This window comes from Mustelus asterias, chromosome 14 (genome assembly GCF_964213995.1).
Source record: "Mustelus asterias chromosome 14, sMusAst1.hap1.1, whole genome shotgun sequence".
Classification (NCBI taxonomy): Eukaryota; Metazoa; Chordata; class Chondrichthyes; order Carcharhiniformes; family Triakidae; genus Mustelus; species Mustelus asterias.
In genome coordinates, this window is record NC_135814.1 from 54,248,881 (window position 1) to 54,389,609 (window position 140,729).

The following is a 140,729-nucleotide window of genomic DNA, read 5'->3' on the forward strand; positions in this document are numbered from 1 at the left end:
AGAACCTTGCTCCTTCTTTCCACATCTTGCACCAAGATCTCTCGTGCATAGCGTGAAAACCTTGGTGCTTGTATGTTCAGCCACTGCCAAAGTATTTCAGCCCAGATAACTTCTGAAAAGAAATTTCTGGTGCTTTTTGCAGCAAAAGATGCCTCCACTTTAAGAGGTGCAGACTACAAGTAAATACTAATATCAGGCTTCCTGTTCTTGGTTGCAGTCAATAGGGACAACTGGTTGCACATTGCAATAACTTAAAAGAGCGTGCAATTTAGTCTAAAATAAAAGCAAATTACTGCAGATGCTGGAATCTGAAACCAAAAGAGAAAATGCTGGAAAATCTCAGCAGGTCTGGCAGCATCTGTAAAGAGAGAAAAGAGCTGACGTTTCGAGTCCAGATGACCTTTTGTCAAAGCTCAAATACCCAATTTAGTCTGTCTGCAACCTACAGAATGCTGCAGGTTACTGCAATCCATGTTGCAGTCTATGGGGGTGGTTAGCCAATCTCGCCTTCACATTATTAAAAAGTTTAACTCATCAACATTACAAATACAGGAGTAAGCTCTCGCCATTCATGATCTTGTTTGTGAATTTGTTTGCCTGTGTGGCCATCTGTGCATCATGGCCCAAATCTTCACTCATCTGCGGTATTGGTCCCAAAATATCTTCAGAAATTGGAAAGATTTTCATTAGGGTTCATTTTAAAATACCTGTTCATCATCTTCAAAAAATTACAAATGAGGGAAAGAGCCTAAAAGGGTTTGACTTCCTCGATAGTCAATTTGAAAACACACCATTGTACACTATTTTTAAATATATATTTTCTCATTATATCTTGAAAAATTTAAAATAGAATAAATGTGCGAATGGTGGTTTTTAATTCACATTTCTTCATTTTTTTGCAGTATTGCTTGGAGTTTAAGCCTTCTGGATTAGGGAGTTTGTCTAGTGATAGGTGAGATTAGCGTCACTTGCCCAAGGCTGTCTAAAAACAGCTCACAGACCTGACCCAATTTATGAGCTCCGATTATTTGGCCATTGAAGTTTGAAACCCCCACCTTTTATTTGCTTGAATGTGCGTATCATTTTCTACTCAAGTTGGCTTCAGCTGTTTTATTCCCCTTCCTTTCTCTTTCACACTCTCCCCTCGATTCCCTAAATCTATTATAACTATAGATATGTGAGACCCCCAAGGAATCACCCCAATTTTTTCTCTATATACCAATTTGTTTATTCAACATTCTGTGTTTAATATGTAACCTGTTGCAAGTATACCTTCTGTTAGCTTTTTCTCTGAAAATTTAATTCACAACCAAACATCTCCATAGACACAAAAACAGAAAATGCTGGAAAATCTCAGCAGGTCTGACAGCATCTATGGAGAGAGAATAGAGCTAATGTTTCGAGTCTTTATGACCCTTCATCAGAGACATGATGGTCTGGTTAGGAACTCTGAATTGGCCATTTTGCCACTCCCTTATGCTACTTCAACCAATACTCAGCATCTGTCATTGCCATTCTAACCCTCCCCGCCCCCCTCTCCACCCCCCCCCCCCCACCCCCACCCCCCCCCCCCAAACACACACTCTCTTTGGGTGGATGCAACAAATATTCATTTGCAACAAATAATTTTTAAAATTATATTTTCAATATAGGGGCCAGTTAGCTCAGTTGGCACAATGGCAAGTATGCGCTTCAGAATAATGCCAATAGCGTGTGTTTGACTCCTGTTCCGACTGAGGCAGACTTGGGACCTGCCCTTTTGCCCTGTTCCCTTGAGTGGAAAGCGATGGCCATCATCGAGAAAAGCTGCCCAAAGAAAATTCACAACGAAGCTCCAGTAGATAATGAACTAAGGAGATGCCTTCTGGGCAGAGCGCACATAACATGGCGCGTTTGTAATATATCAAAAATAGAGTGGTGTCAGAATTTAAATTAGGAAAAATGTCCACCACTGACATGAAATCCTGAAATCAAGCAAAATGCAAGGACATTTGTTTTCTTACAGCAGCCTAATCCATTATGGATTACTGTAATTGAATGAAAGGTTGGCCTTTGAGTCATAAGATTATAGTTTCCGTTTCCACTCCAGAGACTTGAACACAGGATCTCAGCTGACATTCCGATGCAGTAACAAGGGAGGTGCTGCATTGTTGACTGTTGAAAGTGCTGCCTTTTGGTTGAGCCATGAAAACAAAATCCTGTTGCCTTTCTAAGGTGAATGTAAAAAATCCCATGACACTATTTTGAAGAACAGCAGGGTTTATTTATTAGTCACAAGTAGATATACATTAACACTGCAATTAAGTTACTGTGAAAATCCCCCAGTTTTGATTTGATTTATTATTGTCACGTGTTGGTATATAATGAAAAGTATTGTTTTTTGCGCACTATGCTGACAAAGCATACTGTTCATAGAGAAGAAAAGGAGAGAATGCAGAATGTAGTGTTACAGTCATAGCTAGGGTGTAGAGAAAGATCAACTTAATGCGAGGTAGGTCCATTCAAAGCAGTCGCCACACTCCGGCACCTGTTCGGGTACACTGAGGGTGGGAAAAAACCAGAGCACCCGGAGGAAACCCACGCAGACATGAGGAGAATGTGCAAACTCCGCACAGACAATGACCCAAGCCAGGAATCGACCCGGGTCCCTGGAACTGTGAAGCAGCAGTGCTAACCACTGTGCCACCATGCTATTCATCCCTGCTGCCATGGCTAATAATCATCCTTCAAACATCTCAAAAAGACTAAGAAAATACCGCAGATGCTGGAAATCTGAAGTAAAAAGCAGAAAATGCTGTATCACCGAAAACTTGCATTCTTCCAAAGCTATGCTGTCCATATCCTGACTCCTACTAAGTCTTATTATTGGCGACGGATTGGCACAGTTGTTGGCACTGCTGCTTCACAGCGCCAGGGATCCAGGTTCAATTCCGGCCTCGGGTGACTATGCAGAGTCTGCACCTTCTCCCCGTGTCTGCGTGGGTTTCCTCCAGGTGCTCCAGTTTCTCCTCACAGTCCGAAAGACATGCTGGTTAGGTAGACTGGCCGTGCTAAAGTGCCCCTTTGAGTCCTAAAGTGTGTAGGTTATGGGGATTAGAAGAATAAATGCACGGGATTACAGGAATAGGGCAGCGGATGACGCTGGGTAAAATATTCTTCAAAGAGTCGGTGCAGACCCGATGGGCCGAATGGCCTCTGTCTGCACTGTAGGGATTCCATAAACTCAGCAGGTCTGGAAGCATCTGTGGAGATTATCTGATCAACACTGCATTACTTACAGTGGGGGCTTGCTGCACACAGACTGGCTGCTACATTGCAAGGATTACCCTTCAAAGTAGTTGTAAATTCGAGGTTGCGAAAGACGCTAAACAAATGCAAGTCTTGCATTTTCTTATCTTCTCCCCCACACCCGTTCCATTACCCGCCCCCTCTATATAATGTAAGTATCGGAAAGTTTAAAGCCTGCAATGTACGTGCTCTATGATTAGCTGACTGACTAGGCTGCTGATTCGTGTTTGAAATACCTGTACAGTAAAGCTTTGAGAGGCTCTTGTTTTTTTTTGCTGAAGGGGGACAAGTTTGAGCAGCGAATGCAGTAGATGGGAGAGCCCGAGCTAGGACTGGGGTGGGGTGGGGTAGAGAGAGAAGGCTCCGGGCTAGGGTCAGGTTACTTGCGGCGAATTGTTGATGGGATGGGGTGGGGCGAGGCGTCACCGTCACTTTATAATCTCATTTTCAACGCAAGGCGGCTACTCAGAATCACAGGCAGAGAGGAGACATAACATTAGCAGGCACTTTCCCGAGAGATCAGGAGGCATTTCCGATATGGCGACCCCGGAGCAGTGGCTTCTTATCTACCTGTCTTTGTTTTCCATCAAGAAATGGACTTTAGCTTTTAACTTGGACACCGAGCATTTCATTAAGAAAACCGGAGAGCCGTCCAGTTTGTTTGGCTTTTCCCTCGCTATGCATAAGCAGCTAAAGCCATCGAATGAAATAATGTAAGTCTCTGTATGTGTTTGGGATGAAGAAGACGGTATTGTCAAACTGTGGGAGGAGTGGAGGGAGAATGTATCTCGGTGTGTGGTGTTTTAATCCGGGATTACTGCACACTCCAGTTTAACAGTTTGAAGGAACTTTTTAAAAAAACTTTAGTGAAACGTTCACCAACTCGCTGAAGTAACAAGTTTCTGTCCGCGGGGCTGCTCTACCTGCTCGGAGTGAACTTCACCAGCTGCCGCCCAAAGGTCATGTCCGCCTCTCCTTGCCCCCCACACTTGGGGGGGCTGCAGCCCATGGAGACGCTGCCAGGACAGAGAGGAAAAAAAACTTTATTGTTCTGTGATTTCCCAATGATTTATGTCAGGCGTTTTATTTTTGTTTGTCAGTATAGGCTGCAAACCTTGTTTCAAACAGGGCTACCCTCAGGGATAATTTGGATTGTAAAGGGCAGCAGGAGGGCTGTACCCCCCCAGTTGGGGGAGAGGTGGGGGGTAAATAATGCTGATTAGTATTCAGGGCAGTGCTGAGTGTTGCTGGCTCCAGGAGGAACCTGATCTACCAGAGTTACATTGTTACAGAGTTACATTGTGGCCTGAACTGATCCCAATTGTCTCCAAGTGAAAGGGTCAGAGCCTTCACCCGAAACCTTTCTTACCATTCAACTGCTGGCCTTTAACCCAAACAGCCTCTCCCAGCAAATGTGGTGGCATTTCTTTTTTAAAAAGGAAGTACTTTGCTTGCATTCTCTCCGGTCATACCGATGCTCCAGTGTGTTGAGGACTGTGTGTCGAGGGTCTATTTCTTCAACCTGCTGCAGTATAATAGACAAAGTTTGGGGAGGGGGAGGGGGGTTGAGGCTGCCATTGGGTGGTGACGGTGTCTGGTTGCTATGGTGTCGTGCTTCTTGTGGCGAGTGCACAGCAATCCCGGAGCCGCATTCACTCGGGGCTACACGTGGGAGCGGCCAAGGAGTTTCTTCATGGAGAAACTGCTGAATGCTTTTTTGTCTTTCCTCTGAATTCATTGAAATGCCCGATTTTCTCAGTGCCATGAGCAGTGTTGTTCATTTCACAATAAGTTGTTGACTATCTGATTTTCCTTTTTTAAATTCCATTTGAAAATTGTTTCGTTTTTATCGCAGACCATATACATACATAGGCGTCAGCGAGTTTGTGATGTGATTGGGGTTGGTTCAAAGGTAGAAACAGACTACAAGTTATAGTGGAAGAATTGGAGGAGGTGACCGTACATGAGGGCCAAAAATGAACATCTTAAAAGGGGATTTTGAGAGTGGGCCAGGAGTTAACAAAGGCTATGAGTGAAGGGGTTCAGAGAGAGCAGTCTCGAGTCGACGCCTGAAGACTCTGCAAGCTAAGGTAGATTTAGAGGGAATACAATGCAGCCCGGAGTCTGAATGAATGATGTGTATAAGGTTTCAGGTGTGAGGAATATTGAAGTTCTGGGAGGACATAAATTATTAGGTTTCAGTTGTGGACAGAGTGCTGTGGCCAGGTTGCCTGCCTCTGTTGGAGTAAGCAAAGAGGCTCAATCATAGAATCCCTACAGTGCAGAAGGAGACCATTCGGCCCACCGAGTCTGTACCGACCACAATCTCACCCAGCCCCTATCCCCACAACCCCACATATTTACCCTGCTAGTTCCCCTGACACTAAGTGGCAATTTAGCATGGCCAATCCCCCTAACCCGCACATATTTGGACTGTGGGAGGAAACCAGAGCACCCGGAGGAAACCCACGCAGACGCAAGAAGAATGTGCAAACTCCACACAGACGGTGACCCAAGCCAGGAATCGAACCCAAGTACCTGGCGCTGTGAGGCAGCAGTGCTAACCACTGTGCCACCCTTTAAATAACAGATTAAATATGCATCTTTGTATTTATTCATAAGCTTGAGATACTCCTGAGCAGTTGGGAAGAAAATAGAATTTGGTTAGAATGTAAACGTTTAGGTGTTCTGACTTAACTGTTTGTCATTTATAGCTTGATGTCAAACAGCCTAGGAACCATTGATGGTAGAGAAGAAACTGTTAAATTCAGACAGCATATGAAAATTTACTTTATGCGTACAGATGAAATCACCAAGGGGCAGCTTTTAGATAAATAAAGGAGGGGCTGAGACCAGGAACTTGCCACTTCCAAGGTATTCATATGAGAGTCGGATATGAAGTGTGAAGAATTATGGGAAGACAGTGGCCTCGTGGTATTATCACTAGACTGTAATTCCAGAAATTCAGCTAATGGTCTGGGGACCCAGGTGCGAATCGCGCCACTGCAAATGGTGGAATTTGAATTTGATTTTTTTTTAAAAATAACTGGAATTAAGAATCTACTAATGACCATGAAACCATTGTCGGGGGAAAAACCATCTGGTTCACTAATGTCCTTTTTAGGAAAGGAAATCTGCCGTCCTTACCCCAGTCTGGCCTACATGTGACTCCAGCGTCACAACAATGTGATTGACTCTCAACTGCTTTCCAAGGGCAACTAGGGATGGGTAATGAGTGCTGGCCAGCCAGCAATGCCCATGTCCCTCGAATGAATAAAGAAAATATTTCTTGACTTGGGGATAGTTAGAACTGGAACCATGGAAATGGACTGCAGAAGCATGGAAACGCTGCAGAGATGTTGAGAAAGACAGAGGTTTTCAGCATTGTGGTTGGTCTCAAAGTGATGCCTTTGTTGACTGACCAGAGAGGTCTTGGATCGGTGTGCCCTTGAACTGAGTGAAATGGCTTAGCAAGCCACAGGGCAGTTAAAAGTCAACCACATTGCTGAGAGTCTGGAGTCGCATAGGCCAGACTGGATAAGAATGGCAGATTTCCTTTCCTAAAGGGCATTCGTGAAACCAAATAGTTTCATGGTCACCGTTACTGAGACTAGCTTTATATTTCAGATTTATTAATTGAATTTAAATTCCACCAGTTGACCTAGTAGGATTTGAACCCGTGTTCCCAGAGCAATAGCCGGAACCTCTGGACTACCAGTTCAGTGACATTACCATTGTGCCACCATTTACCCCCAAAATAGTGGGGCGATATAATATTTTTAGAAATAATGATGCTTCAGCAATGACCACGGAGTAATTTCCTGCATATGAAAACAGAATATTTTCTAGGCTGAATCAAAAGTTGAATTGTTATGGAATATTTGCTTTCGTGAAGTTGGTCATACTGTATTTGGTTTATCAAAAGTGATGAATTGATTTTTGTTGAGTGGTTGTACGTCCCTGATATTAATGTTTAATTCCTGTGCTTTGAGAAAGTAGTCCTGCAAGTTTCTTTGAGTGAATTTGAATTCTGAACCCTCCCCATCCCCTCCACTCATGCACTTTTGATTCCCAACAAATCTTTTGCTGGAAGATTAGGGTTTCCTGATTGGCTTTGTTAAATTTTAAGTTGGGCAGAGCAGTATTCTTGATTCATGTGTGTAGCTTAACGATGCTTACCCATGAACAGCAACTTAAATGTCTGATAGTTTTCCCCCCCCTCTCAGATCTCAAAAGTTTAACCATTGCTCTAATAGTGCAGAGACTAGTTGGCTAAGCAATTAACTTTCATAACTAGCCAACTGTAAAATTGCTGGTTACAAAATTCCAATTGTGCATGTTGAATGAACTGTTATTCTTGTAAGCACAATGCTGACACTACGCTTCTGAAATGTAATCTGGCGCATTCCTAGAGATTTTTCTTTGCGTAGGGTATATGCATTACTAATGGATTGTCGTTAACTGTTTAATTCACGCATTTGTCTAGGATTGAATAAACTTTGCTCAGGATTGTTGTAGGTGGGTACTATTTTCTGTTTGTGTTGGTTTATGTTTAAAATTTTAAGTGAAATTTTTAGGCTAAATGTAAAAGTTGACACAAACATATCTTCACGAAAGCTTTCTGCTATGTCCTTCTTTATGGCTGCTCTTTATTGGCAGCACTATATAGTATAGTGAGCAGCACTGTGTCTAACAAATTTCCATTGGTGAAGCTATGGCATGATGTGGAGATGCCGGCGTTGGACTGGGGTAAGCACAGTAAGAAGTCTCAACACCAGGTTAAAGTCCAACAGGTTTATTTGGTAGCAAAACCTGACGAAGGGGCAGCGCTCCAAAAGCTAGTGGATTTTGCTACCAAATAAACCTGTTGGACTTTAACCTGAAGCTATGGCAGCCAGAGACACATGTGACACTCTTTCTCAAAAATGATATGAAATTGCTCTGCATATGCCATCTGCCTATGTTGGCAATATCTTTTGTTTTCTAAAGTTATTTTGCAAACATAGCTACATCATTTGTAACGAACGGATAAAGGTGTGTATCATGAGTGTGTTCATATAAAAAAGCACGTGATTTTATAGATCTGAACTGTTGAGTTCATAAGTAAATAACAAACATTTCATTAATCAAACATTGAAATAGCAGTTGGTGATTGCAACACTTCACTTTAGTAAAATGCAGTTCACTATGTATGTTCTTGTTTAACAAACTTGTTGAAAGAATACACTCAGGGCAAAGTATTATATTAATAACAGTATAAATTGTATAGTAAATAAATGATCTGAAGAAGATCTTTGCCAGGTTCATGCATTTAGGTTAGAGTTGCAGCTGTGGACAAACTGAATCACTTGCATTGGATCTTTTGTTGTTCGGGTGGCATTAGTGACACTTACTTTTACACAAAATTCCTCAGGGAAAAGAAAGCAGTGAAATCAACATCTGAGGTTTCCAATGGGTCTTCCTTGGAAGAGGCAGCACTCGATAAATGAACCAGGTGGCTAAACAAAACAGCAAGTTGAAACTTTTGCTGGAAAAAAGTACAAGACCTGGTAGGCAAACTGTAAATGAAGTAGACAGAGCCAGCTGCTGCCCATACTGTGATTAGTCTCTACCTGCTTAAAGAAAGAAAAATAATTGTTATTGAGCAAACATTTGAATTAGAAAAAGGTTAACTACTTCATGTCTGCAGTAGTGAGTTGTATTCATGTTTTGCTTTCTGTGAATGAAGACATAACTCTTATTAAGTTACTGTAAGTTGACAAAATCATTGGATGCTTTTCATTTGGTCCTCAAATCCAGCCTAAAATAGACATTGAAATTATTTTCCCCATTGGTGGCACTTGCTTATCTGGCAGTAAGAATACTCCAGTAGCAAGAAATAAAAGGACTAACTTCACAAAGTAAAGGTTTAATAAAGAAACTTCATTAGGGGCCACAGATGTTCCCCATAATCCCCATTGCTTTCTAGTTCTACCAGATCAGCTGACCACCACATCATTTTGCCATTGGTTACATTGTCTGCTGATGAGCTGACCTCACACCATGCTACCATTGGTTACATTATAACAGCGCTCAGTGTTGGCTTGCTTGGCTATCACCCTTCCTCCTTTTACACAATATTCACTTTTATTATCATCTGTTATATAAATGTAATGGTGATAAGCCCATGAATGGTCATGAAAGATTTATTGTAACAAGCGAAGCTACTTGAAGTGTTGCAGTACAGGGCACCGACCATGGTATCAGCTTGTGTATGGTCATCTGTGTCAGACTCGTCTCCCCTCTCAAAATTGACCATTGTATAACTTCAGGGTAATCAGTATGTTCTGTCACATTTGTGAAAACTTCACTGATTGTGCTGCAAGAGTTCATAAATGTAGGCCAAATTAATTTTAGACCTGGGAGGACTTGTAGAAATTATATTTTTGATGCAACAACATGGTTTCCAAGAGCATAGAACATAGAACATAGAACATTACAGCGCAGAACAGGCCCTTCGGCCCACGATGTTGCACCGACCAGTTAAAAAAAAAACTGTGACCCTCCAACCTAAACCAATTTCTTTTCGTCCATGAACCTATCTACGGATCTCTTAAACGCCCCCAAACTAGGCGCATTTACAACTGATGCTGGCAGGGCATTCCAATCCCTCACCACCCTCTGGGTAAAGAACCTACCCCTGACATCGGTTCTATAACTACCCCCCCTCAATTTAAAGCCATGCCCCCTCGTGCTGGATTTCTCCATCAGAGGAAAAAGGCTATCACTATCCACCCTATCTAAACCTCTAATCATCTTATATGTTTCAATAAGATCCCCTCTTAGCCGCCGCCTTTCCAGCGAAAACAATCCCAAATCCCTCAGCCTCTCCTCATAGGATCTCCCCTCCATACCAGGCAACATCCTGGTAAACCTCCTCTGCACCCTCTCCAAAGCCTCCACATCCTTCCTGTAATGTGGGGACCAGAACTGCACACAGTACTCCAAGTGCGGCCGCACCAGAGTTGTGTACAGTTGCAACATAACGCTACGACTCCTAAATTCAATCCCCCTACCAATAAACGCCAAGACACCATATGCCTTCTTAACAACCTTATCTACTTGATTCCCAACTTTCAGGGATCTATGCACACATACACCTAGGTCCCTCTGCTCCTCCACACTATTCAAAGTCCTCCCGTTAGCCCTATACTCAACACATCTGTTATTCCTACCAAAGTGAATTACCTCACACTTCTCCGCATTAAACTCCATCCGCCACCTCTCGGCCCAACTTTGCAACCTGTCTAAGTCTTCCTGCAAACTACGACACCCTTCCTCACTGTCTACCACACCACCGACTTTGGTGTCATCAGCAAATTTGCTAATCCACCCAACTATACCCTCATCCAGATCATTAATAAATATTACAAACAGCAGTGGCCCCAAAACAGATCCCTGAGGTACACCACTTGTAACCGCACTCCATGATGAATATTTACTATCAACCACCACCCTCTGTTTCCTATCCGCTAGCCAATTCCTGATCCAATTTCCTAGATCACCCCCAATCCCATACATCTGCATTTTCTGCAGAAGCCTACCATGGTGAACCTTATCAAACGCCTTACTAAAATCCATATATACCATGTCCACTGCCTTGCCCCCATCCACCTCCTTGGTCACTTTCTCAAAAAACTCAATAAGGTTAGTAAGGCACGACCTACCTGCCACAAAACCATGCTGACTATCACCTATCAATTCATTACTCTCCAAATAACTATAAATCCTATCCCTTATAATTTTTTCCAACATCTTGCCGACAACAGAAGTGAGACTCACCGGTCTATAATTCCCGGGGAAGTCTCTGTTCCCCTTCTTAAACAATGGGACAACATTCGCTAACCTCCAATCTTCTGGTACTATACCAGAGGCCAACGACGACCTGAAGATCAGAGCCAGAGGCTCTGCAATCACTTCTCTTGCCTCCCAGAGAATCCTTGGATAAATCCCATCCGGACCAGGGGATTTATCTATTTTCAGACCCTCCAGAATATCCTGCACATCCCCCTTATCAACTGTAATACTGTCTATTCTACTCCCCTGCAACCCAGTGTCCTCCTCAGCTATATTCATGTCCCCTTGCGTGAACACCGAAGAGAAATATTGGTTCAATGCTTCACCAATCTCCTCCGGTTCCACACATAACTTCCCTCTGCCATCTATAACTGGCCCTAAACTTGCCCTAACCAACCTTCTGTTCTTGACATACCTATAGAACGCCTTAGGATTCACTTTAACCCTATCCGCCAAAGTCTTCTCATGTCCCCTTTTAGCCCTTCTAAGCTCGCTCTTCAACTCCCTCTTAGCCAATCTAAAGCTTTCTAGTGCACTACCCGAGTGCTCACGTCTCATCCGAACATAAGCCTCCTTTTTCTTTTTAACCAACAAAGAAACTTTTTTGGTGCACCACGGTTCCCTAGCCCTACCAATTCCTCCTTGCCTGACAGGGACATACCTATCACAGACTCGCAGTAGCTGCTCCTTGAAAAAACTCCACATGTCGGACGTTCCCAGTCCCTGTAATCTCCTAGTCCAACCTATGTTTCCTAATTCTCACCTAATAGCCTCATAATTACCCTTCCCCCAGCTAAAACCACTGGCCCGAGGTTCGTGCCTATCCCTTTCCATCACTAAGGTGAACGTAACCGAATTGTGGTCACTATCACCAAAATGCACACCAACTTCCAAGTCTAGCACCTGGTCTGGCTCATTTCCCAGCACCAGATCCAATATAGCCTCACCTCTAGTTGGCCTGTCTACATACTGAGTCAAAAAACCTTCCTGCACGCTTTGAACAAAAACTGACCCCTCTAATGAGCTAGAGCTATAACAATTCCAGTCAATATTAGTCAAGTTAAAATCCCCCATAACAATTGCCCTATTACTTTCACTCCTAAGCAGGATTGACTCCGCAATCCTTTCCTCAACCTCTCTAGAACTTTTAGGAGGTCTATAAAAGACTCCCAACAGGGTGACCTCTCCTCTCCTATTTCTAATCTCCGCCCATACTACCTCAACAGATAAGTCCTCATCAAACCTCCTCTCTGACACTGTGATACAATCTCTGACCAATAATGCTACCCCTCCCCCTCTTCTACCTCCTTCCCTACTTCGACTAAAACATTTGAACCCCGGGACCTGCAGCATCCATTCCTGCCCCTGCTCCATCCATGTCTCTGAAATAGCCACAACATCGAAGTCCCAGGTACTGATCCACGCTGCAAGTTCACCCACTTTATTGCGAATACTCCTGGCATTGAAGTATACACATTTCAAACCCTGCTCCACCCCACCTCTGCAATGCCGTGCATTGCAGTCCCCATCCATGCATCCCTCACTTTCAGCCCCACTACTCAGGATCCCTCCCCCCCCCCGAATCAGTTTAAACCTCCCTGCATGGCCTTAGCAAATTTACCCCCCAGGATATTGGTCCCCTTCTGATTAAGGTGTAGACCATCCTTCTCATAGAGGTCACACCTTCCCCAGTACGAGCCCCAATTGCTTAAGTACCTGAACCCCTCCCTCCTGCACCATCCCCTCAGCCATGAATTCAAACCTTCCCTCTCCCTATTCCTCTCTAAACTATCCCGTGGTACAGGCAAGAGTCCAGAGATAACCACTCTGTCAGTCTTGGCCTTTAGTTTCCACCCCAACTCCATAAATCCCTGCCTAATATCCCCTTCCCCTATCCTCCCTATGTCGTGTGTCCCCACATGTACAATAACTTGTGGTTTATCTCCCTCCCCCCTAAGAGTCCTGAATACCCTGTCAGACACATCCCGGACCCCAGCCCCTGGTAGGCAACACACCAACCCTGAGTCCCTACCTTTAGTTCCGACCCTCCTATCTGTCCCCTTAATTGTGGAGTCCCCAATCACAAGGCCCAGTCTTTTACAGCCCCTAACCACCTGAGCTTTCTCACTCGGCTCACCCCCAGAGATCTGCTCTCTATGCTCAGTTGATTCCTCCTCAACTGTATCCTCCAGCACCGAAAACCTATTATGGAGGGGAACCGCCCCAGGGGATTGTCTTCCCGATTGCTTCTTACCCCTCCTCCTGGCATTGACCCAAGCCTCATTTCTAGGAGTTACTATTTCTCTATAACTCCTATCAACTTCCACCTCCGCCTCCCGAATTATGCGGAGTTCCACTAACTCCCCCTCCAGCTCCTTTACACGCTCCTCCAGAAGCTGCAATCTAATGCACTTCTTACAACTAAAATCTCCTGAAACACTACTGGATTTCCTCACCACATACATCCCACAGGAGATGCAGCATACTGCCTGAACTGCCATCCCTGAAGCCATTACCAGCAAGAAAAAAAGAAAACAAAAAACTTCCCCACACTTATAATTAGGTTAGAGGAGGATGGAAGGGTGGGATCCTCTACCAGTGTAGAGGATCGGGTATCTCCTCTGCACCAATTTATAGGGCTAGGGGCCCGAGAGAAAAAAAAACTACAGCTACCGGCAGGCTTCGCGATGCGGCCTTCCGGTTTCCGTTAATTACAAAAAACCTCCCGAAAATTAGACAAAAAAAAACCCAGAATTTACTCACAGTCCGCGCTCTCTCTCTCACCGCTCACAGTCTCCACCCCGCAGGTCCGCTCCCAGAGGAACACTGAGGCCGATACCCCGAGGCGAGTACTTATAAGGTAAGTGAGAGAAAAAAAAAACTACAGCTACCGGCAGGCTTAGCGATGCGGCCTTCCGATTTCCGTTAATTACAAAAAACCTCCCGAAAATTAGACAAAAAAAACCCCAGAATTTACTCACAGTCCGCGCTCTCTCTCTCACCGCTCACAGTCTCCACCCCGCAGGTCCGCTCCCAGAGGAACACTGAGGCCGATACCCCGAGGCGAGTACTTATAAGGTAAGTGAGAGAAAAAAAAAAACTACAGCTACCGGCAGGCAATATTTGCATTGACAGAACATTAATGATCTAATCCAGGAATAAGTGTTTATAACAGAATATTTTTTCTGCTTTGCCTGAAGGGGACATAAATTCTTGCACATCTACATGCTGCAGGCAATTGGTTTGAGTTTGGACTAGGCATGTGATTTCCCACACTTTTTACAGAAACCATCCGATTTATTATTTTCCTGTCCTCTCCATTCGAGTTCCTGGGCATGCAGCTGATGAATATGTCTGTAGGTGGAATTTGTTTTGGGAAGAATAAAGCACTTCATCCACAAGCTCTGAAATAGAAGTGATTTTGATTTCCTGCTTATTTTTCCACTTCACTGTTTTCTGTCCTAAAGTTTTGCAGGTGTCTGCTGCCCTTCTTTCTACAAGCTTGCATACTGGCCCATAATGTCTGATCTTCAGGGTAGTGTATGGGGGGCTGGGATCCCTCCCCCCAACTGCATCAGTGAGGATTGCACAACAACTGACCCAAAGGATAAAACCTTTGGGCAATCTCTCAGCACTGGGAACCATCTAATACAATTTAAATCTCAAATTTTGGATGGTTTCAACTCTCGTATAACAGTATTTACCCAGAAAAACTTAGGACTAAAACTACTTCTAGTTCTGGATGCGCTGATCCCCATCCACCCACTTACCTTTTCCCTGGCTTGTCAAAGTGGCTGGACCTTTAAACTTACCTGGTTTACAGCAGCTAGTGCTGTAAGAAAGGGGACATGGCTTACTTACCTTCAACTCTCCTGGACTTCACAGGCCAGTGGAACCTGCTAGAGTCATCTCGCCCAGTCTGGTGAAATAGGAGAGGTTTCATTTTAAGGTAGGGAATGGAGTAGCAGACTGACTCAACTGCTGCTCCACCGGAAGTTACTGGCCTATGAGTAGTGAAAGCTTCCTCATTCAGATAGCTGCAGCTGAACTTGATCCTGCTATTTTTTGAAATCCATGCAAATGCACTGTTCAGGAACTTGAGACATATAAATACAAACATGTTGAGGAGGACACAAAGTCTGCAATGGCAGAGGTTAAGTCATAAAATAGTCTCCCTACAGTACAGAAAGGGGCTATTCCACCCATTGAACCTGCAGATAACAATCCCACCCACTATCCCCATAACCCCACGTATTTACCCAGCTAAGCCCCCTGACACCTAATCCACATATTTTTGGACTGTGGGAGGACGCTGGAGTATCCGGAGGAAACTCCGGCAGACACAGGGAGAACGTGCATACTCCACACAGACAGTCACCAAGGCTGGAATCGAACCCAGGTCCCTGGCACTGAGGCAACAGTGCTAGCCACTGTACGACTGTCAAAAACCTGGCAGATGGAATATAATGTGGGAAAATGTGAGTTTCTCCATTTTGGCAGGAAGAACAGAAAAACAATATTATTTAAGCAGAGACTGCAGAATGCTGCAGTGCAGAGGGTTTTAGGTATCCTTGTGCATGAATCATAAAATGTCAGGATGCAGGTTAAACAAATCATTAGGAAGGAAAATGTTGGCCTTTTGTTGCAAGGCAGATGAAGTATTAAAATAGGGAAGTCTTTCTGTTTAGGGCATTGATGAGACCGTTGCTGGATTATGTGCAGTTTTGATGTCTTTATTTAAGGGAAGACGTTTTTGGACACAATTCTGAGAATATTCACTAAGTTGATTCCTGGGATGAAGGCATTGTCTTATGAGAAAAGTTGAGCAGATTGGGCCTAAACGTATTGGAGTTTAGAAGGACAAGAGGTGATCTTAGTGAAACACGCACAATTCTCTGGGTTTGCTGAGGATGTTTCCTTTGTTGGGGAATTCAAACTAGCGGGTGGGGGGGGGGGGGGGAGAAAGGGGGGGCAGTTTCAAAATAAGGAATTTCCCATCTAAGACCAGATGGAGAAGAATTTCTTCTCTAAAATGGTTGTTAATCTTTGGAATTCTTTAACTCTGAGATCAGTGGCTGTCATTGAATATATTAAGACTGAGGTAGTCAGATTTTTGATCACCAAGGGAGTCGAGGGTTATGGGGGCCAGTCAGCAAAGATGCAACCAGATTGGCCATGATCCTATTGAGCAGACTCAAGGAGCCAAATGGCTGATTTTTCCTCCCAATTTCTTATGTTATAGTCTGGTACTGCGCATACTGGAGTGTTGGAATTCCTGATCGTTCAAGACAACAATTCATCCTTCTGCATTATTGTGACCTGTACATATGTCTTCTGATGACGATATTGTGATTCTAATCTTTCTGGTTTGGAATTAGTGAAAGCTTGGATTTGTACTTGTCCTTGAAGAGCCTGTTAAATTATAATTTTTGACATGGTCTCTATGAAGTTGGTTGATGTAAATTATCTGCACATTCTGTTTTAAAAGTAAATTGGAGTAGCAATGAGTTTGTGTATTACTGACTAATTGAAATGTTTATCTTCAGCGCTGAAATTATTCAACACTGTTGAATGTGATAATTTAGAATTCTCCTTGAGTTGCCATCGCAATACATGTCGACCTCTTCCACTGTAACTACAAAATGACAATGTTATTTACTCCAGATTGCAGTGAACTAGCCACACCAGGTGGAACTGTAAATCAGTCAGCTAGGAATTGTAAAACTCCCTTGAATTGTAGTTGTCTTTAAAAATGTGGTTGCTGCTTTTCACCTTGTCCAAGAGAAGACATGAATGTGTAAAAAAATTTTGCCATTCTCATTTTAATAGTTTTCAATAAGTGATTGACAATTGCATGACCTATGCCTTTGGTTATGAAATTGTCTAAGGGTTATTCTCCCTGAAAGTAAAAAATTTAAAGGAACACAAGGTCACATAGCGGGTTTATCTTTTTTTCTTAATTTGGCAGATGCTCTCTTTTTACACCAATACAGTAAGGAAACTTCAAGCAGCTGGATGTTTATGATAAACTATCACTTGGTTCCTCTAATTTAGGCCACAATTTTACCTTGAGAATCATTTTCTTGCACAAAGCCTTTTAAAGGGCATGAGACAACTGTTGCTGAACTGTGAATAAATTAACCCGTGGTGGTTAGTGTTGTGAAGAAACAGATGTGGTTTAGTCTGGGGTGGGGGGAGGTGCGTTGGAGGTTGGATGTGATCTGTTAAGGCAACACTAAGAGTACAAATGGATACCAATAGCATATTCTTCTTTGTATTCGTTATTCTTCTAATACAGATAAACTAATAAATATAACTTTTTTCTAATAAATTGTAAACTGTAGTATTTGTACTGTAGTAACTGTAGTAAACTGTGAAAAAAATAATAGAACAGTGCACCAGCTTGCAATAAATTGCAAAAGCACTTTAACTGCATTGGGACATAGGAACAGAAGTAGGCCATTGAACCTGCTCCTCCATTCAATATGATCATAGCCAATCATCCACTTCAATGTCTTTTTCCCACGCTATCCCCATATTCTTTTGTCATTGGTATTTGGAAATCTGTCGATCTCTGCTTTAAATATATGTGGTGGTTGAATTTCCAGAACCCTCTGAGATGGAAAATTACAAAGATTCGCAGTCCTCTGAATAAAACAATTTCTCCTCGTTTTGGTCCTAGGTGACTTCCCTTTTATTTTAAAACTGTCCCATGGTTCTGGACTCCCCAACCAAGCGGAGCATCTGACCTTCATCTACCCTGCCTATCCTTTTTTTTGTAGCTTTTAATGAGATCACACCTCATTGTTTGTTTGAAATTTTAGAGCATACAGGCACGGTTTCCCATATCTCTCTTCAAAGGACCGTCGTGCCATCCCAGGAACCATTCTGGTGACCTTTATTCACTGCCTCGATGGCAATAATATCCTTCCTAAAGTAGGGGGATTAAAACTTCAAACAGTACTCCAGATGTCTAACCAAGGTTCTATACAATTGAAGCAGGACTTTGCTATTCCTGTATTCAAATCCTCTTGCAATAAAGGCTAACATACTATTAGCCTTTCTAATTGCTTGCTGTATCTGCATGTTAGCTTTCAGTAACTTTTTGATGAGGACCCAGGTCCCATAGTACATCTGCACTGTCTAATCTCTTACCATTTGCACAACTGTTCAGTTTACGAATCTGCCATGTTCTTGCCCACTCACTAAGTCTGTCCAAATTTCTTGTAGCCACATTGCATCCTGCTCACAACACACATTACACCTAGCCTTGTGTCATCCATGAATTTCAACAATATTACATTTGGTCCCAACATCCAAATCACTGATTATATGTTGTGAACAGCTTTGGCCCAAGTGCTGATCCTTGCAGTACCCCACTGGTCATAGCCTGCCAACGTGAGCATGACCCAATTATTCTTACACCCTGTATCCTTAATCCACGCCAACATATTACCCCCTGTCCCATGTGCTTTAATTTTGCTAATCAACCTCCTGTGGGGGACTAAAGGCCTTCCAAAAATCCAAGTTTACTTCATCCACAGAACATTCAATCTTGAGGACTTGGTCCTTCACAACATGAAATAATTATTCTTAAAAGAAATCTAAATCAAATTAATGTTGCCTAACACGAGTCCCTGATGATGCATTAATAATAGAGCCAACAGTTGATGGTGACGTAAGTCTCTGATACCGCATTAATACCATAGATAAAAACTGTGGTGACCCAGGTTCTAAAGCCTCAATTGATTACACAACCAACAATTTATGTGGGTGCACAGCAGTGCAGACCTCCAATTAAAATTGAATTCTTTAGATAATGCATTTTAGGGGAAAAGATCGTGGTAACTATACTTTGAATAGAAATTGGTGATATTGAGCAGTGATTGTGGGTTCAAGGCCATAAATGAATAAGGCTGTAATTTAAAAAAAAATAGAATTCTGTCTTTTTATCTCCAGGGTATGCTGCAAAAGTCAAAACGATAATATCAAGCCCATATAAAACTTGGGTGGAGTAGTGTGTGCAGTATTGAGGTCCCCACAAAACTGTCAGTTTGAAATAACTTGAGGATTTGAGAATGATGGGCCATAAATACAGGATTACGGGTAAGTAATTTTAGAACAGAGGGCATCAGGAACTTCTACACAGAGTTGTGAGACTGTGGAATTCGCTTCTAGTGTTAGTGATTGAGGAAGAAACTGTCAACGTTCAAGGTTAAATTGGATAAATGGATGAAGGAAAGGAGTTGAAGAGTATGGTAATAAGCAGATAAATGTGATTTGGGGAATAAGTGTCAAAAAGGCTAGTTGGATCAAATGGCATATCTATGTACAGTAACTTTGTATTAAATGCGTATCTCCAATAGGGATGACTGGTTACTGATCGAAGCAAGCAGATATGCTAGGTTTAAAGTTTTAAAACTGGTGGCTGCTTCAGAAGCAATGAATTTCAAGTGTTTTTAAATGTAAGGTTCTAAGATGTTGATGTTATCTATTGCAGCAAGTATGCTGAGGCTGTTTCAGGAAATTTGACTACAGAGAAGTTCAATAACTGCAAGGCAGGCATCAATACAGGATGTCTTCTGAGAAAACCACACTGCTGACTAGAAATAGACATAGTTTTGTGAATATATTAAAATGGCACTCTTGAGGAGAAAAATTGTAGACTGTACTTGTAATCACCAAAAAAATTCTGGTAAACCTCAATTGAGCTAATCCTTATTGGATTAAGACTGAGCTGACTGATGATGATTAAAAACGAGCTTCATTTAATTTTGAGGGATTTTTAAAAACATTGTTTGAGGGGATTGTTACCGCAGCCTGAATTCTCGCATGTTGATGTTAACAATGCCCTTCATTGACCTGCAGAATTTCTCAGACATTATTCAAAAGCATCACTAGTGGCCCCTTGATGGACGTGGAGGTCCGAATTCAGACATTAATGTAATTATTTATCAGGTCAAGGTGATGAAATGGTGATCTGTAAATCAGCAATTTGAAAACACAAAGAAAATTGTTTCCATTTAAGAGGTGCTGCATTGCCTGTGAAATTAACAAGAACGCTCCATTTTTTTGGCCTCTGTCTGAATCCAGGCCACAACAAGGAATATCCATACAATGAATCACTTCGTTGTCCATGCCAGCATTAAGGTGGCTGATGCTCTGACAAAGGGTCATCCAGATTCAAAACATTGGCTCTATTGTCTCTCCACAGATGCTGTCAGACCTGTTGAATTTCTCCAGCATTTTCTGTTTTTGTTTCAGATTCCAGCACCTGCAGTATTTTGCCTTTATACTAAGGTGGCTGATGTTCCCTTTGCTAAAACCGATCACCTGGAAACCTGCAGACCAGGATCTGAGGCTTCATACAAATTGTGGCTTTCCCCCGGGTACAGTATAGGATTGACTGAACCAATATAACCATTGGAGCTCCTGCCAATAAGACAAAAGACTTCATGAATCATTAAGCTTTTCACTTCTGTAAACTCAGCAGTTGGATGATCAGGTCACATAGGTCTGTGTTGCTTTCATGGCAGCTGCCTTAACGACTTTGTGACCATGTCTCCCAGACGCTCTTCCTGTACCCCATAGACATAATCAATTGCCCTTTGATCCAGCATAGCAAGTTAGTGGTTGACTTTGGTGACAAGTACACTTGACACTTCTCGCAAGTTGGTTGAAATGTAATAATAGCACTGCTGTCTCTCAGCAAAAAGAACTTGGGTTTGATTCCCATCTTGGGTGACTGTCTGTCTGTGTGGTGTTTGCACATTCTCCCCGTGTCTGTGTGGGTTTCCTCCCACAGTCCAAAGATGTGCAGATTAGGTGAATTGGCCATGCTAAATTGCCCCGTAGTGTCCCAAGAAGTGTAAGTTAGGGGGACTGGTGGGGTTAATATGTGGAGTTACGGCAATAGGGCCTGAGTAAGATGTTCTGTTGGAGAGTTGGTGCAGACTCGATGGGCCAAATGGCCTCCTTCTGCATTGTAGTGATTCTATGGTACACAGATCCACACGAGCTATCATTGAGATAATGGTTGCAGTGCTAAAGCAAAGGTTTTGCTGAGTTTTTAAAATACTAGTTGCTTCATGGAGGCATGGACAGGTTAGGTTATGGTGCACAACGAGGCCATTTAGCCCGTTGCGTCTGTACCGGCCAATGGGCTAAATGGCCTCTTTGTGCACCATAACCTAACCTTTCCACGATTCCATGAAGCAACTAGTATTTTTAAAACTCAGCAAAACCTTTGCTTTAGCACTGCAACCATTATCTCAATGATAGCTCGTGTGGATCTGTGTATCATAGAATCACTACAATGCAGAAGGAGGCCATTTGGCCCATTGAGTCTGCACCAACTCCAACAGAGCATCTTACTCGAGTCCGATTGCCGTAACTCCACGTATTAAGCCCACTAATCCCCCTAACCTACATATCTTGGAACACTAAGGGGCAATTTAGCATGGCCAATTCACCTGTTTGTATGTGACTCAGACAGAAGAAGCCTCCATACACCCAACCTCATTATTTCTGCTGCATGCCCTCCCTCTGCCTATTGTGTCGATGACACCTTCTTTCAATGGAATGAAGGCTTGGCTGTGGGCTTCACAGCTCCGGTTTCTGGTCCTGATTTGTTCCCCTTCTGTTTCTAGCTTGGCTTGCCAGTGGTGTGGGAAGGAATTAACATGTGATACTTTAAAAAGCTGCGTAAATGTGTATGATAGCTTTAGATTTACCTAGTGCGAGTGAGAAGCAAAAGAACTGTGCAATAGTGGCGTGTGCTTGTATGCAAGAAAAGATGCCTAGTGTGAAAGCAATTAGCACAACCATGAAATACATTCTAGTTGTACCTAGGTAATTGTTGAATGCGGCTTACTCTCCTCCGAACTGGCAAAATGAGTAACTGGGTGATTTTTTTTTTGCCTCAAGCTGCTGAGGTCCTAAATTCTCAAACATTTTCCCCCTCAATTTCTCTGGCTGTCCACAATTTTTCCTCCTTTTAATAAGCTCCCTCTCTGACAAAGCTTTCAGCTGTCTGTCCTCATATCTCCTCGGTGTGCTGTCAGACTCTGTTTTTAAAAAAAAATTCATTCGTGGGACTTGTGCCAGCACTTATTGCCCATCCCTAGTTGCCCATGGAGGTCAGTTGAGTGTCAACCACATTGCTGTGTGGCTCTGGAGTCACATATAGGCCAGACCGGGTAAAAACAGCAGATTTCCTTCCCTGAAGGACATTAGCGCATCAGATGGGTTTTCCGACAATCAACACTGGTTTCATGGTGATGAGTAGATTCTTAATTTCCAGATATTTTTTTGTTGAATTCAAATTCCACCATGGTGGGATTCGAACCCGGGTCCCCCAGAACAATTTCTGGATTAATAGTCTAGCGATAATACCACTGGACTATAGCCTCCCCATTGGGAAGGCCCCTCAGGTTGTTGGTGGTGGTTGTTGACCACAGCACACCTCCTTCCACTGCAATGTCAGACTGGGGTGTGTTGGAGCTGCATGTGCAGCAGCAGAGTAAAGCAAGACTTCATTCAGATAAAAAAGATAGAAAAGCCTTTGCTCTTGAAATTGAGTTTTTAAAAAGATGTGGCATTTCAGTTAAGTCTAGGACTGTTGAATTGTCTGGGTGGGTGCCCACTTGTCATCTGATGGTTAGAGGACCTACTCATGACCCTGACTTGCTCCACTTGCACCTTCATTGCAGGATTACAGAAACAGAGTCATTGTTTCTCTTGGGGAGAAGAAAGTTTTCAGACAGCATAGTTGTAAAGACGGCTGTTTATCCTGCTCTCCCCGGCGCGGTGGCACAGTGGTTAGCACTGCTGCCTCACAGCGCCAGGTACCCGGGTTCAATTCCGGCTTTGGGTCACTGTCTGTGTGGAGTTTGTACGTTCTCCCCATGTTTGTGTGGGTTTCCTCCCACAATCCAAAGATGTGCGGGTTAGGTTTGGCCCTGCTAAATTAACCCTAGAGCCAGGGGGATTAGCAGGGTAAATATGTGGGGTTATGGGAATAACCCCACATACTTGGATGGGATTGTGGTCGGTGCAGATTAGATGGGCTGAATAGAACATAGAAAAAACTACAACACAAACAGGCCCTTCGGCCCACAAGTTGCGCCAGTCATGTCCCTACCTACCTAGGCCTATATATAGGCTTACCTATAACCCTCAATCCTATTAAGTCCCATGTACTCATCCATGGCCTCCTTCTGCACTGTAGGAATTCTATGATTATCAGTGAGTTGATCATCAGCTAGAAATGATCAAAGAACAGTCAGTTTAGTTGTTTAGTCACCATGCAGATTGGGAAAAGGACCTGATGTTTTAAGCATACTTGCCGATGGAGGCCCATAGTGCTGCAAAGCTACTGTAAAAGCAATCTGTGTTATAGAAAGTATTGCCAGGATGCTTGACTAGGTGAAGTAGTATAATTGAAACAAAGTGCTGGAAACACGCAACAGGTCTGGCTGGCAGCATCTGTGGAGAGAAAATCAGAGTTAATGTTTTGAGTCAAATGTGACTCCTTCAAAACTGAAGCTAGGTTTTATGCCGTTTAAATGGGGGAGGAGAGGAAGAACAAAAGGGACGGTCTGGCATAGGGTAGAGAATAGAAGGGGTTAAATGACGATGACTTCAAGGGGCAAAAGGCAAAGGGGGTTGAAATAGTTGTAGCAAAGAAACAAAGACATCTTTCTAACGTGAGTGTGAATGATCGAATAATGAATAGCCCTGCCTGGAGCAAAAAACTGAAAAACAAGATTCAGACCAGCAAAAAGTTTTTATTTCAGATTTCCAGCATCCGCAGTATTTTGCTTTTATTTTTGAAGTAATTTTATCTGTACAAGGCTTGTGTTCGGTTTTGTCCCCTCATGATGTGGGGCTATCGGGCCTTGGAAAGGGGTCAAAGGTTTAAGAGACCTGAAGATATTAAATGTAGACCCTCAAGGTGAATTGATTTGAGATCCTTTAAAATAAGGAAAGCGTTAGACTGTAGTTCAAGAGAATCAGCTATTTGAGTTTGATAGATTAGGGAGGACCATGGAATGCAAGTCCAAACCTTGAAATCCAACAGCTAGATTAGATAGTAAGAGGTATGTATTCTCATAAAAAGGTTTGGCAATTTCGAGAATATGTGGCAGGCAGCTTCAGTGAGAATGGATTTACTTCAAATATTCATAAAAGATAAAATGTCCCAAGACATTTCAGAGGAGCATTATAAAACAAATACTGAGTTACATAAGGTGATATTAGGTTAGATGACCAAAACCTAGAATAAGGTGTATTTTAAGGGGCATCTTAAAAGGAGGAAAGCAAGGTACAGAAGTGGAACAATACCGGGAGGGAATTCCAGAGTTTAGGATTTAGGCAGCTGATTGCATGGCCACCAAACATGAAGTGACTAACAATGGGGATATCAGGGCTTGGAGGAGATTATAGAGGTAGGAATCGAAGAATACCTATAGTGCAGAAGAGGCCATTCGGCCCATCAAGTCTGCCCCGAGTCTCTGACAGAGTACCCCACCCAGGCCCTCACCCCTGCCCATCCCCATAACACAACACATTTCCCCATGGCTAGTCCGCCTAATTTACACATCTCCGGGAACTAAGGGGCAATTTACCATGGCCAATCCACCTAACCCCCACATTTTACTGTGGGAGGAAACCAGAGCACCCAGAAGAAACCCATGCAGACACGGGGAGAATATGCAAGCTCCACACAGATAGATACCCAAGGCTGGAATCGAGCCTGGATCCCTGAAGCTGAGAGGCAGCAGTGCCAACCACTGTGCCACCAAGTTGAGGCCATGGAGAGATTTGAAAATGAGAATTTAAAATCAAGATGTTGCTTGACAGGGAGCCATTGTAAGTCTGTGAGCACAGAGGTGTCTGGTGAATGGGACTTTGTGTAGGTTAAGACGTGAGCAGTTGAATTTTGGATGAAAAGTTTACGGAGGATAGAATGTGGAAGAATAGCTAGGGCTTTTTTTTTGAAAAGTTTATTCATGGGATGTGGGCATCGCTGGCTAGGCCAGCATTTATTGTCCATCCCTGGTTGCCCTTGAGAAGGTGATGGTGAGCTGCCATCTTGAATTGCTGCAGTCTGAGGTGTAGGTACACCACAGTACTGTTAGGGAGGGAATTCTAGGATTTTGACCCAGCAACAGTGAAGGAACGGCGATATATTTCTAAGTCAGGATGATGAGTGACTTGGAGGGGAACCTCAAGGTGTTGTGTGTTGGAATAGTTAAGCACAGACATAGCAAAAGCATGAATGAGGGTTCCCGCAACAAATAAGCTGAAACAAGGGCAAAGTTGGATGACGTAATGGGTGGTCTTAGTGATGGCAGAAATAGATGTTGGAAGCTCATCTTGGTACAAGATATGACACCAAGGTTGAGAACAGACTGGTTTAGTCTCAGATTGTTGCAAGGGAGGGGGTTGGAATTGGTAGCTAGGAAATGAGGTTTGGCGCGAGGACCAAAATCAATGGCTTTAGTCTTCCCAATATTTAATTGGAGGAAATACCTGCTCATCTAGTACTGATTATTAGTAAATTAACAGTCTGATTATTTAATAACAGAGCAGAAATCAAGAGAAGCAGTGGTGAGGTAGAGCTGGTTGTTATTATTTGCCTATTGAAGATAGGTGGGTTACTTTGCACTTGGTTCTGCCTATACCAGGGTCTCCTGCAAATTGCTTAATCACTGTTGGGGGTTGAGAGAGTGTTCGCAAACACTTTTACATTTTCTTTTCTTTGTTTTCCTCTCCCAGGAGATTGCATAGCTCTTTTTAGAGGGTGGCACAGTGGTTAGCACTGCTGCCTCACAGCGCCAGGGACCTGGGTTCAATTCCTGGCTTGGGTCACTGTGCGGAGTCTACACGTTCTCCTCGTGTTTGCGTGGGTTTTCTCCGGGTGCTCTGGTTTCCCCTCTCAGTCCAAAGATGTGCGGGTTAGGTGAATAGGCCATGCTAAATTGACCCTAGTGTCACGGGGATTAGCAGGTAAATATGTGGGGTTACGGAAATAGGGTCTGGATGGGATTGTGGTCGGTGCAGACTCGATGGGCCAAATGGTCTCCTTCTGCACTGAAATCATAGAAGAAATCATAGAAACCCTACAGTACAGAAAGAGGCCATTCGGCCCATCGAGTCTGCACCGACCACAATCCGACCCAGGCCCTACCCCCATATATTTTACCCACTAATCCCTCTAATCTATGCATCCCAGGACAGTAAGGGGCAATTTTGGCATAGCCAATCAACCTAACCCGCACATCTTTGGATTGTGTAGGGATTCTATGGTATGCTTCTTGGGAGGAGATGAGGGTGATGAAGTACAGAATCTACACCGTGCCAGACTGTTAGAGGCCTAATGGACTATATGTTCTTTTCTTGTCTTTTTTCCTATCTTTGTGTGAATACATTGACATACAACTGGAAGAGATGAATGAAGCCATGCCACTGGATAAGATTGGCTAATGCAGGATAGACTAGAGAACAATTTGCAATCTGCTATTCTTTAATGGCCACTAGACAATCCAAAATTGCAGTGTCAATTCTTGTATGCAGAAATTAAACTGATTGTTTTTATTATTGACGATCAATAATGTATTCAAAGATGAATTTGGCACCCATCTCCTGCAACTTGATTGTTCCAATTATGCATTCTTGATCATAACCCCACTTTTATGAAACAGCAATCCTTCAATTGAGCATAAACATTGCTGTGGGAGATCTGAAACTGTCAAAGCTGGAAACACACAAGTCAGTCAGGATCTGTGGAGAAAACTAGCAAGTCAACTTTTCAAGTTGGGTCTCCCTTCACAGCTAGGAAATAAGCGACAGCACATTAACAGAATCAGAAAAGAAGGAAGCTTAGAGGGAGAAAAAGCAACATGTAGATGAGAACACAGAAGTAATGTATGAAAATGAGAATCAGCCGAGGGATTAGGAGTGGAATGATATAATAGGTGATCTCAGACAAATCTCCCATACAAATAATTAATAGAAATATTAAGATATTTTTTTAAAAGATGCCGAATTTGGGGATCAGATGTGAGTTGAAATGGATTTGACAATGAGCATATTGCTAATGTCTAAATTTGTTCAGACCAAAGAGTTGCAGGGTGCCTGGCAGAGAGATGAGATGTCGTTCGCAAAGTTGGAACTTTAAACTTTGTGTTAAATATAACTTTGCCCATTTGCAAAATCTGACCAAGTACTTCACTAAATCCTTCCCACATGATGTTTCTCTACTCTTACTCCTTATTGTTGTCAACAAATTTCCTGTGCTTGCATTATAAGACCATAAGACCATAAGACATAGGAGCGGAAGTAAGGCCATTCGGCCCATCGAGTCCACTCCACCATTCAATCATGGTTGATTTCAACTCCATTTACCCGCTCTCTCCCCATAGCCCTTAATTCCTCGAGAAATCAAGAATTTATCAATTTCTGTCTTGAAGACGCTCAACGTCTCGGCCTCCACAGCCCTCTGTGGCAATGAATTCCACAGACCCACCACTCTCTGGCTGAAGAAATTTCTCCTCATCTCTGTTCTAAAGTGACTCCCTTTTATTCTAAGGCTGTGCCCCCGCGTCCTAGTCTCCCCTGTTAATGGAAACAACTTCCCTACGTCCATCCTATCTAAGCCGTTCATTATCTTGTAAGTTTCTATCAGATCTCCCCTCAACCTCCTAAACTCCAATGAATATAATCCCACGATCCTCAGACGTTCATCGTATGTCAGGCCTACCATTCCTGGGATCATCCGTGTGAATCTCCGCTGGACCCGCTCCAGTGCCAGTATGTCCTTCCTGAGGTGTGGGGCCCAAAATTGCTCACAGTACTCCAAATGGGGCCTAACCAGTGCTTTATAAAGCCTCAGAAGTACATCCCTGCTTTTGTATTCCAAGCCTCTTGAGATAAATGACAACATTACATTTGCTTTCTTAATTACGGACTCAACCTGCAAGTTTACCTTTAGAGAATCCTGGACTAGGACTCCCAAGTCCCTTTGCACTTTAGCATTATGAATTTTGTCACCGTTTAGAAAATAGTCCATGCCTCTATTCTTTTTTCCAAAGTGTACGACCTCGCACTTGCCCACGTTGAATTTCATCAGCCACTTCTTGGACCACTCTCCTAAACTGTCTAAATCTTTCTGCAGCCTCCCCACCTCCTCAATACTACCTGCCCCTCCACCTATCTTTGTATCATCGGCAAACTTGGCCAGAATGCTCCCAGTCCCGTCATCTAGATAATGTCAGTTAAAAAACATTATTCCCAGGGGAACACTCTCTTCTGGTAGCAATTTATTTTCTTCTGAATGAGGGGGCTGTGTTCAAATCTCACTTCAGTGCAATATACTGCCTCCCGGTACAGTGCACGACATCCCAGTAACTGTTTCTCAGACGTGATGTTGATCCAAATTTCCACCTACTTATTTCATGGACCTAAATGACCATTAGCAGTGCTCAAGGAAGAGGTAAGGAACTTTTCTTTGTGCCCTTACCAATACTTTGTTCCTCAATCAATATGACTGAACTGGATTAACTAATCATTTAGTCGTGCGTTGGCCGCTGTGGTTTCTCTACGTTACAACTTCTAAAAATGCATCATTAACTGTGAAGGACTAGGATATTCTGAGGTTATGGAAGATATTATTTAAATACGTTTTCTCCTCTTGGTCAGATGTTGGTTTTCTGATTGGGGAAGTGGGTGCACTTTGTTTATACTGGGGCAGTAAAGGAAGAGGATGGTGAGTGATTTCTGTTTTATTGGCAGCCCTAATCAGTTGAAGGATAATTACTATGCTTTTTAGAAGAGGTTGCATTCTTGATTTTCCATGACATCATTTCAATGTTTCAACAGTCACTGTCAAGATTCACAATTGGGAAGTGGCTAAAGTGAGATGGAATCCCTGTTGCACAAACAGCAGCAATAGTTAGGTGGGCTCATTCTTTCGACTGTGGAGAAGGTAAACTGTCAATAAACAGTGGGACTTTGTGTTAAATGTCCATACATGAGCTTCATTCTGCCACAGTTGCTTTTAAAGCTAAATCATGCCCATACAGTCACATTTTCAACTTTGGCAACCAGACACAAGTTTCTTCAATGATGGAGATTAAGATTAGGTTATGCTTCAGTCTCTCTCTTCAAATACTGTGCCCTGAGAAAGCGTTGGTGACCATGGACCTCCATGTTAATCTTGTTCTAGAAGCATCATCTTTACTGGTGATACATTCATTCAGTTTGCGAAGTTCTAGAAAGATAATTCTTTGTTTGCCTTGATCTCTTTTACCATCAATCTATCCCATCAGCATCATGATTTCTAAATCATGTTTTGTTTTTTAATATGTCCCCACAAAATTCCACTGTCTCTGCCTGAGCTTGGTTAGCAGAGTTCTTTCAGTTTCGGATTTTACTAGCATTGGCAGTGTGACTTCGCCAAGATTAATCTTTATTCTTTTTTATTATTCATTCATGGGACATGGGCGTCGCTGTCTGACCAGCATTTATTGCCCATCCCTAGTTGCCCTTGAGAAGGTGGTGGTGCTTGCTAGGCCATTTCAGAGGGCAATTGAGAGTTAACCACATTACTGTGGCTCTGGAGCCACATGTAGGACAGACCAAGGGCGACACGGTAGCACAGTGGTTAGCACTGCTGCTTCACAGCTCCAGGGTCCCAGGTTCGATTCCCGGCTTGGGTCACTGTCTGTGTGGAGTTTGCACATTCTCCTCGTGTCTGCGTGGGTTTCCTCCGGGTGCTCCGGTTTCCTCCCACAGTCCAAAGATGTGCGGGTTAGGTTGATTGGCAAGGTTAAAAAAATTGCCCCTTAGAGTCCTGGGATGCATAGGTTAGGGGGATTAGTGGGTAAAAGATGTGGGGGTAGGGCCTGGGTGGGATTGTGGTCGGTGCAGACTCGATGGGCCGAATGGCCTCCTTCTGCACTGTAGGGTTTCTATGATTTCTATGATCTATGATAAAAACAGCAGATTTCCTTCCCTAAAGGACATCTCAATCCTTATTGCTTTGCTGATCATCCAGCACTCTGTTCCACATGTCAAGATTGGTGTGAGGATTCTCAGCTTTGTTTTCATGGTGAATTTTGGTGTGATCATCTTTTTCATTTTTTTGAAATGCACCTTTGGCGATTCCAATCCTTCGAATTATTATTTGGTTGCACTTTCCATAAGACATAGGCCGAGTGGCCTAATTCTGCTCCTGTCGAGTCTGCTCCGCCATTCAATCGTGGCTGATATTTTTCTCGTCCCCATTCTCCTGCTTTTTCCCCATAACCTCTGATCCCCTTATGAATCAAGTACCTATCTATCTCTGTCTTAGACACTCAATGACCTGGCCTCCACAACCTTCTGCGGCAAGGAGTTCCACAGATTTCCATCTGATAACATACTTCCTGGGTAACACAGCTTGTTTACCCGTTTGACTTTTTCATTCTTCACTGTAGCATTCCCAATGGAAGCATTTCTGCAATAAATAGGGTGCAAATTGAATTTATTATTTAAATACTCAGTCATTTTCAGATTTGAAACCCAGGCTAGCTAATTCTAAAATGAAGCACAGATTCCAGTTCAATCGATCCTTTTTTAAAAAATTCCTCTGAAGAGCCAACTGTCAAATAGCCAAGATTTCTTGGATGCAAAAGCCAAGTACTTGTAACTGCACTGAAGCAGAAGGAGGACATGTGTAAACCTTAGCACTTGTTACATACAGTTTTAAAACCTTATACTTCCAGAAGAGACTGACTATAAGTTTAAGTAACTGGGCTATAACCTACAATTGCAGCCTTCAGTCAGGAAAGTGGAGTTAAGACCACAATCAAATCAACTATGATCTTATTGAATGGTGGAGTGGGCTCAGGGGGGCTGCTCCTGTTTCCTGTGATCATCATTAAAGTGGTTTTGTGTGTGTTAGGGCTGTGCAGTCGCATGGTAGAATCTACTAGAACAATTTATTGCTAGATTCACCGGGTAATGTAAAAGATCTGGGGGAGGGGCAATAAGGTTAAAGGGGGTAGGGTTTGTAAGGGCACAGGGTGGGTGAAGTAAAGGCTGGTAGCTGGATAAGGTGGTGAGGTGTGGTCAGCAGGTAGTCCTGTGGTGGGGGCTAGTCAGGTTGAGTTGGAGGTGAAATTGGGAGAGGGTTGAAGTCAGATGGTGGGGGCTAGTTAGGTTGGGGAGGGCATCATTGTGAATGATTGAGAGTGGGTCAGTTGTGCTGTTAGATCAGGTTTTAATCTGTCTAACCTTTTCTGGGTGACTATCCAGATAAGTTGGAACTCCCGAACTCGGTCGGAGACCAATTTCGGAGGGTCCCGGGAGCTGGGAAATTGCCCATCGGAAGTTCAGACTTCCCGGGCATTTCCCATGGAATCATTGCGATGGGACCTCTAAGGGATATCTTCATAGAATCATAGAATCTACAGTGCAGAAGGAGGCCCATCGAGCCTGCACTGACAACAATCCCACCCAGGTCCTGTCCTATCCCCCGTAACCCCACATATTTACCCTGCTAATCCCCCTGACATTATGGGGCAATTTATCCTGGCCAATCAACGTAACCCACACATTTTTGGACTGTGGGAGGAAGCCCATGCAGACACGGAGAATATACAAACTCCACACAGACAATGACCCAAGCTGGGAATCGAACCCAGGTCCCTGGCGCTGTGAGGCAGCAGTGCTAACCACTGTGCCACCGTGCCGCCCAAATATGCCTTCCCTGACCGGGAATCGAACTCGGGTCACGGCAGTGAGAGCGCCGAATCCTAACCACTAGACCACCAGGGAATATCTTGTGGGGATAGGTCTGGTTTCCGACTAGTGAGGACTAGAGGAGCTGCGCCAATATTTCTGCAAAGATCAGGAGGTCCTTGAGACACACCCTGAGAAAGAGACCTCACACTGATAATCAAGGCCAATGAATGTCTGTTCATGTTACACAGCCATCATTTCACCAACTTCTCGTGTTCACTGTATCAGATTGGTCTGATGATGGAAGGGGTCATTAGCCACTTGTATAGTGGGTGTTCCTTGTCATGCAGCAGCCAGCCTCTGGTTCTTTGTGGTGGCCCACAAATGGTCATATGGCTGACTGCGGTAGGGTGAAAGCATCATGGCTGCTGCTTGGAAAGCAGGCATTCACCAAGAGGATCTTCTGGTTTTGGGAGTGGTAAGGCTTGCAGTTACAATACATCTCTCCCTTAGTATGTGAAGACCCACAGAGACACAGGCCTGCAGCTGATTGCACTTTGCACCATTAGGAATGCTGCCAGTTTTGCAAATCCATATTCTCTCTTCTCCTGCTTCTCTTTTCGATGAAATCTCCTCCCCTACTACATTGTTCCTCAGTGCACCAGCTATCACTGATTCAGGTGACAATGTGATGTTGCCTGCTCCTGCCTGCGAGGGTCCTGTGAAGGGCAGTAGTAATCTTTGACCTCTGCCCGTACTGTCCTTGTCCCATTGTGTGGCTGCAGGTTGGGATACAGGAACTTGCACCATTCAGCGACCAGGGTACCACATGGTAGATTGTTGCATAAGGCTAAATCTCACGGGACCCAGGGTGAGGTAGCCAAATGGATACAAAATTGGCTTGATGACAGAAGACAGAGGGTGGTTGTAGAGGGTTGTTTTTCAAACTGGAGGCCTGTGATCAGCGGTGTGCCTCGCGGATTGGTGCTGGGTTCACTGTTGTTTGTCATTTATATTCATGATTTGGATGAGAATTTAGGAGGCATGGTTAGTAAGTTTGCAGATGACACCAAGATTGGTGGCATAGTGGATAGTGAAGAAGGTTATCTAGGATTGCATTGAGATCTTGATCAATTGGTCCAGTGGGCTGGTGAATGGCAGATGGAGTTTAATTTAGATAAATGCGAGGTGATGCATTTTGGTAGATCAGACCAGGACAGGACTTACTCAGTTAATGGTAGGGTGCTGGGGAGAGTTACAGAACAAAGAGATCTCGGGGTACAGGTTCATAGCTCCTTGAAAGTGGAGTCACAGGTGGGCAGAGTGGTGAAGAAGGCATTTAGTATGCTTGGTTTCATTGGTCAGAACATTGAATTCAGCACCTCCTTCTCTGTAATACGTACATCCCTCAAGACATTACTATTTATTTCCCCAAGTTCCCTAACATCCATGCTTTTCTCAACAGTAAATACTGATGAGAAATATTCATTTAGGATCTCGCCCATTTCTTGTGGATCCATGCATAGATGACCTTGTTGATCCTTAAGAGGCCCTACTCTCTCCCTAGTTACTCTTTTGACCTTTATGTATTTGTAGAAGCTCTTCGGATTCTCCTTTGCCTTATCTGCCAAAACAATCTCGTGTCCCCTTTTTGCCCTCCTGATTTCTCTCTTAACTCTACTCCTACACCCCCTATACTCTTCAAGGGATTCACTTGATCCTAGCTGCCTATGCATGTCATGTGCCTCCTTCTTCTTGACCAGGGCCTCAATATCCTGAGTCATCCAAGGTTCCCTACTTCTACTAGCCTCACTCTTCACTTTAAGAGGAACGTGCTTACCGTGAACCCTGGTTAACACACTTTTGAAAGCCTCCCACTTACCAGGTGCCCCTTTGCCTTCCCACAGACTCCCCCAATTAACTGTTGAAAGTTCCTGCCTGATACCATCAAAATTGGCCTTGCCCCAATTTAGAATTTTAACTTTTGTGCCAGACCTATCATTCTCCATAGCTATCTTAAAACTAATGGAATTATGGTTACTGGTCCCAAAGTGATCCCTTACTAACACTTCTGTCACCTGCCCTTTCTTATTTCCCAAGTGGAGGTCGGGTTTTGCCCCCTCTCTCGTCGGGCCATCCACATACTGAATGAGAAATTCCTCCTGAATAGACTTATCAGAATGGATCCCAGAGCTGAATAGAGAAGATGCATATTGAAACACTCTGTACATAGTTTGAGTTAGTTAATAAATAGTTGTTAACCTGCTGGTCACCAATCATTATGACTATCACAGTCTGGAATTCCTTTTTAATGGACCAAAAGAAAGAGACAGGCAGGAGGAAGCCTCCAAAAAACATTTCTTGTGCCATGGTGACATAGGCAGTCAGGTTAATTTATTATTTCATGGGATGAGTGTCACTGGCAAGAACAGCATTTTTTGCCCATCCATTATTGCCCTTGAACTGAGTGACTTGCTAGGTTATTTCAGAGTTAACAATCAACCATATTAGTCATGTGTTGACCAGACCAGGTAAGGGGGACACCAAAATTAAATCTTAGTGTGGGTTAATCATTTCCTCTTAGCAATAGTCTTCATCTAATTCATTTAAGCTTGTTGCAGGCATCCATAAGAAGTTGGCTCGCAGAAGGGGCAACCTGACTTTAAAAATGGCATCGTCAGTGAGGAGCAGGCAGCGAGACTGATGGGGAGGCTCTTGTTCTTCTTGAAGATTACAAAGTTGGAGGGTTAGTGGTGACTGGACATCAGTGCAGTCGTGACATCCCCATGAGAGGCCACACGTCTCCCTTTTCTGTCTCTTGAATTATAAGGCAGTATTGCTTAATGCTTACCCATTCTTTTCTTGTCCCCTCTGTTCCACATCCAAGAGGTGCCATAGGATGAAGAAGAATGAGATGAAGAGGGGAGGTGGGATTTCTTAATTATGAATTCTGAGGATGATGAAATGGGAGAAGTATAATAGTCAGGGTCAAGCCCAAGAAAGAGACACTGTAATGACCTACCTCATGTAGGTCATGTAGGGGACATGAGAAGTCCTTGGCAGGTCGGATCAAGGAAAACCCCAAGGCTTTTTACCCTTATGTGAGGAATAAAAGAATGACCAGGGTGAGGTTAGGGCCGGTCAAGGACAGTAGTGGGAACTTGTGTATGGAGTCAGTAGAGATAGGCAAGGTGATGAATGAATACTTTTCTTCAGTGTTCACCAAGGAGAGGGGCCATGTTTTTGAGGAAGAGAAGGTGTTACAGGCTAATAGGCTGGAGGAAATAGATGTTCGGAGGGAGGATGTACTGGCAGTTTTGAATAAACTGAAGGTCGCTAAGTCCCCTGGGCCTGATGAAATATATCCTAGGATTCTTTGGGAGGCAAGGGATGAGATTGCAGAGCCTTTGGCTTTGATCTTTGGGTCCTCACTGTCCACGGGGATGGTGCCAGAGGACTGGAGAGTGGCGAATGTTGTTCCTCTGCTTAAGAAAGGGAATAGAAATGACCCTGGTAATTATAGACCGGTTAGTCTTACTTCGGTGGTTGGTAAATTGATGGAAAAGGTCCTTGGGGATGGGATTTACGACCATTTAGAAAGATGCGGATTAGTCCGGGATAGTCAGCACGGATTCGTGAAGGGCAAGTCGTGCCTCACAAATTTGATTGAATTTTTTGAGGAGGTAACTAAGTGTGTTGATGAAGTAGGGCAGTTGATGTCAAATGCATGGATTTTAGTAAGGCCTTTGATAAGGTCCCCCATGGTCGGCTTATGATGAAAGTAAGGAGGTGTGGGATAGAGGGAAAGTTGGCCGATTGGATAGGTAACTGGCTATCTGATCGAATACAGAGGGTGGTGGTGGATGGAAAATTTTCGGACTGGAGGCAGGTTGCTAGCGGAGTGCCACAGGGATCAGTGCTTGGTCCTCAGCTCTTTGTGATTTTTATTAATGACTTAGAGGAGGGGGCTGAAGGGTGGATCAGTAAATTTGCTGATGACACCAAGATTGGTGGAGTAGTGGATGAGGTGGAGGGCTGTTGTAGGCTACAAAGAGACATAGATAGGATGCAAAGCTGGGCTGAAAAATGGCAAATGGAGTTTAACCCTGATAAATGTGAGGTGATTCATTTTGGTAGGACTAATTTAAATGTGGATTACAGGGTCAAAGGTAGGGTTCTGAAGACTGGAGGAACAGAGAGATCTTGGGGTCCATATCCACAGATCTCTAAAGGTTGCCACTCAAGTGGATAGAGCTGTGAAGAAGGCCTATAGTGTGTTAGCTTTTATTAACAGGGGGTTGGAGTTTAAGAGCCGTGGGGTTATGCTGCAACTGTACAGGACCTTGGTGAGACCACATTTGGAATATTGTGTGCAGTTCTGGTTACCTCACTATAAGAAGGACGTGGAAGCGCTGGAAAGAGTGCAGAGGAGATTTACCAGGATGCTGCCTGGTTTGGGGTCTTATGAGGAAAGGTTGAGGGAGCTAGGGCTGTTCTCTCTGGAGTGGAGGAGGCTGAGGGGAGACTTAATAGAGGTTTATAAAATGATGAAGGGGATAGATAGAGTGAATGTTCAAAGACTATTTCCTCGGGTGGATGGAGCTATTACAAGGGGGCATAACTATAGGGTTCATGGTGAGAGATATAGGAAGGATATCAGAGGTAGGTTCTTTACGCAGAGAGTGGTTGGGGTGTGGAATGGACTGCCTGCAGTGATAGTGGAGTCAGACACTTTAGGAACATTTAAGCGGTTATTGGATAGGCACATGGAGCACACCAGGATGATAGGGAGTGGGATAGCTTGATCTTGGTTTCAGATAAAGCTCGGCACAACATCGTGGGCTGAAGGGCCTGTTCTGTGCTGTACTGTTCTATGTTCTATGTACTCTAGCACGGTGCACAGAGGGTGTCCTGAAGAGGACTACTCAATCAAAGATGCCCAAAGACACCTCTGTTCCAACATAGATGTCCACCGACCTTAATATATGTGTCGCCTCTGTACCGATTCTTGACCAGGGATTCCCAGATTCACAGCCCTATCCTTGTGGCCAATCCTCCATCATCACATGATTTTGCAAATGCACTCTGGTAGAAGCCTGCATGTCACTTGATTTAATGTGGGGACTTTGGGGTGCCTTCATTGTCCACACAATTTTGACCAGTTGGTGGTCAGAAGTTGCAGTTTCTTCCACCTTCACAGCCTGTGAGATGCAGTCTTTCTTCATCACGATTTTGTTCGTGATTTCCATTTTTGCGGCTGAGGTTTCAGCCTTTTTGGGAGTGGAGAGGTGTTCCAGTTCGTACCGCCCCGACTCACAGGCCGCCTTCTTCCCTAGGCTGCCGCTGTCCGCCCCAGCCTTGCTCCTCTTCAGCTTGTTGATCTGCTGCATCTGCGAGTTGGCGTACTCGGGCTTGATGGACAAAGGGCAGGTGGGGACGGCCAGGCCCAGGATGTCGGCCACCATATAGGCTTGGACTTACTTGCCTTAACAGTGACACAGAAGAGAGCAAGAGAAATTACATCAGCAATGCCTTTTCTGCAATCAATGGGAGGACCATTGAACAAGTACTAGTATTCTTGAAGCCAGCTCCAAGTTTTCAGGCAAACCCCCTGTAAAATCAACTTCCATGGACTACACTGTCCAGATGGCCAGAAAGCCATTTGAGCCTTGTAGTCTTTTGTTCTATTCTTATAAATATATTCTGGTCTTGTAATAGATTCAAAACGTAAGTGTCAGTGTCTTAGTAATGTATGGAGCATCGATGACTTTTTTTATTGTGGTTCTTTTTCATTCTAAAACTGATTCATGACTATTATAAAACGACACTGGGAGGGAAGTAGAAATGCATTTAAAAGAGAAGTTTGAATTGAAGTTGGGGACCTTTTATTTGCCTTGCTTTTGTTGTGCAGTTTTGCTAACCTTCATGTTTTTAGCTGCTGAAAGGTTCTTTTGTGCTTCTCCTTTACAGAAGTTTTCCAGCTTCTCATCAATCTTTTATCCTTTGTTCAAGTTCATGACTGATGGTTTTAGAAATGTCATGCACATTTAATAATGTCCTGTGGCCACTGCTGTTTGACACCATACTTAATTTTATGAAATGAAAGCAAGTAATTGTGTTCTTGTAAGGATAAAGGGGAAGGGAAGGCATTCTTGTAAAATGTTGATATCGTTGCTGATGCTGGCATTTAAAGAATCTGGCTTAGAAACTGTCCACGCACAAGTGTTTCAGCCAGAATGTCTTTTTCCTCCCTTTGCATTTGCTCAATGTTCAATTTCGTTTTCATTGCAACTTTAGCATCTGGTTTTCAATAATCTAAATACAAGTTCTCACAAGTGGAATCTTTATATCATTGTGGTAGCACATCAGTAAACAAATATTTTATTATGTAACATCATTATGGTACAGTTATAAAAGTTGCCAATTTAAAAAAATGTATAATGTAATAGAAGTTGTAGAAGGGTGACCGTATTCCATTTAAAAAGTGATACACGAGTTTGGTGGTGATAAAGTGGGAGAAGTACAATAGTCTAGGGTGAAGTCCAAGGAAGAGGCACTGCAATAACCTACCTCGCATTGGGGAATGTGGAATGGAATATCCCTCCTCTTTCTGCTCACTTGTTGCTCCACAGCAGTAAACAGAAAATGGATCAGGGATGTGTTCCGCTCCATTTCTTGTTGGTTTAATGTAAATAGATGAAAATTCAAGGAATGTGTTGGTCATTATGGCAAAGCTGATAGGAAACATTGTAACACTGAATGCAATGTTCTACTGGTAGTGGGAGGATTAATTTAATTTAATTTTAGGTAGACTGTGCAAAATGTTAAAAATGTAAATACTTGTAAATTTTAGCAAAGGTGTGGCAGAGTTCTCAGGATTTCTGTATCGACTGTTCAAGCCCATTCCAGACTGAATCCTTGGTGCAGGCTTTGGGCACAAATCATTTGTGACCCCAAGCTAGAAAATTAGCCTGGGGAACATCTCGGGAGACGCGCTCTGTTACACTGAATTCAAGCTTAATTTCTGCTGTTATGAAATGTATAAAAATTAATATTGTAATGTTTAAGGCACCGTAATGAACATAAAGACCACACTGTATAGGACACCAGCCAACTAGACGTCGCATTGTTGAAATGTGGTAACACTTATTTGAGCTGTCTCCTTAGAAATAGACTTCTGAGAATTGGTGAAGCAAATTAAAATGATCTCTTGGCAAATAACTTGCCATTCCTGACCTGCGTGCTTCAATTATTTTAAAAACAATTTTAGTTCCCTTCGCCAAAAAAACCCAGGTTTTTCAGCAATATGTAGTTAAAAGTTATTAAGCAAATCTGCACTGCAAACGATGTCCAAAGTGTGGTTCCGTTACACTTCTGCAAACAATTAAAGCTTATTCAGCAATCGTCTTGCAGTTGGTTCCAGTTGTGACGAGCAGAGGATCTGGAATGATAAAGCAGGATGCGCTGACCTCCTTTCTTTTAAGTGAGGGGATTTGGCCAAACACTGGCATTTTTAAAATACTTTCAGCACAGCTTCATGCAATTCTCCTGAGTTGGGAGAAAGTGCCTCCACCGGTGGAAAAGCGGGAGTGTTCTCCACTGGTGTTGGCAGCTTCTTTTCATGTGGGATTCATCCACCTGAAAGATGCTAATGAGGTCATTGCGAGCAACCCACCGGCGACCCTGCTGTTCTGAGAGCCACCATTTTTAAATGGCGGCCCGGTCTCTTTGCTTGGAGTCATGCCCTCCTGCCTCCAAACAATGAAACTCTAGCCTTAACACTGATCAGGTGAGCACCGCCACCCCTTCACCAAAGAAGAGCATCTTCTCCCCCCCCCCCCCCCCTCCCATACCCCCACACACAGGCAGGCATGAAGGTGATCTGACCCCCACTCTCAGATTCTCTCTCCCCCCCCCCCCCCAGACTCCCCACTGACAGTTTGTGATTTCCCTTCCTCTTTGAAATAGTTTGCAAAAGAGGAAGTGAAACCACAGTCTACCAATCAGGCTTTATAGTCTGTCAATATTGTGGTCAGAAACAATCGGGTGCTTGAGAAGGGGCAGTCTAGCCACAACACCCCATCCCAGCGGAGAGTGACAGTGAGGTCAACCCCTTGCTCCCAGCCTGAGTCAACCTAACACTCAGGACCCTTGAGGGACCTGTCCTCTGCAGCCTGGCAGCAGCAGAGGGGCAAATAGCCACTGGACCTGCCCCCTCAGGGTCTAAGGTACCAGGCCAGGGTTTCAGGGGATAGTGCAAGGCGCGTGGCTTGAAGGGAGGACTTGTACAAAAGCAGACTTGCTGCAGATCCCACTGGGAAGCTATTTGAATCGGACTTTAAGCTTGCTAATCATATATTAACTAGCCAGTTTGGATATTTATCAGGTGGGAACTTGATTGGAGTCGGCAGGATGGGCTAGGAGTATCGTTACTGGTTTGGCACCCGGTGCAAAACCCATATTTGTGCCGATGCCAGATTCTATGGGATATTGTGGTTCGCGATCAGAGCTGGGCGCCTGGAGAATATCCCTCCAGGATATAAATATTCCCAGCTCTGATCTCTCATCAGATCTGAAGGCACAAAACTATTTTTATTCCAAGCAAGGTTATCTGCCTTGGTTTGTCCTACACGTACTGGCTTACTTGAGATAACCCGTTGTATTCTTTCACTTCTAACTTTTTTAAAAAAAAACATGTCTTCTAAACAGGTTATTGGTTGGTGCTCCAAAAGCTAAAGGACTTCCAAATCAAAAAGCTGCTGTAACAGGAGGATTGTACAAATGCCCAATCACACCCTATGAGAATGACTGCGAGCGTGCCATTTTTGATGATAATGGTGAGTAATATATTGCTAAATTGCTATCAAGATAAGATAACCAATGATGCAGACACAATGTAAATGTCTCATAGAAAATGCTGCTGGTTTGTAAGCCAATTTTTTTTTTAACGTCTAGGAGTCCTGAAAACCATTTCATAATTTCCCCTGAATTGCAACAAACACCGTATGTAAATGAACAATCAATTGCCCTTTCTTTATGATCCAAGCATTAGAAAACTATACAGCAACTCATAGCCCCATTCCATGCTTCAATGTTGGCCAAAATCAAAATTGCCAACTGCTGAACTTTTGTCTCTGGAAATGACTCAGTGACTGTTATGACTTAAAGAGACCTTTTAAAATGCTTCTGAATCTTCAGAACTATATATTGTTCCATTGATTGGGGGCTATTAGTTCAGTTTATTGTGCATGCTGCAATTTCAAATAAAGTCTGAGGGGCAATCTTACCAAAACAATTCTAAGTGCCGAATGAGGTGTGAAAATGGGAGAGAATCGCACCCATTTTTGGGTGGGTTCTCCGATGGTACCTTATGCCACTTAGTGCAATAAAAAGAGGCAAAGTGTGATTCACGCCAGTAGGAGGAGTGGACAGAGTCTATTCTCGCTGGAAAGCTGACTGCTCCCCCCTCCCAAATCACTGGCCGATCGCCGCCCCAATATTCTCTACCCATACTGTCTCCCCTTCGGCCCTGCACTTAGGCTGAGTACCTTGGGATTTCCCCTTGCCTGGTGGGCAGTGCCAGGGTGCAAGGCTGGCACTGCCCAGGGGAGCCTCCATGGGCTCCAGTCCCACCGGTGATGCCATCATGTCTGGTCCCCGTTGCTGGGGATCCTCACTGGTGAAGACCTCCATTGGTGAAGCTGGACAATTGTGTCCCAGGCTCATTAATAATACTTAAATAAGAATTTAAATATTATAACCAGCCTTGTGCTCTTCCTGGGTGCAAGGCTGATCACATTGGCTTTACAGTGCCAGTAGCATCGAGAGGCGAGAAACCGCGATCTTACCGGCTCACCACACTGACAGGCTGGATGAGCTGGTAAGATCACCCCCTTTATCTTTTATAATGAGTGGGACATGGATTGATTTTTTTTTTTGGTTTGTTCCGAAGGAAATGGAAAATTTTGGGAGTTTTTTCAATTCGGGAGGAGTGAGTTTTTACTGATTTAACAGCCAAGTAAAATCTCGGAATTCGGTGCTGAAAATCATTAAAAACTGACTTTAAAGTTCCTGTGCTTCTCTTTTCAGTGTGTTTGTGTGGTTCAAAGCACTGGACAGCAATTACTGTCACATTCCTGGGCCCTTTCTGAGGAGTTTTTAACTGTCTCAGCTCAGCTGCACTCTGCTTCTGGTGTCCTCAAGTTTGAATAATCGTCAGCTACGTTCGAAACTAAACAGTGGAGCAAATCAATCCGTGAATATGAGAACTTTACCTGGACACCACTGGATCACCTAACTGTAATAAATATCAGCGAGCTGTGAGGACCAGAGCACTGCTTGGTAGCCTTTCCATTTAAATGAATGGAGGAAAATCAAGCAAGTTCCTAAACAGCCGTGAGCTCCAAGTCGCCCAGTATTTGGGGTCCCCAGAGTACCTGGTTGCTGACCCAGGTACTTCATTGAATAGAAGTTTGTCCAACCTGTTCACTTGAGTTCACAAATTTCTATTTTCATCTCACTCCAGGGCCGATGAGCAAACTTCAGAAAGATAGGTTTTGGCACAACATTAAAGGTGAATTTCAGAAATAAAGTTGAGGTCCGAAGCAAAGAACCAACTTGCTGAGCAAAAACAAAGCCATGTCAATGCAATAAATTGATGATTGAGGAGTGCAGAGTAATTAATAGAGATCACCATTAGAATGTGAGGGGGACTGAGTCTGTTTGGTTCATATCGCTTGACCTCTCTCTGTGTGTGCGCGCGCACATGTGTCCACGCTCACTCGTGCTCTCCCTTGTGACTGCTTGCACTCGCACGCACCCCTGACGTCCGCATCCAGCACACACCATTGCATCCAACCTCTTCTGGCACCGAGCCATTCTCTCTCACTCTGTCCCCAGTGCCCACTCACTGCTGCCAGTGTTACTGCTCCTCAAATTACAAAGCCTTTTCCTCCCACATTTTCTGCTCAGTGGCAAACGTGGGTGAGAACTACCCCCGGGTGCCACATTGGGGGGGCTTCCTGGCTGGATGTTGGACAAGTCTGATCTAATATGTATTTTGTTTCAATGTTGCTTTGCACCTCTTTTTTTGTACAACCTTTGTTAGCAAGCTGACTAATGCGTGTTCGCAAATTTTCCATCTAGTTAAACTGGGGCATAGATTTTAACTGCAGCTAATTTTAAAATACTCTGATCTTGTCACTGTGTCAAAGCAAAATCTATTGAGGTACAAGAAGTGAAAATAGCTGATTTGTCATGCGACTCCCTTTCTGAATTTAATAATTGTCAATGCCATCAATCAGGTGATTATGTCTCAAATCTGTATTTAGTATTTTGGTTTTGGGAATTGGATTGTTTTGTATTCTTACAAGGCTCTGCTCTCGGACATTCTTGCCACAACTTGACAGTCTTTTACTGAGAGCACAGTGTTCAAAATGCAGTCTTGCAAACATAATTCTAGTTTCTGTAGCAACCAGATGATTGTAAACCATTCTGTTTCCTCAAATATGCCACCTATTGTGGCAGTAGCCTGCAAATGGGTATTTCTATTGAAAGTGATATGGAAAGCGCACCACAAGAAAGTAACGAGTGAGGTAGGGAAAGGGTGAAAACAGTGTTTTGAAAATGGTAAATTGACTAGAGTGGAAATGTAGTAAAAGAGAAGGAAATGCAGATTATTTATCTGACACGTGGGTAAAGGATACAAACTCGGACAGTAATGTTAGTTTCCTGAAGGATGTCTGTGGAAGGTATTGCTAACTTGGATTATGTTAACTCAAGATGTCGGAACTTGAGGTGGAGTGAAAGGCAATGCAACAAATTGAGGGGCTGACCGTTGTAGAGAAGTGAGTGGTTACAGGTCAGTGGAAGTGAAGAGAGTAGGAACACCAGGACACATTATCCTCTAACAAGTTTTCCGAGAGGAGAGTGAGCGTCCTGGGAAGGATCATCAAACCAAGGCACCAAAAACACAGCTGAATTGTGTGGGTGAGTGAGGAGTAAAACGAGTGACATTGTTAGGAAGGCTGCAGTCATGGAAGGTTTGATAGTTAAAGCATTGGATGCTATATCTGGTGCAGTCATGGAAGCTTTGCCTCCCAAGTGTTGGGTAAAGGAATATTTTTCAGAGGAAGGGCATAGTACCAAAGAGAGATTTTAGGGGATTGTCATCGGCTGGCCCACAATTTGAGGGTGACCTCCATTCAGGGTTCCCAGTTTCCACAATTAAGGCTTCATGTGATCGAGCAGGTCAATTCCAGACCCACAGATCTTTGTGCGCATGGGACAGGACATTCCACACAGTAGTGGGATATGAAGTGCCTCACATGGTCTCTCTGCTTCAGAATTAAGGTATCAAAACTCAAAGCTTGATGCAGTTTAATGGGCTTTTTGGGAGCAGACCCATGCATTGATCAGTGTTTGGAGAGTTTGGACATCTAAACAAAAATCAAACTGACATCGTAAATCATGAGTTGAATATTTGCTTAGTGAGTGAATCTAAACAATTGGGAGGTTAAATTGTTAATAAGTGAGTAGCAAGTTTTTTTTTGTAAGTAAGACTTGTTACTATTAGGACTTATTACCATTGGGAAGGTTTCTTCCTATTTGTATTGCCAAGGTTTATTGGTGGTAGTGTTTATTTGTATCAGTATGGTTTATTAAATAATGTGGTTTATTAGCGATTGCAAGGTTTATTAACCAGTAGGAAGGGCCGTGGCAGGGCTGCTCAGTCCTCTTGAGTGCACATCCTGTGCTATGTAACTTCAGCAGTTCCAGATGATATGAAACTTGAAAGCATTGTGAACTGTGAGGAAAGTGTGGAACTTCAGAAGGACTTAGACAAGTTGTTGGAATGGGCAGGGAAGTGGCAGATAAAGTTCACCGCAAGGAAACATGAAATTACTGTGGTAGAAAGAACACAGAGACAATATAAAATAAAGGGTACAGGAGGAAAGGGACTGAGTGTACTTCTGCATAAGTCATATCTGCATTGATTGCTGACAATTTAGGTGAGTAAAGGAATGTTAATCTTTGTAAAAATTTAAATTTGTTTGTGTTTAGAATTTACTGTATAAATTCTAGATTTCCCAGCCTGACACAGGGTTTCTGCAGCTGAAGCTAGCTAATTAAGGAAAATAGTTTAAACCAGTTTTTCAATATCTGGAGTCAGCTAACTCCTTTTCCTCAGATATAAACAGACATTTCAGTGCAACTTGGGTTGGGTGAGGAGGGGAAGCAGCTATTTTTGCCTTTTATAACTTTTCCAGCCTGCAGGAATTGCTGCTTGCACTACACACGGGTAGAACATAAGAACACAAGAAATAGGAGCAGGAGTAGGCCATCTAGCCCCTCGAGCCTGCCCCGCCATTCAATAAGATCATGGCTGATCTGAAGTGGATCAGTTCCACTTACCCACCTGCTCCCCATAACCCTTAATTCCCCAGCCGATCAGAAATCTATCTACCTGTGACTTAAACATATTCAACGAGGTAGCCTCCACCACTTCAGTGGGCAGAGAATTCCAGAGATTCACCACCCTCTGAGAGAAGAAGTTCCTCCTCAACTCTGTCCTAAACTGACCCCCCTTTATTTTGAGGCTGTGCCCTCTAGTTCTGGTTTCCTTTCTAAGTGGAAAGAATCTCTCCACTTCTACCCTATCCAGCCCCTTCATTATCTTATATGCCTCTATAAGATCACCCCTCAGCCTTCTAAACTCCAATGAGTACAAACCTAATCTGCTCAATCTCTCATCATCTAGCATGCCACTAGTCACCATCTGCCAACCAGAAAAGCACCCATTTATTCCAACTCTCTGCTTCCTGTTGGATAGCTAATCCGCAATCCACGCTAACACCCTACCCCCAACTCCGTGTGCCCCAATCTTCTGAAGCAACCTTTTGTGAGGCACCTTATCGAATAACTTTTGGAAATCCAAAAACACCACATCTACCGGTTCCCCTCCGTCAACCGCACTAGTCACATCTTCATAAAAATCCAGTAAGTTCGTCAAGCACGACTTTCCTCTCATGAATCCATGCTGCGTCTGCTTGATCGAACCATTCTTATCCAGATGGCCCGCTATTTCTTCTTTAATGATGGATTCCAGCATTTTCCCAACTACAGACCTTAAGCTAACCGGCCTGTAGTTACCCGCCTTTTGTCTACTTTTTTAAACAGCGGCGTAACAGTAGCTGCTTTCCAATCAGCTGGCACTACCCCAGAGTCCAGTGAATTTTGATAAATAACCACTAACGCATCCGCTATTACCTCTGACATTTCTTTCAGTACCCTGGGATGCATTCCATCCGGGCCCGGGGACTTGTCCACCTTCAGTCCCGTTAGTCTACCAAGCACTGCCTCTCTGGTAACATTAATTGTATTGAGTACCTCTCCTCCTACCAACACTCGATCGTTAATATTCGGTAAACTATTTGTGTCTTCCACCGTGAAGACTGACAAAAAAACAATTTAAAGTCTCAGCTATTTCCTCGTTTTCCACTATTAAATCCCCCCTCTCGTCCTCCAAGGGTCCAACATTCACTCTAGCCACTCTATTCCTTTTTATATATTTGTAAAAACCTTTACTATTATTTTTTATGTTTAGAGCTAGTTTAGTTTCATAATCTATCTTTCCTTTCTTTATCGCTTTCTTAGTCATTCTTTGTTGTTTTTTTTAAAGCTTTCCCAATCTTCTAAGTCTCTACTATTTTTGGCCACTCTGTACGCATCGGTTTTTAATTTAATACTCTCCTTTATTTCCTTCATTATCCACGGCTGGCTATCCCTTTTCTTGCAGTCCTTCTTTATCACCGGAATATATATAGAAGCTAACTGGTGAGTGTCTGGTAAGTGGTTAAGATAAATTCTATTCCTAAAGTTTTAAAAAAATACAAACCGGTGGTAAGGTTGAAAAATAATTATATAAATATATTTTAATTTAAGTTAATAAAGACACATTAAGGATGTCAGGGCAGATGATGTGTCATGGCGGGAGCCTAATGGAGCTTCTAAATGCTAGTGTGATCCAGGGCATACATGTTTACAGTCATTGTTTGTGGCTTGGGGATCTTTGGTTCAGTCATTGAGCTGGAGACTGAGCTGCAGACACTGCGATGCACAAGGGAGGGGGAAAGTTACCGGGAAACTTTGAACCAGGAGGTGCTGACATTTATTAGAACACAGTCTTCTTATTTGGTAGTATTTGGGGACAGGAGAGTGTGACTGTGAGTGAGGCAGACGAGGGGACCCAGAAGGCAGGAACAGAAGAGCCTCAGCCTTTGTTTTTGTCCAACGGTTTGAGGTTCTTCTAGCTTGTTTGGATGAGGGGGGTGTTGGGGGGCTGCAGGGTGGGTGAGCTGACCCACTGTGGCACAAGAAACCGTTAAACGAAAAAATGTTTGTAGTGGAAGTTGGGGGACTGTTTAGTGAGGGGAGTTTGCACTGTTCCCTGCAGCAAAGAGTGGAAATTCAGTTGGCTCTGTTGCCGGTGTCAGGGTTCAGGACATCTGCTCAGGGCTGAAGCAGAACTTTCAGTGGGTGGGGGAGAATACAGTTGTTGTGGTCCATGTAGGTACGAATAACATAGGCAGAAGTCGGAAAGAGTTTCTTGCATAGACAGTATGAGGAGCGAGGCGCCAAGTAATAACCTCTGGATTATTATGTGAGCTATGTGCAAAGTGACATTGGGCAAATGATACTGGAGAAATGAAGGTGTGGCTCAAAGACTGGTGTGGGAGAAATGGGCTCCGGTTCATGGAGCCCTGGCATTAATATTGGAGAAAGTGGAAACTGGACTATTGGGACGGTCAACACCTGAACTGGGCTGGTGTTCTAGCGAGCAGTGTAAGAATAGAAGTAGAGACGGTTTTAAACTAAATAGTGGGGGTAAGGAATCAAATCTGGGAAGATGTGGTAAATCAAAGAACAGAGATGAGGTAAGAGAGAAAGATATTAATATGAGAAATGATAAACTGAACATGACAGGAAGTGATAACAAACATAAGAGTAAAGCAGCCGTCAAGGATAGAGATTACAAAAAAAAGAAAAACTATTGGCTCTGTATCTGAATGCATGTGGCATTCAAAACAAAACAGATGCACTGATAGTATAGAAATAAAGTATGATCTGATAGCTATCACAGACATGGCTGGAGGATGACAGATTGGGGCCTGAATATTAATGGGTATGTGACATTTAGGAAGGGCAGGAAGCTAGAAAAGGGTCAAAGTGTGGCTCTGCTAACTTAATGATGGTATTAGCACATCAGAGAGGGAAGATGACCTGTGTTCAGGAAACTAGAATGTGGAAGCAGTTTGGGTAGAGATGAGAAATGATGAAGGCAAGAAGTGACTTGAGTGGTGTAGAGGCCCCCTTATTGTATCTACATGGTAGGACAGATTATAAAAGAGAAGATAATGGGAGTTTGTCAGAAAGGTATGGTGATGATTATGGGGGATTTTAATCTACATATAGACTTCAAAAACCACATGCACAACGGTAGCGTAGATGAGTGTTGTAGGGAAAAATCCCTTGTACCAGTGCATTCAAGGAGGTCGAGTCGCAAGGCAAGGTTCAAAGCGTTTTTCTTTATTGTACAATTACTGGGATCCCAGGGAGACCCCCGTAGCCAGCTCAGAAACACTGGCTTGGCCACGTTGATCTCAGCAGTTACACATTTGCTCTGGATATTTATAGGAATCCAAATTCGAGCGGGAACATTTGCTCATACATTTTTACAATACCTAAAAAGTGTCTTATCTGGTCAGGAAGTTCCCTGGGAGACTTTGTCAATTTGCATCTGTATGGTGTGTGTCCGTGTTAATGGGACTGCCTGTTCTTGCCCCGGTGTTTTAATGTGTTTCCCGTTATCCTCTCGATGTGTCCCCTTATCTAAATCGACCTCTGATGTTTTGTGTCTGTATTCTATGCTTGCGAGATTAGGTGTTAATATCATTTTGTCCTGCTGTGTGTAGGGGGATTTAATCTAATCTTTTATTCTTTTTATCCTGGTTTATCAAGTTTCTTTGCCTGCCTTGGCCATTTTATTCCCATAATATTTTATTTAGAGTACAGTTATGTCATATATCCCACTGCCAGGTCTTGACTCGCAGATATCCTGATCTTCTGGCCAAGGGCCGTTTTAAAATGCAGCTTCGTGCTGTTGCTGGGCAGAATAAGCATCTTTTGTCGGCTTTGAAATTAAAGGTCTCTCAGCTATGCAGAGGGGGATTTAAACGAATGTCCATTCGGGTGTCCCCCTCTGCCTTGTGGGCACGTTATGAATGGTGCCAATCAGCCCAATAAATGAATATGTTTAATGAGGTGAATATTGATTAGATAATAAAAATATGGCTTTGGAAAATGGCCTACTTCATGAGAAATTCATAATGTTTTTGGGATAGTCTCTGAGAACAGCATGTACTGGAGCCAACCAGAGAGCCGGCTATATTAGACTTGGTATTGTGTAACAAAATAGGATTAATAATCTCATAGCGAAAGCACCCCGAGATAGCAGGGAGAGGAGTGGCTCCAAGACTAATATCTTAAATTTCAATTGGGGCAATTATAAGGGCTTGAAACAGCTAATAGAAGTGAAATGACAAATTAAATTAAGGAATAGGTCAATAGAGAAGCAGTGGCAGACATTTAAAGGCATATTTCAGAATACGCATAATAAACACATTCCAACAAGAAAGAAAAATTCCAAGGGGAGCGCCCACTATCTGTGATTAACTAAAGTTAAAGACGGAATCGAGCTTGAAGAAGCATATAATTACACAAAGGCAGGAAACGAGTCAGAAGATTGGGCAGCATATAAAGAACAGCAAAGAATGACAAAAAGCTTAAGAGGAAGGAATTAGAGTATGAGAGAAAGAAAGCTAGAAATATAAAGACAGATACTAAGAGTTGCTATTAGATAACAAAGTTTGTTAATCCTGTGAGTCTGGGGAATTAATAATAGAAACAAGGAGATGGCAGATGAATTGAACAGGTATTTAGCACTGGTCTTCATTACTGAGGGCACAAGTAACATCCCAGAAATAGCTGTAAATTATTGATCGAAAGGGAGGGACGAACGCCAGAAAATTACAAGGGAAGTTTTTCTTAGCAAATTGTTGGAGCTGCGGACTGATGAGTCTTTGGTTTTGATAGACATCATCCTAGGGTCTTAAAAGAAGTGGCTAGTGGGATAGTTGATGCACTGGTTTTAATTTTCCAAAATTCCCTAGATTCAGGGAAGGTTCCACTAGGTTGGAAAATAGCAAATGTAACTCCATTATTCAAGAGAAGCTAATGAGAGTTTGTCAGAAAGGTATGGTGATGATTATGGGGATTTTAATCTACATATAAACTGCATAAACCACATGGCAAAGGTAACATTGAGGAATTTGTAGAATGTTTTTTGGATAGTCTCTAGGGAGAGAGAAAGCGGGAAACTACAGGCAATTGGCTTAACATCTGTAATGGGGAAAATGTTAGAAGCCATTATTAAAGATGTTATAGCAGGTTCTTAGAAAAAACCAAGGTAATCAATCAGACTCAGCATGGTTTTGAGATGGAAATCGTGTTTAACCAATTTATTGTGGTTCTTGAAGGAGGAGAGATGATGGCCTAGTGGTATTATCGCTAGACTATTAATCCAGAAACTCAGCTAATGTTCTGGGGACCCGGGTTCAAATCCTGCCATGGCAGATGGTGGAATTTGAATTCAATAAAAAATATCTGGAATTGAGAATCTACTGATGACCATGAAGCCATTGTTGATTGTCGGAAAAACCCATCTGCTTCACTAATGTCACTTTAGAAAAGGAAATCTGTCGTCCTTACCTGGTTTGGTCTACGTGTGACTCGAGAGCCACAGTAATGGGGTTGACTCTCCACTAGGGATGGGCAATAAATGCTGGCCCCCCAGCGACACCCATGTTCCATGAATTAATTAAAAGTGTGGTGGTGGCAGGTTCAACTGCGGCATTCAAAAGGGCATTAGACTTTCATCTAAAAAGTAACAAGTGTACAGGGTTACTGGGAGAAGGCGGGAGAATGACACTGGGTGAATTGTCATACAGCGAGCTGGAGCAGACACAATGGGCTGAATGGCCTCCTATGCTGTAACAATTATGTGATTCTGTGAATCATCTGATTTTTTGTTGTGCGCAGACGATTTGTTTTAGGATGGGGTCCTTTACCTTTTTAGCGCAGCCATGCACATGAAGTAACTGAAGGGGACTGACTTGTGTATGGCCCGTATGTCAACTTTCAGATTACCATGTGTTTAGGGTAACATTGTTGAGAAGTTTATAATGAAAGGGGCATAGACAGAACATTAAACATAGGAGATTTAGGAGGGCGAGCAGAGAGAAATTCTTTACACAGATGGTCGTGAGGCTGTGGAATGAATCACCAAAATAAATGATTGAAGCACATGTTTTTTAAAGTAGGTTAGGTAATAAATGGAAAGGGCAATAAAAGGATATGGGAAGAAGTCTGGGCACATGTATTAGGACTGCAGCTAGAATAGAGGATAAATATCAACATGGATCAGTTGAGGCAAAACAGTGTTTTTGTGTTGTAATTTCCACATAGATCATTCACTTGACATAGTACAGCACTGATACAGTTATCTGTTATTACATGGACTCTGAAAACTCTTTAGAACTGACTGGTTTGTGGACTGCACACAAAATATTCATGAACATTTTTGATCTCTGCACCAGATCACTTAATTAGGCTTCATCTTCTGGGTTAAACTGGTAAATAGTGTAACTATAATTGGGAATGTGACCCGAGGAATAGCTGGATTTGTTTCTGTGTTCTGGGAGTGTTCCAATTAGGAAGGATGTGGATGTCATCAACCTCAGCATTGGCGTTTAGTTATGTCCATTTTGAAGTCTGGTTTAAAACAGGTGTTCAAAACTCATCCTTCTTGTTCCAACCGAGTGGGTTGATTAAAATCGAAGTTTGTTTTTGTATAAAACAACTGCATCTTATGAACACCAACGACATTGACCAAGAACATTTGTGGACCTTTCAGCATAATATCTTGGTGCTGTACCTCCGATAGGAATTGACTGAGGGGGTTTGGAAATAAGCCTCAAAGCAACATACGTCTCTTTTGTTTCTGTTCTTTGGAGTGCGCAGGCAATCTAATTGAGTGTACGGCCACTTTAAAAGTAATGCGCAGCCTGCATAGGAACATTCAGGCTGCTATGCAGCCGCATAGCTTAAGGGGAACATTGCCTCAAATTAGCTTTACTGGTTTTTGTTGAACTTTCCAGGGTGACCTTCTGAGGTGGAGGACCTGCCTACCACAAACATAGCCATCAACATAGGGCTGTTGGATGTTTTCTGAATCCTGGACTTTGTGTAGTCAGACATTGTATTGGCACAGTACTGGGGAAGATATGCCTGGCCAGACCAGCTACATACTTCCCTAATAATTGACAATTGTGTGGACCATCTGGACATTATTGTCTGACACCCAGAAAAGAATGGGGCATTAATAAATAATCAGCTCCCCTGGAGAAGAATGGGAAGTTCAAACCTGGCCCTTCTGGGCTGGGCTTTCATAGCTATGGCATACCACCCTTTGCTGAAGGAACTAATGGAATAAAATGGATCTCTACTATCACCATCAGCAGTTTGGATTTGCTTTTCCTCATTGGCCTGCCAACCCTGCCTGGCTCTGGGCTTCAAGAGGATGGCGGGATTCTTTGGATTGTCCTTTCCTCAGCATGTGAAGGGTTGTCCCTTTTTAAATTATTCCCATTCAGTGATTAGTAGTAAAACTGACTCTCTTCTCCCCTTCCCTCTCTCCATGGGTGCTTTTTAAAAATATTGTTTCTTTCTCAAAATGAAAAGGAATAATTTTGGATTTCCAGATGAGTGGAGGTGAGATTATCGGGGATGAGGGAGGAGGGAACGTTTTTGGGGTAGAGTGGGAAGTGTATTTTAGACACTTCTATAACAGCTCTTGCTGTCAATCACTGGTCTACGCCTGAGATTAAGGTGTGGTGTGGGGGGCTAGTTTATTGTTGTAGTTTGGGGAAACTTAATTTGGCCCAACAGTTAGTTTAAACATCCTGGGTAAATATTGTGTGCATGCATGGATCAAGAACCCCACTGGGTATTAACATGCAGCAGCCCCAAATATCACCAGATTCACCGCTGTTGCCATTGGAAGATTCAGCCGATAATCTTTACTATGATCTCATCACGAAGAACAATCCTGTTGGCCTGTTTATGTAGCCTGTTTATGGCCTGTTACATCAACTCAGACCTAGAAATGCATGTACCTGAATATCTATAGATACAGAAATTGCATTTTGGTTTAATTCTTCAGATCCTTTGCCATGGTAAGCAAGGATAACAGATTGTTGGCTTTACCACTCAGCACAAAACTAATGGATTGTTCTGACTGCGATTGTTTATTCCTCTCACTGAAACAAAAACTCTTTTGTAGTCAGTGTTTCCCAATGCTTTATGTCGTTAAGACAAGTTAATGTTTAGACTGGAAGTACTGGTGGTAACCTGCAAGGTTGATTTTTTTTTTTCCCCCAACATCTTGTGAACCTACCCACTTTCAGGCAGGCACAAAATGTACACACGGTGGTTTTGCTCAAAATTGTTAGGCATCGAATTTTAACATGATTGTGAGTGAGTGCTAATGGCAGCTTGCACGTCCAGTGCTCTCAATCCTTGTTATGAATAGGTGGAGAAAGCCGAGTTGCAGGGCTGTGGAAAAACTGGGGAGTGACACTAAATTGGACAGTCTTTCAAAAGAGCTGGAGCAAGCATGGTGGGCCAAGCTGCCTCCTGAGCGATTATCCTTTGTGAATGTAAAGTAAGAAGTCTCACAACACCAGGTTAAAGTCCAACAAGTTTATTTGGTAGCACGAGCTTTCAGAGTGCTACTCCTTCATCGGGTGAGTGGAGAGTTCACTAACCGGGCATATATAGACACGGTCTCAATTACAAGATAATGGTTGGAATGCGAGTCTTAACAGATAATCAAGTCTTTACAGGTGTAGACAATGCGAGTGAAGAGAGGGTTAAGCACAGGTTAAAGAGGTGTGAATTGTCTCAAGCGAGACCATGCAGACGCTACGACAACGAATGAACGGACACTGCGCGACAATCATCAGGCAGGAGTGTTCCTTCCCTGTCGGGGAACACTTTAGCAGTCGAGGGCATTCGGCCTCTGATCTTCGGGTAAGTGTTCTCCAAGGCAGCCGTCAAGACAAATGACAACGCAGAATTGCCAAGCAGAAACTGATAACCAAGTTCTGCGCACATGAAGACGACCTCAACCGGGATCTTAGGTTCATGTCACACTGCCTGCAACCATTTGGCCTGGGCTTGCGAAATCTTACTAACTATCCTGGCTTGAGACATTTCACACCTCTTTAACCTGTGCTTAACTCACACTTCACTCACATTGTCTACACCTGTAAAGACTTTATCTGTTAAGACTCGCATTCCAACCATAATCTTGTAATTGAGTCTATGTCTATATATGCTCTGCTTTGTGAACCCAACTCCCACTCACCTGATGAAGGAGCAGTGCTCTGACAGCTCGTATTATCAACTAAACCTGTTAGAATTTAACCTGGTGTTGTGAGACTTCTTACTGTGCCGACCCAAGTCCAACGCCGGCATCTCCACATTATGAATGTAAAGTAAGTACAGACTTCACCTTAATAGCCTACTCTTTGAAGTGGGTGTCTGTAATAACTTGGGAGGAATATTAAAACTTTGGGTGACATTGAACATGCCATTTTCACCTATCTCTTTGCATCTCATTGCAAGAGCCAGTTTGTGGACCCATAGGGAAATGCACTGAGTAGGCTTCTTGGAGAAGCCTCGAGGATAAATCCACAGATTAAAATGCATCATTTGTTTGTTTTCATCCGACATTCCAGCAGTGATTGCACTTCAGAGTACTTCATTGGGTTGTAAAATGCTTGGAGACATCAAGTGTTCATGGGAAGTACTATAGAGATGCAAGCTTTTTTTAAAAGAACTACTACCCTCCATTCCTCATGCAGGCAGAGAAAATTAGGGAAGCGGGTGGCATAGCAATAAGATTATCGTTCTAGTAATCCAGAGGGCAGGTGATGCACCGGGAGACATTGATTCAAATCTCAAGGGCAGTTGGTGGAATTTAAATTCAATTATTAAATCTGGAATTAAAAGCTAGCCTTGGTAATAGTGACCAGCACTGTGGCACAGTGGGTTAGCACTGCTGCCTCTCAGCGCCAGGAACTTGGGTTTAATTCCGGCCTCGGGTGACTCTCTGTTTGGAGTTTGTATGTTCTCCCTGTGGGTTTCATCCAGGTGCTCCGGTTTCCTCCCACATACCAAAGATATGCAGGTTGGGTGGATTGGGCCATGCTAAATTGTCCCTTGGTGTCAGGGGGGTTAGCAGGGTAAATATGTGGGGTTATGAGGATAGGGCCTGGGTGAGATTGTTGTGGGTGCAGGCTCAATGGGCTGAATGGCCTCCTGTACTGTAGTGATTCAATGAAACTATCATCGATTGTTGTAAAAACACATCTGGTTCACTCATGTCCTTTAGGAAGGAAATCTACTATCCTTGTCTAGTCTGGCCTATATGTGACCTCAGACCAACAGCAACGTGGCTGACTCTCAAATACCCTCTCCAAATAGCATAGCAAGCCATTCAGTTCAAGGGTCAGTAGGAAGGGTCAACCAATGGATGTCCACATCCCAAAAATGAATAAAACGAATTGATGCTCCATATGTTTTGAGGAGCAAGTCGTGCTTTAGCTGTTATTGTCAGAGTAGCACCACATAAGTACAACAACAACTTGTATTTATATAGTACCTTGTAACATGAACCATCCCAAGACACTTGCGAGTGGCTGTGATTAGATGAAAATGGGATCCAGTGAGTGCAGTTCCACCCAGCAGAATGAAGAGACTTTGGAGGAAGGCAACATGGTCAACCATGTCAAAGATTGCTGATAGTTTGCGAAGGGACAGTTTACCTTTGTGATGTAGCATGGGTGGAAAACTGATGGGAGGGAACCACCGAGTTCTGGGAAACATGGGCACTGATTTTTGGAGATAATGGCATGTTCAAGGGCTTTGGAGATAGCGCAGCATTTGCAAAATCAGTGGGGTCAAATGTTGGTTTATTGAAATGCTCTCGCCACGTTCCACCACAGCTGTGCCTGTGGTACTGAAGATCCTCATTGACATCAATTCAGTATTTTTCTAGACATTCTCATTAGATATCAATGTGCATGTTTGTCCACCTGCACATAGTATGACCCCTATTGGGAAGACTTAGATGCCTCAATACAGCCAACTGCAGCATTCTCCGTATTGGCCAATACTGGGTCTTGGATCTCATTTATCCTTTGCAGCCATGTATGCTATTTAATTTTTATGCCAAGCACTAAAGTATTCGTAGTCTCTACTTCCCCTTCCTCTACAGCAGAGGCTAGGTAGAGATCTATTTACTTTTTTTACTGTTGTGCTGTGTTATTTTTCTCACCTTTTTATTCCCATCGGATTAAAAACATATACATTGAATGAAGATTAGCCAACCATTTTTTTTTTTGGAGTTCATACGGTCTGTGGAGTATTTAAAGACCATTAGGGGCTAGTGTGTGATTCCAATACTGAGCGGAAAACTGGATCTACATTTCCCTAACTTGTGCTTTCTGCAAGAGACATTGAGTGAGCTGGAATGTGCAATCCTATTGAGCTGTTTCATGTCATGTTAAAAATGTCTAATGGTAAATATTTAATGTGTCTGTCTCCTGAATGTTTTATTTTCACCCTTTATTATAGTTGACTTGGCAGTGGAAAGTAAAGAAAATCAATGGATGGGTGTATCGGTGGAAAGTCAGGGGCCAGGAGGAAAGGTCATGGTAAGTTTTGAATTCTTTCTGTGGTACTCCCTTTTTTAACTATATATAGGCCTGGACCTTCAGACTAGAGGTGGGGAGGATGCACCCACCACCGACAGATTTAACCTGCTTCCTTACCACTTAACACAGGAGCCGTTGCACCTTCCATTGCCGGCTCTAGCAGGGGAATAGTAAGGAGCAGAGTTAGCGGGCAAGTGTAATTATTATGATAACCACACCCCTCCGCTGTCATGAACTAAAGGCACGTCCCTTAAGGTTTGTCTGACTTGGACATTGAATTACACTTTTCTTAATGAAATTGTTACACTCAACACTTCCCTCTGATGCCTACCCACCTGGCCCCCATCTTAATCTATGCACAAACCAAGGTAGGTGTAGGGCAAACATCCCAAGTCTTTTGGTTCTGGTCATCAGATCCCACTGGCATAGGGAGATATACAACAATCCAAGCAGGTTAAATTTAAACTTCCTTCATAAGTATCATGCATGGGCATGCATCAAAACATATTCAAGATCTTGAGGTGCATCAGCACCCCGAGTTGAGTTGTTTGCCACTTCTCGTGTTGGAAGATTTGGACAAAAATATCTGGTGATCTTTACTGACTATCTTTTGACACAGGTTCCAATGATTGAGTCAAGAAGATACATGTCCAGTGTTACTATCATAGAATCCCTACAGAGCAGAAGGAGGCCATTCGGCCCATCAACTCTGCACCAACAATAATCCCACATAGGCCCTATCCTTGTAAACCCACGTAATCCCGCTGACACTAAGGGGAAATCGCAATCAGACCTGTTACCTGTAACCCCCAAGTATTTACCCCACTAATCCCCCTAACCTACACATCTTGGGACACTAAGGGGCAACTTAGCATGGCCTTTCCATCTAACCTGCACATCTTTGCAGTGTGGTAGGAAACCGGAGCACCTGGAGGAAACCCACGCAGCCATGTGTGGGTACTAGTGGAGGGGTGGGCTATTTAATGGTTTCCGCTTCCTCCCTGAACCATCCCAGATCTGACCACCACTTGCATTCCTCTATAGGTTTTGTTACTGACATTTTAAATAAATTATCACTTTTTTCCTTCTAATTCAATAAAATTGCAAGTATGACACTGGTGCAAATAAGGTGAAAGTGTACATATTGATTCCTTCTGTTGGATTAGAATGCAAAAAGGCTCTGTTTTTCTGCTGATCTGTGCTGACTTAACCATTGCATAATATGAAATAAATTGGATTAGCTATAGGGGAAATTAAATTGGAGTTTCACTGATGATATTATCCTTGACCCTTACGGGGAAAGTGCACGTGTGAATATTCCGCAAGGGCAGGATTAAACTGAGCACTGATGTCTCCTGTAAAATTATCTTTTTCCCTATGTCATGCTTGTGAAAAATTTCAGTTCTGCCGTTGTCGAGTAACCGCATTAGAACAGGAAACATCTTTCAATAACTAAGAGTAGAGCAGGATGCTATTTAATGGTGGGCTAACTAGAAAAACCAATGGAAGATAGCTGTGATTAGGAGCATAAAATATTTTTTAATTCCAGGTGTGCGCACATCGATATGAGCAAAGGCGACATGTGAATAAAACTGAGGAGTCCCGTGATGTGACTGGACAGTGTTATATTTTGAGCGAAGACCTCATTTTTCGTGATTCTGAAACCGATACAAATGTGAAACTTTGTGCTGGCCGACCTCAGGGTCATGAGAAATTTGGTATTTGTCAGCAAGGTGTCGCTAGCGCTTTCACCAGGGGCGGTAATTATTCCGTGTACGGGGCTCCAGGTGCCTACAACTGGAAAGGTAACTTGTTAAATGTTTTAAGTTTTCTTCCACCGTATTTTAAAGTGACAATGTATGTGGAGAATTAGTCGGGGTGGGGGCTTGTCCCATTTGTGTGCATGAAACCTGCCTTGCTGGTAAGGTCCAAGGTGTTTCATATCTCAAAAGGTGAATCCAAAGGAAAATTCTGGGGCTCATGGTACAGTGTCAGCCCTTCATCTCCGTTAGCTAATATTTTTATATTATGATTGACAAAAGAGCCAGAGGGAACACGAGTGCTTAGAAACTGGAATGTACAGTCACAAAATGCGGCAGAGGCAGATTCGGTCGCAGCTTTCAAAAGGGAGCTGGGTTATTTTCTGAAGAGGAAACGTTGGCAGGGCTGTGGGGAGGAGCCAGAGGAGTGCGACTGGATGAGTTTCTCTTGCTGAGAGCCAAGTGGCCAGGGTAGGCCGAAAAGCCTCCCTCTGTATTCTAATACTCTAACCATCGTGCGGGTGGAATTTTATGAATTACCCCTCCCCACTTGACCTGTCTCCCATTTTCCAAGGGTCAACAACAACAAAGAACAACAAAGAACAATACAGCACAGGAACAGGCCCTTCGGCCCTCCAAGCCCGCGCCGCTCCCCGGTCCAGGATTGAATCCTGAATCCAGGATCCCCGCCCAATTTTCCAGCCTATCTACATACCAATATCCTATCCACCGAGCTGTCCCTCACAGCTACGATGCTTTGTTCATCACAACCTATTAACTCACCCCCACCCCCCCATTCCAGACCATGTGATCTCCAGGGAGAGGCGAAAACCCAGAGTGAAAACCCCAGGGCCAATATGGGGAAAAAAAATCTGGGAAATTCCTCTCCGACCCCCTGAGGCGATCGAAACGAGTCCAGGAGATCACACTGGCCCTGATCGGAAAATGCTTCCCAACCCTAGTCATTTCCACTTCCACGAACACCATATGAATTCCCTGTCCCCGAGACAGGCTCCCAACTATCCGCAGTCTCGCTCTGTACTGGCACCAGCAAGATGATCATAGAATGAAGCCTTGAAACGAGAAACAAGGAACAATTAGCCCGCGCCGCTCCCTGGTCCAAACTAGACCACTCTTTTGTATCCCTCCATTCCCACTCCGTTCATATAGCTGTCTAGATAAGTCTTAAGTCTAGATAAGTCAGTGGAGGCATTTGGCCACTCACTCGCACTTGGACCTATTGAGGCTATTAAGTGGCAAATTAACGGCCACTGGAATGCCTCATCCTGCCCTGCCACTTTTTAAATCTCAGAGCTTGGCCTGTGCCAAGCAGTAACCTGGCAGCACATTCCCTCCCAAGGTCATGCCTGTGGGTCAAGCCCCAGCAATACACCAGACATGCACCTTCTTCAGTCTGATCTCAAATAGCTCCAGGAAACTCTGTCATCTGAAAAATCTTCACCATGATATTGTATTATGACCAATTGAGAGTTTCAGACTATCATTTTCAGGCAATTAAACTACCTGCACAGATTTTATTAAATACATAGCCAGGAGGAGCTCTCCTGTTCCTCTGAGCTTCACATTTGGGTGGCTGAATGTGGAAAAACTTCCCTCGAGGTCTAGTTTTACAGAGTGCAGCTAATAGAGGCACAGGCAAACCAATCTTGATGAGGGACCTTGAATGGGTGCTTAATACTTTACGTAAATTAGGGACAGACATCATCTTCAGACATGGGCTCCAGAAACCAAATTTATTCCTCATCTTAGACCAGTGTACTTGCTGCTAAATGTTGCTGAATACTAATGTGCAGAGATAAAACTTCCAACAGCATTGTCAAAGCAGATGGAAAATATAGATCTTGCCCATTTATCAATCAATACTAACATCTAGAAGCATAAAATTGGTGAGCTACAATCATGCAAGTGTTGGAATATGCAATGTAATTACACTGTAAAATGCTTGTATTGTTATATGATTTATTTTCAAGGTGCACAAATCATTTTACAGATAATCATGCCCAATATAACTAATAAGGGTAGAAGTTCTTGTTCTAATTTATTTGATCTTGCACAAGTCCATTTGTGAGGTAACCTGCTCCCAGTGCTGCTGGCACGGATGCTCATGCTGACTTTAACTTTGTTCCCTCAGGAATTGTACATGTAGAATCCAGAAATATTGAGGAGATTAACTTTGATGATGGACCCTATGAAGTTGGTGATGAAAATGTTAGGAATGAAAAGTTGATACCTGTTCCTGCTAACAGCTATTTAGGTAGGTATAATAACGTTTAAAAGAGAAAGGAAAAATATTTTAAAGTGTCTGGTGAAAGGGCAGATGAATGGTCTCCTTTATGCTATTTTATGTATCTGTTATTCACATCACAAGTGTTTCTATAGGCTACCATTAGTCTTTCCCTGAGTGACCTTATAAGATGCGGATCTCATTCTTTGCTTAGATTCTAACCTAATGCTAAATCTGTGGTAAAAGAGCAAATTCATGGCAGACTGAACTTATTCGTGTACTGAGGTGATGGGGGTGATATTGTCTAAGTGATGGAGGTGGGCATGTGTGTCTCTGTGTGCATGGATTTCTGGGTAAAGGATTAATGATGACACTCGTACAGTGGAGCCATGTTTGGCAAGTGTTGGTTGCTGTGGACTGCTATCTGGCATTTGCTCAGTATACCTTCTAAAGGGTGGGGAGGTGGAGGTGGGGGACCTAACTTGAGTGGACGTAAACTCACCTGAGGAAAAAAGCTGCCTCTTCCCCTGTCACGCATACAGGTGCTGGGGCATTTCTGTATGATGGGTGACACATCTCCAGAATAGAGGGCAATGTGGCACTCAGATACTTCCAACAAGGGAAAAAAACAAGTCCAGTACACTTTTAACACTGACAAAGCGCACGTCTATAAACCTGCTCTCACTGGCAGCCCTGATGGCATAACTTTTCAAAATTCCTTTTTAGTTGACCAACTAGTAGACCCAGTTCCAGTCTGACTCTCTGATGGCAACACTTAGCTTGCTCACACATTGCTCCAGCAAGAGCATTTGTAGTTGGATTCTCTCCTTGGTACAGAATAGAAATCTGGTTTATTATCAGCTTGCTCCCCTCACATGAGTTCTTTGTTCTGAATTGCCTGCCACAAGACGGGTTGGGTTCTGGCACTGCTACCAGTGTTTGAACTTTCATCGCCATAGCAACCTCAGGTCACATGGACATTTCTTGGAAAGTTTTGCGAGGAAAACAAATACCACTCTCTCAAAATACTCCACGGATTCACCTTGATCTTAAAGGGGACATTGTACAAAAAAAAAGGACAGGCTTTCCCAAAGGTCAGCACCATAGTTCTACTCACACTTTTTAAGTCTCACACTATTGAAAGAGAAAGGATACTTCCATGGCTGGGAGCAACTAGCTCTTGAAGTCAGCAACAAGCCCTTCAGCACCTGCCACACCAATTCCTGCAGATAATTAAAGCATGAAACACCAGAACATGTACAATTGTAAAACAGCCAGACAAAATTGTTACGCTCATCACAGAGATCGTTAACTTTTTACAAGAGATGAATTTCCCAAACAGCCAAAGGCTAAATTTGTTTTTAAGATGCTTACTGTTACAAACTATACAAAATAACTAAAATACATCCAACGAGCAAATGGTACATCATTTCTTTTTAAAATTTAACTTGAGGGCAGTCCAAAAGCTTCTCTCAGCTTTCCGGCTGAACTCAGTCACTCCTCGCCATGCTGAGGTGAATTTTCCAGTGTCTGCCACCAATCGCTGAACTCCTGCTGAGAATGATTATTGCCAGCAAGGCACACTGGATAGATTCCCCCTATCCATTAGGCCACGACAATCCTAACAATCTACATTTCCAGAGATTCTTGTGTCCAACCTTTTTAAGAAGTTTAGTCAGTTCTGGTAAAAACATTTTCCCCGTGGAGAGTTTTATTTCTTCTCCCCAACGTTTCCCACAGAACTGAAACAATCTGTTTTGGGGAGTTATCCAGTTCATTTCTGCCAGCTTTCAAGCAGCAGCTTTTTCCTTTTTGAAAAACCGTCACTGGACATCTCAGTCAGTGTCTATTTGACTTCCACTTCCGTTCTCAATTCTCATCCCATGGCAATTTGAAGGCATTTCTCCAAACTGAGGTGTTAACCAGGAATTCCCCACCCCTTTCAGAGCTACTTATTTTACTTTGTGTTTAAAGGATAGTTTAAAACATAATCACCTCGCAAAGTTCAGCGTTCGTGACGCAAATAACCCGAAAGTAATTGATGACCTCTCTTACATAACACTGAACAGGCATAGAAACCCTACAGTCCAGAAGGAAACCATTCGGCCTATCAAGTCTGTACCAACAACAATCCCACCTAGGCCCTATCCTCGTAACCGCACGTATTTACCCTGTTAGTCCCTCTGACCTACGCACCCTGGGACACTAAGGGGCAATTTAGCATGGCCAATGCACCTAACCCGCACATCTTTGGACTGTGGGAGGAAACCCAGAGAACGTGCAAACTCCACACAGACAGTGACTCAAGTTGGGAATTGAATCCAGGCCCCTGGAGCTGAGAAGCAGCAGTGCTAACCGCTGCTCCACAGCATCTGTGGAGAGAAAATAGAGTAAGAAGTTTAACAACACCAGGTTAAAGTCCAACAGGTTTATTTGGTAGCAAAAGCCACACAAGCTTTCGAAGCTCTAAGCCCCTTCTTCAGGTGAGTGAGAAAATAGAGCCAGCGCTTCGAGTCTGGGTGACCCTTCGTCACTTGGCTGGTGTGGGAAATTGAAAACTTACACTGGTGAGATGTGTAAATAGAAAACACTTGTTTGGTTTTGTGGTTTGGGCAGAATAGAGGAATTTATCTTTACTATCTAATTGTCCTAGGCTATAATTGACCTGCCCGTTTATAGTTTATTGGTCACAAGTAAGGCTTAAATTAACACTGCAATGAAGTTACTGTGAAATTCCTCTAGTCGCCAAATCCCAGCGCTCCGTGCCTCCTTCCTGCTACTTAATGTGAGGTTAAAAAAAACATTGGTTGAAAGGTTGAGCTGAAAAATTGCAGAGCTGGCGTCAGAATTGCTGTTTGTTCTGCCTGCACTGCATACCTCTGGTAGATGGTCACTGCATGGACAGCCCATGCCTGTAAGAAGATGGTGTCTGACACACTTGGTGCCCAAAAAATTGGATGCCAAGTCCAATTTCTTTATCAGCGTGTCCACTCTACTCCGATTGGGAATCGGATACTAAGCTCTGAAACTTCTCTGTATTGGTTCAATGGGAGATCTATTGCAGATCCTTGTTTTCTGTGATGCCTTTATTTATCTGTTTGTCCATGGCTATTTGCTGATTTTAGGATATGCTGTCTGATCCAGTTGTTTTGTGGTAGGCTTCTCTCTAGACTCGGGCAAAGGAATCACATCGAAAGACTCACTGACCTTTGTATCTGGCGCACCAAGAGCGAACCATGCTGGAGCTGTTGTTTTCCTAAAGACTGAGAAATTTACACGAAACCTACAGACTGAACATGTCCTGGAAGGGGAAGGGCTGGCGTCATCTTTTGGATATGCTGTTGCTGTGGTGGATCTTAATAAAGACAGGTGAGGGAGGCATCTACTCATTTGGGATGTAAAGAGTAAAAGTAATACCTAGTTACTCTGCACACTGCATAACTCCAAATGTTCAGACATTATTTCTGCACTTGAGTGAATTTTCCCTCGGTGGTGCTGCAATGCTCGACGGAATGGAGAAGGATTCAACATTAAACAGGTAATGATGTCCAAAAGGTTTCGGAAAAGTAGTCGGTCTTCAATGTGCGACCAATAAATGCTCACACTGGGGTAAGCGAGTAAATGTTCTCACTTTAGGAGGAGGGAACTGGGCCACCAAGAGGTCCTTCCATTCTATCGGAGCCATCAGTCACCCCCACATTCCTGTCCCAGCAAGTACAGACTCCCCTCCTCTGGTCTTACCAGGAGTCAAGACTTCAAGGCAGCAGAGGATTCATCCACTTTCTCTCTCCCTGAATATCTAGCATTTAAATTTGGTGTGTCATGATTGGCTGATGAGATTCCTGTTTGGAAGTAGGGTAGATAATTTCAAACACTGTTTTCAGGAGTGGGAATCCTGTTCCTCCCCACCCCCCCTTTCCATTCCTGCTACAGCTTGATTTCAGATACAGCAGAGGAAATCCAACCCCTTTGTTCTCAAAAACAAGTCCAAACTAGTGACCTAATTTTCAGCATAAATGTTTAGACCCATAAATTACAAAACTGCATTTGAACTATTAAGTATTCCATACTGGAAACAAATGGAAGAGATCAATATGCGACTAGTAAATGCTTACACTGAGGTAAGCTGGATGAGTCACTTTAGGGGAAGCAATGACATTGTGGTAATATTACTGGGCTAGTAATCCAGAGGCAAAAACAGAATGCTGGAAAATCTCAGCAGGTCTGACGGCATCTGCGGGGAGAGAATAGAGCCAATGTTTTGAGTCTAGATGACCCTTCGTCAGAGCAGGTCTAGTAATCCAGAGGCCCAGGCTAATACTGTGGCAAGTAACATTTGTGCCGTTTAAGTGCCAGGCAACGACCATCTTCAATAAGAGAGAACATGATGCTCTCTCCTTGACATGCAATGGCATCGCCATCACTGAATCCCCCATTATCAACATCTTGGGGCTTGCCATTGACAAGAATCTTAACTCTTAATCATGGAATTCCTACAGTGCAGAGGGAGGCCATTTCGGCTCATTCAAGAATAGGCAATAAATCATGACATTGGGGAACAGATTAATATCTTCAGGGACATGTGAACTCAATGTTTACTCGAGCAGAGGCTGTGGCGCAGTGGTATTGTCACTAGACTAGTAACTCGGAAAGCCAGAGCAAGGCTCTGGGGACCTGGATTTGAATCCTGCCATGGCAGATGGCGAAATTTGAATTCAATAAATATCTAGAATTAGAAGTCTGATAATGACCATGAAAACATTGTCAATTGGCAAAAGGTATCTTGTGCTTTATCATTAGAGACATAGAGTACAAAAGCAAAGACGTTATGGTGAATTTTTATAAAACATCTGTTCAGCCTCAAGTGGAGTATTATGTCTAATTCTGGACACCGCACTTCAGGAAGGATGTGGGTGGCATGATGGCATAGTGGTCAGCCCTGCTGCCTCACAGCGCCTGAGATCGAAGTTCAATTCCTGGTTTGGGTCGCTGTCTGTATGGAGTTTGCACATTCTCTCCCTGTGTCTGCGTGAGTTTCCTCTGGGTGCTCTGGTTTCCTCCCACGCTCCACAGATGTGTGGGTTAGATTGATTGGCGATGATAAATTGCCCCTTAGTGTCAGGTGGCTAGTAGGGTTATGGAGCTAGGGTCATGGGTGGGATTGTGGTCGGTGCAGACTCCATGGGCCGAATGGCCTCCTTCTACACTGTAAGGAGTCTATGATTTCTATGAGATTTTGGAGATGATTCCAAGATGGAGGGACTTCAGCAACGTGGATCATTTGGAGAAGCTGGAGCTGGTTTTAGAAAAAAAAGATTGAGAAAAGTCATGAAGGGTCTGGACAGTGGATAGGGAGAAACTGTTCCCAATTATAAATGAGTCAATTTAAGGTGAATGGCAAAAGAAGCAAAGGTGACATGAGGAAAAACGTTTTCATGCAGCTTGTAGTTAGGATGGAATGCCAGCCAAAGATGGCAGAGGTAGGGTTAATCATGGGCTTCAAAAGAGAAGTAGACAATTGCCTGCTGAAGGGAAGAGGTTTGCGGCGGGGGGGGGGCGGTGAGCTGGGTTGATTATGAAGACCTCCAACTCACATGTACAGTAGCCATTCTAAGAAGTGCAAAGAATAAAAATTTGAAAAATAAAATTTCAGATTGTATGTCGTTTGATGTAAGAAATTGATAAATACAATTTACCCAGTTACTGTTTGAGATGCCATGCTAAAGCGCCACCTAGTGCCTCTGACATGGAATTGTGTGTTGACACAGATGCTGATTATAGTGTTTCTTGTTGAGGTAATATATTGTAAGAAGTCTCACAACACCAGTTCTGAACAGAACTCCCACTTACCTGATGAAGGAGCAGCGCTCTGACAGCTAGTGGCTTGTGCTACCAAATAAATCTGTTGGACTTTAACTTGGTGTTGTGAGACTTCTTACTGTGTTTACCCCAGTCCACATGGAGTTAATATATTACCAGATAGGCCTTTTCATGTTATCAGTATTAACCACAGCACCACCCATTAAACAGCCCCTATTGCAGATAAAAGTTGATACTTTGGAAAGCGTGTTTGCCATACCAGATAGACTGTTTACAGAGTGCCTTTCAAAGTCAGCACAGCCCAAGATGAATGACAGTCCATGAAGTATTTTTGAAGTTGAGTCATTGTAAAGGTATTGCGATTCCCAAGCCCATTTATTTTTCATAGGTTGAGCTAGCACATTGGATTCATCCACGTCAGATTTTTTGGATTAATAGCTTCCAAGATATGGGAAGTGAGGGCATTTTCCAACACCTCTCTGTGACATGGAGGCACAATGTAAGTGGGAGCTCCCCTGATGACAAGAAAAGAGACCCAGCCTGTCGATCCTTTCCTGATCAGTATACCCACACATTCCTGTATATCTATATCCCTTTTGAAAGGCCTGAATTAATCTGCCTGAACCGCACTCCCAGGCAGCGTTTTCCGAATTCTAACCACTTGCTGCATGAAAAAAGGATTTTTTATGTCGGCTTTAAATCTTCTGTTAATCACCTTCCGATGGTGTCCTTTGGTTTTCAACCCTTCTGCCAATGGAGCAAATTTCTCATTCTTAGTCCCAATATCATCTCCATCGTTGTACAACTAGCGTGCATGATTTACCCCTGCATCTATACCAAGCCGAAGGCCTGCTCTAAGGTTCTATGCATGGGTTTTATTTCCAAATGTTACTTGTTGCTAATTAATGAGCTCAATTCAGAACTCAACTGGAACTTGTGACAAGTATTGACCTGCTTACGCCTCTTTGTTAGGCTGAAATTTCTTTACTGGATGTCATGCTAAAAATTTCTCCTGCTCAAGTTGATGGAGGAAAAAGAGAAAGGAATTTTTGTAATACCAACAAGGCATTTGGGGTGATCTTACCAGAATTTGCCAAAGTGTCGGTTCCGGGAAGAAAAGTGGTGCGTTTCTCACCAGAAATGGAAGCCGGGTTTCTCTCCAGATCTTATGACACTCAAAAAAAAAAAAGTGGGTGTGTTTTCATGTCATCACATGGAGTGGCAGGGCCTGAACACACCAGCAAAGTCTGGCTTCACATGGATCAGGGTGCCAAGTTTATAGAGTGCCCCAGTCAGAGAAAATGAATACCCCCGTCCCTGACTCCTGCTGACTCCCACCACCGCTATCAACTGTGCGTTTTCATATCATTTATTGTCTTCACTTTTGTATTTGAGTTATATTTAAGATTGGGTATTTTTATTTTAGGTGTCAGGATAAATTTTGAATGTTCACCTCTCCCAGCAGGCAGTTGTCTCCATTGTGTTTTATGTCAGACGTACTGCACGACGGCAACTAACTGCAATCTGGCAGAGCCTGGAATATGTAACAGGAAATCTGTGATACTGACAGAGTTAAATTCATGATATAAATATGTACATTATTATGATGTGCTAGATTAATTGTCAAAAGTGTACCTTTGCAATCTGCAACTTAAATGAATCTTTTTTTCTAGCTGGATGGACCTTGTGGTTGGAGCTCCCCAGTTCTTTGACAAAGAAGCAGAAATTGGTGGTGCTGCATATGTTTACATTAATGAAAAAGGAAACTGGAATAAACCAGTGCCCATTCGTTTAAACGGGACTAAGGACTCCATGTTTGGACTGTCTGTTGCAAATATAGATGACATTAACCAGGATGGGTACCCAGGTAAAAGTGTTATACATTCAGGGTGGGGTGGAGGAGGGAATGTTAATAACCAGGTGACACATATAAAGCTTGAAACTATTCCAAAAAACCTGGGCTTTGACAGTTTTACCCAGAAAGCAGTTCCTGTAATATGAACAATTTCTCAACTTGCATTCGTAGAGAGAATGCTTCTATTTCATGATCATATAATGTTCAAAAGCAGAATAGATTTTTTGAAGACAAGCTAGAGGGCAAATTTTAAAAGCATTATTAATTATATTAAATCTTAAATCAAGTATTTTTCTAAATAAGTCATGTGTTTATTGTGGGGGAGTCGGGGGGAAAAATGACACTCTACACGTTTAGTATTGTTCATATTGTGTATATACTATTATAAATTTCAGATGTTTTATTGTGAGAATTGTTGCCTGGACAGTGATCCAGCCAATTACATTGCGTGCCCGTCAGAGAACCTTCCTAATTTTAAATCCATTATTTTGAAAATTAGGTTGATTCTCTATACAATCTATAAATTAGATTACTGTCCATTTGATAAAGATGAACATTTATCTCTGGAAGACAATGCTACCAAAATATGGGATTACTCCCAGTTCAGCTAAACTACACAATGTTATCCAGTTATGCTAAATGATGTGAGGCATAAAATCCACAGGGCTAACTTGCTGCTGCAAGTGCCCGCGATATATTTCTGCTGCTAACCCACCAGAGTTTGCAGGGTCAGGGAAGGTTCTTTAATTCAAATACTCGCAGCTGGCACAAAGGAGTGTGTTTAAGTCTGCTAGAAAAAATGGAATGGACATGTGGCTCTGGCAAGGAGTATACAGGTCTTGCAGGCATATTCCATCCACAAGGAAGCAAAGAGAATTGCAGTTAACTAATGGACCAAAATGTAAATATCTTGAAAACCTTCAGAGACCCAGACTCGATCTCATGCCTGGAGCCTCAGGCATTGCTTCTTTTCATCTGGTGTCATGGCCTGATATGCCAGATTCTTAGTCTGGGACCAAGAAACCTCCCATCTATGCAGTCCCCATCTACTATTCAGAAAAGCCTAACTGGGGTGTCCCAAACAGAACTTCCTGGAAACACACAGCCTTGGGCTCAATGTCCTTGATCCCAAACTATTTCCTGGGTATTCTGCTAAACTGTCTCAAAACTTTACAGGAGGACAGCACCAGCTGATGCATGAACATTTAGAGCCAGTTACATTAACTCCATCATTTATCCCTTATCAGTTTTTTTAAATCAATAAGGTTACAATCGTTGACAGTAGCAGATTTTAAAGCAGCAGTAAAATTTGAATTATTCAATCATTGTAAATCCTGATGTTATCCACTACATAGGAACAGCATCATTCTTGTAGAACAGTATGTCCTTCAATTCATCATAAATCTGCCAGTGAATATTGGCTCGGAGTTATTATTGATCTGTATTTCTAAAGTAGTTTCTAATTTTTTTAATGTTCACCTTCAGATATTGCGATTGGAGCACCTTATGATGGCAATGGCAAAGTTTTCATCTACCATGGATCTAGTTCTGGGATAAATACAAAACCGTCTCAGGTAAAGCCATCATGTTTGCAGATGTATGTAATGCATTGTTAGCAGTAGGAAAAACCATTTGAAACTGGTTTCAGGAATTGTACAACAATATTGTGACAAACGTACTTTTTTAGTTTGTTGAATTTTTCACTTGTGTGTTAACACTGTCATTTCTAACAGTACAAAATACCAGGTCTCTCGCTGCTTTTCATGACAGTAAAGCCAATAGCCAAGTCCTGGCAGTTCGGCTACAAACATTTCATGACGCGCAAGGTCCCATAGCCAAAGTAATGGGTTATTGTTTGAGGCGGTAATTTTGAGTTGACCAGAGAACTACATACCATTTGCATTGTCAAAGATTGACTATCCTTTTTGATTATTCAAGGATAGCTGTTTAACGTAGTTTAGGTGGTGGCAAATCTTTTTCAGGTGAATACAGAGGTGGTCCTATTGCCATTTTGATGCAGAGCAAAGCCTCAGCTATCAGCCTGGGATCATAGATTTGGTTGACAGCTATATTTCAGAGCTTTGATATTGGACAGGCTAATTTACTGACTCTGACCATATTCGACAGAACACTGTGATCAAAGGTTCCTATTGGAAAATTTTATTGGGTGTCATGAGTCCAGATATTTTTAATTGAATTAGAGCAACAGTAGCAGGACCACCAGTGTCTAGGATGTTATCTTCCCAAGAAGGGGCCATAGGCAGGCAAGGTTTTCCTCACGGTCCCGTGAGTCACCCGAGGTGCTTTCCCCTACCTGCCTACTTGGCCCATTTGAAATTTTATTTTACTCCTCCGTGGTGAGGCACCTTCATGTTGTAGACCTGCCTCAGCAGTGCCCACCTCTTCCTATGAAGTTGCTGACCCCCTGATCAGAGGCCTGTCTGCTGTCATTAATTGGATAACTAACCTGGAGGCAGTTGATTAGGTGGTCCCCTCTGTGAATATCTCTGTGCGTGTTTCATTGCCAGCAAGTGTGGGCTCAACACACATTTGGTCCAGGCATTAGGGCCCTAAAGTCTGTAAATAGTCTGGTAAGAATGTATATTGCCCACTTTCCAAGGGGTGGTGAGAAGAGTGATATGTGGTGCATATAATAAGTTCCAGGAGCCAATGTGTGAGAGTGGGTTATGACCCCTGGATTTCTGTGTTAATTGAGATTGGGCAGCAAAAGCTACACTCTGGATCGTAGGAAATACAAAGTTTGCTTGCAGGAATGACTGGTGATGTTGAACTCAAAAAAAAAAGGTAGTGTTATTCTAGAAACGTGACAGATATATACCAGAGGATAGAGATTGGGTTCCTCATCACCTGTCTTGGGGTTTTACAAATGCCCATGGAGCTCCAAAATAGCATTTGCATGCCAGACTTTATTGGTGCAGTCTTTATCGCTCACTGTGAGTGAGCACTGCAAGTACACAGAGAAGGCAGATCTGTGTGCAATGTGGATTTGCTGTTGGCAGTACTATTTTGGAGCTCAAAGCTCCAAACATTGTCTCTGTCTGTCTCAACTTGCACAACTGAACATGCTTGGTACTTTTTCAAAGCATAATCAACTATTTACAGGTCCATTGCTGCAGAGAGCCAATGACATTTCATTCTCTCTTGCCTGTGAAATGCAGGTGAAGCGAGCTCAGGCATTTGCTAGAATTGCAGGCTTCCCCGTGATTCAGGGTGCCATTGCGTGCACCGGCATCGCTTTGTAGGTGCTGCATGTTAATTCTATCAAAACTGAAGGTGATTTCCATCCCTGAACATCCAGCTGTTTTGTGACCAGAGGGATTCATGCAGGCCAATGCCTGCTACCCTGACAGCGGTCATGATGCCTTCATTCTGTGACACTCTGCTGTACTATTTACATTTGAGCCTCTTGTGACAAAACAAATAGCCACATGTGCATCTACTGATAACATGGCTGAGTACTGCAGGAGTCAACCCAGACACACCAGCAGCATGCATCCAATCAAAGTCATTCTTTCATACGAAACATGATAGAGCAGGCCACAGTTGTACTGAAACAACACTCTGTCGCACTTAGCAAAGTGCTACTATCAGGATTCATGGTGACCTGCATGCAGCACCATTTCACCATAGCACCAGCAATATGATGAACAGGAGGAAGAGGGTTTTTGCAGCAAAAAGCACGGCAAGTTGTTTGAAGGAAGATGCTTTTTGCCGGATAAGATTTGAATGCTTCGTTTGGATACTTTTCCATATTCAGTTTTTAGGTGTCCTGCTCACAGCATTTTCTCAGACTTGCCAGTTATTGCTATTCTAAATATATGGTTTTGTCCATTAGTTGCCGATCTATAAGTAAAATGTATTTTATTCATTTTCTCCTTCCTTCCAGGTTCTTGATGGGAATGATTTTGGGGTCCCTTTGTTTGGCTATTCTCTTGCAGGCAACCTGGATCTAGATGAAAACCAGTATCCAGACTTGGCTGTTGGATCACTCAGTGATGCAGTCTTTATGTACAGGTGAGTGCCACTCGCTATCACTGCTAAAAATATGGCCCATAGCATATGAACTCCCCAGTGTCGCATTTGGGAATGCTTCAAAGATGAGCTGGGGAATTCCTCTTGGAACTATAGAGGTAAGGATTAGCACAGCGATTGCTCAGAAGTGCTAACTTCCTCTGGACAATGTTCATGTGCTGGGAACCATCCAAAAATATCACTTAAATCTCTTAACTTTGGATGGTTCCTCCAAGGTTAGATGGGAACATAGGAATTAGGGGCAGAATAAGGTAACTTCAGCCCTTCGAGCCTGCTCCGCCATAAGGGGATCCGGGGTTATTGGGAAAAGGCAGGAGAATGGGAATGAGAAAAGTATTAGCCATGATTGAATGGCGGAGCAGGCTTGATGGGCCGAATGGCCTAACTCAATCAGATCATGACTGATCTATTCCTGGTCTTAAACCCACCTCCCCATATCCCTTTAACCCGTTTTTTTAAATCAGAAAGGTATCTATCTCCTTCTTGAAACCATTTAACAATTCAAACTCCACCGCTATGGACAGCAAATTCACCATTCTCTACAAGTCGTTCCTTTTCATCATCTGAGTTTTAAATCTACCGCCTCTCAACCTATTAGGTGTGACCTATTGTTCCAGATTGACCCATGAGAGGAAACATTTAGTCTATGTTTACTCTATCTGTCCCTTTTTAAAATTTTATATACTTCGATCAGATCCCCCCTCATCCTTCTAAACTCCAGTGAGTATAAGCCCAAACTGTTTAATCTAGCCTCGTACGTCAACCCTTTCATTCCCAGAAATGATCTGGTGAACCTCCTCTCAACTGCCTCCAGTGCCACCACATCCTCCCTCTAATAAGGAGACCAAAACTGGACACAGTGCTCCAGATGTTATGCTAATAATTACTTGGCAAAAGTTAGAGGAATTAAAATCTCTTCTAACTTCTGGGTAATGGTTGTACAGACGGAGACCGGTACCCCCAGGGGACTGTCATCGTCGTCGTCCCCCCCCCCCCCTCAACTAGCATCCTTTACGGTTTCTCTACCCCTCCATCCCCCCCCCCCCAGGTGGGGGAGGGTGGGCACATCTGGAGAAGGAAGGCAAAAGATCAGTAAGTTAGATCATAGTCACCATGCATGCAAGGTGAGCTGAGGCGACTTGCTGCATGGTTCCATCTGCATTGGAGCTCTGGCTGCGACAGTTTATTTTCTGATGAGCGGAGCCTATAATGTTTCACTTATCTGCCCCACCCACATCCATGACCTGCACTCTTACCATCAGCTGAGACCTCTGCCTCACCGTGACTGGAGGAACAAGTTGGCCGGTGGCTCCAGAGTATCAATCTCCTGCTTTGTGAGGACTCGCAGATTTGGAACTCCTCCATCCATTCAGCGGCACTGCGCAGAGTTATAACTTGTCTCCTCCTGACGGGGAATGAAAGCCTCATTAATACTGTGTCTCTCTGAAGGGCTGTTCCAGATCCTCCCGGCAACCTGGACATTAACTGGACTTTTTTCACTGGATTGTAGGAGGCTGATGGGTTATCTTATAGAGGTCTATAAAATAATGAGGGGCATAGATCAGCTAGATAGTCAACATCTTTTCCCAAAGGTAGCGGAGTCTAAACGAGAGGGCATAGGTTTAAGGTAAGAGGGGAGAGAGACAAAAGTGTCCAGAGGGGCAACTTTTTCACTCCGAGGGTGATGAGTGTCTGGAACGAGCTGCCCGAGGTAGTAATGGGTACAATTTTGTTTTTTAAAAGGCATTTCTGGGTAAGGTGGGTATAGAGGGATATGGGCCAAATACAGTCAATTGGGACTAGCTTAGTGGCTTTAAAAAAAAAGGGTGGCATGGACAAGGAGGGCCAAAGGGGATTTTCCATGTTGTAAACCTCTCTGACTCTCTGATCTCACTGTGGTACACTTCATGCTCCAGTGCATGGAGAAAAGTTGTGCTGACATCCCAACTTTAGCAGAGCAGGCTTTAGTGCCAGTTGACACACACACATTCTTACACTCCTGAACCATCCCAGGGATCAGGCACCAGACTACGCTTCTCCGGACAAGTCCTTGCTGACTGCAGAAGGTCATTGAACATTTTGCAGCACTGAAGCCACTCGTGATGCCCCGCAGTGTGCCTGCTAACCTGGGCAGTAACCTGCCCAGGCCAGTTTTGGTCAGGTGTGGCAGCCATTTGCCATCCCTGGTCATGAGAGGTGGTTGTCTGGCACTGACCCACCAGGATGCCCAAGCATTCGTTGGGGTCCACCCGACTTGCCCTCCCACCTTCCACGAGCACTAGGAGCTGAGGGCATGTCTGTACCCAGCAGGGACAGTTTTTCCAGGCGGCTCCCCCAGCCGGCCCCACAACTCCTAGCAGCCTTAGGGAGCTGTATCTTGCATTTAATACCCCCTCCCCAGCGCCCGACACATTCCCATCAGCATGCAGTACAAACTTAACCAGCAGACCCATTTCACACTGGGCAGGCCAGGAGCGAGTTTTACATCTGCTTCTGGCTGCGCTGACCTCAGGCATGCCCCGTGCGTAGATTTCAGGCTCATGTTGATGACTGTTTACTGGATTATTATTAGACAAATGATCCTCGCGTTCAATCCTTTCCATTATTACATAAAAGCAATGTGAGCATAATAGGCCTGAGTCTACATTTCTGAATATTAGCACTTGTTAGTCTGCTCATACTTTAGGAAGCCTTACTCAAATTTCTCTTGACTCGATCATAATGGTTGGCAGTGCTTCATGAATCGTTCCTCCCAATGGCTGTTGGCACTCTGGGATGAATGCCATGTATTCCTAGTGATTTACTTTTGAGCCTTTTCACCCATATGGCATTTCTAACTTGCTTATGTAGAAGTTTTGATTTTTATCACAAAACTTTTATTTGTTCTTAATGTCTTTCCTAGGGCACGACCTGTTATCAAAATCACAAAGCGGGTCACTACTTCACCCAAGAATATTGACATTAAGAGTAACAATTGTCCTGGTCATCGCAAAGGATTTTGGTAAGTAATTAAAAACAACAAAAACTCTCTTCCTATCTATGTTCGTTTAAGATCGCCATTGTGTTTCTCACCAATACAATAACATGGTTTGCTTTCGAATCAAGTTGAGGAGCAGCAATGGGTGAGAGGTGAAGGAATTGGGGAGTAGTTATTGGGGCAGGTATCTGTTCAGAGCTGCAGACTGGTGATTTACAGATGTCTTTCAGGCTGTAGGTCTTGTCTGGTAAGTGCAATGGGTATGAAAGCTTGGTTTAACATCAAATACAACCCTGGCTGTTTCCTTTCCTGCTATCACCAATGGTGGGTTGGCTAAATTCTGATCTGAAATGTGCAGAGGGGTGTTATCTCCCATATTGGAAGAATTGGTGGCCAGTTTACACCTGGAAAATGGACGCAGCCTCACCCAATTTCTAGGCTTGAGTGTTCCCAGAATCGTAGCGGACACTACACAGCAATTGCATACTTCAAAGTTTGAACTGACGCAAAGGAAGATCAAATGGCCGCTTCCACGATTTAAGTATGGTGGCACAGTGGTTAGCACTGCTGCCTCTCAGCACCAGGGACTCGGGTTCGAATCCCGGCTTGGGTCACTGTGTGGAGTTGCACGTTCTCCCCATGTCTGCGTTTCCTCCCACACTCCAAAGATGTGCGAGTTAGGTTGATTGGCCATGATAAATTGCCCCTTTAGTGTCAGGGAGATTAGCAGGGTAAATATGTGGGGTTATGGGATTAGGGCCTGGGTGGGATTGTGGTTGGTGCAGCCTGGATGGGCTGAACAGCCTCCTTCTGCACCATAGGGATTCTACCAATCACAAAGACATACAGATTACCTAACAGTATATCGACCATATAAAACCACAATTCCTCAGGTATAACTGGCTGGACTGAGCACTTGACTTGCAGGGCCTTTGATGGGACATTTGCAGAGATCATGAACAGAACTGTATGGCCGAATGTCTAATACTTCCTGTTTCTAATATATTTCAGCAAACCTTACATTAAGGGAATTGAGGTGATTCATCTGTTTCTGAAGTCCCACAGACGTGCGATTCACATAGCGGCAGACTACTTTGCTGTAATTAAAGTGGCTTCTATGTAATCTGCTATTGATGTTTTATAAGAAAATATTATAAAATATATTTGAAAGAAGGGCAATCTTCAATCCATCATAACATGGTCTCAATTTAAAAAAAAGTTTTTAAGCATATTTAATGTTTAGTAACTGAAGAAAGATTGGCCCTTAACTTTAGCAATCATCTTCCTTAAACTCCAGTCTGTGCCCGAGTTTCTGTTCTAGGCCTTTCATGACTCAATTGTCGACTTCACCCATCAATTTAGGGACCACCCTCATGCTGCCAAGAACCTCACTCCTTTGTACAATTATGAACTGTGAGCATTATATGAAGAACAACATTGAAAGTTTAACTGAAATAATAGGGAAATTTGCTGACAACAAGGTAAGGGACAGATTGGAATTCAGTTTGTTAGGCCAGAGAAACTGGAACGGACACAAGCTGAGTAAAACAGAAGCTCCAGTTGAAGCCATGCTTCGGAGCAGCATCCAGGTTAGAGAGAACAGAGATTGTGTGGATTGAAGAAACTAACAACCTGGGGAAGACTGGTTAAAAATAATGAAAAATATTAGAAAACTTAAAATGGCTGCCCAAAATGATCTGAGGATCTGAATGTTCGCAGATGTTGTATGATTAACATCAGGAAAGCTGCATGTTCAAGGCTAACTGCAATGTAACAGTCACAGACTTGGAACAAAAGTTCTATTTTTTAAAAAAAACTAATATTTGACAAATGGGTTGAAATCGAATACCAGTAACAGCACCAAACCAACAGAATATTGTTCATTTTAATACTCTAAAAGGCCGCCTTTCTTCCCATCTATTCTCTATTTGCCAAATAAAAAGTTACTCCAAAATCTATTTCTTTCCTAATTCATTGTGTTTAATTACCCATTCCTTCAGCAACTGACAGATGAATTATTCCAAGGTTTTTTTGGTTTGTTTGTTCTTTGCAGTATGGATGTCCAGGCATGCTTCACATACACAGCTCATCCTCGTGATTTCAATTCCAGGATAAGTAAGTGAAGGAAAAATCTCCCCCCACCATTTTTGCATTCTTCCTTTTAGCTATCAAGTTATTAATGATTAATTTCCTATTTAGCTGTAGACTATCTTATTGAAGCTGACGCTGAGAGAAGTAAAATGGGACTGCAATCAAGAGTCACGTTTATTAATGATGATGAAACTCTGGATTACAAACTCTCTGGCAACATCGTATTAGACGCACAGAACCAAGAGAGGTGTGTCACTGAAAAGATGCAGCTTCGTGTAAGAACTTTTTCATATTAAACATTCAGTCAGTCTTTTTACATCAGTTACTGGGGCTATATCTATATTGGGCAGCACTGTGGTTAGCACTGCTCCCTCACAGCTCCAGGGACCTGGGTCCGATTTTTGGCTTGGGGTCGGTGTGTGTTTAGTTTGCACATTCTCCCCATGGCTGTGTGGGTTTCCTTCCACTGTCCAAAGATGTGAGGTTAGGTGCATTAGCCATACTAAATTGCCCCTTAGTGTCCCAGGATGTGTAGGTTAGAGGGTTTAGCGGTTTAAATATGTGGGGTTACGGGAATAGGGCCTAAGTGGGATTATTGTTGGTGCAGACTCGATGGGCTGAATGGCCTCCTTCAACACTGTAGCGATTCTATGAATTAATCTTGACATCATCATCAATTGTGTAAATGCATTAAAGCATCAATCACAAGTATTTCAGACTATCAGTTAATAAATCATGGACTACAAATACTCGAGTTTTTGATGTATCGTGCACATTTGAGACTGGATCTATTTGAATTGAATTTAGGCAGTGTTGATTCAATAGCGAATCTATATGCGTCTATGAAGCCAAATTGTTCAGAGAGGGACAATTTGATTTGAAGATGGCTATTATTGAAAAATCAGCCCTGGCACATTAGTGGGAAGGAACTCTTGAGGTTGAGCAATAGTAGGGGGAAATCGGAGTAAGCAATAGTTTGCCCCAGCTTACGCTGTACTTGATGTTTTTAATGTGGGAAGGCTTTGATTTACTGATGCTGCGCTAGAACTGTGGTCCCTTGCTAATCATGGGCATGGGTTATGCAATTGGAACTTGTAAACTCGATTCACAGTGAGCCTAATCTCCCCTTGCGTGCTTTTGAAAGAAGCAGAGGCTGTGCTGTAGGCAGGCAAGAACTGCAATATGACATTTTGAATGAAATGAGGTTGAAAACTGCATTTCACATTGAGCAAGACTCCATACCTCCATGTTGGGTAGAACTGGCCCCTAACCAAGAAACAAGTTTTGCATTTTAAAAATTCCTGTTTTTCTTTTCGAAACAAAAAATCATAAGTTATGATTGGGAACTTTTTTGTTGCACTTAATCTATTTATTTAAGTGCGTGGACCCTTTAAACCTTTTGTGCGCCTGCACGCAGGGCCAAATCTCTGTGTGGTGTGGCAGGCACCATCTGATTGTCTGTCTGGAGCTGCACAATTCTCGTCCAGACCTCCAACCTGGATCTGCTGGGAAATGTGTTCACTGACAGCTCTGTGCTGGGGAGTAGCCAATCCCCCATTGGACAGCACTAGCTGCTGTAAACCATTGGGTTTAAAAGTCCCAGCCACTTTAACAGTAGAGAAGATAAGTGTGTGAGGTAAGTGGATGAGAAGTTAGGTTGGTCGGGTGGAGAGTAGGGGTGTGAGGGGATTGGGGGAGATTTGTGGTGGTGTTGGAAGGGGTTCGGGTAGGTACAGGTGGTTCGGGGTAGTCAAATGGTCAATCGGGAGGCTGTGGGGAGTGGGGGGCACGGAGGATTAAGCTGGTCAGTTGGTGATGGTGGGTATTGAGTGGTCAGGATGTGGGGGTGTCTGGTGGTCAGCGGGGCAGTGTGTTAGAAGTGGATCAGCTATCACTACAAAGGGCCGCCTTGTAGTCTCAGCAGCACAAGCTTCAAGTGGTGGCCACCACTGGGGCTACATTCAATCTCCAAAGAAGAGGAGGTTATGGGGGCTGGACTTTAGAGGCAAGTCTGGGGTATTGGCAAGGGTGCCTGGCTTTGAGAGGACCAGAGTAGGATGCTCCAATGGGCACAGGGGACGCCAAAAGGAAGACCCCCGCCTCTTGCCTTACACAAGCTCTCCCAGTAAATGTTGCTGGGTTTCCCACTTGGTTGGGACTTCCCCTGCCGCAAGTAAAATAGTGGTGGGAGGGGGATGAGGCACCTAAGTGGCTACTAATTAGGGACTCGATAGGCCCAAAGGTGGACAGGCTGCCCACAGTGCCTCCAGCGCTCCCTATAAAATGGGAGACAGGGTGGACGGGAAGTCAGAAGGCAGACAATGTGCTGCACTTTATGAAACCCTCTCACCTTCAAGCATACTGGTGGGGGAGTTTAAAATCCAGCCCTATGTTTCTGCTTCTCTCTGCCTGTTGTACAGGTTTTTCAACCCAAGGATAATGACTCTGTTTCGCAGCCACCAGGAACTAGTCCAGAAGGGGGAGTCTTTGTGCCGAGGGGTTGCTACGTGAAACAAGAATAGGGGTTATGGGAGTCGGGAAGAAGTGTGTGTGAGTGGTGCAGGGAGTGGAAGCGGGGGTAAGGATGGCTGATTACAATATTCCTGCAGGAGTGAGGACTAGTGGAGCCTCGCACAGTCTCAGTCCCTGGGAATGTGGAGAGTTTGTCTGAAACCTACACTAGTACATGAAATAATATTTGACAAAGTGTTTTAAAAACATAGCAAAGTTTATGTTGATTGGGTGGGTGTGCACCCCACCCAGAAGCACGTGAAATTGTACAAGGGGATGTCAGGCACACAATATTTTGGCACGGGGGCATATGGCCGTGTGATCACCAACAAATAAGCAGTCAGTTAAATGGATTCAAAGTCCAATTGGCTGGAATTTCACATTGCCTCTGTAATTTCTGGATTGGCACCCGGCAGGCAGCCATCCTATTGTTTTTCACTTCCAGGTCACTGCATGTGTGGGTTTGCAGGCCCAAATCAACCCGAGGACCCCCTGATTCTGCTCCAAAAGCTGCCTCTCCGAGCATCGCCTCTCTATGGAGGAGACTGTGTGCTCGGGGTCAATGCAGAGCTCAGGCTCCACAAGGACTCCTCCATAACAGAGACCATAGCACACAGATCCTCCAGCATCGCCACCTGACCTCCCTGTGCATCCCACTGGACATCCGGCATCTGACGCTTAATGGAAAAATCCAGCAGCTCATCATTTGGCACTGACTCAACATGGTCCCGGTCTCTCTGACTGCCGGTACCCGGGCACACTGCCAGCTCCTCCAGTGAGTCTGAGGTGCCCTCACTGCAGTGCACTCTGACCTCGAGCTCACTGAAGTTTGTGTTGGTGCTTGGTGCAGAGAGCGGATGTGATGTGGTTGGTTCCTCCTTGGGTGTTGATGGGGGTCCCTGAGGTCAGTGGCACATCCTGAGGATGGTGATTTCTGAGGGAGAAATATCATTAAGAACATCTTCACTAAGTGTCTGTACAAGCACAGTGGTAGCTTGCTTCAATGGACATGTGCCTCATTGAGGCAGTGTGCGTAGCCAATCTGTAGGAACTCTGGATTTGCCCTTCACTGGAGATGCCATACCCAGCCCACCCCACAAACTCCCCCAGTCTCTCACCTGCCCACTGAACTGTTGCTGTCCTTTGACGCTCCTGTCTCTCTGACACCTGTGGACCTTGTAGAGTGCCCAGCGGGACTGCCCTACTTCCTGTTGTGCCCACTGGGTGCTGAGGCCATCACTTAGCAAAATTGTGCAACTTCTCCTCCACAACTCCAGCCTTCGGAGTTGCCTGGGCTTGTTTCTAAATCCCTCTTCGGGTCACCATTGGACTCAGCGTCCGCTACTATCCCACCCCCACCAATAGGGCAGCACTAGTGTCTGTCCGCGTTTCATACTGACCGACCCTTAATTGGCCAGTCATTATGAAATCCCTCATTCCTTCGCTCATGGGAGGAAGCAGACAATTCGGGGCCTGCTGATCGTGGGTACGAATAGTGCAAAATTCAAGCCTGTACAGGCTTGTTCATATCACTGAATCATAGAAACCCTACAATGCAGAATGAGGCCATTCAGCCCATCGAGTTCGCACCGACAACAATCCCACCCAGGCACTATCCCCATAACCCCACACATTTACCCTGCTAATCCCTCTTACCTACGCATTCCGGGACACTAAGGGGCAATTTGGCATGGACAGTGTACCTAACCTGCACAGCTTTGACTGTGGGAGGAAACTGGAGCACTTGGAGGGAGCCCACGGAGACACGGGGAGAACATGCAAATTCCACATAGTGACCCAAGCCGGGAATCGAACCCAGGTCCCTGGCGCTGTGAGGCAGCAATGCTAGCCACTTTACCAAATGCAATGTCTCTAATACACAAACTTTAAGAGTTATATACTGAATGTTACTCTGTTGCTTTATTGCTGTTCGCTTTTGCTGGCATCGGGATCATAATTTTGATGCGTTAAAGTGGGGTCACGTTGGGAACTAGTTTTGGAAGCACTGCCTAAGAGCTTGTTGAAATACCTGAGTGGGATGAACAACTATGTTGACTGGTTGTTGTTTAGTCTGTGGCCTATGTGGATAGTTGTGATCAAGAACCCCTCAATCAGCAATGACACAATGTCCTTGACACCATAGTGACGGTCAGTGTTCCCTCATTCTTCGGTAGTTGCTCAATCCTCTGAGGACCTTGGTTAGACTGTAGACTTTGAGAGAATTCTGCCTTATTGGACCTTTTTAATGCTAGGTAACTGGGCCAGATGGACCAGACATTCAAACAGTTATTCCTCCCCTGCCGCCTCCACTTGTTTCCCCTCATTGTGTAACAGTAATTCATCTGATGCTCCTTAACTCATCCTCTGGGGTATTAGTATTTGTGATGTTGAGGCATAGAAAGCATTAGAGTCATCATTTTAGCCGTGGTGTCCCTTCACTTAGTTGAAAGTTCCTCTACAGGGATGTAAAATCAGTCACATTAATCAGACCAGCTTACGATGGTTCTTGTACCAGTCTTCCAAATATAATGCATAATGCAGGTGATTGTCACACTGAGATATACTAGAAAATGCTAACTCTTTCTACATGTCTTCCAGCACTAGACTGTGTTCTATATATTAATAAAAAGGTGGTGATAAGGATCAAATGCAAATTAATCTATTTCATTTTGGATTTTCAGGAAGTTGTCCAAGATAAGCTGCGCCCTATTCCCATATCAGTTGGAGTAAAGCTCAAGCAGTCCAGACGAAAGAAAAGACAGCATCCTAAGTTAGCTGACTTGCTTCCTGTCCTTGATGAGAGTGAGCCTCAGCGTTCAGAGGTTAGGCTTCAATTTGTTGTTTCTCTTGCTTCACGTAGCACATGGGTTTCTGGTTTTCCTCAATGTACTCCATCTGTATTGTGAATTTCAATATTAATCAGTATGATTTTGCCCTTGTAACCTGTGTTTAAAATAAGAAGCAATCGAGAAAACTTGTCTTCTGTGTGAATCTTCTCATTCTAAACAAAATAAAGTTGCATTGCCTTGATGATATATTCCTCACTTGAATGTTGTTCCCAATAATGTGTGTGTAAATCAAATATACATATGCAAATTCAGTAAGTATGGTGGCACCCTATAATTTGAACTGTAAATGCCAGCAACACAGGGAAAATACTTTGGCATTCTTCTGTGTTTGCTTTGCTTTGGCTGCAAGCAATGTTCACGTTTGAATACCATCGTAGTCACTTCTTGGTTGCTCAGCTTGTAGCTTCAGTAAGTTTGTTTCATATAAAACATTACAAGATTATACAGTCATTGACTCTCATTAATGTTTTGATACAGGTGGAATTTTTGAAGGAAGGTTGCGGTGCAGATGGCATTTGCCAGAGTAATCTTCAATTAGATTATAAATTTTGTTCCAGGAATCAAAATCAGCAGGACAAGTTTATTCCTTTGCCCAAGTAAGTCTCTTTATTTGATGAGCTGTTTTCTTCTGTTCAATATTAAGCAGAATATTACAACAGGCAGGGTTCCAAAGAAGGATCATATTGGACTTGAGATGTTAACTCTGTTTCTCTCTTCACTGACGCTGTCAGACCTGCTAGGTATTTCCAGCACTTCCTGTTTTTATTTCCGATCTCCAGCATTCGGAGTATTTTCGCTGTCACAATTTCACCGTGAACCCAGTAATAGTTCCAATTTTGTGTTCCAAATAAGTGAATTGAAACTCGCGTTCTAAAAAGAAAAGTAATTGGAAAGATATGCCTCATATAGACAACCCAGAGCAGCATACATAACTGTGAAACATTGACATGTATTTATTTTATGTAATAAAATGTCTCCAGATGTTGCACAAGAGTGCTGTAAAACAAGCTGGTACCAAGCCACATAGCAATATTAGGGCAATTGAGAAAAGCCTGGTGAAAGTGGGAGATATTGAGGAGCGACTTAAAGGAGAAAAGGGAGATGTATTGAGAAAATTGCAGAACTTAGTGCCCAGCTACGCACTAATGGTGGAATAATTCAAATTGTGGATGCTGAGGAGACCAGGATTAGATGAATGCGGATATCTTGAAGGATTGTAGGAAAGGAAGAAATCACCGGCATAAAGAAGGCCTAGGGCTATTTACCATTTTGAAAACCAGGATGGGAATTTTTAAATCGCTGTTTCTTGAAGGTCAGTAAGCTCAGGGGTATTAAGAGAATGGAATTTGGTGTGAGCAAGGACAAGGGCAGTAGAGTTTTGGATAGTGTCAAATTTACTGAATGTGGGAGGCCTCACAGGAGTATATTGCAATAGTCCAGTCCAGAGGTAACAAAGGCAGGAAAGAGTTTTGGCCTCAGACGAGGTGAGGCCGAGGCAAAGCTGGGCAATAGTCAGCCTTCATGATGGCTTCAGACAGTTCCAGGGATGGGGATGCTGTCAGTAGTGAGGGAATGGAGTTTGTAACAGTCGAAGCCATTAGTTCACTATTGTCAGTTAGGAAAGGAAATCTACTGTCCTTACCTGGTCTGGCTGACATGCAACTTTAGATTGTACCTACGGCATACAGTCAGAAACGAGTGGACCTGCGAGTCCTGAACATTGACTTCAGACTCCTTAAGGTCTCATAGCATCAGCTCAAACACAACAAAGAAATATCCTGCTGATTCAACCCAGACCCTCCCTCAACTGATGAATGAGTGTTGGTCTATATTGAACAACACTTGGAAGGCAACACTTGGAAGGTAACACTTGAAGGTAACAGTGACACAGATGGTACAATGGGTGGGGAACTTCAATGTCCATTACCAATAGTGAATCAGTAGCATCGCTACTGACAGAGCTGGCAAGTCTTAAAGAAAGCATCTGTAAAGCTGGGCCTGTGACAGGTGGTGAGTGAACCAACAAGAGGAAAAACCTATGTGATCTTTTTCTCGCCAGCTTATCTGTTGCAGATGCATCTGCCCATGAAATGGCCACCATATTCTCCTTGTGGAAACAAAGACCTGTCTTATGTAGTGCTACCGTCATCAAAGTGGGATGAATTTAGAACAGATCTATCATCTCAAACCTGGGTCAGCAGCAGCAGAATTGTATTTGGCCACAATCTGTAACTTCATTGTCTATCATATTCCCACACTACCATTACCGTTAAGCCAAGGGACCAACCTTGGTTCAATGAAGCGTGCAGAAGCGCATGCCATGAGGAGCCCAGATGTACCCAAAATGAAATGCTAATCTGGTGAAGCTAGAACACAGGACTGACTACATATAAGCAGAAACAGAGTAAGTGATTCCCACAACCATTGGATCAGATCAAAGTTCTGCAAACCCACCACATCCAGTTGTAACCGATGGCGGGACCATCAAACAATGAACTGGGAGGGGAAGCTCCACAAATGTCACCATCCTCCACGACCAGGCCCAGAACATGAATGCAAAAGACGTGATTGAAATATTTTGCAACCATCTTCAGCTAGAAGCTCTGGCTGGATGATCGTCCTTCCAAGGTTCCAGCTTCAAAATGCCCATCTTCAGCTAATTCAGTCCAATTTATGATATCAGGAAATGGCTGAGCTCAATGGGCCCCCATGGACCCCACAAACAATCCTGCAATATTAGAATTCTTGTTCTTGTAGTTCCAGTACAAGTGTAACACTGGCAATACGTAAAATTGCCCACAGACTGTTCTGGTTACAAAAAGACGGGCAAACCGGATACATATCAGGAGTGTGATGCTCTCCAATGACCTGATGAATGCAGCAACATTCAAGAAACCTGACACTATCCAAGACAAAACAGGCCATTTGTTTGATTCCTCATCTACCATCTTAAATCTTCACTCCTTCCAGTGTATAGTGACTGCAGTGTGTATCTGTCACAAGATGCACTGCAGCATCTCACCAGGGAGTTTTTGATACACCAATGAAACCTGTGATGTCTGTTATTTAGAAGAACAAGGGGAGCCGACATATGGAACACCATCGCTTGTATGTTTTCCCCAAAGCCACGGAAATATATCGCTATTCTTTCACTGTGTTGCTGGGACAAAATCCTAGAATTCCTTCCCTAACAGCACTGAGTGTACCTCCGCCCTATAGACTGCAGCAGTTCAGGGAGGCGTATCGTCACTACGTTTTCAAGGGCAATCGGGGATTAGCAATAAATGCTCAGTGTTAGCCACATCCATATCCCCTGACTTGTTTAGAAAATTGACATTGATCTTCTAAATATTTAATGTGCAGAAATGTTTGCTCAGCCAGAATGGATGTCCGATTTAGCGACAATGGAAGAGCGATGAGGTCGAGTTGGTGTCATCAGTATACACGCAAAAACAAATGTTGCCAAAGGGCAACATGTAGATGAGAAATATGAGGGGACCAAGGATAGATCCTTGGGGGACAACAAAAGAACCGTACAGGATACAAAGCCATTAGCGATGATACTCGAGCAATTTGGTAAGAATAGAACCAGGTTAGAGCAGCCTCCCTCAGCTGAATGCGAATGGAGAACTGGTGGAGGGGGTTAGTGTGGTCAGAAGAATGACAAAGCTGGGTACCTTCCTCGCAATCTCACAGGATGTTATTTGTGACTTTGACAAGAGTTATCTTGAACTAGTAGCAGGAGCTGAAACCTGATTGGATGGATTTGGACAACCCACTAAATCCTTTGCACTGTTCTGTTTCTTTAGGAAGAAAAATGTTCCAGTATTTAAATTAAGTAACCAGAAGGACATTGTGCTGAAAATAACTGTTACTAACAAGCCGACGGACCCAACTAAACCTGGACAAAATGGGGATGATGCACATGAAGCTTTCCTGATTGCAACATTTCCAGACACTTTAACCTACTCTACGTATCGAGTCCTGACATCAACTCAGGTAGGTTCTTAGTTATTTTCTCCAGTCTCTCCCATTCTGAATTCCTGTCCTGAAGATGCTGACTCTTGCTGATTTGTGGTTGCATGGTTACCAGCAGTCCAATATGACCCCATCCAAGCCAAGCTGAGAGGTGTTTTTGTTCATGGGTTAGAACATAGAACAGTACAGCACAGAACAGGCCCTTCGGCCCACGATGTTGTGCCGAGCTTTATCTGAAACCAAGATCAAGCTATCCCACTCCCTATCATCCTGGTGTGCTCCATGTGCCTATCCAATAACCGCTTAAATGTTCCTAAAGTGTCTGACTCCACTATCACTGCAGGCAGTCCATTCCACACCCCAACCACTCTCTGCGTAAAGAACCTACCTCTGATATACTTCCTGTATCTCCCACCACGAACCCTATAGTTATGCCATAGGGTTGGGATGTGAGTGTTGCTGCTGGCCAGGAGTCGCATGTAGGCGAGACCAGGCAAGGATGGCAGATTTCCTTCCCTAAAGGATATGAAGAACATTTGACGCCAATTGACAATGGTCATTGTGAGACTTTTTTTAATTTCAGATTTTTATTGAATTCGAATTTCAGCATCTACCATGATAGGATTCGAACCCGGGTCCCCAGAGCATTACGCTGAGTCTCTGGATTGGCAGTCCAGCAACAATATCGATGCCTCATTGCTTCCTTACACGAATGTGTGCTATTGGAGTGCAGAACCATTGTCATCTAATTATTTTAAAATTTCATTTGTGGGATGGCCAATTACATCCAAATTAGACAGGAACTGGGGAATGTGGAATGGGAGCGGCTATTTGAGGGCAAATCCTCATCTGACTTTTGGGAGGCTTTTAAAGGCCAGTTGATTGAAGTGCAGGACAGGCATGTCCCCACAAAAATGAACAATAGAAATGGCAGGATTCAGGAACCATGGATGGCGAGGGGAAACTGTAAACTTAGTCAAAAGAGAAAAGGTAGCATGTGATGGGTCTAGGCATCTAAAAACTGACAAAGCCCTTGAGTATAGTGAAAGTAGGAAAGAACTCAAACATGGAATTAGGAGGGTTAAAAGGGGCCATGAAATGTCTTTAGCAAATAAGGTCAAGGAGAAGCCCAAAGCTTTTTATGCATATGTTAGGAGCAAGAGAAAGAATAGGCCCACTCTAGGGCAATGGAGGGAAGTTTGTGTGGAACTACAGGAAGTGGGTGAGATCCTTAATGAGTACTTTGTACCGGTATTCACCAAGGAGAAGGACATGACGGATATTGAGATCAGGGATAGGTGTGTGAATGTTCTAGAGAATGTCAATCTATCAAAGGAGGAAGTGTTCGGTTTCCTAAATTGAATTAAGGTAGGTAAGTCCCTGGGGTCAGATAGGATCTATCCCAGGAGGCAAGGGGAGAAATATCTGGGGCCTTAACAGATATCTTCACATCCTCTTTGACCACAATGGATAATTTCCAGTCCTCTGGAACCTCAAATGTTGTTTCCTTGTTTAAGAAAAGAAGCAGGGAAAATCCAGGAAATTACAGACTGGTGAACCTGACGTCAGTGGTGGGGAAGCTTTTGGAGAAGATATTGAGGGACAGGAATATATGCACATTTGGAAGAAAATGGACTAGTTAGTAACGGGCAGCATGGTTTTGTTCGGGGAAGGTCATCTCTCACCAACTGATTGAATTTTTTGAAGAGGTGACAAAGATAATTGATGAGGGAAGGGCTGTGGATGTAGTTTATAAGGACTTTAGTAAGGCATTTGACAAGGTCCCACATGGTAGACTGGTACAAAAACTAAAATCACATGGGATTTGGGTGGGCTGGCTAGATGGGTACAGAACTGGTTTGGTTATAGAAGACAGAGTAGCGGTGGAAGGGTGTTTTTCAAAATGGAGATCTGTAGCTAGTGGTGTTCCGCAGGGATCAGTGTTCATAGAAATCATAGAAACCCTACAGTACAGAAAGAGGCCATTCGGCCCATCGAGTCTGCACCGACCACAATCTCACCCAGGCCCTACCCCCATATCCCTATATATTTACCCACTAATCCCTCTAACCTACACACCTCAGGACACTAAGGGCAATTTTTAGCATGGCCAATCAACCTAACCCGCATATCTTTGGACTGTGGGAGGAAACCAGAGCACCCAGAGGGGTGTTGGGCCCTCTGTTCTTTGTAGTATATGTAAATGTGGGTGGTCTGACTAGTAAGTTTGCGAATGACACGAAGATTGGTGGAGTTGCTGATAGTGCCAGGGATTGTCAGAGGATGCAACAGGATATAGATAGATTGGAGACTTGGGCACAGAAATGGCAGGTGGAGTTTAATGCAGACAAATGCAAGGTGATGCATTTTGGAGGATCAAATTTAGGTGTGAATTATACTGCAAATGGCGGAACCCTTAGGAATATCAACATGCAGAGGGATCTGGACGTGCAGGCCCACAGTTCCCTAAAAGTGGCAACACAAGTGGCCAAGGTGATTAAGAAGGCGTATGGCATGCTTACCTTCATCTGCTGGGGCTTTGAGTACAAGTGTTGGGAAATCATGTTGCAGCTATATGAAACCTTGGTTAGGCCTCATTTGGAGTATTGTGTGTAGTTCTTTTCACCACACTACCAGAAGGAGGTGGAAGCTTTGGAGAGAGTGCAAAGAGGGTTCACCAGGGTGTTGCCTGGTCTCAAGGGTGTTGACTTTGAGGAGGGGTTGAATAAACTAGGATTGTTTTCACTGGAAAGATGGAGGCTGAGGGGAGACCTGATAAAGGTCTACAAAATTATGAGAGGCATAGACAGGGTGGATAGTCAGAGGCTTTTTACTAGGGTGGAAGTGTCAATTACAAGGGGGCACAGGTTCAAGGTGAGAGGGGGAAAGTTTAAGGGAGATGTGTGGGGGAAGTTTTTCAGAGTGTGGTGGGTGGGTGCCTGGAACTCGCCGGAGGACTTGGTGGAATCAGGCACATTAGCAACATTTAAGAAGCATCTGGATGGGTACACGAATAAGGAGGGAATAGAGGCATATGGACCAAGTAAGGGCAAAAGGTTTTTTAAATTTAGTTAGGGCATCGTTATCAGCATAGGCTTGGAGGGCCGAAGAGTGTGTTCCTGTGCTGTACTTTTCTTTGTTTCAATATCAAAGAACAACAAAGAACAATGGTTGCCACAAAGAGATGCACCCAAAACCTCTTGGAAATACACAATGGGCAAAGTATTTCGAGGCAAAGCAGCCAGCCACTAGAGAGAGATTGCAAGTGACAAAGATGGTATCAAAGTCTTCAGCAAAAGAAACTGCTTTATTTCTCTCTTTTTGAAGCAAGTATGATGTCTGGTTCAAGAAGCCAGCTGCACCAGATAACCGAATATTATAATGATTGCAACACATTCTACATCTGACCACATCCAGGAAGCCAGCTAATATAAATAGGCCACAGCATTCAGTACCTACATTTCAAGGGCAACAAAATGACACCACACCATATATTCTTTTACCTTTTCTGATTTCTTTTTTCTGAAAAGCCCCTTTATTTGTCTCTGTGTTTTAATATTATTATTGGGTCTGTTGAATAATAAATTTTCTCTTTTTCTTTGACTCATGAAAACCTTACTTGATTGGTTCCTTATTATTCATAGCTTATAAATAGTTCAATACATCTTGATTTACTGAAGGCATGTTCTCATAAAAAAGAAACTTAAACTTTTCTTGTGGCCAACCAAGGAAATTGACTAGGGGAGAGCTGCTTTACCACTTCACCATGACAAGGCCAAGGTTGTAATGAGGTCAGGTGCTGAATGGCCCTGGCGAAACACAAACTGAGCATCAGTGAGCAGATTATCATTGAGCAAGTGCCTCTTGGCAGGACTTTCAACGACACCTTTCACCATTTCGCTGATGGTCAAGAGTAGACTGATGGGGTGGTAATTGGCTGAGTTGGATTTGTCCTGCTTTTTGTGGACAAGAACATACCTGCTTAATATACCACACTGCTGGGTAGATGCTGGTGTTGTAACTGTACTGGAACAGCGAGGCTAGGGACACAGCTAGTGCCCGAGTTTAAGTCTGCGGTACTATCGTTGGAATGTTGATAGGCCCCAGAGCCTTTGCAGTATTCTGTGCCTTCAGCCATTTCTTGATACCATGTGGAATGAAGACTGGAACCTTGGAAGGGTGGCTGAAATGGATCATCCACTTGGCACTTCTGGCTGAAGATGGTAAAGACTTCAGCCTTGTCTTTTCGCTGATGTGCTGGGCACCCCAGTCATTGAGGATTGGATTCATTGTGGAACCTCCTCCTCCTGTTAGTCACAACTGGATGTGGTAGGACTGCAGAGCTTGGATCGGATCTGTTGGTTATGGGATAGTTTAGCTCTGTCTGATGCATGTTGCTTCTGCTGTATAGCATAGAAGACCCACAAGTTGCTAGATCACATCTAAAGTGGAAATCCTGACTTATGTTCTTACTCCTGCCACCTCCAAAAGAACCCTAATTAATTATAATGCTCCAAGTGAAAACAGCGAGCTCCCACAAGATTTGGAATTGGATTTGGGAGTGTTCTAGCCTATTTCTGTGTAACACTAACAGTACTTCTGCCCAGTAACCCAGTGGGTGAGCTGAATTCTAATTATGTTTGATATCTGCTTTCATTACCTATTTCTTTTGATTAATTACTGACTGTCACACGCACTGGATTTTACCTTGATGTACAATGTTCTGTTTAAATTAGGACAAAGTATCATGTACAGCAAATCAGAATGGATCCCGAGCAGAGTGTGAACTTGGAAATCCCTTCAAGAGAGACTCTGAGGTAAACCTTTCATTCAAGTATGTATATTTTACTTGTTTTTACTTCCTTGTAAAATCCAGCAAATAATGTTGGCCTGTTTTCTAAATTAAGCAAGTTGAATTTACACATGACTCTGATTTGTGTGAAACATAAACCTAATACAATGACTATTTTGGTTTTAGGTTACTTTCTACTTAATCATGAGTACTGCTGGGATTACGCTGGACACCACAAACCTCAATATCAATCTACAGCTGAAAACGTAAGGCAGTAAGAATCAGGGGTGGAATTTTTCCCAAAAATTTCCAAGTGCTCTAAGGACGAGAAAATAAGAATGTTCCACACTGGCCTTTTTTGGTGCACTCAGCTCTGCAATCTTGTCACCGACATCAGGACCATCCTGATGAGTCCCCTGGCAGACCCCTGATATCACCCCTTTGCATGACCACCGTCTTAGCATAGGCCCACCCCTATTCAGGCCCCACCTCCATGGTACTGCCCCGGCGCACTTATGGTGCCCAACCAGGCACTGCTAGGGTGCCAAGTGGGTACTTCCAGGTTATCTCTGCCCAATGGGCATTACCCAACCATGCCCCCCCCCCCCCCCCGGCATGGCCATGGCGGCTGGTCCCTGCTACTGTAGAGCAGTAGTGATTCTCGCCAATGAGAGGGGAAGCACCTGGGAGGGCAGAAGCAGCTGTGCCGGACCTGGTTACTACATTTAAGTGTAGTTAATTCCATGTAAATAGGCTTTGCACTCTCTCTGGATGAAGAGCCATTCTCACCGGCAAAACAAGACCGGGAAGATAGCAATTGGCATTAATCTGATGTTTGGCCTTGAACGCTATCTTCCCGGTTCAACACACTGATCAACCGGCGAGTTGAGCCAGTAAGATCGTGACCCATATCTTTTATTTCCTTACATCTACCAAAATGCTATTCCATATTCTGAGCTTTGACAAATTATTAAAATAAGTTGTGCCTTGTAATTGAAGTGGTTGCTGTTCTAGTGAATTTTATTGAATGGAAAACCAATATCAATTCCCTGTCTTGCTCATTGTTTTGTGCCCTTACCTGATGTCCATATAACAAAGAACAATACAGCACAGGAACAGGCCCTTCGGCCCTCCAAGCCCGCGCCGCTCCCTGGTCCAAACTAGACCATTCTTTTGTATCCCTCCATTCCCACTCCGTTCATGTGGCTATCTAGATAAGTCTTAAACGTTCCCAGTGTGTCCGCCTCCACCACCTTGCCTGGCAGCGCATTCCAGGCCCCCACCACCCTCTGTGTAAAATATGTCCGTCTGATATCTGTTAAACCTCCCCCCCCCTTCACCTTGAACCTATGACCCCTCGTGAACGTCACCACCGACCTGGGGAAAAGCTGCCCACCGTTCACCCTATCTATGCCTTTCATAATTTTATACACAGTTTTATACACCGTTTCAAGCAGTTATATAACTGTACTTCCAACAGTGATTACTGAAGTGATCAGAAGTGGGAGCCCAACAAAGGTCAAATGCCACAGCCCGATAGCTCTTGCAATCATCACCTCACTTATGATCTTCATTGCCTGCTTGGCTTAACTGTCTTGATCTTTCAGAAACCCAACCGTAATATTTTGATGAATCAATTATTTTGTGAATGAGGTGCCAATTTCCATTTACAGGACCAGTGAACAGGCTAATTCGTCAACCATTGCTACTGCTCGAGTTATGATTGAACTACATTTGTCTGTAGTTGGGTGAGTAAAGTTTCCTACTTTGTCCTTTTGATGTGAATATGTTCTCAATGCTGTGGTGGTGGGTAGAATGTAAGAAATAGCGTAAGAATGGAAACATACATCATATCATTCTGTTTGAACAGTGCCGCTACACCATCTCAGGTGTATTTTGGAGGTTCGGAGAAGGGTGAGAGTGCTATGATGACTGAAGAGGATGTGGGAAGTTTGATCCAGTACGAGTTCAAGGTAACATCTTCAAAAATAAATAACTGGTGAACTTGGCTTCCTGTTTTAAGCAATTTTAAATAGCGTAAAGCATTGTTCGTTTAAACCTCTCCTAGATTATCTGTTCATGATGCGAATGACTACAATTATTAAACAATGAAGGGCATTGTATGTATTTAAACTTCACAATGTTTTGTTTTCCCTCAGATAATTAATCTGGGCACATCACTTAAATCTCTGAATACCACTTGGCTACAAATCAAGTGGCCAAAGGAAATAGCCAATGGAAAATGGCTGCTCTACTTGGTGAAAATTGACTCAAATGGCATCGATAACATACAGTGCAAACCCAGTCATGAAATTAACAATCGACAGTTCACGGTAGTTAATAATTAACTTTGTACTCAAAGCTGAGATTGAATTACAAGGTTATTGCACCTTGTGTTGTAGTAAAGCATTGCTTTCCTTGTGAGTTGGGCTGTCAATGACATACAGTTGTGGGTTTCTCATAAAAGCACCCTATAAGCAAGTAACCTGTTTTAGATAGAGACAGTTTTGTTTGCAGAAGGCAGTATTTAACTATTTCTTGTTTTAAAATTATTTCAATATTATGCTACAATATTTATACTTTTTTTAAAAAACCGCATCTTGATAACAGAGGGGAAGCATGGGAAAAGAGATGTTTGATATATTGGCTGTGGAGTGTGTATATGTAGTTTCCTTCACCCAACCATTTAGTCTCTCCTCCTGAAGTTGGCAGAAGTAAATAAAAAGATAGGGACGTAGCACTTTCAAGCAGTTATAGATCATTCGGCTCCTGGCGCCTGCTCTGCCACTCAGTAAGGTCATGGCTGATCGTGGTCTCAACTCCACTTGACTGCTTCCCCACCATAACCCTTCATATCTTTGCCTATCAAAAATCTGCTTAACTCTGCCTTGAATAAATCCAGCTCCCACTGCTCTCTGATGAAGAGAATTTCACATAACCAATGACTTCTGAAAGAAATCAATTCTCCTCATCCCCATCTTAAAAGGTATACACATTTAAACTGTACCTCCTTGTCCTAGACTCCCCCACAAGTGGAAACATCCTCCTGTTATCTAATCTATCAAGTCCCTTTTGGGTCTTGTGTGTTTCAATAAGATCACCTCTCATTCATCTTAACTCAAAAGGGTATAGGTCCTAACCTGTTCAACCTTTCTTCATAAGGTAAGCCCCTCATCCCATATTTTTTCCTTTCAAATAAGGAGACCAAGACAGATGTGGTCTCACCAAGGCTCTATACATCTGCAGTAAAACTTCCCTACTTCTATATTCCATTCCCCTTGCAGTAAACACCAACATTCCAATTGCCTTTCTAATCACTTGCTGCACCTGCATACTAACTTCCTGTGGTTCATGTGCCAGGCCACTCAGATCCCTCTGTAAGCACCAAGTTCTACAATCTCTCTCCATTTAAATAGCATGCTGCTTTTCTGTTCTTCCCACCATTGTGGATTAGTTCACGTTTTCCCACATCATATTACATCTGATAAATTCTTGCCCACTCACTTAGCCTGTCTTGCATTGCTTTGCAAACTTTCTACATCCCCTTGACAATTTGATTTCCTGACTATCTTAATGTCATCGGCAAATTTAGCTATTGTACATTCAAACCCCTCATCCAAGTCTTTGATGTAGATTGTAAGTAGTTGATGCCCCAGCACAGATTCCTGTGAAACTCCTCTTCTTATAGCATGTCACCTCAAAAAAGACCCATTTATCCCCACTCTCTGCTTCCTGATAGTTCACCAATCATTTATCTGTACCAATATATTTCCCTTTGCACTATGCAATCTTATTTTGTGTAATAACTTTGATATGGCACCTTATCAAATGCCTTTTGGAACTCTTAAGTACACCACATCTACACGTTCCCCTTTATCCACCTTACTTGTTACTTCGTCAGAAAACTACTTTAGTTTAACATGATTTCCTATATATTTAATTTCCGTTTCACAAAGGTGAGTGGTCCTACTGCTCAAGTAATTGTTCTCTCTCTCTCTCTGACTTGTGTATGCATTTCCCAGCAGTAATCACCGGATAGTGATCAGAGTCAAGAATCCAGCATGCACTTTTTCCTGTTTCCCAGCTGGGGAGTAAGTAAAGTCAGTTATAACACCCCAATTGCTACACTGGCTGAGATCAGTTAACTTGGCACAATTTGGGAATCGATTTGATTTTATTTATTTTTGTCATATGCATTAGTATACAGTGAAAAGCATTGTTTCTTGCACGCTCTACAGACAGAGCATACCGTACATAGGGAAGGAAAGGAGAGCGTGCAGAATGTAGTGTTACAGTCATAGCTAGGGTGTAGAGAAAGATCAACTTAATGCGAGGTAGATCCATTCAAAAGTTTGATGGCAGCAGGGAAGAAGCTGTTCTTGAGTTGGTTGGTACGTGACCTCAGACTTTTGTATCTTGTTCCCGACGGAACCTCAATTTTGGCTTGTTTAAGCCATAGGTATAATTTTCTGTTGGAGTTCATCTACCTACAGACATAATCTGAGTCATTTTGTGATCCTCATAAACTGGTTGTTTTATTTCAGAAAGTTCCTAATCAAACAAGAAAAAGAAGGGAACTTGAGGACAATGAATCCAAGAAGAATTCGGGAACAATTCCTTCCTACTTCTCCGATAAAAGAAAATATTTAACTCTGGTAAGTGCAGATGTTGATTTTTTTTTTAAAATTCCAAATCCTTTTGTTTCAAAACTGACTGTGAAATTAATTATTCTGCAGAATTGTGACCAGCCCAAAACTGCTAATTGTATTGATATAAAATGCCCCCTTCAAGGACTGGAAAGCAGTGCATTCCTGGTTTTACGTTCACGACTATGGAACACCACATTTCTAGAGGTAAATGTGAATCTGAGGTGTGTTTGCTAATCTTGGGAACATCTAGAATTGTTTCAGTGGAATATTGTTTTTAAATATGCCTAATATTGTTTTACAGGAATTTTCCAAACTGAACTACCTTGATATCATTGTTAAAGCCATGATAATTGTCGAATCTGAAGCCAAAAACATTGTGGTTAACAATGCTGAAACTGAGGTAATTTACTCATTGTAGCAATTTAAGAAGAAATTAAGTATATAATTTGGATAGAAAAATTAGCCCAAAAAAGTTCACCCGATTTAATTTAAATGCAAAGATATGTGAAAAGTAAAAATAACCATTAACATATAATTACTGATTTTTAAATTCACATATATTGAAATGCTGTATGAAAAGTGTGACCAAGCTTACCTGTTATGCATAACAGAACACTGAAGAATGATGGCAAGTAGACAATAGTCATATTAATCATAATTTTTCAAACATCTTCTGTGTGGGTAAACTTCCAGGATGCAAATTTACAGGCCAAAATTATAAGACTCTTAAAATAACAGATGAGCCAGGGATAGTTAACATGGATTTACGAAGGGTGGGACATACTTAACTGAATATTTTCTATATGCAGTAAAAGGAACATTACATAAATTTAAGGCAGAGGCTATTAAGGGATTTTAACTATATTAATAAAGAGCTGGCTAGGATATTAACAGCAAAGTATAGGTATAAAGATTCAGAATCCTGGCCCTATATTCTGGAATTTCCTCCCAGAATGGTTCTGGCTTTTCCTCTTTTAAAGTATCCTTACAATTTTCATCTTTGGCTTGTCTTTCCTACTGGAAAACCTGCTTGTGATTTTGTCATATTTTGTTGGATAATGCTCCTGTGAAGCACTTTGGGATGTTTTATTATATTGAATGTGCCATATAAATGCAAGTTATAGAATGTTGGTCAGGGGATGGTTCAGCGATCTGTTAAGATCACTTGTTTTCTATTTGTATTGATTACTCTAGATTGGTGCATGCACAATGGCCCCTGTCTGTTGGCCCCCTGAACATGTCAGGGCCAGCCTCAATTTCCGCCACCTCGATGGCCAGTCCCGATCACTGGCCTCCCTCCCTCTGTCACTCAGCACAGAGTGGCAGAGGGACCCCCACCCCCAGATCGTCCCACCCCCTTGGTACAGCCTGATGCCTGGTGGGCAGTGTCAAGATGCCCCCTGGGTCATAGGCATTTTGCCCCTTGGGCAGTGCCAGGGGTCCAGGCTGGCACTGCCAAGATGGCACTGTCTGGGGGGGGCCTCGATTGCCCCACCCCCCCCCCCTTTTCACTCCAGCAGGGTTGGTTGCCAACTCCCTACAAGTGCTGAGCTATACCAAACCCTGCTGGAGTGGAACCATTCCTCGGGGGGGGCTTTTTCCTCATGACAAGAGAAGTTTTGAGGATGACCAAATAGTAGTCTTCAAGATTATGAAAAATTTAGAAAAAGCAAATTGTGGAAGATTACTGCTAGTAGTTGGCTGTGAATTGATGAAAAGGGGACATAGACTAGGATAATTAAGGTGGGGGAGTTTGAGTAATAATGTATTAAAGACAACTTCAAGGTTGCGAGGAGGCCCAGGGCAAGGCTCTGGGGACATGGGTTTGAATTCTACTATGGCAGATGGTGAAATTTTGAATTCTAATAATCTGGAATTCAGAATCTAGTGATAACCGTGATTGCTGTAAAAACCCATCTGGTTCACTAATGTCCTTTTAGGGAAGGAAATCAGCCATCCTTACCTGGTCCGGCCTACACATGACTCTAGATCCACAGCAATGTGGTTGGCTCATAAATGGCCTAGCAACTCACTCGGTTCAAGGACATTAGGGATGGGCAATAAATGCTGGCCCTGATAGTGACACCCACATCCCATGAATGATTTTCAAAAAACATACAGGGATAGTTCTGGCTATAGTTCAAATGGTCACTGACAACGTGATACTAAACATTTTTCCAGATCATTGAAAGGATCAGTATGATTGCAGCTGATCAGCACAGTGTCACAGTGATTAGCACTGCTGTCTCTCAGCTCCAGGGACCCGGGTTTGATTCCCAGCTTGGGTCATTGTCTCTGTGGAGTTTGCATGTTCTCCCCGTGTCTGCATGGATTTCCTCCGGGTGCTCCGGTTTGCTTGGTGATGCTAAATTGCCCCTTGGTGTCCTGGAATGTGTAGGTTAGAGGAATTGGCTGGGTAAATATGTGGAGTTACGGGGATAGGGCCTGGGTGGGATTGTTGTCGGTGCAGACTCGATGGGCCGAATGGCCTCCTTCTGCACTGTAGGGATTCTATGATTGTGGCCTTAACTCCACTTTCTTGCCTTCCACCTCCATAACCCACGACTTCCTTGTCAGTCGAAATCTGGATAATTCAGCTTTGAATATATTCAATGACGCAGCCTCCACTGTTCAATTGGGAAAGGTATTCCAAAGATTAACAGCCTCTCTGAGAAGAAATTCCTCCTCATCTGTCTTAATGGGAGACCGCTTATGTGGGAGTCCCCTCCTTCCAGATTTCACCACGAGAGGAAATATCCTTTTAGCATGTATCCTGTCAAGTCCCCTCAGAATCTTTTTTCAATAAGATCACCTCCCATTCTTCTAAACCCCACCCCAATCTATTCAACCTTTCTTCAAAAGACAAACCCCTCTTATCAGGAACCAACTTGTGAGCTTTCTCTGAACTGCTTCCAAAGCAAGTATGTCCCTTGAGTAACGCCACCAAAACTGTGCACAATACTCTAGGTGTGGTCTCGCCAATGCCCTGTACAGTTGTAGTAAATTTCCCTACTTTTGTCCTCCATCCCCTTTTGCAATAAAGCTCAACATTCCATTTGCCTTCCTCGTTAGTTGCTGTACCTGCATGCTGACATTTTGTGATTTATGTACAAGGACACCAAGCTGCAGCATTCTGTAGTCGCTCCCATTTCAATAATATTCCCTCATTCTATTGTTGCTGTCAAAGTGGACAACCTCCCAGTTTCCCACATTTTGACTCCAATGTGTCAAACCTTTGTTCGTTCACTTAACCAGTCTGCAAAGGGATACAGACTTTGTCGTCCTCATGATTTGCTTTATTACCTATCTTTGTATCATCAGCAAATTTAGCTACAATCAGTTGGTCTCTTCATCTAAATCAGTAACATTGTAAATAATTGAGGTCCCGGCACTGATTCCTCTGGCACTCCGCAGTGAAAATGATCCATTTATTCTAACCTGCTTACTGTTAGTTACACAACACCAGGTTAAAGTCCAACAGGTTTATTTGGTAGCAAATACCATAAGTTTTCGGAGCACTGCTCCTTCGTCAGATGGAGTGGAAATGTGCTGTTTGCACTGTTTGAGAGCACATTTCCACTCCATCTGACGAAGGAGCAGTGCTCCGAAAGCTTATGGTATTTGCTACCAAATAAACCTGTTGGACTTTAACCTGGTGTTGTGAGACTTCTTACTGTGTTCACCCCAGTCCAACGCCGGCATCTCCACATACTGTTAGTTAGTCAGTTCTCTTTCCATGTTAATATATTATTCCCAACCTTAACTTTTTTTTCTGTAATAACCTTTTATGTGGCACCTTATCAAATGTGCTTTGGAAATACAAGTACATGGTATTCACTGGTTCCCCTTTATCCGCCTTGCTTGTTACAAGGAGCTGCAATAAATTTGTCAAAAACAGTTTCACTTTCACAAAAACATTCTGATTCTGCCCGATAATATTATGATTTTCTAAATGTCCAATTTTCATAACAGATTTGCCCAATACATTAGGCTAATTGAAGAAACAGCCATTTTCTAGTTGTTTCTCTGGTTCTGCCATCGCCTGCTGGAGAACTCCTGCAGAAACTCCGGCTGTCAATTTTTCATCACAATATCTGTTGAGGCAAAGGGGTACATGGGCCATTCACGCCGATGGGATTTTCCTATCCTGCTGCAGTGAATGGAAATTTAGCTGGGTGCCAAATTCTCTGACTTCCTGCAGCGGGAGCGTGGCGTGAACGGCCGGTAAGATTGCCCCCATTGTCTGTTGCACATTAGCAGCAGTTGGAGCACAGGCAGATAACAACACGTTGTCAAATCTTTGGCAGCATGCTATAACTTAACACTGCTATCGTGTAATGTTCATTTCTATAATCTCAATAAGAAGGCAATTGCAAAGACACCACATAAATGGCTTTGTGGAAAAGGCAGGGAAATGAGATTTACATTGCTTTGGTCAATGAGCTCCTGTCGGAACTGGCTTATCGGGCTGAATAGCCGATTTCTTTGTGACGTTGCAGAATTAAATGCAGAGCCAGTCCCAGTATTTCTCATGTAATTTTCTTTAATTTTGTTTCCTTGTCGTATGTTATCAAATGCTCGTAAATGATCATTGCAGCAATACTAAACAGAAAAACTTGATGCTTTTAATTTATTACATTTAGCTTTGAGTTATTTTGAAGATTACATTTTATCTAAAGTATCCTTAAGAATCTGTAAAAGTTCAAAAACTGATGTACTGTGATTTCCACAAGAAGGATCTATTTATAAAAAAATGCTAAAAACTGTAAATGGAGTTAAATTGATATTTTTTAAACTTGCTAGAATAGCTAAAAGCAAACTTGTACTTCTAGTTAGTACAGCATTGAAATGCAGACAAGAAACTTAAAGATAATTCCCTCGGAGACTTTCACCTAAAGATTCATGGCCCAATATTTTGATGATTTTCATAGAATCACAGAATCATACAGTGCAAAAGGGGCCCTTCGGCCTATCGAGTCTGCACCAACACGTGAGAAATACCTGACCTCCCACCTAATTCCATTTACCGGCACCTGACCCTTGGCCTTGAATGTTATGACGTGCCAAGTGTTCATCCAGATACTATTTAAAGGATGTGAGGCAACTCACCTCTACCACCCTCCCAAGCAGCACATCTAGACCGTCACCACCCTCTGGGGGGGGAAAAAATGTTTTTCCTCACATTCCCCCCCCCCCCCCCCCCCCCCCTTAAACCTCCTGCCCTTCACCTTGAACCCAAGTCCCCTCGTAACTGACCCTTCAATTAAGGGGAACAGCTGCTCCCTATTCACTCTGTCCATGCCCCTCATAATCTTGTACACCGAGATCAGGTTGCCCCATTCAGTCTTCTCTTCTCGAACCAAAACAACCCAAGCCTCTCTAACTTATCTTAACTTAAATGTACCATCCCATGCAGCATCCTAGTGAATCTCCTCTGCACCCTCTCCAGTGCAATCACATTCTTCCTATAATTCTATACAACTCCAACACGACCTCCCTGCTTTTGTAATCTATGCCCCAATCGACACAGGCAAGTGTCCCATATGTCTTTTTCACCACCTTACTAACATGCCCTTCCGTCTTCAGAGATGTATGGACAAACATGCCAAGGTCCCTTTGTTCCACTATCATCCCATTCATTGAATACTTCCTTGTCAAATCACTCCTTCCAAAGTGTATCACCTCTCACTTTTCAGAGTTACATTTCATCTGCCACTTATCTTATCATTTGACCACCCTGTCTATATCTTCTTGTAGCCCAAGGCAATCAACCTCACTGCTAATCATATGTTTTAAGCATATGTTCTACTTGCTTAGTGGACAATGACAGCAAAAAGATGTATCTTGTATAATTTGTGAATTGAAATTGTAATTTGAGACTGAAATAATTTGCTGATTCTTTTGTGTTTATTAATGAGCTGTCTTTAACATATATAAATGCCACAAACGTCACAATGTGTTTGGTAAGTGGCAATACAGATGGCCAATAAAGGGAACTTTCATTTTACTGACAACTTTGTAAAATCTTCCTTCAGGTGCGAGTCACTGTGTTCCCTGAAAAAACCGTCAGTCATTACTTTGGAGTTCCTTGGTGGATCATTTTTGTTGCTATCCTGGCTGGAATTCTGTTGTTGGCGCTTCTGGTATTTTTGTTGTGGAAGGTGAGTGCATTGTGGATGATTTAAGTGGAGTTAAATTCAAATAAATTAGAAAATCTTCAACCTGTTCCTCATTGAGCAAGCCACATGGTAGGGATAAGAGCTTGAAGTTATAAAGTATGAAAAAAGATTTCGGCACACCATACTTCTGTTTCAACTAGATTGTATTTGTATATGAAGAGTACACAACAGAACATAGTTTTATTTCCTCCTAAGCTTCCCGCCCTTTCTGCCCCCCACCCCCCCCCATGATTCCTGTTGTGAATCTTGTTTTTCTAAGTGCTGGTAGCCTTCTGCTGCGCCTCACCCATGTGGGTTATTATTCACGTGATGAGTGAGCGTTACATTCAGTCACAGGGACCATTCCAGCTCAGTTTGAATCTGTTCCCACTCTTGATTTTCCTGAACATGCACTTTCCCAAAGAGTCACCAGGTGGCAGTTGGAAGCATGAACCATGGTTGCTTCCTAGCCCAGGAGACCCATGCCCAGTTACTGTAGCTGAGAATGGCTAATTTTGCGCAGGTGTTTATGGTGGAATTTAATACGTTTAACTTTTCCAGCACTCCTACTTGTTAGGATGCTGACTATTCACTGAATGTAGTTCCACGAATGTTCACTTAAAAGATATTCTTCATTAGTGAGCCCAAGGAGTGATTATCAGCAGACTGTTCAACTGTGGAAGGAAAGCTAGAACTATCCTTGTCCAGCAGCCACAAATACAGAATCTAGTTGGATCCTTGGCTTATGGATTTCACATAAATGGTCTCAAAAATTTTTAAAATGGTTATAGCACAGGGAGAGGCCAGTTGTGTCATACCCATGCCAGCACACCGAGAGTGATGTAGCTAGTCCCACACCTCTGACCCTTCTTCCTAGCACGGAAATGTCTCCCCATTCAGATAATGGTCCTTTTGGAAGTCACAGTTGAACCTGCCTCCACCACAGTCTCCTAACCACTCACAGGGTAAAGGGTTTTCCTCTCGTCTCCTTTTAATTCATTCACCACTCCCCAAAAATCACTCGTTCCCTGCTTCCAGACCCTTCCGCTAATGTTTCCTTTATCTGCTTTGTCTTGGCCCTTCATACAAAATCTCCTCCCAAACTTCTCTTCTCTAAGAAAATCATTCTAGCTTCTCCAATTTACCTACATAATTGAAACGCTCATCCTTCAAGCCATTTTCACAAATCTTTTCTGCACCCATTTTAAAGCCATTACATTCTTTCTGAAGTGCAGTGCCCAAAATTGGACAAACTACTGCATCTGAGGCAGAACCAGCTCCATGAAGCTTCATCATACCTTTGTTGGTTTTGTATTCCATGCCTCTGTTTAGAAAGCCTTGAATCTGTGTGCCATTTTAACCACTTCCTCAACCTGCTCTGCAAGGAAATTATTCTGGGCCTTTTTGAGAATAAATCCCTCCAGCCTATACAGATCCAACACTCCCCCAAACTAGGCTCAATGGCCCAGATATCGGAAGCCCTTCCTCCTTCACTATCTCTTGAGATTGCACGTGGCACTGACTGCAATCCAGAGATCAGTAACTTTGAGATCTTGCCTCCTAATCTCTTTCTTAGTCCCCTAAATTCTGCCCGGAAGACCTCATCCCGTTCCTACCAAAATCATTGCGCACAAATGGACCACAGCCACTGGCTGTGCACCTTCTCTCTCAGACTGCACTGCAGCCTCTCAGTGATCTTCTTGACACTAACATCAGGCAGGCAACATGCCATCTTAGACTTGCATGCCTGTCTTTCCCACTAACTATTGAATCCTCGATTAGTGTTGTTTTCCCAATCTGCCTGCCCCTCCCACCCCATATAGCTGGACCTGCCTACCCATGGTGCAATAGATTTGTCTCTGACTGCACTCCCTAGAGGAACCATCACCCTCACCAGTGTGCAGAACTGAATACCAGTTGGGGAGTGAGATGTACTCGGGGGACCTGTGCAGTACGAGCCTGGTCCTCTTTGGTAATCTGGCAGTTATTCATTCTCTCTTGTCCTGCATACTGTTTAGCTGCAGGGTGAGCACATCCAGAAACATGCTAGTCACATATCTCTTCGTCTCAACAATGCACTGTAGTGCCACCAGTTGCTGAAACTCGGGACTTGAGGTCCTTAGCTAACGGCACTTCCCGTATATGTGGTTTTCTAGGAAATGAGAAGCCTACAAGAATTCCCACATGAAACAGGATGTGCATCTGACAAGACTGACCGATATTCAGCCATGCATCTATTTGTTAGACTACTAACTAAACTGATCAGAAATAAAATGTTACTTTAAGACCTTGTTATTTTTAACCCAATTTAATTATTTCCGGTCCTTATTTAGCTCTTAAATCCTTTAACAATACTTGGCTTCCACCATGATCTTTGTTCCCTGTGGTTCTTCTGCTCCTTCCTCAGTTCTGTTGTGAACTTTACATTACGGTGCTTGGTACAAAGACATTGTTATGGTAATTGATTGGACCTTGTTACAGTTCTGGAAAACATGCCACAGAAAAACTACTACCATCTCAGTTACAAGTATTGAATATTGTAATCAGTTTAAGGAATTGTGATTAGTGAGGACATAACAAACTTGAAAATATTTGTTAGTGCCAAGTAGGCAATTCCTTTCTTCTCAATTTGACTTTTAAGAAGAGCATTTTAAAAACATTTGAGGAAAGTGTATTGAATCAAGATTTATTGTGTAAAATTGCACCCATACTGCCATTAATTGTGCAACTTTTAGCCATAGTGTTGGTTGATAACTAACTTTAAAATAAGATCTTGATTATTGCACAACTTGTTTCCTTGTAGTTTGGTTTCTTCAGGAAAACCAGAAAAGACCCTCACTATGATGCCTGGTATCCCAAGGCTGAGATCTCGGTTCAGCCATCTGACAAAGAGAGACTTACTTCAGATGCATAATGTTGACTCACTTCCCTCATTGATTGGTAAATAGTCCCATTGGTCTCCAATTCGTGGCTTGGAGGGGGTTGGTGTGTGGAGCTTGGCATCATTTTACTCCTCGCTTACTCAAAGGGGACTCAACCGCACAGCATTAACCAAATCCTTTTTCTGATCATTTTAGTTGCTTTAATACGATGGGTTTCGGTGGAGGGGACAATATCAAGTTGTTCTGATGTTAGAATAAGTGAGAAAGCAATTTTGAATAGATAAGTTGCCATCACTTACCCTATTCGAAGTTGTACATTTATTCATTTAGTTTAGGATCTGGTTTTAACAAGCCATCATGGACAATTATCTGAAAATACAATGTCATTCTTCACTAAGAAGAGCAGGCAAAATTAAATAGCACAGGAAATGCTGGAAAAACTCAGCAGGTCTGGCAGCATCAGTGGAGAGAGAAACAGTTAACGTTTCAAGTCATATGGAATTGAAACATTAACTCTCTTTCTCTCTCCACAGATGCTGCCAGACCTGCTGAGTCTTTCCAGCATTTTCTGTTTTTATTTCAGATCGTCAGTATCCATGGTATTTTAATTTTAGAAAATTAAATAGCATCTCTCTGTTACACACTAGATGTGTAACACAAAGCAGTGATGACATTCATTGAAACTTTTGGTACTCTTACACATTGACTGCAGTCTTTTAATGACTTTTGCATGTAAACTTCTTGCATGGGAAATGGTGCTTACTCTTCAGGCTACTGGAAATGGGATCTTTCAATCTTTTTTTGCAGGTTCCAGCTTTCAATATTGATCTCTAAAAGATTTTTCTATAGTTTCACATGGCTGTTTAAAAACGCTATGTATAGAATAAATAGATTTGCTGCATGTTTACATTACACATTGTTTAAGTGGGCATTATTGAAGCTTGATTTGCTGTTTGATATTCATTTACTTAAGTATGTTATTGGTGAGATATTTACAGTCTGTATTTCTTTTTCTTTTGTGAGCTGAAATGTAGAACTGAATAATTTGGGCCCCAAAATGGGCAAGCCTAGAGGCGGCCGGTGCATCAATTTGCAATGCTGGCTGGCGTGCCAGTTTGCTAGCTCCATCCACCCTCAGTCCATTTACCAGGAGGTAGTTTGGAGGGTTGCAGAACTCCCTGCCCACAAGTGGAAGGTAGCTCATTGGCCCCTTTTTAAAGGCCTATTAGAGTCCATTGTCCATAATTTTAAAGTTCTGAGAGTTGGAGAATGGGTGCCTCAGTCTTGGGTACCCTCCCCATCATTTACCTGCAAAAGCAGACTGCTGCTTCAATGCTGGAGGCCCTCCTATTGGTCCTCCAGCTTTGAGAGCCCATCCACTGTCCTTGATGGGACAGCCAGCCTGCCCCCTGCTATCAACTGATAATTCAGAGAAAGACACAGTTAGGTGGCTCCCCACATACTACAGGCTTCTGACTAACATTTGCCAACAGGGATCCTGAAAAGCTCAGCGGAAACCTTGCTAGATTTTTATTAAAAAATGAAAACCAGTTTCCTGGAATCGGCAGTGCAGTAAAATCTTTCCAGTTTTGGAAAGAATAACTTATCCGTATGTTCTGCTACAAACACAGGACGGAATTTAGTTCTGTGAACATGAAAAATTCCTGTGAAATAAATCTGTTTAAACATTAGCTGACCAGTTTACAGGCTGCCCTCTAACAGTGATTTTCTTTGATCGTGTTAAAGTGTCCCCATAAAAACTATTAAGTTTGTTATTTAATGGCCAATTTTTTCCTCCTTACCTGAGTCTTGTAGGACTGTAGGTTAACGGGCAGTGTTGGCCTTCTGCTACCTGTCCAGGTAGATCTGATCGTATAGGCGACTACACTGTATTGTCAGGCTAAGAGGCCTTAAATCTGATATTGTCTTCACCCAGTATCTCTAGTTGTGCACTTCTAACTGAAGTCACTGATCAATGGCCAAAAGCCAGAGGGTTTTTTTTTTGTTTTATCCTGGGGTGAGATGTCAGCTGTGACCCTCAAATTGCCACTCTGGGTGAGAGTGAAACCCGAGACCCTTGCCCGCCACCTTGCATCACTTAATACTAAACTTCCTTTTCATTTTTTTAAATAGTCATTTTTTAAAAAATGTTGGTAAAATGATTTGAGCTGATCTATTCCATTATTCTCCAGAATGGCAAGTGACTCACACAAAATATTCATTCCTAAGTGGTGTGCCTCTCAAATAGCACGTGTCAGTGGAGGATCGATGTGTTTCCTTTCAGAGGGGATGGTATTATAAATAACTGATCCTTCTAATTCCCACTTTTGTCCCCCCCTGTTTACAGTGTGGATTTTTTAAACGTTCCCTTTACGATGATAGCGTTCCACGCTACCATGCAGTCCGAATCCGGAAAGAAGAACGACAGACCTTTGAAGATGGAAAACCGAAAAAGAAATGTGACAAGAAACAATGGATGACAACATGGCAGGAAAATGATAGCTACTCTTAAAGAACCTTTATCTTTTATATTCTTAAAATTGTTGCATTTAGGATGCCAAGGTGACCTATACTATTTTTGGTGTTGCATTACGGTGCATTGATTTTCTTCAACTGTCTGAAGATGGCCCTTGGTTACGTAGACATTTTCTGTATTGGGCAGCACATACCTCGGTGTGGCTGCTCTTCTTCTTTTCAAGTACATCCAGAATGCCTTTGGGAATGTATGGGTTTTAGACTATTCATGCTTGACAAGTTCCAGTGCATAAGATTTGCCTGACAAGCCAAGTGCCCACTGTATGAGATTGATTGTCTGCTCCAGAATATAGATGTGAAAAAGATCTCCTAATTCCATTCAGTAACATCTCGGTCTTTTTAACCTGAAGTAATGTGCAATGGTTAACTCTGCAGCTGACTCCATTATTGAAAATCAGAAGGTGTTTCAGTATTGCCGGGATGCAGCTTCTGTGGTCAAAAAATGTCAACATTTTGAACTGGGATTGAAAAAAAAAAATTGTACATTTTTGTAAATAGTTATATATATTAGAATGTCCTGGTATTTATTTTGTCTTAAATTGTGTCCTTTTTAGTAATCATTAGTATGGCCACAGATGGCAAAGTTTCCCTTCAGGGAAAACACATATGTTCTGGGTATAAAAATGGACTACATTTTGCTCTGTTTATTTTTTTTTTTAATGAAGATGTAGACTTGACTGAGAATGGTTTAACATCTGGAGAAATTGCTACCTGAATCTATGGGGATGAGATTTTCCGGCCGCGTTCTCCCCAAGGCCGGAAATTCCCGCCCGATGTCAATGGACCTTTGCATGATCTGCCCCCACCTGCTACGATTCCCATGGTGGGCAGGACGGGAAAATTCCTCCCTATGCCTTTGCTTAGTTTTATTGAGTTAGCTTTACCTCCACATGGTACTGAAAAGGGAAGGAGAAAAAAATCTTTAATGAGGTTGTCAAGCTTGTTATAATTAGCCTTGAGCAACATTCAGTTGCTGTGCAGTCAAATCAAAAGAGAAGTAATCTGTTTCTTACCAGATGCAAACATAAGTATTCCCGTGTCTGTAAAACTAAAAGAGAAATTCCATGACTAAATTGCATTTATCTTGAATTTGACATTAAGAAGGAAGTAATATCCTGAGTTAGTAAGCTTGAGGAAAGGGACAATTTTGAAGCAGCACCCAGCAGAGAAAGTAATTAACACTAGAGTGGTATTCCCTACCTAACAGCATGAATGTACTGAATAAGAGTGAAGAGAGGATGAGCAAAGAACAGTACAGCACAGAAACAGGCCCTTCAGCCCACCAAGTCTGTACCGGATGGTATGAGAGTGCAGAGAACCGGGGATGTGCCCAACTAGCTGTAGATACAGTAGACTCACTACCTTGGTTAGTAATAGTCAGCTGTCTGTGTATGATGATGGAATGGTGCATGAGAAAACAAATGCTCACTGATGGGAAGGGTAAGGGACATATCTTTACCATAAAGGATTGTTAACCACCTGCCAGGTGTCATTATTAACAGAGAGGATTACCGCTCCCACTTTTATACCATAAAGACTTTCAGGCATCTACAGTGTAGAAGTTGTGCCCCATTGTCATTCAGACAACTGAAACTACTTTTCCTTCACACAAGGTTTTGCAGACTGCCTTAAAGTGAATTATTAGTTTTGAGGTTTTCACTATTTCTATAATCTGTTTTTGTCTTGTACTTTGAACTTCTCCAGACTGCCTTGGATGTTTGCAAAGGTCCCCTATAGCTGAGAACTTAGCACAGTTGACCGCCTGCATAGACAACTGGTGAGCTGAACAAAATACAAAAGGACAGTTATTCATATCTGTGAGTAAGGTGGAGTTTTGCATCAGAACTGGGCATCTCATTTTGCTGTATGCTTTTATTGATGCTAACCCACAGCAGGCAGAGCAAGCAGGGGGGCTATTACAACAGAATCCTTTCAGCAGGACCATGTGATGTGAGAAGGTGTGCCATTTGGCCCACTGCTGGAAGACATTTTATAATAAATACTGCTTCGTGTGAGCAGTGGGGATTTATGCCGTTTTGGGATACCTGTAACTCTTACCCAAGAAATTAAAGTAAGCCATGGTTCCACCTTGGAGTTTGGATCTAAAAGCTTTCATTGCAATGAGCTAAATATTCATGAATCATTCTTCTTGTGCTTTGTACCATTGTAGCCAGGTATATCCTACTGTTACCAATGCTGTGCCATGTGCCTAATGGCAAGCTGCAGACTGCAGTATTCCAATAGGTGTATTAACATGTCTTTGTGGCGGTAATGCTTTTTGAATCCATCTTTGATAAGAGCTGCATTCCTCTTGTGCATATATGTTTTGTGTTCATATTTTCCTGCAATATTCCTGTTATTTTAATAAGTTTGTAACATGACACTACATTGGTTTTTTTTATCCATGGCAGAGCCAACAAAGCCCAGATTCCATAAATGAATAAAAAAATTATAGCCTTTTCTCCTGTCTCATTTCACATTCATAGCTGGGAGACAATTCCTCCCTCTAGAAATCTACATCCATTTCTGTGCTGCACTGGCTACCAGTACATTTGGGAGCAGTTTATTAAAAATGAGCTTTAACATTTATGACCGTTTGACTTATAGACGTCCCCCCCCCCCCTCACCCAAGATGTCAGAGCAAATTGCATTCTCAAGAAGCCTCTGTTTCTAACCCATGTTTTTATGAATTTTATTACTGGATTATTGATTTCAGTTAAATATAGATATTTGTTTTTCTAAAGCAGAGCAACATATAGCCCATTGGATGAGATGGCACTGATTTGATTCAGAACAGGGACTTCTTAAAGGGTAAAATTTAAAAAGGTGCTTATAGCTCTGATTTATGTTTAAAGAAACACTATAATTTCCAGATGTCAACTACTTGTAAGTTTGTGCACATGTCTTTTTATTTCATAGATCCACTTTTCAAATACATGAGTTTATAAGAAATTCAAAGTTTATTTGTGAGTTAATATTGTACATCATTCCACAATGCAAATTAATGGCTGGAATTTTACCGTCCCACCCGCCACAGGAATCGGAGCGGGCGAGGGACCGGCAATGTTGACCTCGGGTGGAATTTTACAGTAAAGACCTGCCCAATTTGTTTTTCTTATTTTCTCCCCTCTTTCTGGTACTACCTGTTGCTGCGGTGCGTCTCCATCATTGCAAGTCACTTTCCCTGAAATAAATTGCCCAACTGGGCATCCCTGGTAGAGAAATGGGAAGAGACAGCTCTGCCTCTCCTATTATCACCTGACACCCACGTGTGTGCATTTTCTAGCATGGGTCAAGTGAGTGTTTCCCCATCCGAATCTGTCACCCTGATTAAGCACAGACTGGGAATTGGACAGAGTTTTGACGTATAGTCGTTTGGTTGTACAGAACTTGAGTATTGCTGAAAAGAAAGAGACATGCTGTCAAAGCTTTTCCTCTTGCACTCACCAGGACAGATTTGCAAAAATACCAATTGTAAAGCGAACTGCAATGTATACTGCATAGGAGAGTTGGTTGGCAAGTGGACTTGGATTGGTAGAGGTGTTACTGTATAGTATAAAATGTAAACCAGTTGGAATTCAGTGGAGCCATTTGACATGTAGCTATTTCATTGATTATTTGAGCTAGAAACTGTACCAGTTGAAGCCAACAGGATTAACTTAAATCAAAAAGAGTAGCTTAAAAATATTGAGTTGTTGGGAATGTCCCTGCGTCTCACCACCCTATCAGGCAATGAGTTCTAGATTCCCACCACCCTCTGGGTGAAAAGACTCTTCCTCATATCCCCTCTGCCCATTACCTTAAATCTATATCTTTAATCTATGGTTATTGACCCATACTAATGAGAGAGGTTTCTTCATGTCTACTCTGTCCTTCATAATTTTGTACACCTCAGTCAGGTTTCCCCCCCTCTGCTCTAAGGAGAACAACTCCAACCTAACCAGCCTCTCTTCATGGCTGGGGGTGGAGTGTTTCAACTAACATCCTGACGAATCTTCTCTGCACCCTTTCTAGTGCAATTACATCCTGCCTATCGTGTGTTGACCAGAACTGCACACAGTACTCTAGCTCTGGCCTAACAAGCATTTTACACAGCTCCATCAGAACCTCCCTGCTCTTATATTCTATCTCAGCTAATAAAGGCAAATATCACAGGATAGTTGCAGGATTGGAGGGTAAACTTTAATACTCCATCCAGGTCTGAGAAATGCACTTGCTGATACAATGATTGACTGCTTTGGACACTGCCAACAATCTGATGCGTAGACCATCCCTGTTGACAGGCCAATCATTGCTGTTGTTCTGGCAGTAAGCCCAAGACCCCCCTCGAGCACAGGCCCTGGTGAGTTATATCATGTGCACCCTCCTCTCCTGTTTCATATTTCTCCTGTGATGATGCATCACTTACTCATTACTATGGAAGTGACAGCCTGGATTTCGTGCCCAAGTTTCTGGGTTGAAGCTATGATTCCACAACTTTCTGATTTGGGAGACAGGATTGCTACCACTGAGCAAAGGCCAACACTATTGGAGTGAAACTGTTGAATAGTGTGTCCACGGACTGAGAACTCAGACTCAATACAACGCCACAATGATGCATTATGGGAAACACCATTATACACTGCCTTTCGTGGTCACACATCAAAGTGCAATTTATTTTTCTTGCATTGCCATTAACATTCTATCATTAGAAATGTTAGTTTTTATTTTCAGAAAAGCAAGTTCGTATGCAAAGCATGAATAAAGAAAATGTAGCATCAGTAACTGGTCTTGGTTGAAACTCACTTCCATTCTTGCAATCTGCATCTTCTTTTACAGATCCACAACATCCCCAGATAATTCGTAACCTGAATTTCTGGCAAACAACTAACGTGTGGAATGGTTAAATACTTTGCATTACCTCAACCATTTCCGTGTTATACAATCTAATCATGAGCTAAACGTTAACGATGTGACACTTTCTTTAGCAATGACTAACTTTGGTTTTTGACAAGATCCCCCAGGTGTTATGAGCTGTCACAATAGCCAGACTTTGGGTGTTTGCGTTATTAGAATATGACATCAGCAGTTTCTCAGTTGAGAAGAATGTAAAGCGGGTCATTTGCAGGTCATAACATAGTCATAGTTCAGTTAGTTGGACTGTGATGCAGAGTGAAGCCAACAGCGTGGGTTCAATTCCTGTACCAGCTGAGGTTATTCATGAAGACCCCACCTTCTCAATCTTGCCCCTCGCCTGAGGGGTGGTGACCCTCATTAAATCACCACCACTCAGCTCTCCCTCTCAAAGCAGAGAGCAGCCTCTGGTCATCTGGATTCTGGTGACTTTACCTTTACATAGTTAAAAATAGATTTAGAATGGATTATTTCTATAAATTGTAAGTGATTAAATATGCTACATATTGAGTACTTGTATTGAGAAAATTCAAGTACACAATATCTCTATAAACTCCATTTGATAATAAACCTTTTAAATACACCCTCTAGATTTTCAAATAATGTCTGGATTCTCCCAAAAATGTTCTAAGTGTTGAATTCGCGGGAAAACTGGAGCAACTCACGCTGGTTTTTTCAGTGGGAGTTCACAGTAGAATCTCCCACATTCTGTGTAATGCAGAGGCCACCAGCACGAATATCATTAGATTTCGGCGGGGGGAGTGGGGGGGTGCTATTCCAGCCCTGTGGCCCTGCACTGTCGGCCTCCCTCTTTGCGATCCCTCGATCGCTGGTCAACCCGGGAGTCCCAAATGCCACCTCCACCCCAGATCGCTGGCCTCCCTCCTGCCCTGACCAGATCCCAATGCAGAGCGGCAGCGGACACCCCTCTTTCCCCCCCCCCCCCCCAAATGCCTGATGGGCAGTGCCAGGCTGCCCCCTAGGCATGGGCACTTTACCCCTTGAAGTGTTGGGGGCACAGGCTGGCACTGCCAGAGTGTCCATGCCCAGGGGGCAACCCCCAGCACCTGATCCCCTGGTCACCCCCACCCCCCCATCCACACACACGTCACTCCACTGGGGTCATACTGCTAGTTCCCCAAAAGTGGGGAGCTAGTCTGAACCCCGCTGGACTAAAATACTCCTGGCAGGGTGGGGAATTCAGTCCCGGGCCCACTATTAGCTTCTAAACAGTATGTGTAATACTATTTAAATGCTAGCCCTGTCTCCCAGCCGATTGATGTGGAGATGCTGGCGTTGGACTGGGGTGAACACAGTAAGAAGTCTCGATTTCCACTCCATCTGACGAAGGAGCAGTGCTCCGAAAGCTTATGGTATTTGCTACCAAATAAACCTGTTGGACTTTAACCTGGTGTTGTGAGACTTCTTACTGTGTCCCAGCCGATTTCCAGCAGACACCGCCAGAAATCCGGGCCTGTGCGACACCAGCGAACACTGTGAGCACTCGTGCGAATCCCGTGAATCAGCCGATATGCAATTCTCCTTACCCACTGCGCTAAACAATTAGCGCAACGGGGTGGGCGAATTGCCCCCAGTGTTGCTGAAAACTAAAGCAAGATATTCCACTAGTACATCAGAGTTTTATGGCATCGATGCATCCTTGGAAAATTAATAATAATGTACATTCTCAGACTGCAATCCAAACCTAACACGTAGCAGCACAACTTTGAGCGAATGCCTCAGCTTTGAGATAAAGTTGAGGCCTTCAAAGCTCCAACAAAGACACTGAAAGACAGTTGAATTAATATGTTTTATCATGTCAGTGTAAAATATGCATTTTTATAATGTTTGTTTATATCCTTATTTTAAAAAGGCAGATAAATTTAAGATCACATTTTGAATGATTTGTGAGGAAAGATTGAAGTTTAAACGAGTGGTTTTTGTTCTAAGAAATCACACTTGGTAAAAATTAGGGGCATTTGTTAATAGTGATGTCGACAAGTCCATACTTGTTAAAAAATTGTGGCATTTCTGAATAACTTGGATCATCTCTATTCCCTTTACAGTGAGGTTTCATTCAGAGAACTGCATTGTGGTGTGTGTTTGTGAAAGAAAGCACAGCTACTGTACTGTGGCTTTTGAAAAAGCCTTTGAAAGGATTTCTTTATATTCAGGATTGCCTGCAAGGTTGGCAAATATCACAAAGAAAAAGCATTTGCCAGATAATCTGCCAAGAACTGCTTATGTTTAGCTGCATGGGAACTGATAGCAGACTTCAGGAAACTTTTCAGAGCGCTATATTCCATCCTCAGATACTCAAACCCTCTCTAATGAAATATATCTAACATTACATGACACCCTCAATGGTTTATTTGAGAATATTTTTCAAACATTATCTGTCCACTGTACAGACTTGGTCATCTTGTAAAGTTGAACTGTGCAATCAAATTTAAGGTGCATTTCAAAACCACTTAACACAAAACCTGGAAATGTTAATTTTAGTACGTCTAATTATCTACCTGGCTAGTGCAGGTATCTCGTCATTTCCCTGTCCCGTAGAACTCTAGTTCCCAACGTTTTATATGTTATGGAACGCCTCTACCCTCAAGAAAAATCGAGGCACACCACCTATTTTTTCTGTCGGCTTCCCTTACTGGAAACTTTGTTTTTAACTTCTCCCTGTCCTCTTGTTAGTTTGTTTTTAAACCTCTCCCCGTGTCTCTCACTTCTCCAGGGTGGCAGTGTGTGCTGCGTGGGTGGCTGTGAGGAGGATGCTAAGAGGCTGCAAGATGATTTGGACAGTCTGACTGAGTGCGCAAAAATTGGCAAATGCAATATAATATGGATAAATGTGAGGTTATCCACTATGGTGGCAAAAACAGGAAGGAAGATGCTCATCTTAATGGTGCCAGTCTAGGAAAAGGCGAAGTGCAACGTGACCTGGGTGTCATGGCGGAACAGTCGCTGGAGGTTGGCATGCAGGTACAGCAGGCAGTGAGGAAAGCTGCTGGCCTTCATAGCGAGAGGATTTGAGTATAGGAGTCGGGATGTCTTGTTGCAGTTATACAGGGCCTTGGTGAGGCCACACCTTGAGTATTGTGTGCAGTTTTGGCCTAGTCTGAGGAAGGACATTCTTGCTATTGAGGGAGTCCAGCAAAGGTTCACCAGACTGATTCCTGTAACGGCAGGACTGGCATATGAAGATAAATTGGATCGATTGAGCTTGTACTCACTGGAATCTAGAAGAATGAGAGAGGATCTCGTAGAAACATAAAATCCTGATGGGACTGGACAGGTTAGATGCAGGAAGAATGTTCCCGATGTTTGGGAAGTCCAGAACTAAGGGGTAAGCCATTCAGGACTGAGATGTGAACCTGTGGAATTCTCTATCACGGAAAGCTGTTGGGGCCAGTTCGTTGAATATGTTCGAGAGCTGGACGTGGCCCTTGCAGCTAAAGGGATCAAGGGGTATGGAGAGAAAGCGGGAGTGGGATACTGAGTGAATGATTACCATGATCATGTTGAATGGTTGTGCAGACTCCCCTCCCTACTCCTATTTTCTATGTTTTTATGCTCTTTTTGAGCTTTTGCTTTTTGTGCGGGCACATGGGGCTTTTGTCTTCAGTTCCAAGTCCCGTTAGTCTTGCACATGGGACTGACCAATGTGAAAAATTGAAACCATGCATGTGCAGCTCTTTCCCAGCCGGTGCTTGCAAGATTTGTCAGGTTTTGGAGATGCCTACCACAGAGCTGAAGATGAAGGTTAGTTTTAGTTTAATTACATGAACTTTGACTCTTTTTTCATGGCACACTGGTTGGGAACTATTGCCCTAGAATAATATACTGTTGCTTGCCTATGTCAAGTACCGACAGTTTTATGATGGATGACATGCTAAAAATGCAATTACTGATGCATGGCAATGCCTTTTAGCATTCCACACAGTTTATTTAAAGCATTTTCCTTATTCGTTCTAGAACTGCTTTACAGTTTAAACCTGAAGCTTTCTAATTATGAGTTTTTGCTCAAACTTTTTTTCTGATGGATGTTTCATATTTAAATATTTAAATACTCCCTTTGCTAAAACTGCTCCAATGTTATACAGCTGGATTAAACAAATCTGTGGGGGATTTTTTCGAGACAGCACAAAATTAACATTATTTATCAAGAATAATTCCCTAATTATCAAAAGTTGAATAATATTTTAGTTGAAGGGATTTACATGTGGAAAATAAATTTGAATCCAGTCTGTTGCATGTGTTACGGCAAACGCTTCCCTCCAGTTACTTTTCTTCATCCAAGAGATAAAGGACAATTTTCATGACATAAATTCACATTTAGAAATTGTGTAAATTATTACCATTTTACCAGTCAATTGAAATGAAAATTTCTGTTGGTCAAAGGTTGGGAACTTGGTGGAATGTTGGTAGAGTAGCTTGAGCTATATTCCCCTCCCCGATTTTTTTTTTTCCCTCCAATTGCACTGGGCATGGATTTAAAATTCTTCCCTATATATCTAATATTGCTTTCTAGATGCAACAATTTTCACTAAGAAGCCATGTATGTTGGATAATTTGTATTTAGTTGGAACACATCTAAGCAGTCAAGTTACTTACACCATCTCTAACAAGATCAAAGTGACTCAGATGTTTTTCCATGGATAAAGATCACTCTTTGATTCCTCAACAATGACTTACTACACTAAAGAAGCAATGTAAAGTGTGCTGCATTGGAGCATTGTAAAATAAAACAACTTCCAGCTACTTAAGGAGACATTAGGAAGATGAGCAAATGCTTGGATAAAGATGTAAGTTCTAAGGCACATCTTAAAAGGAAGAGAGGTATGGGGGAAATTTTAAGCTTGGGTAGCTGAAGACAGGCACCATTAAAATCAAAGTAAAGTTTATTTATTAGTCACAAGTAGGCTTACATTAACACTGCAATGAAGTTACTGTGAAAATCCCCTAGTCGCCACACTCTGGCACCTGTTCGGATACACTGAGGGGGAATTAAGCATGGCCAGTGCACCTAACCAGCACGTCTTTTGGACTGTGGGAGGAAACCGGAGCACCCAAAGGAAACCCACACAGACACAGAGAACATGCAAACTCCACATAGACAGTGATCCAAGCCGGGAATCGAACCTGGGTCCATGGGGCTCTGAGGCAGGTGGCCAGGATTAGGGTACGGAGATCTCAAGAGGATTTTGGGGTTTGTAACATGCTTCATTCCTGACTCCATACATGGGTGCAACAAAAATCCTGTGTTTAACCATGTCTATTTATATACAATATCTGTAGACGTGAAGAAATAAACAACACCATTGCATTTTCCTTCCCTTAGTGGAGAAGTAACATTTGTTTCACTTTCTCTGCAAATTCTTAAAGAAAAGCACAAGTTATTATAGTCTGCTTCTCGGAAAATACAACTGTTACTAGTTGATTAGAGCGTGCCTCAGTGTTACTGTGAACAACACCCCTTTAAAAATGTATTTCCCACAAACCAAAATAATCCAACCGCTTTTCATCCTGTTTTCATTGTTCCATCTCTTATCTCAAAACCACCTTGGCTGACTGTTTCTTAACATCACCCAAAAATACACAATTTATAAATCCTGTGCTTGCAACAAACAAACTACAATTATTCCTGAAAAAACAAATCCTAAAGCATCCCGCAAATGGGCAGCTTTTAACAATTTTCAATATTTCAAGCTGGAGAAGCAGAGATATCTCAAACCAGGGATGAACAATGTGTGAGTGTTGTGAATGTGTTCGGGGTGGGAGATCAGAAGGCAATGTAGGGCAGCACGGATGGAGATAAAAAGATAATTGGTTTACTGAATTCCAGCAGGTGCTGAATTATGGTAAATGAAACTAGTAATCATATGTCATCATTAAAATTGTGTAAAGTTTTATAACGGATTGCACAATTCTGATCATTTCAGGATACGAATAATCACAATAGATTGCAAAATGAGGGATCTTAATTTATAGAATAAAAATGTAAAATTTACTGCATTTAGTCCATTGATGTTGTCAAGTTGAGTTTATTAAATTCTCGATCATTTACACATCGAGTTTTATTAAGTCGGGGATTGAGCTGCCTTGTAGTCTATTAGCTCGCTATCTTACTTGTGGAATGGAGTCTTTTCTGCTTAATTCCATCATACGCTTCACATTCACATAGTGGAGGATGGAATAACCAGGTACAGACAGAGCCAGGGATGTTGGAAGGGAAGGACTTTGGTGGAGGAGAGGATACGGCAGCAGAACTTTGGATGTTCTCCAGTTTCAAGGAGGATACAAAATGTAAGGCTGATGAAGAGTGCAATGGAATGGCTGAATGACAGAGAAATGGGTGAGGATTCCAGCAACAGATGGGCTGAGGTAAGGGTGGAGGCAGGCAATGTTATGGAAGTGGAAGAAGGAGATCTGATGGGGTCAGAAACTCAGCTTTAGGGTTATAAAGATTGCCAAAGTTGTGAATAATGTGGTTCAGCTTAAACAAGTGGCTACAGAGGGAAATGGAGCACGGGCATAGAGTTTGTAGAAGAGCCCTTGGTTTCACTTCTATAGTGCTTAACTGGAGAAGCTCATCCAAGACTAGATGGCAGACAAATCTTTTGACAATGGAGATGGAACCCAGTGTTCTCAATGTACATGTGTAAGCAGATCCCACAACTGCAAATAGTATCACCACAGTACATAATTTAGCTGAGGAAAAGAAGATGGCTAGAACAAAGAACAATACAGCACAGGAACAGGCCCTTCGGCCCTCCAAGCCCGCGCCGCTCCCCGGTCCAGGATTGAATCCTGAATCCAGGATCCCCGCCCAATTTTCCAGCCTATCTACATACTAATATCCTATCCACCGAGCTGTCCCTCACAGCTATGATGCTTTGTTCATCACAACCTATTAACTCACCCCTACCCCCCCATTCCAGACCATGTGATCTCCAGGGAGAGGCGAAAACCCAGAGTGAAAACCCCAGGGCCAATATGGGGAAAAAAAAATCTGGGAAATTCCTCTCCGACCCCCTGAGGCGATCGAAACGAGTCCAGGAGATCACACTGGCCCTGATCGGAAAATGCTTCCCAACCCTATTCATTTCCACTTCCACGAACACCATATGAATTCCCTGCCCCTGAGATAGGTTCCCAACTATCTGCAGTCTCGCTCTGTACTGGCACCAGCAAGATGATCATAGAATGAAGCCTTGAAACGAGAAACAAAGAACAATTAGCCCGCGCCGCTCCCTGGTCCAAACTAGACCATTCTTTTGTATCCCTCCATTCCCACTCCGTTCATATAGCTGTCTAGATAAGTTTTAAACGTTCCCAGTGTGTCCGCCTCCACCACCTTGCCCGGCAACCCATTCCAGGCCCCCACGACCCTCTGTGTAAAATATGTCCTTCTGATATCTGTGTTAAACCTCCCCCCCCTTCACCTTGAACCTATGACCCCTCGTGAACGTCACCACCGACCCAGGGAAAAGCTTCCCACCGTTCACCCTATCTATGCCTTTCATAATTTTATACACCTCTATTAAGCCTCCCCTCATCCTCCGTCTTTCCAAGGAGAACAACCCCAGTTTCCCCAATCTCTCCTCATAACCAAGCCCCTCCATACCAGGCAACATCCTGGTAAACCTCCTCTGTACTCTCTCCAAAGCTTCCACGTCCTTCTGGTAGTGTGGCGACCAGAACTGGACGCAGTATTCCAAATGCGGCCGAACCAACGTTCTATACATCTGCAACATCAGACCCCAACTTTTATACTCTATGCCCCGTCCTATAAAGGCAAGCATGCCATATGCCTTCTTCACCACCTTCTCCACCTGTGACGTCACCTTCAAAGATCTGTGGACTTGCACACCCAGGTCCCTCTGCGTCTCTACACCCTTTATTGTTCTTCCATTTATCGTGTAGCTCCTCCCTACATTATTCCCACCAAAATGCATCACTTTGCATTTATCAGGATTGAACTCCATCTGCCATTTCTTTGCCCAAATTTCCAGCCTATCTATATCCATCTGTAGCCTCTGACAATGTTCCTCACTATCTGCAAGTCCTGCCAGTTTTGTGTCGTCCGCAAACTTGCTGATCACCCCAGCTACTCCTTCTTCCAGATCATTTATATAAATCACAAAAAGCAGAGGTCCCAATACAGAGCCCTGCAGTAAACCACTAGTCACAGGCCTCCAGCCGGAAAAAGACCCACTACCACCCTCTGTCTTCTATGACCAAGCCAGTTCTCCACCCATCTAGCCACCTCCCCCTTTATCCCATGAGATCCAACCTTTTTCACTAGTCTACCATGAGGGACTTTGTCAAACGCTTTACTAAAGTCCATGTCGACAACATCCACGGCCCTTCCTTCATCAACCATTTTGGTCACTTCTTCAAAAAACACCACCAGGTAAGTGAGGCATGACCTCCCTCTCACAAAACCATGCTGACTATCGTTAATGAGTTTATTCCTTTCTAAATGCGCATACATCCTATCTCTAAGAATCTTCTCCAACAACTTCCCCACCACGGACGTCAAGCTCACCGACCTATAATTACCCGGGTTATCCTTCCTACCCTTCTTAAATAACGGGACCACATTGGCTATCCTCCAATCCTCTGGGACCTCACCTGCGTCCAGTGACGAGACAAAGATTTGCGTCAGAGGCCCAACGATTTCACCTCTCGTCTCCCTGAGCAGCCTTGGATAGATTCCATCAGGCCCTGGGGATTTGTCAGTCTTTATATTCTCTAACAAACCTAACACTTCCTCCTTTGTAATGGAGATTTTCTCCAACGGTTCAACACTCCCCTCAGAGACACTCCCAGTCAACACATCCCTCTCCTTTGTGAATACCGACGCAAAGTATTCATTTAGGATCTCCCCTACTTCTTTGGGCTCCAAGCATAAGTCCCTGAGAGGTCCGATTTTTTCCCTAACAACCCTTTTGTTCCTAACGTATGAATAAAATGCCTTGGGATTCTCCTTAATCCTGTCTGCCAAGAACATTTCGTGACCCCTTTTTGCTCTTCTAATTCCCCGTTTGAGTACTTTCCTACTTTCTTTGTACTCCTCCAGAGCTCCCTCCGTTTTTAGCTGCTTGGACCTAACATACGCCTCTCTTTTCTTTTTGACCAGTCCCTCAATTTCCCTGGTTATCCACGGTTCTCTAATCCTACCCTTCCTATCCTTCTTTTTTACAGGCACATGCTTGTCCTGTAGCCCTAACAGCCGTTCCTTAAAAGACTGCCACATACCAGATGTGGATTTACCCTCAAACAGCCTCTCCCAATCAAGAGCTGCCAATTTCTGCCGGATCCCACTAAAGTTAGCCTTCCCCCAATCCAACACCTTACCCTTGGGACACCACACATCCTTTTCCATCACTATCCTAAAGCTAACAGAATTGTGGTCACTATTTGCCACATGTTCCCCTACCAAAACTTTGAACTGATCATTGCACAGTTCCAGGTGTAAAAAGCAAGGGCTGGAAGAGTGGCTATTACTGGAGATACTCTGTTAGAGGCTAATAAGTAAGAATGGAAACAGGGCATGGAGGATGATATTTTAGTAGATTGTGTCAGAAGTAGCAAAGCTATTTAGAAGGATGAAGAGGATTAATACACCGTGATGAGTGTTACATTTATGATTTTGCTGAGTGGTTTCATTATTGTGGCAAGAATAGAAATGTAATAGAGTTTCAAACAGGAAGTTGGAGAAATGAGGGACATGGATTTGAGAAGCTGTAGAGGTGAGAAAGGTTGAAAATATTAGTTTACACGGGCAGAAGGGGTAAGGGTGAATTATTTTTGAGCAAATTACGTTAGCGAGCATGATGCCAAAGTGGTCAACTTTTTGGTTGAAATGGGGTCACAGAAACAAGTAGTGAGTTTCATGAATGAGGTTGTGGGAGAAAGTAGAGATATGGGTTAAGGTTTTGGAAAAGGAAAGCAGAATGGGGGGGGATTTGGCTTGTTGGACAAGAGCGTGAGGCAAACAGCAGGAGCGGCTGAATGGGTGATCTTGATCCAGAACGACCATCAGGAACAGCAATTGTAGCCTTTTCTTGTCCATTATCCAGTGGTATTGAAATCAATTCAGCTGAGACCAATGAGCAAACCTTGCCATGTGTAAACTGTCACATTTGGTGCATTCACCACTGGACCAGAAGGGGAGGTATTTTTATATTTCTGTTATGTAGCTTTTTTAATTCATTCAAAGGATATGGGCGTCACTGGCTAGGCCAGCATTTATTGCCCATCCCTAATTGCCCTTGAGAAGGTGGTGGCGAGCTGCCTTCTTGAACCGTTGCAATCCGTGTGGTGCACCACAGTGCTGTTATGGAGGGAGTTCCAGGATTTTGACCAAGTGACAGCGAAGTCACAGTGATATATTTCTAAATCGGGCTGCTGGGTAGCTTGAAGGAGAACTTCCAGGTGATGGTGTTCCCCTTCATCAGCTGATTTTTAAAAAATTTTTATTTATTACTGACACATGTATTAACGTACAGTGAAAAGTATTGTTTCTTGCGTGCTATACAGACAAGACATACCGCTCATAGAGAAGGAAACGAGAGAGTGCAGAATGTAGTGTTACAGTCATAGTTAGGGTGTACAGAAAGATCAACTTAATGCAAGGTAGGTCCATTCAAAAGTCTGATGGCAGCAGGGAAGAAGCTGTTCTTGTCAGTTGGTATGTGATCTCAGATTTTTGTATCTTTTTCCCAACGGAAAAAGGTGGAACAGTGTGTGTCTGGAGTACATGGGGTCCTTGATTATGCTGGCTGCTTTTCCGAGGCAGCGGGAGGTGGAGTAGAACTCTTATGATTTGATTTATTGTCACCATATGTTTGGATACAGTGAAAAGTATTGTTTCTTGCACACTATACAGGCAAAGCATCTATACAGCAAAACTGCCTTTGTCCTTCTAGATGATAGCGTAAGGCATATAGATTGCATATGACATAACATATTTCCTATGCTGGGGACACGGCCCACTAACTTATTTAGTTAACAGATGTTATGTAAAAGGAAATACCTGCTGCTCATCTTGTTTATATTGGTGAGCTTAGGATTTGATTTATTGCTTATAATTTACAGTTTCATTTAGTTAAAAGATACTACCACACCATTTGGTTTCAATTTGGGAGTGTGGTGATTGTTTGCGGATTGGGGCGGGGGATTTCTTATGCTGACAGTAACCAAGAACCTTCCTTGTGTTTGACCATTCTCATTGTGTAATGCATTCTTCAGGCCTTGTTTTCTTTTCTATTCATTTCACTGTTCCATTTGTAAAGTCTTCCGCTACACATGACTAGCTCAAGTGGTCAGGGTGGCACGGGCCTCTCAATCAGACTAGTTGCATGGAATGTTAGGGGGTTGAATGGCCCAGTAAAACGTTCCAAAGTGTTTTCACATCAAGAACCTTAACACTGAATTGCATTCCTTCAGGAGATGCACCTTTGTGCCAATGATCACACCAGCTTATGTAAAGCATGAGTTGGCCAGGTGTTTTATTCCAACTTTAACGGTGAAGCTAGGGGCGGGGGGACAGCAATCTTGGTCAAAGGGAAGAACCGTGTTCTTTTGTTCAAGATAATTTCAGATCCTGGAGGTCTTATACAATAGTCAGTGGCACACTTTTCCAAACCCGTGTAGTTTTGGTGAACGTCTATGCCCCTAACTGGTCGATGCAAAATTCATTATATCGCTCCTATTCTCCCTTTCCAATCTACACACCCACCATCTCATTCTTAGAGGGGATCTAAACTGTGTCATAGATCCAGGGCTGGACTGCTCGGGTCCAAAGACTTTCACCCCTTCCAGCATGTCCAAGGCTGTCTTCAATTTTATAACTTAAATAGGTTGTGTTGATCCTTGACGTTTCCTCCACCCGGCCGTGTGGGACTTTTCCTATTTCTTTCACATTCACCATGCTTGCTCGCACATCGACTACTTCCTCTTAGAATTGTTCTCCCCACAGTTAAAACAGTATTCTGTTTTAATTTTATCTAAAATAGTATTCTGTCATTGTTATACTAGACCATGTGCCTCACTCTCCCAACCTGGACCTTACACCCAAAGCTAAGGTCAGACTCCAAGGAGAATCTGACAAAGACATTTGTAAATCTATATCACCAATATAGATGTTTTATTAGAACAACTAAATCTGATTCCACCACCCCATTGGTACTATGGGAGATCCTCAAATCAGTCCTCCCAGGAAACATCATTTCTTACAATGCATATATTATCAAAATTAAAACAATTAATTGGTGGGCTCAAGTTTAGAAATAGACCATCAAAATTCCATCATCCCCACTCCTGGATTATATACAGACAGGCTAAAACTTCAGGCTCAATTTGACTTGCTTTCCACAAATAAAACTAAGTATATGTTACAATGGTCCAGAGGAACATTAATGAATACGGGGATAAAGCTGGCCACCTTCTGGCCTGCTAGTCTGCTTCTTGGTTTACCTCCCAAGTCTACAACTCCTCCCACAATCTTATTACTGACCCCTCTGATATTAATATATCTGCTTTTTACTGTAACTTTTTAAAATCAGAACCCCCGTCGGATAGCACAACATTGGCTGATTTTCTAAATAACTTCGACATCCCATCTGAGAGTAAGGATTTGAGAAGAGACTTGGACGACCTTTTGTGTCTGGGTGAGATAACAAACTGCATGAAGTCGAGGCAAGGCCCCAGGCCTTGATGGCTTTCCTATTGAATTCTATAAAAAGTTTTCTACTCAACTTGCTCTTATTATTAGCTATGTTTAATGACTCATTGTCCCAAGGATCTCTGCCCCCAACATTGACTCAAGCTTCCATCTCGCTTATACTCAAAAAAGACAGAGACCCTGTGGAATGTGGCTCATATCAGCCTATCTCCCTGTTGATGTAAAGCTGTTAGCTAAGATATTGGCGTGATGTTTGGAGCCTTGTCTTCCTGGTATAATATCTGATGATCAATCTGCCTTTGTGAAGGAACATCAATTATTCTCAAATGTATGTTACCTTCTTGACATTTTGCGTTCCCCAACTGCCTCGATTGACCCTGAAATTGTTGTCTCTCTGGAAGCGGAGAGGATTATTGATAGAAACATGGATTGCATAAAAACAGAGGGGTTGGGAAATTTGCTACCACTTATAAAGGGGGAAACAAATCAAAACATCTATTTACAGAGAGGTGGTGAGAGGAGAAATTAGCACTGTTTAAATTAACCAGTCCGTAACATAGTATAAGACATATTTCAACTCCTTTCTCACTGAACTTAAGCAAGGGGTGAATATTTTTTGCCAAATTGAAACCAGTAGTTAAAGCTAACATCAAGTCTCCCTGCTACCCCGCCTGGCTGTATAATCAAAGAACAAAGAACAGTACAGCACAGGAAACAGGCCCTTCGGCCCTCCAAGCCTGTGCCGCTCATTGGTCCAACTAGACCAATCGTTTGTATCCCTCCATTCCCAGGCTGCTCATGTGACTATCCAGGTAAGTCTTAAACGATGTCAGCGTGCCTGCCTCCACCACCCTACCTGGCAGCGCATTCCAGGCCCCCACCACCCTCTGTGTAAAAAAACGTCCCTCTGATGTCTGAGTTATACTTCGCCCCTCTCAGCTTGAGCCCGTGACCCCTCGTGATCGTCACCTCCGACCTGGGAAAAAGCTTCCCACTGTTCACCCTATCTATACCCTTCATAATCTTGTATACCTCTATTAGATCTCCCCTCATTCTCCGTCTTTCCAAGGAGAACAACCCCAGTCTACCCAATCTCTCCTCATAGCTAAGACCCTCCATACCAGGCAACATCCTGGTAAACCTTCTCTGCACTCTCTCCAATGCCTCCACGTCCTTCTGGTAGTGCGGCGACCAGAACTGGACGCAGTACTCCAAATGTGGCCTAACCAGCGTTCTATACAGCTGCATCATCAGACTCCAGCTTTTATACTCTATACCCCGTCCTATAAAGGCAAGCATACCATATGCCTTCTTCACCACCTTCTCCACCTGTGTTGCCACCTTCAAGGATTTGTGGACTTGCACACCTAGGTCCCTCTGTGTTTCTATACTCCTGATGACTCTGCCATTTATTGTATAACTCCTCCCTACATTATTTCTTCCAAAATGCATCACTTCGCATTTATCCGGATTAAATTCCATCTGCCACCTCTCCGCCCAATTTTCCAGCCTATCTATATCCTGCTGTATTGCCCGACAATGCTCTTCGCTATCCGCAATTCCAGCCATCTTCGTGTCATCCGCAAACTTGCTGATTACACCAGTTACACCTTCTTCCAAATCATTTATATATATCACAAATAGCAGAGGTCCTAGTACAGAGCCCTGCGGAACACCACTGGTCACAGACCTCCAGCCGGAAAAAGACCCTTCGACCACTACCCTCTGTCTCCTATGGCCAAGCCAGTTCTCCACCCATCTAGCCACTTCTCCTTGTATCCCATGATCAAAACCTTTATCTGTCCAGTTCAAATTTCCTTCCTGGAAGTTAAAGTTCTCCTTTTTTAATTCGTTAATTTAATTTCTTTCAAATTCAATGTTTATCATTTCTCTTTATTTCATTTGCAACCAGGTAACTCTACCTGCATTTTATCTGGATTACTCTTTTCTTCCTCACCAATACTTCAACCATTTCTGCCTTTTTAGGGCCTACTTTTAGATCTATTTCCAACTTCTCTTATCACCTTCAAATTAATCTTTGTTAATAATTGTAAGGCACTCACAGATTGTTCCTCTCCCTAGAGGTAATAGACAAAGCCATGTTAATCGTTCAATAATACAGCAAAAGTCATTGTGAAATCTTGTTTGTTTAAATGGGAAAATCCAAGTTTACTCTTTCCTCAATCTGTGGATTCAAATTCCACAAAGAGCCCCCAATTTGATGTAATCACCATAGAGATTGATAATGGAACTGCAGTGACCGGCTGCAAAGATAAAACAAGAAGTCAAGTTTAAAGATTTTACTGTAATGCACAACTAAAAGCAACATGAAAAAAAAACTACCTTTGTCGGCAAGGTATACTCTAAACCATGGAAATATTTCCCCATTTAACTTCTAAAATTACTAAAAATCCCCTCATTGTGGTTATACTTTTCATTATCTCTTAAATGGATATTTTATTCTGGAACCAGCTATTCTTTCTTTCTCCTGATTACCTACTTTCCTTTCCCAGCTGGGTAACTTCTAATCTCACAACTGGCTTTCTTGATGAGGATTACATTGGAGATTTTTCCCATCTAGCCCAAGCTTGAGGAATCTTCCAGTCTTCTTGAACTGCTTGAAGCGAGAACTTCCTCCTGCCTGGTGAACATTTTCTCTGCTTCAAATGCAGGACTAGTTGACTCTATCATCCCACTCTTTATCTCTCAGATGACAACAGACTGATTCTTGCCTGTGAGATTCAGTGATACTTTAGGAACACTGTAATCCACACTGCAATGACTTGCTATAGACTTCTTTTTCCTAACCCCATCTCCAATTGCAAATTCGCTGTTCCTTAGACCATCCCCACCCCACCCCCGCCCCATTCTATCATGGAATTACACAAACAGTTCAAAGTATAAATTTATAAAACCTGACACCCCTTTTGTGAGTCTTGAAGGCTAGCAGTCTACCCACAGTCAGCATAGATGTTTATACAATGTCCATTTTACACTTTCTCAGCAAATCTCTCAACTTGGGCCCCTTTGTCCCTATAGCAACCAAGGCAACCAGATTTGTTGTCAAGAAGAATTTAGAGCAGGTCACATTTCCCCCTTCATTCCTCCATTTTATTTTTAATTAAAGAGACAGTTCCAAAACATAATCTCAAACTTCGAGTGTACCTTCCAAACCTGCAACCTCTACCACCTAAAAGGACAAGGGCAGTAAACACCTGGGAACACTACACAGTTCAAGTTTCCCTCCAAAACACACACCACCCTGCCTTGGAAATATAATACTACTCCTTCACTTCACTGGGTTAAAAACCTGAATCTCCTCCTGAATAGCACTAGGTGTGCCTACACCACATCAACTGCAGCAATGCAAGGCAGCAGCTCATCACCATCTTCTCAAGACTAATTATGGATGCTGGCCTTGTCAGCAATGCATGCATCCAGCAAGAAATAAAAAGAGACTTCCAGCTAGGGTAGTAGGCTGAAACTCTATGAAGTATTTTTAAATTAAATAATCGCTGCAATGCAGAACTAAAGGCTTTTTCTGCTTAGATTAACTATGGTGGACAAATAAACCATCTTATGATCTTGAATGAACACTGGTATCAGGGGAAAAATAACAATCAACGTGGATTTTACTTCTGCACTGCTACTGCTCAAACTAACAATGAGTTATTTGTTACACTGGACATTCTTGAACAACTTCCATTTAGCCAACCAGTATTCTCAATCGGGATAGAATTTACCCTATTAAGCATTCAACTGCTGCCAGGTAGTCACGACAAAATACTTCAATGAAGGTCGTGTTCTGCTCCTGACATTCATGCAACTTGATTCCTGTACAGGTCTGCACCTTCAGGTGAGAAAAATGGAGGCGACATCCTCTGAAGAAATTCATCTCATTGCCAACATTTCTAACCTCTGATTGAAATCATAAATACTCAACTAGACCTGGTCCCAAGCAGCTTATGTAATTTATCTTGGATGGTCAGTCCAATAACATTTGCTCAAATGTTTCATCAGTTCGAAAATTATTCCTTAGCGAGGAGTCTGAGAAAAGCTTTAGCCGTATAAAGTGCTGTGCAAAAATGTAACTTAAAGAGAGATAGCAATGATTTAAGAATTATTAAAGTTTATTTATTAGTGTCACAAATAGGCTTACATTAATACTGCAATGAAGTTAGTGTGAAAATCCCCTAGTCGCCACACTCCGGCACCTCTTCAGGTACACGGAGGGATAACTTAGCATGACCAATGCACCTAACCAGTACGTCTTTCAGACTGTGGGAAGAAACCAGAGAACCTGGAGAAAACCCACACAGACACGGGGAGAACGTGCAGACAGGGACCCAAGCCAGCAATCGCACCCAGCTCTCTGGAGTTGTGAGTCAGCAGTCCTAACCCCTGTGCCACCCTGCATTCTGCACCTAAGACATAAATGAACCAAACTTAGAATCGGGAATCCTGAGACTGAACTTTGAAGTGGTTTCATTGTGATCAAATCCTTTCAGATTACAGAATAAATTTCACAGCAAGCAGCCTGGCCCCCATTTACATTGCCAATTCTGTAGATGCACTTTTGGCATAGTTTCAGTGGACACTGCCAGCTTTGAATTCCAGAAAGATACTGGCACAGAAACCCCTGGCACTCTGGAGCAGTAGCTATTTGTCAGACTGAATCTGGAGAAGCAGAAGAATAAAGAGTAGGCCACTCGCCAAATGGAATCTTTGTGATTGATTTATAACAAAATCACTTAGCAACAAAAGCTGTTGCTTCCCCTAACCGCACCCCCCCCCCCCCCCCCCCTCCGGCAACTTCACCTATGCACAAGTCCAGTCAGAATAATTGAATTTCTCAACTGTTGAACGCTGATAGATGAACTGAAGTAAATGTATGTTTTAAATAAATTACTGGCACCCTTGGCTGCTCTGCTTTGTTCCATGTCTGGTACTGTTGGTTAGCAATGATGTCATAGACTGAGCGGGAAGGAATTAGCTCCACTGGAACATCCTCAAGTCTGTGTTAAAAATGTCTGCATTCAATCCCCACTGAAAGACTTCAGCCCAGACTTCATGCTTTAGAAGGGCTGTTTAACTGAACTCCTTGTATCTGCTCAGATTGATGGGAAAATATCTATGACACTATTCAAAGAGAGAGTTCTCCCAGTGACCTGGCCAACATTCATCTCTCAATCTGCAGTAAGTTAGATTAACTGATTCTTACCTCATTACTGTTACAGTTGCCCACAAGAGAGTACATAAGAACATAACACTTGATATAACTGCAAGTTCTTCCTAATTATTTCCATGGTGTTTGCATTGTTCTGTGCAAAATTTAAGTGTTGTTTGGTTCTGGGTTATAAGAGGGGCAGAAGAAGTCTTCCCTGCCAGTCTCCCATCCTTAACCAATGTACAGTTGTAGCTTGCTTTGTACAACACACATTCCCCACATAAAAAAGCTTGGACTTAACCATTCCTGCACAGGGAGCCTTACCTGTTATGGAGAGAGGAGAAAATAGCAATGACCATCACTTGGAGCCTCTTTAGCAATTGCGACAAGGGACTTCTTCTCTTTGACTTAAAACAATTAGTCACTGCTGCCTTAACCCTCCTCTGCCCTACAAAGGGACCAATTCTTCAATCAAGTACCCATCTTAAGAGTAAAAACCTATTAGACTTTCTCCACATGGCTATGCTGATAAAAGTTCCCCTATTGAATGATTGCATTAAATTAATGCATCTTTGCAGTTACTTGAGCAAAGAACAGTTTAATGCACACGTCAGTGCAACAAAATGCAAAGTGAAATGATGCCAAGCTATTCTCATGACCATCCTTCCCCTCAGGAATTAAAATGCTTTTCTCTTATTCTGGCTCCTTTCCAGGAAGAAGTCTCACAACACCAGGTTAAAGTCCAACAGGTTTATTTGGTAGCAAATACCATAAGCAAATACCGTAAGCTTATGGTATTTGCTACCAAATAAACCTGTTGGACTTTAACCTGGTGTTGTGAGACTTCTTACTGTGCTTACCCCAGTCCAACGCCGGCATCTCCACATCATCCTTTCCCAGGCACAGCTTGAGGGTGAGGATTGTGGTTGGTTGGTTACATTTTGACCAAAGGGACAAGAGGACTGAGGGAGGCCCTCCTCTCAGAGTATCTGCCACTGGAGCCCTTCCTGTTGCCTCCAATGTTCCGCTGGTGATATGTGGAAAATGAGTAAATGGTGACAATAAGGGAGTAAGACTAAAGTCAATAATATTACTTATTGAATTGGAGAGTTATTTTGGGTTGTGCACCATCACATGTGGCAGCGTCAAGTACTGTGTCTGAGAGAGAGAGAAAACCTCCTTTGGAAAGGCAACAAAAGCACAGCATCCAATCTTCTGCTTTAGAGGCAGATTGGTGTTTGCTATAAAAATAAAGAGAGAAAAAAGACTGGAATTGTTTTCTTGACGTCACAGTCCAGCCAAGAAATAATTTAAAGAAACAACAAAGGAAATTACACAAATTACATTTGGAAGAGGAAATGAAATAAGTGGGGAGAAAAAACTAAATTACATCTATGTCCCGTTGCCCAGTTATCTCCTACTCTCTAAGCCAACACAGCAGAGGTCTACAAAACACAGTGCTGGGGTGGAAATTACTTTCAAGTCTGATCTTGGCCCTGAAATGATCATTTATAGAGCATGTGCCCCAACCAGGAAAGCAGAAGGCAAGTGTGAAATCAGGCCTCAGAACTTAATCATGGTTATGTGATTGAGTGGCTAGCAGTCTTTGTCCCTCCACAGGTAGCTCTCCCATTTTAAGCAATTGAGTATAAGACTATTGTCCTCAGTGATAGCAGATCACAGAGACGAATGAAGCAGCAAAGGGGTAGGGACTGTTTGGGAGCGCTGTTGTGATGGGAAATGTGCTCCTTGCTCCAGGCAATGATTTTACTTTGTTTAAAGTGAAAAGAATTGCTAGTCCCCAAGAATCCTGAACACAGCAGGCCCAATATACACTCTGCTCATTTCTCTCTAATTTCAGTAAAGTCACCTCATTTATATTTATCAATCACAAATCCTTCCAATGCACACTGGCCAACCATGTGACAGAAAGAAAGTTAGAGTCTCCACCATCACTATCCATAGCTCCAAACTACAACATGCATGTTGCCACACCAACGGACTCTGATCTGTAACACACCACTGGGTAGGTTCTATAACCTCTTTGTTGCAAAGGAATTACACTCAAGTCCAGCCACTGGGTGGCAGTGTGCGGCACCACTGTGGTCTCTGTATATACAGTAAGAAGTCTCACAACACCAGGTTAAAGTCCAACAGGTTTATTTGGTAGCAAATACCATAAGCTTTCGGAGCACTGCTCCTTTGTCAGATGGAGTGGAAATGTGCTCTCAGTGCACAGACACAGAAATCAAGTTACAGAATACTAATTAGAATGCGAATCTCTACAGTCAGCCAGGTCTTAAAGGTACAGACAATGTGGGTGGAGGGAGCATTCAACACAGGTTAAAGAGATGTGTATTGTCTCCAGACAGAACAGTTAGTGAGATTCTGCAAGACCAGGGGGAAAGCTGTGGGGGTTACCGATAATGTGACATAAATCCAACATCCCGGTTTAGGCCGTCCTCATGTGTGCGGAACTTGGCTATCAGTTTCTGCTCAGCGACTCTGCGCTGTCGTGTGTCGTGAAGGCCGCCTTGGAGAACGCTTACCTGAAGATCCAAGGCTGAATGCCCGTGACCGCTGAAGTGCTCCCCCACAGGAAGAGAACAGTCTTGCCTGGTGATTGTCGAGCGGTGTTCATTCATCCGTTGTCGTAGCGTCTGGAGCAGTGCTCCGAAAGTTTCGGAGCAGTGCTCCGAAAGCTTATGGTATTTGCTACCAAATAAACCTGTTGGACTTTAACCTGGTGTTGTGAGACTTCTTACTGTGTTTACCCCAGTCCAACGCCGGCATCTCCACATCACGTCTCTGTATATCCACAGCTTGGAATCAGAGATACGACTGAACATTGCACCACAGGATTTTGTTTGTCAAAAAGGATAAAAGGAAACCAGTGAAAAAATACATTAAATCAAAACAGTAAAGAGACAGAAGTTCAGAAAATAAGTAATCAATTCAAGAAAGTCACCCTTTCACATTATTAGTTTTCAAGTTCAATCGGGTAAATGAATTGCATCATTTGTGTAAAGTGTAAATATAAGTGTCTGCACCTATTTCAAAATTAGGTTATACCAATTCATCAGTTTTTCAATTTGCTCATCAACCACACAATTGTGCAGTTATCTGTGATCCATATCGAGTTTTTCTCGCTGTTTTGGAACCTTTTCTCACTTAAATCTTTATTCCTGAATGATATTCCTCCCTCTTTGTAGCCTCCTTTAATTGTATAATTGCACTCCTTCAATTTTTGCCTCTTGCACATTTTCAATTTTTTTTTGTTCCAACATTGGCAGCCACCCTTCAACTGTTGGACACAAAGGGGGAAAATCCCCCCCTCCTCCAATCCTCTCTATCTTCCTTTAAGACGCTCCATTAAATCTCCCAACCAAGCTTCATGTCATTCTCCTAATGTCTCATGTGGTACAATGTCAAATTTTGTTTGGTAACATTCCTTGAAGCATGTTGGAACCTTTTGCAATGCTAAAGACACGATATAAATGCAAGATTTTTATATTATTCTTTGTTGGCCTGAGCAACAATAAATATCTTGCCTCAGTAACCATTCTTCACATTTGAGTATAGGCAGAATGTCAACATACTATTCAAATATATCGGGCAGGTCCTGGTTTCGTATAAGTTCCACGCATGGTCACTGAGTTGTCATTCTCTAACCTAGGCAATTGTGACCAACTTAACATAAAAGCAAAATACTGCGGATGCTGGAATCTTAAACAAAAACAGAAAATGCTGGAAAATCTCAGCAGGTCTGACAGCATCTGTGGAGAGAGAATAGAGCCAACGTTTCAAGTCTGGGTCATCCTGACTTGAAACTTTGGATCTATTCTCTCACCACAGATGCTGTCAATTGTGACCAACTGTTGTGGGCAATTGCTGCTGTAGAACTGCTTCCCCCCAGGGATCACTAAATTTAGCATAAACCATGATTTGAACTGGGAACATTTGGGAATGTACGATTTAGTACCACACTGACAATTGCTCTAAATAAGTATTTGCTTTTAAACCTTGAATGCAAGAGGAGGGTAATTTAGTGTTAGCCAGAAGGCCTTGCTGCCCTGGCTAAATTGAGCTCTCATAAATTCTAGCCTACCATGCCTTCCCTCTCTTTGGACTCAACTATTCTAACACACTCCTGACTGGGATCCCACATCCTACCTTCTACAAAGTGGGGTCATCCAAAATTCTGCTGCCCATTGTTTTAACTCACAGTATGTCCCATTCCCCTATACTCTCGGCAAGTCCCATTTCCCAAGACTCTCGTCAAGTCCCATTCTCCAAGACTCTCGGCAAGTCCCATTCCCCAAGACTCTCGTCAAGTCCCATTTCCCAAGACTCTCGGCAAGTCCCATTCCCCAAGACTCTCGTCAAGTCCCATTCCCCAAGACTCTCGGCAAGTCCCATTCTCCAAGACTCTCGGCAAGTCCCATTCCCCAAGACTCTCGGCAAGTCCCATTCCCCAAGACTCTCGGCAAGTCCCATTCTCCAAGACTCTCGTCGAGTCCCATTCCCCAAGACTCTCGTCAAGTCCCATTCTCCAAGACTCTCGTCAAGTCCCATTCCCCAAGACTCTCGGCAAGTCCCATTCCCCAAGACTCTCGTCAAGTCCCATTCCCCAAGACTCTCGTCGAGTCCCATTCTCATTCATTTACAAGCAACATTTTAATTTTTAAATTCTCATCCTTATTTTCAAACCTCTCCATGGCTTCACCCCTCCCCTCCGTCTCCAATCTCCTCTAGTCCCACAATCCTCAGATATCTACACTCCAATATTTCTGGCATCGTGTGCACCCCAATATTAATTTCTCCACCATTGGTGGCCAAACCTTCAGTTGCCTAGATCCCAAGTTCTGGAATACTCACCTTACATCTCTCCGTCTCTATTTAGCTTTCTTATTTTAAGACACTCCCTAAACCTTTGGTCATTTGACCAAATCCCCTTATGTAGCTCGGTGTCATACTTTGGTTAATAATGTTCCTGTGAAACACTATGGAATGTTTCATCATGTTAAGGGTGCTATGTAAAAATGTAGCTGTTATCAGTCCTGTTTTAAAGTAATTTAAGGTACTATGATATTTGACAAGATTTATAAAATCATAGCCAAAAAATATTTTCCTGATGTAGATCCCATTGATGTATATCTGTGCATGAAACTCAACAGTTACATACAGAAAATCCACATTTTACATTTAAGAACACTTGAGATAGAATTTAAAGCAGGCAACACTGGTCTTGCCTGCAGTTAGAGAGCTTGCCAGAGCCCCAAGTTGCCTCTTTTTGGGAAGACCTGCTCCATTAAGTACCAATCAGGCACTTACTTACTTGGCCAGCAGCAGGATTTCCCCAGGATCAAAGACACTGTGGGCAGACGTCCCACCACCCGAAAGTCAATCTGAGATTGGCAACATTGTTCAGTAGGGCCACCACTGGTACTACACCCACCTGAGGGCAGGATTGCCAGGGAAACCAGGCACAGCTGACTGAAGGCAGAAAAGGGCAGTGCCCCTGTCACTAAGCCCGCCACAGGGGAAGGTATTAAATTCCACCCTTAGTTTTGTTTTACATGTTAATAGCCAGGTTATCAATTTTAATGTACATTCAACAGCTCATTACTTTTGGCAGAACATTTAACTATGCACTCATGTACATTATGAAATTAGTTACTGCATTTTTAAATCTGTTCAATTTTTGTCAGTCACATTTTCCTAAAAATGATTACAGTTGTATTATCTATTTTAATAATTATGTATATCTCATATTTGAAGGTTAAGCTGAATGGACATTAGTTAGTTGCACCTCAACATGACAAAGGCCAGGATTCTCCAATCTCACCCGTGGCTGGGATTCACTGGTTTGGCTGCAGTCAATCAAGTTTTGGCTGAGTGCCAAATTCTCTGTTCTTGCTGGCAGTGGTGGTGAGGTGGATTAGATCAGAGAATTCCAGCTGAAATAAATGACTTTTTACAAGTATTAAGATCTCTATGATTACTGGAAACAATCCAAGAACACTGTAAATTGACTAATGAAATATGAACAAAGGATAAAATAGTCATCACCACAATAATTTAAATAGTCCCCCTGTACAATCTAATGTTACTCTCTTCAATATGAATAATCTTCAACAGGATCTGGGTGCCCTGGTACATGAATCACAAAGTTAGTATGCAGGCACAGCAAGTGATTAGGAAGACAACTGAAACGTTGGCATTTATTGCAAGGGAAATGGAGTATAAAATAGGGAGGTTTTCAGGCAATTGTACATGACCTTGGTGATGCCATTAGTGGAATACTATGTAGTTTTGTTCTACTCTCATTTGAAAAAAATATATTGTTAGCACTTCAGACAGTTCACTTGACTCATTCATAGGATATGGGGTGAAAGGGTTAAAAATCTCATAAGCTGCAAGCTGAATCTCAGTCACACAGGGAAAGCTATGTGCAAATGACAGGTTTTGATTAAAGTAAGCCCAGATAACGCTCAAGGACCATCTAATCAAATGATGTGCAGCTGCAGTTAATATCTGCCCATTAGAACAAGAAAAGAAAGGGAGGTTGAGATACCATTGGTCAGATATATAACTATCATTTCTTGTCGATATAACATTCCCTTACGTATACATGATGTAACCATAACTATGATTGGAGAGATAGCTCCTACTCTTTTATTGCTATATGCTAATTACTTTTAATCGATGCTGAGACTTTAATTACCTTTGTATTTCTGAATTTTTCACTCTGAATGCCCTCTATGGACATTCAGAGTCCTGTAGCTGGTTATAGTAAAGTTCATCTTGAAACCACTCTGTTACTTTGTTTGGCTACTTGAGGGAAATGATAGTTTTTTTAAAAATACAACAAGAAAACCATCGTAACAGCCTCCAACAGATTTGATGACAGGTTGGGATTTCACTCAAGCCGGCTGGGGATAGCAGTGAGTATGAATCATTTGATTGATACTCTGAGCGGAGCCATTGTAAACCCAGCAAAAGTAGTCAATTTAAAGAGGAAAAAATAAAGTAAACTAGACAAGGGGAGTGAAAAGGTGAAACTGTTAGCGCGCGGTGGTCAATAAGACCATGAGCTATGGCAGCCAAGAAGGCAAATACCAAAAAGGCGAGAGCCGAAAAGGCGGAACTTGAATTTATTACAGAATAGGGAGGAGATGCAGTAAAATACTTGAAAGTTTATCTTTAAAAACAAATCTGAGAGCGCCAAGCTCTCTCTTAAATCAGGCACCAAATAGTATCGTCTAGAGGAAGGGTTGAATTACAGCTTATCTGGACATTCATAGATTTGTTTATTTTGGTTTTGAAGTCAAGATTTTTCCATCTGAAGAGATAAAGTTAAGGGTTTTTAATTATAGGAATTTAGAAGGTTATGAACAGAACCATGAGAATACTTACGGAATTCATTGTTGCTTTGAAGCGGGTGCTAAGTTTCTCTGCTTTAATGTTTTTGGCATGATTTTGTGATCATAGTTTGTGATTTAAGTCAAATAGATTAAAAAGGGAGGAAGTGTAATTGATGAAGTTATTTTTCATAGGTTATGGACCTGGATTCACGTTTCAAGGATGAATCCAGGATATTTTGAGAAATGTGGGAATTTTAAACTGGATACAAATTCGCACGTGAGATTGAGATATTTTTAATTATAATGGTTGATTAAAATTTGGGATATTTTAAATGATTATGACAAATCTTGCGTTGGATTTATCTTGGGTTAAAACCTCGTCAGGCCAAAAGATTTACTCCTGGCACAATTAGAACCACAAAAAGGATGATTTTGAAATGAGATGCTGGGGAAAACGAGAGAATGATTCCCGGACATGGGTGATGATGTAATGATGTCCATTTGAGAACTTTACTCCACCCCTTTTGAAACTAGCAGAGAATTAACCCTTATCTGTTAACAATTGAAGATTTTCTTTTATGTAGGAACAAATTTTGAATTGTCAGATGTGTCCGGACTAATTAACCCATTCTGTCCCAAGCAGGATGAATCTTCACATTTTTGCTTTGCAGGTAACTGCAAATAAAGCAAGATTTGCAGCAGCTTCAATTTGAGGGAGAGGCTAAAACTAGGGGTCATAGTTTAAGAGTGAGAGGTCAACCATTTAAGATGGAGATGAGAATTTGTTTCTCTCAAAGGGTGGTTAGAAAGCTGGGAAGCCTGGGTCATTTTATCTATGATGTAGAGATGCCGGCGTTGGACTGGGGTAAACACAGTAAGAAGTTTAACAACACCAAGTTAAAGTCCAACAGGTTTATTTGGTAGCAAAAGCCACAAGCTTTCGGAGCCTTAAGCCCCTTCAGGTGAGTGGGAATTCTTTTCACAAACAGGGCATATAAAGACACAAACTCAATTTACAGAATAATGGTTGGAATGCGAATACTTACAGCTAATCAAGTCTTTAAGATACAAACAATCTGAGTGGAGAGAGCATTAAGACAGGTTAAAGAGATGTGTATTGTCTCCAGACAGGCTGTCCCGTCTGGAGACAAGACACATCTCTTTCACCTGTCTTAATACTCTCTCCACTCAGATTGTTTGTATCTTAAAGACTTGATTAGCTGTAAGTATTCGCATTCCAACCATTATTCTGTAAATTGAGTTTGTGTCTTTACATGCCCTGTTTGTGAACAGAATTCCCACTCACCTGAAGAAGGGGCTGAAGGCTCCAAAAGCTTGTGTGACTTTTGCTACCAAATAAACCTGTTGGACTTTAACCTGGTGCTGTTAAACTTCTTACTCATTTTATCTATTCAAATGTTAGGCTGAGTTTTGATAGACAAGGGAGTCAGAGTTATGGGGTGGCAGATGGCAAGTGAAGTCGAGACCACAACCAGATCAGCCATGATCTTATTGAAAGTGTTGTAGTTTGGAGGGCTGAGTGGCCTATTCCTGCCTGAGTCCTTTGCTTTCTCATTCTTTGAGACTAGTTCATCCTTCAAAGTGGTAAATCATGAGCGACTGAAAGCATTCCGAATGCACAGAAGTAATTTGTATTACCTATAAAATCTTATTCTGGAATCTCACCTGGACTCCTCAAAGAAGGAAGCAGCAAGATACATGTGCACAAACCATGCTATGTAACAAAGCTCAAAAGCACTATAAATCAGGGAAATTAAGAGGGAATTTTATATGGACTGGATGAACAACACAAGAAATGTGGACAACCAAACCAAAATGTGGGTAATTTATCAGAAGTACAGAAATTACAAATTACTTGCTGTTTTGAACATTCAGCAAAAGTCAGTAATTTTTGCAAAAACATGTGTATTACTCCATGCACATTGTGTCAAGGTAAGCATATTGCACATTGGCTATGATGTATTCACACCCTGAGTAAGCCTTCACCTTGCCTGGAGGAACCTGAAAACTTGAAATCCAACATAAAGAAATATATTCTACTACCCACTCAGAAACTCAATGCTTGGCAGTGAGCATTCCTAAAGATCTGTAACAAAGTACCTAAGTGGAAGACCAGCAGGCTTCCCTGATTTCATCCCTTGTAGACCATCCAAAGCTCCATGGAGCAATATTTGTTGCACTACAAGTGCAAGCTGGACAATAACTTTTGTTGATCAGTCAATGGCGATAGTGAAAACATCCTTACTTCCAGCACCCTGCTCCAGCAGGTACACAAAGCCTTCATAAAGCTCTGAGCATGAAATACAACTTGCTAATTTCAGGGAGGGCTAAGGGAACAAAGGCTACAGTGTAGATCTTAGAAACCCTACAGTACAGAAAGAGGCCATTCGGCCCATCGAGTCTGCACCGACCACAATCCCAGCCAGGCCCTACCCCCATATCCCTACATATTTACCCACTAATCTCTCTAACCTACGCATCCCAGGACACTTAAGGGCAATTTTAGCATGGCCAATCAACCTAACCCGCACATCTTTGGACTGTGGGAGGAAACCGGAGCACTCGGAGGAAACCCACGCAGACACGAGGAGAATGTGCAAACTCCACCCAAGCCGGGAATCGAACCCAGGTCCCTGGAGCTGTGAAGCAGCAGTGCTAACCACTGTGCTACCGTGCCGCCCA

General features: G+C 42.9%; 1 protein-coding gene and 1 non-coding gene across 3 annotated transcripts; one reads left to right on the plus strand and one right to left on the minus strand.

Annotated features, from left to right (window-relative positions):
* The first annotated feature begins 3,757 nt into the window (after positions 1 to 3,757).
* On the plus strand, positions 3,758 to 110,851 carry LOC144503676 (integrin alpha-6-like). Of its 2 annotated transcripts, XM_078228395.1 has the most exons (26): positions 3,758 to 4,001; positions 40,561 to 40,688; positions 56,671 to 56,750; positions 58,300 to 58,555; positions 60,663 to 60,785; positions 63,914 to 64,124; positions 68,249 to 68,442; positions 69,916 to 70,004; positions 72,338 to 72,465; positions 75,386 to 75,484; positions 77,514 to 77,575; positions 77,660 to 77,826; positions 82,744 to 82,884; positions 83,389 to 83,507; positions 86,721 to 86,910; positions 91,626 to 91,706; positions 91,868 to 91,947; positions 93,355 to 93,429; positions 93,552 to 93,654; positions 93,841 to 94,014; positions 96,226 to 96,336; positions 96,418 to 96,534; positions 96,632 to 96,730; positions 102,366 to 102,491; positions 105,292 to 105,428; positions 107,718 to 110,851. In XM_078228395.1, the coding sequence occupies exons 1-25, from the start codon at positions 3,826 to 3,828 to the stop codon at positions 105,400 to 105,402; spliced, it is 3,240 nt and encodes a 1,079-aa protein (XP_078084521.1). In that variant the 5' UTR covers positions 3,758 to 3,825; the 3' UTR covers positions 105,403 to 105,428; positions 107,718 to 110,851. The 2 variants fall into 2 exon arrangements, with proteins under 2 accessions (XP_078084521.1, XP_078084520.1); XM_078228394.1 differs by lacking the exon at positions 105,292 to 105,428 and having other exon boundaries at positions 3,767 to 4,001; positions 107,718 to 110,364.
* On the minus strand, positions 31,876 to 31,947 carry trnae-cuc (transfer RNA glutamic acid (anticodon CUC)). The gene has a single exon. It is a non-coding gene; the product is annotated as a tRNA-Glu (tRNA).
* Positions 110,852 to 140,729: the final 29,878 nt, after the last annotated feature.

Excerpts from the sequence above, each read along its gene's own strand:
- LOC144503676 (XM_078228394.1), top strand. The coding sequence starts at position 3,826 with ATGGCGACCCCGGAGCAGTGGCTTCTTATCTACCTGTCTTTGTTTTCC. Across the intron at positions 60,786-63,913 it reads TCCTGCTAACAGCTATTTAG|GCTTCTCTCTAGACTCGGGC; the intron begins GTAGGTATAATA and ends GTTTTGTGGTAG. Across the intron at positions 64,125-68,248 it reads GTGGATCTTAATAAAGACAG|CTGGATGGACCTTGTGGTTG; the intron begins GTGAGGGAGGCA and ends CTTTTTTTCTAG.